General features: G+C 33.5%; 14 protein-coding genes, 1 non-coding gene and 1 pseudogene across 21 annotated transcripts in view; 13 read left to right on the top strand and 3 right to left on the bottom strand.

The window, feature by feature from the left end:
* LOC147395716 (small ribosomal subunit protein eS1z) overlaps positions 1 to 276 on the bottom strand; it is a 5,013-nt gene extending 4,737 nt beyond the window's left edge. Inside the window, exons 1-2 of the mRNA XM_086450328.1 lie at positions 149 to 276; positions 9 to 56 (exon numbers count right to left, since the gene is read on the bottom strand). Coding sequence (XP_086306454.1) covers positions 9 to 56; positions 149 to 159 — 59 coding nt within the window. The 5' untranslated portion in view covers positions 160 to 276. The remainder of the gene's footprint in view (positions 1 to 8; positions 57 to 148) is intronic.
* A 6,489-nt stretch (positions 277 to 6,765) lies between these two features.
* Positions 6,766 to 8,303, bottom strand: LOC147395715 (Leucine-rich repeat (LRR) family protein). Its single transcript, XM_086452974.1, has one exon. It carries the CDS (start codon positions 8,113 to 8,115, stop codon positions 6,889 to 6,891), a length of 1,227 nt encoding a protein of 408 aa, XP_086309100.1. The 5' UTR covers positions 8,116 to 8,303; the 3' UTR covers positions 6,766 to 6,888.
* Positions 8,304 to 25,692: 17,389 nt separating this feature from the next.
* LOC147395714 (trihelix transcription factor GTL2-like) lies at positions 25,693 to 28,135 on the top strand. The gene is made up of 2 exons (XM_086450660.1): positions 25,693 to 26,203; positions 26,656 to 28,135. The coding sequence occupies exons 1-2, from the start codon at positions 25,851 to 25,853 to the stop codon at positions 27,989 to 27,991; spliced, it is 1,689 nt and encodes a 562-aa protein (XP_086306786.1). The 5' UTR covers positions 25,693 to 25,850; the 3' UTR covers positions 27,992 to 28,135.
* A 9,494-nt stretch (positions 28,136 to 37,629) lies between these two features.
* Positions 37,630 to 41,085, top strand: LOC147395713 (putative E3 ubiquitin-protein ligase RHY1A). The gene is made up of 2 exons (XM_086451373.1): positions 37,630 to 38,030; positions 40,451 to 41,085. Exons 1-2 carry the CDS (start codon positions 37,840 to 37,842, stop codon positions 40,740 to 40,742), a joined length of 483 nt encoding a protein of 160 aa, XP_086307499.1. The 5' UTR covers positions 37,630 to 37,839; the 3' UTR covers positions 40,743 to 41,085.
* An 8,265-nt stretch (positions 41,086 to 49,350) lies between these two features.
* Positions 49,351 to 52,284, top strand: LOC147395712 (uncharacterized). Its single transcript, XM_086451205.1, has 6 exons — positions 49,351 to 49,494; positions 49,678 to 49,833; positions 51,413 to 51,496; positions 51,606 to 51,731; positions 51,823 to 51,918; positions 52,027 to 52,284. Exons 1-6 carry the CDS (start codon positions 49,407 to 49,409, stop codon positions 52,095 to 52,097), a joined length of 621 nt encoding a protein of 206 aa, XP_086307331.1. The 5' UTR covers positions 49,351 to 49,406; the 3' UTR covers positions 52,098 to 52,284.
* A 4,063-nt stretch (positions 52,285 to 56,347) lies between these two features.
* On the top strand, positions 56,348 to 61,732 carry LOC147395711 (VAN3-binding protein-like). The gene is made up of 7 exons (XM_086451500.1): positions 56,348 to 56,707; positions 57,768 to 57,893; positions 59,042 to 59,477; positions 59,566 to 59,781; positions 60,247 to 60,296; positions 60,799 to 60,856; positions 61,104 to 61,732. Exons 1-7 carry the CDS (start codon positions 56,402 to 56,404, stop codon positions 61,316 to 61,318), a joined length of 1,407 nt encoding a protein of 468 aa, XP_086307626.1. The 5' UTR covers positions 56,348 to 56,401; the 3' UTR covers positions 61,319 to 61,732.
* Positions 61,733 to 65,137: 3,405 nt separating this feature from the next.
* Positions 65,138 to 68,324, top strand: LOC147395710 (RNA polymerase II, Rpb4, core protein). 2 transcript variants are annotated; one of them, XM_086452681.1, is made up of 5 exons: positions 65,138 to 65,275; positions 65,989 to 66,093; positions 66,229 to 66,346; positions 66,448 to 66,600; positions 68,003 to 68,324. In XM_086452681.1, the coding sequence occupies exons 2-5, from the start codon at positions 66,086 to 66,088 to the stop codon at positions 68,159 to 68,161; spliced, it is 438 nt and encodes a 145-aa protein (XP_086308807.1). In that variant the 5' UTR covers positions 65,138 to 65,275; positions 65,989 to 66,085; the 3' UTR covers positions 68,162 to 68,324. The 2 variants fall into 2 exon arrangements, with proteins under 2 accessions (XP_086308807.1, XP_086308806.1); XM_086452680.1 differs by having other exon boundaries at positions 65,167 to 65,317.
* An 8,079-nt stretch (positions 68,325 to 76,403) lies between these two features.
* Positions 76,404 to 77,241, bottom strand: LOC147395709 (EPIDERMAL PATTERNING FACTOR-like protein 5). The gene is made up of 2 exons (XM_086451409.1): positions 77,034 to 77,241; positions 76,404 to 76,953 (listed from the first exon to the last, which is right to left on the bottom strand). Exons 1-2 carry the CDS (start codon positions 77,140 to 77,142, stop codon positions 76,691 to 76,693), a joined length of 372 nt encoding a protein of 123 aa, XP_086307535.1. The 5' UTR covers positions 77,143 to 77,241; the 3' UTR covers positions 76,404 to 76,690.
* A 4,081-nt stretch (positions 77,242 to 81,322) lies between these two features.
* ARD4 (RmlC-like cupins superfamily protein) lies at positions 81,323 to 83,088 on the top strand. Its single transcript, XM_086451983.1, has 5 exons — positions 81,323 to 81,477; positions 81,580 to 81,667; positions 82,284 to 82,378; positions 82,483 to 82,722; positions 82,830 to 83,088. The coding sequence occupies exons 1-5, from the start codon at positions 81,466 to 81,468 to the stop codon at positions 82,956 to 82,958; spliced, it is 564 nt and encodes a 187-aa protein (XP_086308109.1). The 5' UTR covers positions 81,323 to 81,465; the 3' UTR covers positions 82,959 to 83,088.
* Positions 83,089 to 94,199: 11,111 nt separating this feature from the next.
* LOC147395707 (protein indeterminate-domain 12-like) lies at positions 94,200 to 98,016 on the top strand. The gene is made up of 3 exons (XM_086451325.1): positions 94,200 to 95,102; positions 95,226 to 95,622; positions 97,082 to 98,016. Exons 1-3 carry the CDS (start codon positions 94,934 to 94,936, stop codon positions 97,878 to 97,880), a joined length of 1,365 nt encoding a protein of 454 aa, XP_086307451.1. The 5' UTR covers positions 94,200 to 94,933; the 3' UTR covers positions 97,881 to 98,016.
* Positions 98,017 to 102,734: 4,718 nt separating this feature from the next.
* On the top strand, positions 102,735 to 102,852 carry LOC147395706 (U5 spliceosomal RNA). The gene has a single exon (XR_015181235.1). It is a non-coding gene; the product is annotated as a U5 spliceosomal RNA (small nuclear RNA).
* A 4,196-nt stretch (positions 102,853 to 107,048) lies between these two features.
* LOC147395704 (putative aldo-keto reductase 1) lies at positions 107,049 to 116,654 on the top strand (annotated as a pseudogene). Its single transcript, XR_015180746.1, has 7 exons — positions 107,049 to 107,216; positions 107,566 to 107,704; positions 114,085 to 114,150; positions 114,250 to 114,422; positions 115,205 to 115,301; positions 115,439 to 115,592; positions 116,304 to 116,654. The product of XR_015180746.1 is annotated as a putative aldo-keto reductase 1 (transcript).
* Positions 109,227 to 113,879, top strand: LOC147395705 (glutamate receptor 3.1-like). 4 transcript variants are annotated; one of them, XM_086451208.1, is made up of 5 exons: positions 109,227 to 109,410; positions 110,665 to 110,759; positions 111,490 to 111,647; positions 113,108 to 113,182; positions 113,550 to 113,879. In XM_086451208.1, the coding sequence occupies exons 2-5, from the start codon at positions 110,686 to 110,688 to the stop codon at positions 113,567 to 113,569; spliced, it is 327 nt and encodes a 108-aa protein (XP_086307334.1). In that variant the 5' UTR covers positions 109,227 to 109,410; positions 110,665 to 110,685; the 3' UTR covers positions 113,570 to 113,879. The 4 variants fall into 4 exon arrangements, 2 of the variants coding, with proteins under 2 accessions (XP_086307334.1, XP_086307335.1); XM_086451209.1 differs by having other exon boundaries at positions 113,089 to 113,182; positions 113,550 to 113,877; XR_015180748.1 differs by having other exon boundaries at positions 109,231 to 109,410; positions 110,665 to 110,721; positions 111,490 to 113,182; positions 113,550 to 113,865.
* Positions 116,655 to 120,317: 3,663 nt separating the features above from the next.
* On the top strand, positions 120,318 to 124,555 carry LOC147395703 (perakine reductase-like). The gene is made up of 7 exons (XM_086451292.1): positions 120,318 to 120,474; positions 121,751 to 121,918; positions 122,262 to 122,465; positions 122,565 to 122,737; positions 123,145 to 123,241; positions 123,379 to 123,532; positions 124,233 to 124,555. Exons 1-7 carry the CDS (start codon positions 120,415 to 120,417, stop codon positions 124,409 to 124,411), a joined length of 1,035 nt encoding a protein of 344 aa, XP_086307418.1. The 5' UTR covers positions 120,318 to 120,414; the 3' UTR covers positions 124,412 to 124,555.
* Positions 124,556 to 125,365: 810 nt separating this feature from the next.
* On the top strand, positions 125,366 to 133,575 carry LOC147395702 (ADP,ATP carrier protein 2, chloroplastic-like). 2 transcript variants are annotated; one of them, XM_086449860.1, is made up of 5 exons: positions 125,366 to 125,458; positions 130,857 to 131,114; positions 131,222 to 131,365; positions 131,853 to 132,200; positions 132,718 to 133,575. In XM_086449860.1, exons 2-5 carry the CDS (start codon positions 131,013 to 131,015, stop codon positions 133,261 to 133,263), a joined length of 1,140 nt encoding a protein of 379 aa, XP_086305986.1. In that variant the 5' UTR covers positions 125,366 to 125,458; positions 130,857 to 131,012; the 3' UTR covers positions 133,264 to 133,575. The 2 variants fall into 2 exon arrangements, with proteins under 2 accessions (XP_086305986.1, XP_086305985.1); XM_086449859.1 differs by lacking the exon at positions 125,366 to 125,458 and adding an exon at positions 128,440 to 129,801.
* Positions 133,576 to 137,107: 3,532 nt separating this feature from the next.
* On the top strand, positions 137,108 to 140,476 carry OTP86 (Tetratricopeptide repeat (TPR)-like superfamily protein). The gene has a single exon (XM_086449829.1). The coding sequence runs from the start codon at positions 137,160 to 137,162 to the stop codon at positions 140,091 to 140,093; it is 2,934 nt and encodes a 977-aa protein (XP_086305955.1). The 5' UTR covers positions 137,108 to 137,159; the 3' UTR covers positions 140,094 to 140,476.
* Positions 140,477 to 143,441: the final 2,965 nt, after the last annotated feature.

Here is a 143,441-nt window from a genome sequence, read left to right as displayed (position 1 = left end):
CTACTCACGCCTTCTTCTTCCCTCCTTTCTTTCCCTTTGAGATTCTCTTGTTCTTTCTGTACAAATCGAAAGATTCAAACTAAGTAACAGTGAAAAGAGAGACAGATTTAGCCAGAATCCTATCATGGAGAGAGGGAGAGAGGATTACCCGACCGCCATTGTTGTCGAGGTTGCTAGGGCAGCTCACGATGCAGTGATGCTAATGACGACTATGAAAGCTCAAAACCCTAATCCTCAAACCCTATACTTTGCGAACTCTCTCTATATAGCTTGGTCCCTTTGGGGTAATTTAGCCCACTGATTTATTTGAAATAACGAAAATACCTGCACAAGTAAAATGACCATAATAGTCTTGATATAGGTACTCTAGGCTCTAAGCCGTGTTTAAAAACTCGACTAGACTCGCGAGTCGCTTCGGATGACTCAAAATAATGTTATGCAGGAAAAAAAAAAAAAAATAGCATTAGAAATATGTACATTACTTAGCCAAGTTTTTTTTTTTCCTGGTTCAACGATTTCCAAGTTGACTTGGTCAAGTTTTTGAGTTGACTGAATAGTTGATTCAAACTTGTTTTAGTGTTGATTAAACTCAAAAGTCAATTGAGTCAAGTTAATGAGTTTTGAAACATTGATTAAGAGTGTCCATGGATACCTAATTACCCGATGTACCAGAAACCAATTAGTCGATTTTGGATACACAATCATGGATCCGATAATTTTAGTGTTTGATCTTAGGGACCAAATAAGAATCCAACAGATACCCAATTAATTTATTTTATTTATAATAAAATTAACAATTCAAATAAATACTAATGAAGAGATATCTTGATATAAATGTTGTTCGACTAACATCAAAATGTAAAGAGAATTTGAAACCTTAAGTATTTTTATCTTCTCTCTCTATATTCTTATTTTATTTTGATAACAAATAAATGCTCAATAGAACAATATTTTAAGATTTTCTTCCCAAAAAGTTTTGCTTTGTTTGAAGAACTCATTCCATAAGGGAAAAAAAAAAAAAAAGAGTTGTTATTGCTACACCAACTTTTACTAAGAGCACCTCAAGATATATGCTAATTCTTTGGTGATTTCATATAAATTGAGTGTGCTTTTAGCAAAAGTTGGCATGGGAATAGAATCTCTCTTGAATGATTAAACATATATTGAGACTGATTTAGTACCCTATCTATCTTTCCAAATTCTAGAGGTCTCAATAGTTATCTAATTAACAAATACCCAACTTTTGTCGAAATTGATAATGATTGCATCAATATATATATATATATATATATATATATATATATTATTTTAATGACGGTATTTTCAGACCCGTAAGCTTGACCAGTAGGGATAAGGCAACTAGTCTTTTCAAGCACCATATCTCACTCAAATCCCTCGGATACATGCAATAACCCATAAATCACACATATCGTGTAAGGCGAGATAAATTCATGTGGATATATGGCCAACCAGGGGACTTGTACTCAAGACCTTTCCTTTTTTGGAGGGAAGCCTGGCCACTAAGCTCAACAATGATTAGTTTTAAGAAGTTAAATATTATTTTGCATATATTCGTCAATTAAAGCAGAATTTGTTTAGAACTTATGGGATCCCATTGGTTATGTGTTGATGAAAAGATTTTTAAAATACAAAGTCAATTGATTAGTGGAGAAGGATATGATCAAATTATTTGCGATATCAAGTTGATGATTCAGTCAACATCCCTTGACATCTCAACATGGTTTTATATCTCAATATTGTTCAGTAATGATACTGATATATATAGTGTAGACACCCAAATTTGATCAATCCCTTGAAGCAAAATGTCCCAAAAATCGTAAAAAATTGAAGTGGCTCCCAAGGCCTAAAACTTCAAAAATCCAATGTGTTTCATTATTCTCTTTTAATAAATGGCTCAAAGCTACTCACGTGGCCCATGAACTCAAACTCTTCACTACCCTTTGTAGACACCCTAATTTGAATGAGCCCACACTCAAAAAGGCCCAAAAATATTGATTTTTCAATAGGATTCGTCAATGGGCTTCAAAAGCCCAAAACACTAAAAAAGTGATGTTTTAATCAAACCGAGGCCCCTGAGACCTCTTAATAGTCTAAAGGACCCACAAAAGGGATTGGACCTACCCCACGCTATCCCAACTTTCACCACTCCGCGTTTGTATCCAAAAAATTGATAAATTCTCCAACGGGCCTAAAAAGCTCAATTTGCCAACACGTGGCATTTCTGATCAAATCAATGAGTTCAAAAATCACAAAAAAATCAATAAAATTAAAAAACGAGACTTGGGACACCTACCCTTCCTTTACTTCATCGCTCCATCTCCGAATCTGAAAAAACCTAAGCCCACCTATGGCCCATGAACCCTCAATTCTCCAAAAATCAATTTCTCATCTTAACCCTAACCTAAACCTAATCCCACACCACCTAAAAACCTAAAACCTACCCACCCTAAAAAATCCAACCCAAAATGATCCCAACCAATTCAAAAAACCCCTAACCTTTCTTAAAATCCAAGCCTAATACCCCTAAGCCCAAGTCCATATCCAATTCATATCTAACCCACAACCCTAACCCATAAACCACAACCCACATCAACCAATCACTCTTTTACCATCAAAAAGTGACACATGTCATCATCCCCTCTCACCTCCCTCATCAAATCAACCACCTATCACTTTTCTCTAAAACATTAACTACCCAAATCACATTTTCTCTAAAAAATCACATCAACTCACACCCTCCCCTAACCTACCCTCATTACTCCTTATAAACCTCCATTCTCTCAAATCAAACACCATCAACCCATCTCCCCTAACCTACTCCCATAACTCTCTAACCCTTATTCTCTTAAATCAAACACATCAACCCACACCTCCCCCTAATCTACCATCATCATTTCCTATAAATTCATCTCTACAACTTAAACCTACACCCATTCTCTCAAATCAAACACTCAACCTCTCCCATCAATTAAATCTAAACCCCTAACCTCCACACAATATGCCACATGTCACTATCTCCTTCAACCTTCCAACCACCCTCTTACACCTTCCATTCTCTTAAAATCAAACACCACTCAATCAACCAACCACCCTCTTAAACACCCATCATCTCATTTCACCAAACACTCCACCCAAATGGTTTGGGTAAGATCCAAACCATTTGGATTAAAACACAACCCATTTACCTTCATTACATAATTACCCCTCTCCCAACTCCTAATTTCATACCCCCCCACCTTTAAAACCTATGTCATTATCCATCATTTCAACCTCTCACCCCATTAAACCCCCAAATACTCTCCCAACATCTATAAATACCCCTCCACTCCTTCCAAAAATGGTTCCCAACTCTCACAAAAAATCTCTTAAAAAGTCTCACAAACTACTCTCAACTCTCTACTCATCTCTTCACTACTTTCTCATACTAATTCAAAATGAGTTACATTCTCATAACTCACTAAGGACCTTAGAAGACATTAAAGAAAAAGAAGACAAGAAAGAAAAGTAAGGTTGAAGCTTCAAGGTGTGTGCAACAAAACACCCCCCCTCTCTCTCTCTATCCTCTCCTCATCCCTCTTCTATTACCCCCTTCTCTTCATTTTATTTTAAATTTTGGGATGAATGGACCTCAAGGCAAATGATCCATTAGGATCATCTTTTTCAATGAGATGATCCTATGATCAAGTCGAAAGCAACCCCTATCTAGGGTACAAATGCACCCACGTGGCACTCTATTTTTATTTTTATTTTTAAAACAAAATGGTCGAGTTCTTTGAGGTTACCGCCACTTGACGGGAGAAAATGGTGCCTAACACCTTCCATTTGCTCAAACCAAGTCGCTTACCCGAATCTCAAGGTTTGATTACCCTTATCCATCGTGAGTCACTAAAAATGCCAAAAATATCATTTTTTGAAAAATGTACCTCGGGTGACCATTCACACCCACTTACAACATAAATGGTGACGACTCCAATATTTAGTAGTTGTGGTCGTCGTAATGACGAAAACCACGTATCTACACCCTTCTAAACTCCTAAACCCAATCCATCTCAACTAAGCCCATTCAACTCAATTTAAACCCATCTCTATTCAACCCATTATTTAAGCCTACTCAACTCAACCCAAATTCATTCCTCTCAATCTTTCACCATAACTATTCACCCTATCCATTATTACACCCAAGCCCAACAATATACCAACCCAATCTATTCCCAAGCCCAACTATCAATCCAACCCAACATTATAACCAATCAACATGATTATCAAGGTAAGACACATGTCACCACCTCAACTCACCTTCCTCATCATATTACCTACCCCCATCACCTTCTCTTTAAACATATCAACTTATCACTTTTTCTCTAAAAAATCCATCTACCCACACCTCCAACCCATACCTCTCCCTAACCTACCCTCATCATTCCCTACAAACCTCCATTTACAATTCAAACCCACACCCCTCCTCTCAAATCAAACACTCATCCACTCTCATTAACTCATCTAAACCTCTAATCTCCACACATCTTGACATATGTTATCATCTCCCTTACCTTCCCAAAACTTAATCAACCACTATTTTAAACCCTTCATTCTCTTAAATCAAACATCACTCCCTTTCACCTTACCAAACACTCAACCCATTAATCACCATCTTACATCCTCATTTCTTCAACCAAACACCACTCATTCCCTTTTACCCAACACTCAGCCCAAATGGATTGAAAAATTCAACCCATTTGGATTACAAATAACCCATTTAACCCCATTTTCCTAAATATCCTTCCATCTCTATCAATCTACACACACCCCTCTCTCAAATACCTAATCATTGTACCCTTTATCATCATTTAACCTTATCTTACCCTTAAAAATGCTCTCCAAATCCTATAAAACCTTTATTCTCAACTCACAACACTTAATGAAAATTTGAGGAAAATACCCTCTAAAAATTACAACTCTCTTTACTCTCAACTCACCTCACTACCTTCAACTCTCAACTCTCAACTCTCTCTCAAGCAAGTCAGTGAAAGTCAAAAAGGATTCATCAAGGAAAGTAAAAAAAGGTTAAAAAGAACAAGGTAGATTTTGGATAAAAAGAACACCTCCCCTTTTCTCCCCTTAAAATTTCCCTTTTCTCTACACCTATGCACACATCACAAATGGTATGAGTTATTGAAGGGTCTTTTTTTCAATAAAGATGCCCTCAATAGGTTGAACCAACATCAAAGTCCCTTATACTTGAGGGCACATATCAAATTTTTTTTTATTTTATTTTTTTATTCTAAAAAATAGACCAAATCTGAAGTTACCACCAATATTGGATGGAGTAGGGTGCCTACACCTTCCCTACTCTCTAATATGGACCCCCTTTACCTAAAATCAAAAGTTTAACCGATAGACCTTATCCGTACGAGAATCACTAAATGTCAAAATAAATAAATATATTTTTTAAAGTACATCACAGGTGACTATTCACATCATTTCCAATATGAATGGTGGTGACTCCAACCCCTCCCCCCCAAAGTGGTTGAGATATTCGAAAACCACAATTCTTGTGTCCACACATGGTGTCTCAACATTCACATCATCTCGCAAGATTAACGAGATGTCTTGGGCGATACTTTGAAAATCTTGGTCAAGTCAATAAAACTCAACCTAGGCAACCACGATTTTATAGATTTTCATTAAAATAATTACTTTTTCTTTTAGATTTTAATTTTTTATATATAAATAAAAATAATCACATGACTAAACATTTTTCAATCTATCTTATTTTATTAAAAAAATATAATAATTTTAATTTAAATATATGTAAATCAATCATTATAAATCGAGTTAAATAATTTGTCTAGTCCATGGACAAGACAAAAGGTCAAACCGAATTTTGAAACAATGCATCTCAAGAGCACATTGTGAACCCAAATTGATATGTAGTTATCATCCAAAAAATTTCAACACCTAAAACATTGAAAACTTGTATGCTTTAGCAAAAATGTTTCTTCAAATATTTTGGTAAATATATTAAAAGTTGTAGGCTTTTTTTATTTATTTATCATTAATCTAGTATCCCAAAAAAACCTCTAGAGGTATTTTAATCACTAACTACAATAGGCAAAGGTGATCTCATCTAACGAAAAAAAAAAAAAAAAAAAAATTCTTTAAGCAATTTTTGCTTCTGGCCCATTTTTTATTTATTTAACATTTTATGAGAAAAGGAAAGCTGAACCATTATATATCAAATCCAAATTTCAAACCTTAAAATGCTTTTGGGAATTAAAAGCACCTCAAGAAACTCCAAATTTACTATATGGTAGCTCCAGAAACTCCTTTGGTCTTTATTTTCATCATATTGCAGCTCATCGAACGTATTGTGGCCCCCAAAATGTCAAACCCAATAGCTGATATAAGGTCCAGATCACCAGATTTGAGTCGAGCCCAACCCCTAAACCAAGCCTGGCCCAAAAATGAAGCCCCATCCAGTTTAAAATGCCCATGTATTCAACTCAATTCCCTTCCCATAAGGCTACACACAGATGGTCCTTGGAGCTCTACATGCCCGGATACCCATATATCCCAAATACACTGAATAGTTTATTAATTAGAGAGTCAGAATCAACTGATATTTAATGTTTTAGGTGTGGCCCACCAAGGAGTTTGATCAAACGAATGGTCCAGATAGGTGAGCATATGCACCACAAATACAAATGTCAAACTAATGTAACTAGTACATAGCACAGTGGTTCATCAATCCATAAAACCATTGGGGAAAATTTTTCATTTATACATCCATAATCACTATAGGAATCAAAATTTCTAAAACAAATAATACCATAAATGGATCTTCCTTATACAATATGGTCATGGATGTTAGTAATGAACATGCGGTGGTGGTGGAGGTGGTGGTGATGGCGGTGGTGGAGGTGGTGGAGGTGGCGGTGGCGGTGGTGGTGGTGGCGGTGGTGGTGGTGAAGGAGGTGGTGGAGGTGGTGGAGGTGGAGGACTCCTTGGTGAACATCCAAATGCGTTGCAATTCACCGGGTGCAAAAGAAACGATGCACATTCCTCCTTGGATCGCTGCAACGGTCGATCAGGAATACAATTCTTCGTATCATCCTTATCTTGTAACTTGAGACATATTGGTGATTCGCCACAGAAATAATTATATGAGTACGTAAAATTCTCCAAGTTTGGCAACGAGCATATACTCTCAGGAATCACACCAGAAAATTGGTTGTGTGCTATATTCAACTGCTCCAAACTCTTCATATTTCCCATTGTTTCAGGTAACGGTCCCACCAACTTGTTGAAGCTAACGTCGAAAACCGTCAAGTTTTCTAACAACCCAATTTCGGGCGGCAAACATGCTGTAAGCCCATTGTTCATGAGAATAATCTCGTTTAATGTTCCTGCCATTTTTGCTAAATTTGAAGGTAAGCAACCGTTAAGATCATTATTCGCCAAGACAAGTACCGAAACAGGAGAATTGCCTAGGTTTTTTGGGAAGGTGAATCGGAATTTGTTGTCATTTAAGAAGATTGCATCAAGTTTCAAGTCGAATAGCTCAGAGGGTACGTTGCCTTCAAATTGGTTAAATCGAATATCAAGATATTTGAGTGAAGGTAAACATAGGACTACTGAGGGGAAGGTACCTGTAAATCGATTATTACTTACATCGAGCTCATAGAGACGATGAAGATTACCAAAACTTCCAGGAATGGTTCCACAAAAGCGGTTGGAATTGATATGGAAAAGGGCGAGGTCGATGAGGAGTCCAAGGTCTTCGGGCAAGGAACCAGCGATGTTGCCATGGTTGAGGTCGATTCCCGCAACAGTTGTTGTATGAGGATCATCAGGGGCCGGGGCACAGTAGACACCGTTGTAATTGCATACGTCGGGGCCATACCAATTGGAAGTGAAGTTGTTGGGGTCTGATACAATTACTTGTTTCCATGCTTGAAGAGCTATGTAGGCATTTTGGAGTCTTGGGTTTGGGTTTTGGTTTGGGAGAGATGGGGAGTCTTGGTGAGAGGGTTTGAAAAGGAAAAAAATACATAAGAGGCTACAAAGGCCTAGATTGAGATATGGGTTTCTCATTGTGGAGAAGAAGGGGAAGGAGACAAATATGCTCTTGGGATGTTTTGTTATATATATGTGTGGTTTTGATGATTGAGGGGAAGGATTGAGATTTATATATTAGAGTTTATAAGTTCTTGACTGTGTCTCATTTCTCTTTAAAATTGGGGAAAATTCTTAGAAATATTGTAGGAGAATGGTCTTGAGTTACCAAAATAATTAAACTTTATTCTGAATTTCATATGCTCATGAAGAATACAACACAATACTTGACCAAAGAAGGGTAATTTTGTCATACCCTTAGTTTTGGTGGATATTATTTAAGATACCCATGTTTTCAAACTTCTAATGCACACCCCTTGACCATGGTCTTCTGTGAGCAAGTAACAAAATAACCAAAATACCATCAAATCAACGAAAGAAAATATATAATTTTTTTATTTATTCTAAAGAACCTTAGCAAATAAATCAAGGGTTGAAGATGATGGAGTGTTTTTGGGACAAATCAAGTTTTTCTTTGAAGAAAATAATAAAGGCTTTTTGGAAAGAGGTTGAAGACGAGGATATCATGATCATTTCTTTTAATCTCTCATAGAAGACCTTGGTCAAGAAGCTATGTCATCAGTTTGAAAATCCATGGGGACAGAAAGAAGATTAAACACACTGTAAAGGGTGGTTTTTGTTTCATATTACATGAAACATTGACTAAGTTTGTGTTTTATTTTCTATGTGCAATGATGCATTTTAGGAATAATATGCTTAGATGCTTTTACATTATGTAACTTTTTTTGTTTTTTTTTGTCTATAATAGTAGGAAGGAAAATAACTTCTGATCTCACCAAAAACGCGGTGGTTGTTGCAATTAATATTTAAATTTTCAGAATTTGGGATTATTTAAACAAAACCCATTGGTTACTATTGTCACTCTCAATGAAAGTGACCCATCATTTACAAGACCAACAATTTTTATATTTGAGAAAACTTGGTGGTTGGGATTAGTAAGATTATACACAATATAGGCCCCATTTAGACCAAAATAGAATAATAAAATAAACTAATGCAAATAAAAAAAAATGGGTAAGATACCGATCGCCAAAAAAAAAAACAAAAAAGCTACATTGCAAATTTTTGCTGGTCGATTGACTTATAAGGAACAAAATGGGCTTTATTCGAAGGCGTGGATTCTAGATGTTTGGGGTCTGTATGATTGTCGGGAATTTGTTATTAAGGGGTATTAGAATTCCTTGGGAAAATGAATTCGACCATTTCATTGCGACTAGGAATTAAAATATCAAGAAGAGGTTGGTTTTGAGTATAATTTTAGAACTCATAAAGTCGACTTGATAGCATTTCGACGTGGCAATCCCAAAACTTGATGGAATAATGAACTTGCTAAGTCAACTCATCATCAACTTTGAAATACACAAAATATACAGCTATATACAATATTTTTGCGGAGAATGTACGTAAAATGTATATTTTATTTTTATTTTAAATATAGTAAACTATGTTTAAAATACTTATAAGTTCAATATATTTTATTTGCCACATTTGAGTTGTTGCTGTCTGACTAGACTAAAAAAAGTTTTAAAGACTGTTTTTAGTTTTGGGTGGGGATAAACCAAAGAGAATAACATTGGGAGGTGGGAAAATCATTTTCCTAAGCTGTTGATGGTAAAATGTTTTCCCTTATAAGGTGGAAAATTGAATTTAAAGAAAATACATAATCGTACACCAAAATTCACATTTTTCAAAGGAAATATTTTTCTCGCCCATTTTCCATGCGCGATCATACATACCTTCGAATGAATTTAGATCCAAAAAATGGGGAAAAATGGGGGTATGAGCGTGAATTCGATTCCATAGCAATTGTATGGGGTACTTTTCTTTTTGTTGCTTGGCGTTTAAGATTTGTTTTGTACATTTTTTTCTTCTTTTTTTATTAGAATCTTCCTATATCTATTAAAAAAGTTAAAAGATTAAAAACAAGGCTTTTAGATCCTACACTAGCATTGACAATGTAAAATGTGAGGCAAAGTCTTAAAGATTAAATCCATTCAGATTGAACTAACTTGGATTTGTTAGATAAATAAAGGATAGATTAAGCTTAAATTGGGCCTATATCTTTATTGTTAGGAAAATGGGGCCCAAGATCCTTCAGTAAAGTCATGCAGCCAATGAGGTGAGTTCATTAGCTGGCAAGACTTAGCCAAATTTCTTAGTCAATCTAAGCATTCTATTGTTGAGGTTCGTTCTTGTTCTCTTTTGGGTTTTATTTTTCTTGTAAGGTTAATATTTGCATAATTTAAGTCCACTTGCATGTGTATATTATTTTATTTTTATGTAATAAAGTCTTAAAAAATTAGGGAACAAAGTCAATTACAAACGAAGGTAGGTTAGAAGCCACTAGCTATAGAAGATTCTAATAGAAAAATGGAAAATCAAAACAAGAATAAAATGACTTAGAAAAAGAAGGCAAGATAAGATAAATGCAAACAAAAATTCTTCCAACATATTCATCATATATACATATAACCCCAAGGGGTTGGCCTAGTGGCAAGTCGAGCCTTGATAAACTCCTCAGGAAGAGTAGGTCAAGAGTTCAAAATCCCATGAAACAATGAATTCTTTAGGGCCACCCTCTAGGGTAAGGTTGACCCTTGACTTAATCAATTGCACGTAAGACTTTTCGAGGGGTTAGTGCAAAGACTAGTCTCATTCAATAGGGCTGGTCTAGTGGTAAGCCGAACCTTGATAAGCTCCTCAGGAAGAGTAGGTCAAGAGTTTGAAACCCCACGAAGCAATGAATTCCTTGGGACCACTCTCCAAGGTCAAGTTGTCCCTTGACTCAACTAATTGCACGTAGGACTTTTTGAGGGGGTGATGCGTGTGGCTGTGGGACTTGTCTCACCCGAAGGGTAGGGATACCCATGATAAGCAATATATACATATATACGTACAAACATACTAGTCAACTTTAATATAAGCCTGTTTTTCCGCTCAATTCTTACATTTGATGTTGGGTTGCATTAGAGATCATGTTGGAAAATTCAAACATAGACTAATTTTTCTAGTTGGTGCTTTGAAGAGAAGGTACATTAAATTTGAAAAATCTATATTAGCAGATAAAGTCATAACTTAAGATCAAATAGTTATCCTCTACCTTCTTAAAAAGCAAATAGGACGTTTTTATTTTTATTTTAATTCTTATAAAATTATTTTATTTTAATTTAATATATTTATTTCATTAATTATTGACGTGGCTTGTGTCTCCATTATTGAAAACTTAAAAGTTACCCACAACACACGTCTCCGTGCTGTGGTACTTTGAAAGAAGCTAGAGGTTTTTATTTTGGTTCGTTTTTTTTATTTTTATTCTTATAAAAAATAATTTATTTTAATTTAATATATTTATTTCATTAATTATTGACGTGTCTGCGTCTCTATTATTGAAAACTTAAGTTACCCCCAACAAACTTCTCTAATGGTACTTTGAAAGAGGCTAGCCTTACTATCTTAGTAAGATTTAAAATCTTACTAAGGGTCAGTGGACCAATATGGATGATCTCATTCGAAATCCAACACACACCCTTTTAGATTTTATGAAAAAATGCATATATATATATATATATATATATATCTTTTGAACTTGATCGAAAGTGTTTAAATTGGACGGTTACGGACCTCTAAATTTAAAATTAAATTTTCACATTGAAAATTAACTATTTTTTTTTATATAAAAAATATCCAAAATTCTTAGAAATTTGTCCTCTACAATCATGTAGCATCAGATCATGTTTTCAGATGATGCAAGATGTTACGGTAAGGAAACTTTCTTCATTGAAGTTAGTAAGGAAAGTGTTTTTCTAATTGTAAGAATAATTTCCCACAAAACACCTCTTTCTAATTAAAATTTTGGAATAGACTAGTCTTACGGGGTCATTGGGCGTTAAGACTACATAGCCTTTTAGATTTTATGAAAAAAATTCAAATTAAAAAAGAATATTAAGAAAAACCTCAAAATTAAATTTTAAATTTCTGGATTATAATGTGCATGTTAAAATAAAATAACTAATGAAGGTTCGGAGTTAGAAATATGAACGTTTACAATCAAAAGATTAATATTTTTTAATGATAGATTAACATCCTATATATAATTAAAAGAAAAAGATTCAAAATTAAAATTCTCTCCAAGTACTAGAAAACAAATAATTTTAAATAAGTAGAAAATAATTTATAGAAAGTTGATAAGGTCCCAATTATTCGATTTTAGGACCATAATTATACTAAAATTATCACCATATAAATGTTAGTTCCTTTAAATAATTGTAAAATTAAATTATTTATCCAAATTAATAAATCTAATGAGATATTATTGCTAACTGTAGATAAATAAAACACACGTGGAAGTTATTAAATCGCGAAACAAAGATGGTTACAATACGCGAGCAAAAATGAAGCATTCAACAAAATCTCGAGAAATTTGGTCGTCACGTCACCGCGTGACGGTTAGGCCTTGGTACTCCGCGGTGATTTAAAAGAATTTTCCTCGAGATTTGTACAAAATGTTCTAGACACTTCGGTGGTTGTAACAGAATGGTTCTTTCGAAACAAATCATCCGAAAAATCAACCCAATGACCCGATTACGAATACTATAAATTGGAGGGTTGATTTCAGAGAAAGAATCATTTTCTTCTTCTATAATTTTTCATTTTCTCTTTGTAATTTTTTATAATTTTCTCTGATTTCTTAGTTTTTGAGAGAGAACTCTTTATTGTAGTGAGAACATCAAGAGTTATCTAATCTGGAGTACTTGTTTGTAATTCTTTTGGGGGTTATTAAAGAAGGATTAAAGTGCAGCACCATCTTCTCTTCTCTTTTATTATTTTCTGCAATTATAATCCTTGCGATGAGTGGCTAAAATCTTCTTAGAGAGTTCAATAATGTCAGAGCAAGTCCATCCATTTAATGTAGTTTTAAATTCATTATTTTTGCTTATCTTGTTAAACATTCTGTAAATTCTCCTTTGATTAGATCCCTTAGCTTATATTTATGATTCAAGCTTTGATAGTCATTACTTATATAAGTTCAAGAATGGCTACGCTCTGTGAAGAATTGGAATATAGGTTAAGCAATCTTAATTAAATCAGTATTTTCATGAATAATATTTAGTTACTTTCAATGATTAAACGGCTCCACTTTCCGATCCATGAGCAATGACTTGCTACAAGAATTGAGTTAAATTTAGAATTAATTTGCATTATGGATGATTTGCAAAAGCTACATTAAACTCTCTAATCTCCCTTTCTTATATCTTCAATCTTTAGTTGTTGTTTTAATTTCAATTTTAAGTTGATTTTCATTTTAGTTTTTGTTATAACTCTGTTTTGTTTTTAAAACCAATCTGTTTTGTTTAACTTTGTTTTGATTTTTAATTCGAGTGAATATTTGAATTCCAACTGTCCCTGTGGAATAAATTTGACTTTCCCAAAGTCTATCTTTTAATTTCTGCAATTTACATCCAAGTTTTACAAACGATCAAAAGTTACCATTAGGTAATTTCAAAGGTTGGAATAAGTATAATAATTATTATTAAAATCATAATTAGAAAAATTAATATATATATATATATATATATTCATAATTATCTAATGAGTTGTGATAATCTGACAACCCGACATGACACACTCAATAGACACTCCTGACGTGACAAATTTGGGAGCTGCAGAGTTATACACCTTGGGATACATGGTTCCTTCAGGATACATTTTTTATTATGAGAAAGTGTGATTGTGCATCCCGAGGCATATAGATCTATGGCTCCAAACTTGTCATATTAGAAGAGTCAATTGAGTGTGCCACTTGGGGTAGTCAAATTATCATGATTCTTATTTAATAGTTCACATGCAATGCATGTGCATTTTGCTAGTATGATTAAATCCTAGTAGAATGAATTAATATTTGACAATAATGATAGATTAGGAAAGATCATTGATGGACCATTTGTCCATCATGATCGCCATGCGGCCCTTGCTTATAAGAGTGAAAAAGTTGGGGAAGGATAATTTATACATTGATTTCATACTCTTTACATGGATCCATAAAATTTAGTTGGAGATGGGTTGGAATTTTTTTTTTTCTTCTTTTTTCTAATCAATCAAATAATTAAATAAGAGAGTTGATATTGCCACACCAATTTTTTTACTAATGCCACACCAACTCGATTATTTATAAAGGAATTGGTGTGGCATTAGTAAAAGTTGGTGTGGCAATAGTAACTCTCTTGAATAAATATAGAAAAACATTAAAAGTTTACGGCCATAAGCCCTACAAGACAATTTTAGACTCTAAAAGCTCCAAAATATGATGTTAAACAACCTAGGTTGAAAGAAAAAATGAAGAAGAAGAATTGCTCAAAATACTACTAATATTTAAAATATAACTACAACCCATGAATCTAGATCAAAGCATTAGCGTGCGTGCTCTACGCATATACTTTATCAGCAAAACTCAAACAATGAATTACATATTTTTTTATAGATTGGTAGGCTTATTTTTAATGAATTTAGTAACTCTGTGTTGGCGGGAATTGAACCCAAGTCTATGATACCATTACCCATGGACTTTACCAACTAAACTAAGTTAGCACTTACTACAAACTTTGATCACGGAAAATCTAAGATTGAAAATGAAAGTCTTGGGTTATGTACATTTTCCCATGTTTTATATATATGCCTTTATTTATTGGAGACTTGAGTAGGGTTGAACATTCGGAGGATTAAGATAATTTATTTACATAGAAGACTTAATTATCATACATGGATAAGAACCAAATTGGTAGAGTCCCCCCATAGTCTTCTATTTACATAGAAGACTTAATTATCATACATAGATAAGAACCAAATTGGTAGAGTATCCTATAATTGTCTTTTGAATAGATCCATTGGCATTAACCCCCCTTCTTTTCCTTTTTTGTCTTTTATACGAGGTATATCCAAGCCTCTTAGAGCATCCGACTAATCCTTAAGGCATGTGCAGCCCTCCCTCCACCAACATGCACTAAGTAATTTCTAGGAAAAATCCTTAAGGCGGGGATTCGAACTCAAGATCTCCTTTCTTATACGTCCTAATTTCCCCCTCAAGAGCCACAACTAATCCCTGATAACCTAGAAACCATTACCCATTGATGCAAGGGAGTGGATCCTCTGCATTGTGTAATTCCCTGTGGTACTCTTTCCAAAGTGGAGAGACCATGTTGAAATAAAATAAAAATGACACATCAAGCATGTAATGTCTTAGATCAGATTTGAATTTTTCTTTATATATATAAAAAAAAAAAAACTTCTTTAAATCTAATCCAGGGCTTTGAAAATCAACGGTCTCACTACACTCTAAAGATCAATGGCTCTCTCAACCGTCTAATCACACCACATAAAACTATAGGAAAAAAGAACTGCAGAGCATATTCTCCTTTGATGCCATAGGTCCATAAGAATCATGGGTTCCACATACAATCTCTCTCTCTCTCTCTCTCTCTCTCTCTCTCTCTCCCCCTTATATTCCCCTTTGTGAATTCATATATTGTCGTTGCAAACATTGCAATCCATTTGATATTCCAAGCCTCATGAAAAAGTGATTTCAAATTGAACATTTTGGACTGATTATTTATCATAAGAATTTTAAGTAAACTTTTTATAATTAATTATGTTAGAATATAATGACTTTTGGCGATAATGATCTCATGACAAGTATTTAGTTTTGATTGGATCATCCACGATAAGTGCCAATGAGAAAAATATTCAAAATGTTAGAAGAATACACACATATTTAATTTTGTGGGTCATCAATACCATAAGGGCTTAGCCCTGTAATCTTTCAAAAAAAAAAAACATAATCTTCAACCCCCTTTTCAGAAAATCCTTGATTTTTCACTAAAATATTCTTGACTTTTATTTTCGAAAAACACTATTGTAGGGACATTTAAGTTTTGAAGGATTGAGTTAGAATCTTAAGGTTGAAAACTCCGATTGCCCTCTTGAAGTTGAAGATGATGAGTTCTGGGGGAGAAAAAATTGAGAGGGGCTTCGGCTAAAGATTAAGATAAGAAGCTTAAGCTCATCTTCTGTTAGTATTTGAAAACAAAGTTGGCCAATGTCGAGGGGATGGCCAATTGTTTGAAAACATAGAGATATTTCAACTATTTATCAAAACATAGAGATTTATGTCAAAATCAACCAAAACTAAATGCTGAATTAATGCCATTACCATTGTTTTAATTGTTCAGTGTCTTTCATTTTGATTTTGCTTTAATTTTAAGTTGAATGTTACGGATGTAACTCCTCTACCTACTTCCCATGCAAAACTCAAGCTAATTCCTAAGATGTTAGATCAAGTGAGCCTTACCTCATGCAAAGAATTTTTGCTCACATAAATCTAGGATCCACCATTCACATGAACCCACGTGTATTGAATGGAATCACTAATTTACAAAACTACCCTTGCATACTTGATGTGGCACGCACATGAGTCTGTGAGCAAAAAAAAACATTCTTACCTCATGTGTTATGGGGCATGGTTTTAAATCTCGCCCTAGTTGTCTTGGTATTATCTATTAACGAGACGTGTTGATAAGTCATCTCAAAGACATTGTTCATTCTAATTCTAAGGCATTTTTTAAAATCCCGTCTGAGACGATTCAAATACATCGAATATCTTGTTTGAGATTACTCGGTTTTGTTCATGGATGAATTCATACGTCAAATTGAATTTTAAAATCATGTGTGGGAGTCGCTCAAATTCACTTAAGGCATACACTCACGCCAAAGAATTCTTGCACACACATTTGTGTTGAACTTGGAAGCTTGAAGAGGAGTCCGACTTTGAAGCGAGTAGGCCGCTTCAAAACTTTGGTAGAACCCTCTTTGCAATGTGACACGTGAAGTTTTGTATTTATTTTACACCTTACCTTTTTTTTATTATTAATATTTGGGATACCTCTTTGGATATGCCACATGTAGTCTAAAGAAGAGGGTTCTACTTAAATTTTGAAGCAAGCTGACCGCTTCAAAAAAATTTCTTTGAAGAGTGAGTTGAACGCTTAGGCATTTGGTTTGGATTCTAAAATCTAATTCTGGCTTATAATCGGATTTTAGAATTCGATACATCGTTTGATTCGAATTATCAACTTGATTATTTAATAATCAGGAATTAAAATCATGGAGAATCAGAAATAATTCTCAGGTTGTTTCTTTCAATTCTCACAGACTATCCACTTGTGACGCTCTTGAAATACATCTTGCAACAACAATAATGATAAATGTTATCAAAATGATAATAATAATAAAATTATTATTATTATTATTGTTATTATTTTGACAATAATAATGTTAATAATATAATTAATAGTTTTTAAAATTACAAAATCATCTTAATTTTTTGGGTAATCATTATCTAAATGTGTTCCTTAATAGAAAATGACCTAAATGTCATATTTTTCAACTTTTTTTCAAAAATCTTTAATTTTTTCTCTAAAAAATTTATTATCTTTAATTCCTGTACATGTATTTTTTACTCACATTTTCAATCTCAAAAAATGTATCTAGTATTGTTTTTTTTCCAAGACCAGTTTTCAGAAACAGTATTAGTCAAACAATATTTTGGATTCTGAAATTAATTTCTATAATCTGATTTTGACAATCTATAATTAGAATCAACAATCAGGATTCGCTTATCTTTACACGCAGACCATCAAGAAAGATCCCTCAAACCCTACTCTCGTTTACAGGTTTCTTTACTTGGGAGATTCTTTGGTTGATCTTTATCTGGAAATGTGATTCCTTTTCTTCGTCAATGTGATTATGTGAACTAGTAGTGATTCTTACGTTGGAATGTAGAATATCAAAGTTGCTTTTGGATTGCTATGTTGCAGAAATCCCATCAAATTAGAAAAGGCTTGGAAAATCAGTGAGCAATGTTGATAGACCTTGGTTTTTAAACTCGGTATCGCGTCTCGTCTCGTCTAGGCCCAATACCAAGTCGTCTCGGATGAGTTTTCCGATGCATTTGAGACGTCTCATGAGACAAATAAAAAAACATGAACGTGAGTCCTAAATCTCAGTCAAAAAATGACTTTGTGAGTTGGTTTCGTTCAATTTTGATACTGAGTTTACTCAAGCTATACGTCTCGGCCTCACGAGTTTAAAAACCATGTGATAGACTGATGTTGAGACGTGAGATGGGAGGAACGACTAATAAAGATAAAATGAAAAATTAGGGAGCAACTATTTATTTTAATTCCAAAAAGTGTATATTACCATTTTCATAATTAAAGTTTTTTACTAAATAGGAAAACATGTTTAAATTACTAAAATACCCCTTAGTGTTTATTATTAAACATTATATTTTTAGAAGGGTATTTTTGTAATTCAACTTATAATTTTCCTGTTTGGTAAAAAGTTAATTTTGAAAATGGTAGTTTACAGTTTGGGAATTGAAACAAATAGTGTACTGAAATGGGAATTACACAATTTTCAGTGCATGATTTGGTAAAGGATTGCGATGAAAGATTTACTTTTGCTTGGAAACCATCAAGAAATCTCTTGCCAAATTTTTTTTTTTGTGGTGATTGGTTGATATTTGCAATAAAAAATTTCGTTGTGATTTCTTGTTAAAATGAAACATGAAAATAATTTTAACTTATTTCAACCTCATCAAAGAAATTACTCAAATTACAGATATACCATCTGTACTTTCTATATTAACACATATTGGAATTATAAAAATACCTTTCATACTTGTTAGTTGTTACAATAATATGCATAAATATACAAAAATACCTCCACGATGAGGGATATTTTGTAATAAAATTGATGAGGGGTATTTTTTGTAATTTTCATGTACAAGTAAATGTTATGATGGGATGTATTTTTGTGAAGTCATATACATTTATTGCAATAAGTAATGAGGTTTTTATTTTTTATTTTTTATTTTTTATAATTTAAAATTTTATTTGATGAGTGGTATTTTTGAAATTTCAATATGCAATTTAATGTATCTTTGAGGAGGGGTATTTTTGTAAATTTATGTGCATATTGTTGTACTTTACAATTTGAATAATTTTCTTGATAAGGGATATTTTAATAATTTTAATAGGCATAGGTCATAGTAATAATTTTGCAAATGATTTGCGCTACTTTTTGTGCTTCAAATCATTTGCTGAAATTTCTTAAGAATTTAGGTGATTCAATGCAAATCATTTGCATTATGTAACCAAGCACCAATAAAACTGATTCTAAATAATTATTTGCATTTGCAAATGATTTGAAGCATACCAAGCGGGGCATTAATGTCAAAACGTAAAAGAAAAGATAAATTATGATTTTACCTTTTTTAAATGTACTCTTAGCACCCACCATAACCTACTGAAGAAAACTGAACCCTTTGCGTATCTAAAACCTGTTTATTTAGGTAAAGGATGGTGCTGTTTGATAAATAAAATAGGCGGCCACGAATTGCAATAATAATACCCTGAAGTGGAGACAAACGCCCCTCAAAGATTCGCTCATTCTTCTCCCTCCAAATCCCCCAACGCACATCAAAGGGGACTCTTAGAATCAGAAAATGCCCCCAACATTATAAAATTTTCTTGTGCAATTTGTTGGGGTGGCACTAGGAAATGGATTGCCTAAAACTGTGATTGTTCACATGGGAAGAAGTTGATGAAGTCAAGTTACCTGGTTGGTTTTATTGCCAAAATAACGAGCTATCTAAAATTATGGGAAAAAAATTAAGTAAATCGGTCAAATTGTTGTTACGAGTTCTTTATTTGAACTTCGGAATGAATGTTGTTTCACAAATGTGTGGTATGGATTGAGATGAGCCATTGATGTTTTAATTTTTATATTTTTGTTGTTGTATAATGTAATGTATAGGTTTCCTTGATGATACTTGTTGTGATTTGTTTAATTACTTTTTAGTGGATGAACTTTGTATCACATTGCATGCTTTTCACTTATACTATTTTTTTCTTCTTAAAATCTCTTTTTTATTGAACCCTGTTATAATTTGACATCAACGTGCTGCTGCGTTCCTGCATCTTTTCAAGCTCCCCAAAGCACTTACTGATGCTGAGACAACAATAAACTTGAATCCATAATGGGAAAAGGTGTATCCTCATTTTCATCTTTCGTATTCTATTCATCCTGTTCTTTCCCTAAACAATGTGCTGTTTTGATACATCCGAAGGGCTATTTCCGGAAAGGAGGCATATTAGAGGTATTGGAACGATATGACGATGTACGTTCAAATTGTTATTTAATTTTGTATGATACTTCTCTAGGCATGTAATCATGGTTGTGCTCTTTGTTAATGCCATTGCTCACATGATTATAGGATAGGTTGTAGCCTCCTTTCAAATAACTTTGCAGCACAATCCACAGAGTACATAGTTGCCTAGAAAAATCAAGAGGCTTGCACAGTTAGCAAGAGATAAAAAGCAAGCTCAAGAAGTGGAGAACACTAGATCTAACATTTACATGGGCAAACACTTGGATCCATTGAAATCCTAATTGGTAAGTATAATTTTTCCCAAGGAAAATTTTCCATGTAGGAGAGCATGTTGGGCAGACCCTTTAGACAGTCCGACACTTTTTCCAACATATCTCAATTTTGGCTAAATGTTTTGCTCTTTGAAACTAATATTCATATACTTTGCTCTCAACTGTAATCTTTATATATAGTTCATTTGGTGTTCTCTGTCTACTTTTTTAGCTTTATTCTAGATTGGGTATCTCAAAGAAATTCCCCTCAGAAAAAAGAATCTTGTAGTCTTTAATCCCATTTACCGCGTGTTAGGGAATCTGGATGGAACGGAACAACATGCTATTTGAAGGGAAGGAGCAACCCTTTGCATGATGTTCTTTTTGTCCATTATGCGGTTTATGTTCTCTTGTAACCAGACTTTGAAGGAATTTAGAGTATTTTTTCAGGACTTTTCATTCAAGTGTGATCTTTTATATCACGCATAATGTGTTGTAATTTGTTTCTGTTGCATTTTCTTCTATTTTTTGTTGTGAGATCGCCTTGTCTGTCTTCCTTTTGATTTTTTATGAATAAAATTTTATATTTACGAGAACAAGGAATGTAGTGATGTGTCAACATATCAGATTTGTGGGATATACTTGACAACTTTCATGTCCTTATCCGCATTGCATAGCATGGAAGCCAATGTATTACCCATTCTGCTCTCTGCTGAATTTGGAGAGAAGAAAATTTGGGCACCTTTATGATTAGTATATTTACATATTTTGCAAGAACTGAGATCAAATTAATTTTTCTCTTTGCCGTCTGAAAAAATATTGAGATGAGGAATGTTGGAAAGATATCTTTTTCTTTTGTAGTTGATACCATGGACTCTTTTTTTTGAAATGTTAACAGGGTTAAACTGCACCCAGACCAGCTACAACAGAAGAACCGGGACACCACAGGCGTCCTGATAAATAACAGAGACCAGAGACAGGTCGCTAGAGAGCAATTCACAATCTAATTCAGTACAACTTAAGCTATTCTGATAGGAAGTAAGCATGTCGGCAGCCCTATTGGCCTTTCTAAAGACGTGGGTGAAGGACACTTTGCGGAATCTGTCAAGCAAGTTCCTTATAGCAAGGACCACGTGAAGGACACTCCATGGGGGGGCTCCACCTACCCTTCAAGACTTGCTTGGCCAATAGTTCAGAAGTACATCAGATGATTGCTTGGCACTTTATCTCTATGGTCGCAGGTTCAAGTCATGGTATATTTACTCTTCAGCAACTAAAACAAGCTTTTCTTGCCTGTTTTGTTTTAGTTGTTGAAGAATAAATAAACTAAATATAATTTAGATCTAAGGTCTAAGGTCTAAGGTTCAAGTCATACTTTAGCTATTCTTTGTGGGGTGGGTTATTGCCTATCCTCTAATTTCTATAAAGTTTTCATCTTTCCTCTGATAGAGGTGTTGGTGATCTTGCATTGTAATATGGTGAAATGGAGGCATGGACAGAGTGATGGTTTTTTTTTCCTTCAATTTGAGTTGCCTTTTTTGCAAACACTATGGTTTCATGCCTCATTCATGAAAGATGAGAGATCTACTAGAGTCTAATCATGTAGATGGCATAAGTTTGTAACTTTGTACATATAGACCATTCAACTGAGATGTAAGTAGCTCTAGATAGTCCAGATTTGAGACCAATAGATCTTATTGGTTACATGGTCTGAAATGGTAGCTCGTTGATAGTTGCTTCCTTTTAAGCCTACCTGAATATTCTAGATGTTTTTTTGTTGATCATTCTATTGTTGGCTGGTCCATGGCTTGAGTTAATTTTTTATTTGCTTCTTTAAATCAATATAGTTCTATTAAATGTCTCGGTTTTATATCTTTTCAGGGATCGAGAGGCTTTGGATGTGAACACCAGTAGACTCCTCTCTTGGTTTGAGTTCAGCATTGAAAATGTTCTTTGAAGAGGTCTTAATCTATGTTACTTGGTTTGTTGGTTCGCTCAGTTCAAATTCGGGTTCCTGGCGATCCACTCTTAAACGAACCGTGTTTGTCATGGTAGTTCATGACGTTTATTTAAGTCATTTATGCTAGTCTCATGGAAGAAGACTCAAATCAATGGCCGGGGGGGGGGGGGGGGGGGGGGGCATCTCTAGGGGGAGGGGGGGGGGGGTGCATCTCTAAATTTCACCAAAATAAGGGGATAGATAGGTTCGCTGTTTTTTTATGAACCGAACCTTGAACTGGTTCGGTTTGTAACAATTCACCATTCATTTGAATTTTATACTCCCTCTAATAGAATTTAAAGAATAAATAGAATATTATAATGAAGTGAAGTATAGGAACTTCGACCATCTCTTTCTGGACTCACCTACTCGCTTTGTATAATTGGGATGACAATGCAAATGATTGAAAATAATGTTCTTACTCTTGCCCTTGAGCCATGGCTTGGTAACTTCGGGAATGTAATGATTGTATGAGTCGTGGTAATCTGACACCCCCTCTGACATATGCCCCATCACAAAATTATAGATCATTTGCATTGGGATACACAAGAAAAAGATTTATGATTATGCATATCTCGAGGTAAATGATCTGTAGTTTTGTGAGGAGGGCCGGGAGAAGGGGGGGGGGGGGTGTTGTGAATGTTAGAGGGGGCCGTCAAAAAATCATTATTCTAATGTTATTCTCTAAGGACCACCTTCACCCAAAATTAAAACCCAAGTTTCTTTTTGAAATTTTCATAGGTGCAATCAAAGGACGAAATTCACTTTCCCATAAAGACCACTTGCCCGAGGAATTCTCATTCTCTTGAAAACGAATTCCCTTTGTGATTTCTTATTAAAAGCATTTAGGGATTGTCCGAAAGAAGAGAGTTCGGGTAAAAGCTGGCAACTCACAAAAGTCGTAATGTTGGTGCATGTTTGGAATGCCCCAACTTTAGAAAATCTAATTCTTCAACTCTTGGCAACTCTCATTCTTTATGAAGCTACAAATCTCTATTCATGAGGTGAAAGTTATGAATTTGTATTAAATGAGAATCGATAACTCACCCTAGAGCTCGATATAAGTAAATAAATGATAATGACAATCATACTCGTGGTCCATAGATATATCTGTAATAGAAATCTGAACTTGACCTCTGCCAAACATGTTTTATTCTTCGAATAATAAATATAAAAATCATACGAATGGCCCATAGATTTGCACCACTCGATCTTGGTGGAGCATCGAGCTTATCGAAAGATCTACACCATCAAATCCAAGTACACTTTAAATTGATAACGTAGTAGACTAACCTTAGGTCATTTTCCATAAATTGATAAAGTAGTAGCCTAACCTTTGTACATCTTTGCGAAACAAACAGACCCTTAGGTCACATCCCATATTACTTTATTAGAGAAGACGGGGCAAAGGATTAAGAATATATAATCAATTTGAAAAGTCAGGGAACAAAATCTGGAGGGGTATATCTTAAATCAAAATCACCCAAAATAAGATTCAAATTTTTATGACTAAAGAGATCACCAATCAATGTGTTTTTTCTAACAACCACAAACCTAGAAGTTAGGCCTACAGCAAAATTGATGTATAATTGTACATATTCGATTGTTCAAGATCTGACCCGACCCCATTTGATTAAAATGCATTTTTCGTAATAAAAAAGAGAAGAAAAAAAATGAACAAGAGATGAATATTTGAACCTCATGTGTCAATGTATGTTAATTAATTGTATTCTTACCTTGTTTTTTTGTTGGGAAAAGGGATTGTACATCAAACTACTATTTTTTGTAGGTTCAACTCCACCCTAAGTCAATTGGGGGTTGCAGGCTGTGGGCGGCGCACTCCCTTACTAACCAAACATGGGGGATTGTGGGGGTGGATAGATCATTGATTTGAATTGGGAAACCTATAATTTATAAGGAGTATAATCTTCTTAAACAAAATAAAACTTAAACAAAGTGAAACTTTCTTTAACTCTTATCTATGGACGAAAACATGGTAGAATCATGTAAATCTTGTGTATCTAATTGGTTTCTTGATTATTTTCTTATTTATTTTATGGCCTAGGTTTGATTTAAAATAAAATTTTAAATAATAATAATATTAATAATAATAATCTTTTTTGAGTTTGAGCTAGGGCTTTGAAAATGGATAATCATTGAACTCCCAAATTTAATATTCAAATCACAACTACAAAAAATTATTTGTTTTGATCAAATAATTTTCTTTTGAAGATCTTAAAATTTTGTGCTCTACATGCTCATGGCATCAGATCATGTTCTTGGATAACACATGGGCAGCAATCAAGAAATTTTCTTGACTAATGTAGTTATGAAATAGTATATCACCCCATGGTTAAGACCATATAAGCAAGAATCCTGATAATATGACTTGCCAAGTGGCATACTCAATCGACTCCCTGACATGGACAAGTTTGGGAACCATAGATTTGTACGCCTCGGGATACACTTTTTATGGGCAAGTGCAATTGTGTATTCCTAAAGTGTACAGATCTAAGATTCCCGAACTCGTCACTTCAGGAAGTCGATTGAATACTCCACCTAGCAAGAGTCATATTATCACGACTCTATAAACAAATTTATGAAAAAAATTTCAAACAAGGGACCCATAATTATGAATCCCAAACTCTTAGCACAGTGATGCATATGTCGGCTAGGGGACTCAAGTGGGCTCCATGAACAGAGCCATGGTTGGGTCAGATCCAACTGTTAGAGATCACCAATCAGACTGACTTTAAGGTGTAGCATCCAACACATGTGGGTCTCAACATCCATGGGGACAGTGGTCCTTGAAAGAGTTGGCCTCATTAAAACTTTTGATAAGATCCTGACCCATTCATGGGACAATCAACAAAAATCAATCATCTATCACATGGTCCACAGATGAGATGTAAATAATGATGATTTTGATCATTCAACAGCATTTATTGTCTGTGTGGGCCCCAACTAGTTGCATGTTTCCACGTGTCCTGATCTCCTTTACCTTATTACATCATCAACAGCATCACCCAGCACATAGGATTCTAATAGAATGAACAAACAAGTTATCATCTTCCAAGATACAAGACAAAGTCCTTGATGAGGAGAGAGAGTAAGAGAGAGAGAGAGAGCTTTGGTGTGTTCTTAGCCTAACCAACAGTTTAGATTTCACACTATTACAGAGAGAAGTAAAGAAGATCACTCACTCAAAAAAAAAAGAAATATGTTTAATGGAATTCCTGAGCAGTTTCACCAATTCATAGCTTCAAGAACAGCTCTACCTCTACCTCTCCCTCTCCATGTCTCTCCTCCAACTTTCTCCATCCATGACCTTCAACCTTCACAACAAATCTTTCAATCTCATCTTCATCATCAGTTGCACCACCGATCTTCGACGCACGAAGATGACGAAAAAGAAGAAGAGAGAGTAGTTAGTGGAAACTTAGAACTTGAAGGAATGAGATCTGTATCTGAAATGATGGATCCATGGCTTAAAGAAGAAGTACTTGCACTATTAACAGTCAGATCTAGCATGGGGAGTGGGTTCTCAGACTTCCTTTGGGGGCATGTTTCAAGGTAGATATATAATTCTTTATGTTTCTTAATTATTTGGTTGGTTTGAAGATTTGGTTTTTTTGGGATTTGTTCTAAATCGGTTATCTTCAAAAACCCAATATTTTGTTTCAAAATTTTATAACTAATCTCAAGAGAATCATGATCAACTAACTTATACAAGATCAGGAGTTTTTGTTAAGTTGGTGGATATATATCACGAGTTCAATCAGATTCTTATATTTTATAATTACAACTTATGTGTCGGTTGTTTCATGAACTTGTCAACCCTTTTTCGAGATTGTTTTTTTCTACTTTTTTTTTTCTTCCCTTTCTTATGTTGACAAAGTTTTAGAAGTGAAAATTAAAGCAAAAGCTACCTTGAGTTCTTCTTTGATATGGTAGAAGAATGAACAAAGGAACTAAGGTTCTTTTTTTTTTGGTGTACGTGTGTGTGTGTGTGCGTGTGAAATCAGGAAGCTTGAAGAGCTGGGATTCAAGAGGAGTGCTGAGAAATGCCAAGAGAAATTTGAAGAGGTGAGCAAGTACTGCAACAACACTAGTTATGGAGACAACTACAGATCATTTAGTGAGCTCGAAGCACTTTTTGAAGATCAAAACCATAAGTCAACATTGGAAGAAAAGAGGGTAAGAAACAATGATGATGAAGGAGAGAAGATGAGTTTAAATTTGGAAGAGAATTCAGGAAATGAGACCTTAGAAAACCCAATAATTGTTGAAAAAAATCAGTTTGTGGTGAAAAAAACAAAAAGAAAGAAGAGAAAAAGGCACCATAAACTTGAATTACTAAAGGGTTTTTCTGAAGTTGTGAACAAGATTATGGTCCAACAAGAGGAGATGCACATGAAGCTTCTAGAAGATATGGAGAGAAGAGAGGAAGAAAGTGTTGCAAGAGAAGAAGCTTGGAGGAAGAAAGAGATGGATAGGCTTAATAAAGAGATTGAAATTAGGGCACAAGAGCAAGCCATGGCATATACTCGAGAGAGTACAATCATTGAGTTCTTGAAGAAATTCACATCAAGTCCATCTGATGAAAACCAAGATCTTATAATGAAAAATGAAGATCTCAATTCATCAAAAGATTCAACTCCACCTATTTCACCTACCACAATTCTATCACAAAACCCTAATTCTCTCTCTAGGGTAACCACCCAAAGCAACACAAATCTACCCACTTCATCTACAATTGTCCTAGCATCCCCAAACCCTAATCCAAAGGTACCCAATTCATCTCCTCAAACCCTATCCTACCAAAACCCTAGTTCCCTTCCTCCCCAAAACAATTCAATTGTCACCACTTCATCTTCTCCACTTTTACTCCAACAAAACCCTAATTCTATATCCAATGATGGAGAAGATCATGGTAAGAGATGGCCAAAAGAAGAAGTGTACTCATTGATAAACCTTAGGTGCAATCTCTATAACAGTGGTGAAGATAAGGAGAACACAAAGGCTCCTCTATGGGAAAGAATCTCACAAGGGATGATGGAATTGGGCTATAAAAGGAGTGCAAAGAAGTGTAAAGAGAAATGGGAGAACATAAACAAGTACTTCAGGAAAACCAAAGATTCCAAAAAGAAGAGATCACTAGACTCCAAAACTTGTCCTTATTTTCATCAATTAAGCAGTTTGTATAATCAAGGCAGGCTCAGTTTACAGTCGGAAGGACCGGAAAACCACTCGGAATCCCCGGAAAACCATTTAGGTTCTTGTCAAGTTGGTTTTAGTGAAGCAATGGTGCATGTGGATGAAGGTGAGAGGAACATGGTCCAAGCTTCACCTTACCCTTAAGAGTAAGAATCTTAATTTGTTTTTTTTAGTCTTGTTTTGTTTCTTTTAGTTTAATTAATTAGAATATGATAAAAATTCTGTTTGGTGTCATTTTAATAATTATTTTATGAAAAATTATATGAGATTATCTTCCTCGGAAAACAACTCGGAATCACTGGAAAACCATTTAAGTTCTTGTCAAGTTGGTTTTGGTGAAGCAATCGTTCTGCATGTAGATGAATGTTAGAGGAGCAAGGTCCAAGCCTCCCCATACCCGTAAGAGTAATTTAGAATATTATTATTATTATTATTTTGTTTCTTGAAGTTTAATTTAAAAAATACGTATCATTTTATTTTATTTTTTGAAAAAAGAAAATATGATATTATCTTCCTTCGAGAAAACCACTCAGAATCACCGGAAAACCATTTATGCGATTTTGTAAAGATGTTTATTTAAATTTTTTTTAAGCCAGGGGGTATTTTAGTTTAATTTAAAATAAAATAAAAATCTTCTTTGTGTCATTTTAATTATTTTTTTCTGAAAAAATATAGGAGATAATCATATTTTTCCAAAAAACCACTCGGACTAACCGGAAAACCATTTAGGGGATCCTGTAAAGGTGGTTTTAAGTGATGCAATGGTGCATGTGGATGAAGGTGAGAGGAACATGGTCCAAGCTTCCCCCCTTACCCTTAAAAGAGTAAGAATATTACTATTTAATTTAATTTAAAATTAAAATAAGATAAAATTTCAGTTTGGTATCATTTTAAATAATTTTTTTAATAAAAAATAAATGAGATTAATGTGGCACCGACATTTTGAAAATTGAGAAAAATAACAGATATAATCAGATCAGCACATATATTGCGACAACACAATCTTTAAAAAAAAAAGTTGAAAAATGCTGGTTGGTGTGGGGCCTACCACATGACTACGTTTAAAGTGTGCAGAGATGCATGCAGTGAATGTTTCCAAAACTGGAAGGAGTAATTTATTGTCTTTACGTCCAGAAGCAGTGGATCATTGTACATTTTCCTGAAAACAAGTGTCCAACTTCAAAAATCAGCGCCACACTCACACGTGATGTGAGGTTCCACATGTTTTTGTGGGACCATCAAATTCAAATGATTCCCACCACACTACTTAATCAGGTGATCATGATCGTTTGATTTTATAGACTTTTCTCTCCAAATTTATCTTTTTTTTTTACGGCTGATTTGATCACAACATCTGGTTGATTTTGGATATATTTGAATTTGTGAGAAGAGTCCATGGATGGTTGTGGCCCACTTATGTATACATGTTGTTTGTCTTGAACCCTACTCATATTTCAAATTATAAGCATTTTTATAAAAAAAATAAGTAATTATTTTAGAGAGATTCTATTGCCACACCAACTTTTGTTAATGTCTGTCCAATTTATATGTAAATTAGGAAAGATTAACACACATCTTGAGGTGGCATTAGCAAAAATTGGTGTAACAATAACAAGTCCCGTCTCTTTATTAATTGATCCCAAATTATAATAATTATATAAGAATAATGATTTTCTGACACCGTCTCTGGTATACACTCCCATCACAGAATCGTAAATCATTTGCCTCGGGATACACAAAGTCATAACTATTTCTCTTGTGTATCTTGAGACAAATGATTTACGATTCTGTGATATGTAGGGGAACGTATGTCAAAGGGGGCGTCAAATTATATAATAAAACAAATGGTTGTTTTCCCTCAAAGTTTATGCTCCATAAAGAGTGGTTTAGATTCAATCTTACATATATTGAAAAATAATTCCAATTTTATTCTCTTTTCTCTCATATTATTTCAAGAATATCCCTTTAATTTTATTATCTTTTCTCTTTTACCTTAGAGAATATCCCTTTATTCCAGTAATATTCCTCTACTTTAACCTTAGAGAGAATGATCTTGTCGTAAGCACAAACAAACTCTAATCTATATAATAAAATACAATGGTGGACTCCTCTCTCTTTATATCTCACATGAAGAGGAGTTTGAATTTAATCTTATTAAAAATCTTGATAACTTTTAAATTAATTGTCTTTCATCTTCTCTTTCTTTTTCAAGAATATCCTTCCAAATTTATTTTCATTCATCTTCTACACACCTTTTAAGAATAGCTCCTTCACTTAGCTACCCAACGTTTATAATAGGCATGAAAAATGTTACACTTGCACCAGATATGGACTGAACTATCTTACAACATTTTGAACCTAGTGTCAAACCTTCCCGTCGAGATGGTAAGATTAGCCAATTAATCCATTTATTTCCAGACTAGTTTTCAGTTTGGATCTCTACCTAGTTCAATAAACTATCAAATTCATGAATTTGAGTCCACCATCTTGATTGGATTATCCAATCATAGTCACCCACACACGAGAACGTCATGTGGCATACCTCTACAATCTCAAACCAATTTGAAATAGATGATCAAAGTGCCTATCAAACAGTCATGAGTTCATTTCATAATTGGTATATGTGTGATATGCATGGCAAGAAAAATAGAAAAAAGTCACATGATTTTTAATTGGAAAAATTACTTAATGGTCCATGGCAGAAGGTTTTCTTTCTAATTATTCCCTAGGTTTTAAGGCTTCTCTTAATAGTCCATTTAAGGCTGCAACTTGGACAGGTTGGGGATCCCCACACCCGACCCAAACTTGACAAACACACACCCGCGTCCTTACCTGACCCGACCTCGAGCATGAAATACTCAATCCGAACCCTAGCCAAGTTGGGTTGGTCGGGTTAATGCATTTCTCTTTAATACTAGGTAATTTAGTATTGGTAAGGGTTTATATAAAGAGAAGTGGCATATAAAAGAACTAAAAATTTATAATTATTTTTTCTAAACATGCGTTTCAAAAGTTTATAGATATACAATTATAAGAAAATTTAAAGAGAGAAGAAAAATATTAAGATTAATTAAAATAATTATTATTTTTTTATTAATAATCACAATTTTCAAGAAAAGAAAAATATTTAAAATTTTAATAATCATTGTATGACTATATAAAATTACACTTAAACAAAAATGGAAATGATATACTTATCATTTTGAACTTTTAAATGTATTTATTTATTTATTTCGATGATTTAAAACAAACAATGGAGCTAGTATTTTTCTATTATTTTGCTTCATTTTTGAATGAAATTGATCAAGGATAGTTATTTTGGTTTGAATTAATCATCTATACAAGTTGTTATGTCAAGTTTTAAGTCGATCTTTCCATGTATTTTAGTTGAAAAAATTCAAAAAATAAAAACGGGTGGGTTTTACAGCATCGAATTCAACAAATTTTATTTTTGAATTCAATATTTTTTATTATCGAGTTCAACAATTTTTAAAAAATTATCGAGCTCACCAATTTTAATTATTGTTGAGCTCACCAAATTTTATTTATTGTCGAGCTCACCTATTTTTATTGTTGAGTTCAAAATTTTAAAGAATAATGTTGCACTTGACAATAAAAATATTGAACTGAAAAATAAAAATTGTTGAACCCAACACTGTAAAATCTACTCATTTTTATTTCCAACTAAAATACAAGAAAATGTTGACTTAAAACTTGACATAACGAGTTGTGTAGATGATTTCAAATCAAAAGAACAATCCTTGATTGATTTTCATAAAAAAATGAAGTAAAATAACTGAAAAATTCTGATTTTTTTACAAACATTTTCAAAATACTTGAAAATGACTTTTTCTTCCTTCTCAAATCCTTTTCATTGGAATGAAGTCTCCAAAACTTGATTACGATATCAAAAATCTAAATTTTTTTAATGAAAATAATGAATTTGAATGGTCAGACAATCGAGAGATCATGTCTAGAATGGAATTCAAGGAATTGACTATTTAACTAATTCCTAAAAGTCAAGGGCTAATTAGAAAGAAAACCTTCCACCAGGGACTATTAAGTATTTTTCCCTATTTAATTTTGACTGTGACACTGCTCGTTTCTCACGTGCGTGTTACCACTGTCGCATACCAAAGGGACCCACTTATTTATTTATATCCAGAGCCCCTCACATGCGTGGGACTTAATTTGGGCCCCTCTAGTACGTGTTCTCTGACAGTATGGGCCCCTACACTTAAATGTTGGACATTCGTATAACAATCAGACATGATTTTACCTACTCAAAGCCATTGGAAGTGCTTTTGTTGCAATAAGCTTTTGATCTTGCAAAGGTCATATAATAGGGAGATTCTTAATTATACATGAAGATGGTAGAGATTGAACATGATTTTACACATAAAAGTAAAAGATGAGTGATTAAAGTAAAGTTGTGCTTCTTGATTGTAATGTGACCAAAGAATACTAATCAAACTAAAACAAAAGTTTTATAAGAGGGGCGTGAGATGGGCTATGACGAGTGTAGCAAAGATGAGCACATTTGAGAAAATATAAGAATTATTCAAATAAACGATAAATTATACGAAAGTTGACTGAGATGATTTGAGCACGGTCAAAAATGCCAATTATAAATTCCGACCAGAAGAAATATTTAAATTGAAAATTTTAAAATCGTGAGAGTAAGACTCAGAAAAATATTGATTGTGATAGTGAAAACAAATATAAACACAATTTTAATCATACAAAATACGGTTTTGGACAAAATTAAACTGAGGAACATGATTTATTCAAGTGAACTACAATCCTTGAGATAAGATGTTGATGATGGTGATTTTCAAAATCATTTAATAACAAGAACATCTACAATATTGCATACAAAATCTCTTTCAACATTATATTATAGTCGAAATAGATCCTTAGCTATGAATAAATAAACTCCTTTGTGGTTAAATTATTCTGATCGGGGCATCCTAATTAAAAGCGAAGAAAGAAGAGTTATCGATGATGTAAATTAATTCATGCAACAATGAATAAATGGTTTTAAAAATTTAAAGAAATTCAAATTTTGAGTTAAGAGTGACTATTGGACACCATCATAATAAGCTTTTTCTATGTCTATTTTAACCATCAAATATTTGAAATAATTTTATACATAACAGAAAATAAGCTATTCGATCTTTGTGGAGTAATTCACAGTTTTAATCCTTTTACTCTTTGAGTTAAAACCATATCAAAGTTATTGATCTATCTCAACATTCTATCGGTCTCTCTCTCTCTCACACACACACACACACACTAAAGGGGAAAAACAAAAAAATTTGCGCCATTTTTCTGATGCCATTCCTCACAAAATCCTAAAACATTTGAAATGAAATACATGAGGGAGAATAAGGTTATGCAAAGTAGACAAGGCTTACCAGATATAAATAATTACTCAAAGTCTTTAATGAATCAATTAAAGCACTTTTATCTATCCAAGAGACATCTTAATACTCAACTTTGGAGAGGAGTTTGTAGGTTTGATATTCTCTAAAAACTTTTTAAGGCTTTTCTTCCCTCTAATCTTTGTATTTTATCGTTAAGAAGGAAACTTTACATCAAGAGGAGTCATAGTGCCTGATCTTCCATGGAAGTTTGCAAAAAATTTCTGCCTAACATTGTATTTGGATTGAGAGAAATGGAAAGAAGAGAAGAGAAAATAAATGAGTTTCTCCATTTCTCTTCTTTGGATTGTTAAGTGGGGAGAGAAGAGAAAAGAATTGGAGAGAAGAAGAGAGAAATGGAGAGAAATCCTTATAAAATATTTTATAATTTCAACTCTGACCATAAATCTCTTTTAAGATATTTTAAAATTTCAAAGTTATCCCAAGTTCTCTCCTATCAATCCAAACTTAGTTTGATGAACTTTAGTTTTAATAGTTTTAGGAATTTTTGATGGGCCTAGTACATCATCTTGGGTATGGGTCGATTACTTATTTTTTAATATATAGGTTCATTGGCCCATTGATGGGTCGATCGACGATGCATGACCTAAATCACTTGAATGTATACGGATCATGAGTTTTATTTATTAAAACTTAGATCGTGATAGATCCATTCCCAATCCTCGGGGTCAATTTGAATGTATGAGGCCTATTTATAACTTGAAAAGGTTTTCTTGTGATTTATGACAGATTATTGCTTCAAAAGGCTTTTCTTCTGATAAACAATTTGTCAAGTTGTTTTGAGACATCTTTATCGTTTCCATATTATTCCTAGATGGAAAATCAAATCCTCAAAGAAAATTATTTTTCTCTGACAGTTATTTGGCTACTCAAATAACTCAATTAAATTAAATATTGCTTTAAAAATTGGATTGGATTGATTTTAGACCCACGATTTAAAAGAAAGTGGTTCATTTCATTTATAATTGATAAAGAACCATAGTGCTTTTCTTATCCATATTCTTAAATTATTGAAGGCTATTTGTCTTATTTCCTAGTTCTACATATCCCTTTCTAAGAATCTTTTTTTATTTTTAATTGATTAATGCTTAAGTGACTTCAAGATTGTACCTCACATCACACGTCTTGATGTGAAAGTGTATAGGAACCATTGATCACAACATGAAAAAACCTATATTTGACAGTACAAAACCGTCGAATTTCATAAAATTCGACAAACCAAGGCGTCAAAATTTTCATTGTCAAAATTTTTTTTTTTGACCAACAAAAACTATCAAATTAATAAAGGATGAGAGAAATTTGATGGTTTTAAGCCGTCAAATTGAGGAACATAAAAAAATTTCAATAGCTGTGGACTGTCGAAATTCAATTTCTAAAATTTGTGGGCTTTGGCACATAAAATTTTCTATTTTCACATAATGAATGCTTTTTGACTCATAACTCGATAAAAAGCATCTATGGTTCCTACACACTTTCACATCTAAATGTGCGATATGAGGTACAATCTCAAGGTCACTCCAACACGACTCTTTTTAATGTTGTGTGTGTGTGTGTGTGTGTGTGTGTTGACATATAGATTAGATATTCAAATTCACAAATGTTGTCAATCCCTTTCCCTTTTTATTTTTGTAGGATATTTTATTTTAATCATATGATATTCATGCTGGCTGTAATTTTCAGATGTTGATTGCTCGACTTAGAATAAAATTGACAATTTCACTAAATTAATCACCCTGAATTTAGTTTTTCCTAATTTTGTTTGCCATGAATTAATTTACTATTCATATGAAAGTGACCTCATTTTCAAGTTTTGGAGGTTTTCTAGTTGGACATGTAAGGAAAATTGGACATCTCGTATCGTAGCGACAATGTTGAGGTTTGGAAATAATTCAAATGTTGAGGTCTCAACTACTATTTGCTTGTTGAGGAGCACCATACAATATAGATTCAAATGTTTTTAGCTTGTCATTTACTTAACAAAAGCTACAAGATATTTGTCTAATATTTTCTTTTCTTAGCTAGTTAACTAAAGTCAATTATCGAATCTTTCATTCCGATACTTCTATAGATATATATACACACACGCACACACACACGTGATCAGACTCCCGATCGTATGAGTCCTCTGTTTCCTCTCCTCTCTTTTGGAGTATGGGGAGGCGAGGCTTTATGATCGTGAGTTGACCTCTATCTAGAGAGTTACTTCAAACTTATAGTTGAGAAAGTATTATTCAACCACATTTTCATAAAAATATAATTGTATTTGATTATCGAAACATGAAATACATTTTAGGCTATGGAAATCCTATAAATCATTAAATAATTATATTTTTCAATTGTATTTGCATTTCTTTAAATTTTATGAATTATATAAGTTACCACTCTTGGATTAGGGTTTATCTATTGGGAGATGAGTGTGCTCATCAGAGGCTAATTATTATTATTATTATATTTTTCTTGCTTGCCATGAATGGAAATATACATATCTATTGGAAAGAAATTTATTTAAAGGCTATACACACAAAGAGAATATATATATATATTTTGTTTTAATTAGGTGTTCAAAAGTTGTTTAAAGTTGAGAGGAGAATCTATAAACAGTAAGACTTTTTGGAGCAAAGCAAAAGAAACTTTTGATTATTGGGTAGGATGAGGAAGCAAAATTAGGGTTGTCAATCGGACTCGTTGACCCGTCCACAAAAAATAAGGATTAGGACCTTGATATCGAGTTGGGTGAAAAAGTTTAGCCCATTAATTTGGGTTATTTTAGGACTTAAAGTTCACAATCACCCCCACCTTCCCTCCTCTACCCTTATATGTATATATAAGTATGTTGGGAAACGTTCGAAGACCCAAAATAGAGTAAAATATTTTTCAATATATGGATTATAATTTTTAGAATGAGTTGATTTTTTTTTTTTTTTTTTTTTTTTTTTGAGACAATGATCTCTATGGTGAGGAGATCATCCTTACAAAAAATCGATCCATTATGAAATTTCTAACCCCATTAAAAATAATTTACAAATAAATGACGATCCACAATTCTTCAACTTGTAAATTAGGGTTGGAAGATTCAACATAGGCTGATTTCTTGTAAGGTTGATATCCTCATCATAAAGACTATCCTCACAAAAAATCAATTCATTATGAAACTTTTAACCTTTATATTAAAAAATAATTGGCTCACTGCCCCAAAATACTTCCCAAGTACATTATATGGTAAATAATGTTTTATTTTAACTGTCAATTTTGACATTCATTTGGACTAAAATTGTAGGATAATCTAAGAAGAAAGTACATAAAAATCTATTCTTGTGGATAGTTTGTGAGGATGATTATTATTATTATTTTTTTTGACAAAAATATTTAATCAAATAAAGTTCAAAAATTGAAGTTATTGGATTTGTCTAAAATTTGTTTTCGAGCAACTTTCATATTATACATTTCAAGTTAAATTTATCTCCCGATAATGATATTAACTTCAAATTGAATAAAATCAAAGCTTCCACTATTAATTCATCAACAAATAATGAGCGTTGATTTTGATCAAGTGTAACTGTGTAAATTTAAATCGTAAAATCAGAAGAAATATCTACGAATCCCAAGAAAACCTCATTTTTTCATCCATCATAGTCGTACATTGGACGCTGTGCGTCAGACGTCCTTGTATAGTAGAAAAGTTCATGTAAATCGTAATCTTCTATTTCGCTTGACCTTATTGACTGGCACATTTGCTCGGAAGTTTCAAGTGTCGTGTTCAGGAATAACCACGTGGCAACAAAAGATTCCCAATGGTTGTTAGGGGAGTTTCCTCCCACGCACTATCAAACATAATTACCCCTAGGCCGTATAATAACCACGAAACTGCCACTGATTTTAAGGGAGTTTCCTCCCACCAACTATCAAACCTAATTACCCCTAAGCCGTCTCATAACCACGAAACTACCACTGATTTTAATTATATAGATGGGAATGTGACCTTTAGTTTAATTTAATTTTTAAAAAGGTGGGTATAAAGGTTTTTCAAAATAATTTAAAAAAAATTGTAGTTTAAAATTTATGATTTAAAATTTAATTAAAAACCCACTTAATGTTAAATTAACAATGTTTCTTTAATTTTAAACAGTTATTTTCAAAAAACATTAACACCATAAATTTCTATTATCTAATAGTTTAGGTAACAAAGCATTTTATATATAAAAAAAATATCTAGCTTTTAGTTTGGGCTTAAATAATGTTGTAATACTTTAAAACAAAATATAATAACATAATGGGCCAACTGTTTTGTCTTGGAGTCTAAGCCCAATTATAGTCCCTTGTTTATATTTGTTAATTTTTTATTCAAAAGGTACATATGAAGTTTTGTTGAAATCCAAGGGTAAATTGGAAACTGGAATATCAGACCAAAATCTTCACAAAGAAGATCTGTCCATAAAAGAAAGGAAACAAGAAAGAAAGAACACAGGAGTTACATTCGAGGTGCACTGTGCGCATGTTAGCGAGATCTTGAAGAAACTGAGAGCGCGCAGGATAGCAAGAGTTGGAGCCATGGCTGGGATGCTTCCAGGAGTAGAGCTGGCTCGAAGAAGAAGGACTCATCATCATCAGATCGATAGTAATTCTCGCGAGCCGTGTCTTCATCAGCGGCTCGAGCCATCGACTTCCATGGACGAGACTGCTCTCAAGGCACGAAGAAGACTTGAAGAGAAGCTCAGAGGATTCGGTGGTTCCAGTTCCAGGTTTGTCTCCCCATCTCTCTCTAATGGTTTTGCTAACATGCACGGTTCTCTGTCGGCCCATGTTAGTTCTCTCTGTAAGAGAATAGGACGTTAGAAATTCAGTGTGTGGACCCATCGTTCCTCGAAGTCTACGAAGCCCACTATAAGGACCCTGAATTTTGAAATGACATAAATAGCCCCGATGTTTCCTAGGTATTAGGTCTAATTTTTACCAGGACCTTGGGCTATTCTGTTCATGGGCCGGGCCGGGCCGGTCCGGTCCAACTAGTAGATTTGTAACATAGATTTTGTTGGTGATCTAATATTTGGTAGAATGAATTGTATTATATTGGTGCCTTTATTTCATCAATTTTTTCTTTTTATAATTTATTAAATATTGGTCTTGGTAATGTGTGCACTAAATACACTTTTGGAAATTGGATTTTGTACAAAAATGCCCTTAAACTTTTTTCTTTTTACCGAAATACCGTGACGGTGGATTTCCACGTTGTATTTATTGCACTATAACGTGAGCGAAGTACACACGTTAACAAAAATCCTTTAAATGTTTCTTATCTGACCTAAGCACGTGGCAATTCAATTGACTTACCTGGTGTGACAGGCTGGGAACGGTAGTAGATGTGCTCCGGGATACATAACCACAGTTCCCAAGAAAAAGATGCAGTTTTGTAGCGTGAGGAGAGCACATCTAGGGTCTAGGGTTTTTGAGCATGTCATGTCAGCTACGTTGATTGAGTATGCCACGTGACTAAGCCAGATCATCATGACTCTATATGAGTCAGTGATTTTTTGAGGTCCCACACACATTCCCTGACGTGGCATGGGTTAGCATCATGTCACGTCTAGAACCATAGATTTTTCCTCGGAATACACATCTGTATATCCCTATAAATATGCACAGTTGTGTGTCCTGAGGAAAAAAAAATTATGGTTCTAGCACATGCCAGGGGATGTATGTATGTGAGAGTATGTTTGAGGGAGGGGAAGGGAGGGAAGGGGGGGGTTTTGTCAGAAAAATCATTATTTATTCTAAATATATAAAAGAAAGAATGGGCAAATATATTATTAGAGAGTAAATATGGTGGAGAATGATAATGTGATCTTGGACATTAGCATTCCCCCACACATACATTAATAAATAATTGTAAATCAAGTTAAATAGATTATTTCATATGAGATGAGATGACAACTTGATATGTGACAAAACAACAAAGTTTTAAAACCATGTAGCCAACTTGATTTAAGATTTTTGTAACTTCGATATTCAAAGAAATAATGAATAGATTTCTTTATGAAAAAATCAAAGCAACAAAGAAAATTGAATCGCACACAAAACACAAGGATTTTCGTGATTCGACAATGTGCCTATGTCTACAAATTAGATTGAAATCTAATCACTATATTCTTTTAGAGTTTGTCCTAGAGATCTCTTGCAAAACAAGAACAAGAGAAAATGATTTTCCCTTTTATCAAAAAGAGTCGCGATATGCTGACTCGAAAATTTTCACTTGGTTTGTACTCTGTGGACATGGCAAGTGTATAGAACCATAGATCTTTTCTTCGGGATACACAAGGAAAAAGATCTAGGGTTCTGTGCACTTGCCACATTGACTGAGTGAATTTTCGAATCAAATTATCATTAGTCTATTAAAAAAAAAAAAATCTTAAATAACTTTTCCCAAAAGAATACATATGTACCCTAATAAAAATTCACCTCGAGAACTCTAGGCCTCACCCCCTTGGGCCGAGTCCACTCCACTTTGTAAAAGGCCCCTTTTGATTTTGCCTCTTGAAACCCAAGCCCAAACAAGAATGCAAGACATCTTACACGACACTCATCATCTCCCCCTAGCCGAACTATGGAAAATTTCTATTCTATTTTATGTGATTTGTGCTTTTTATTGTTATCAATATTTTCTTGTGGCCAATTTTTCTAAGCTTCTAATTGCGACTACATTCATCCTATTCTTCACAATTCACACAAGTAAATAATCTCAAGGACTTTTATTAGAATGCATACAAAAAATGTAAATTACTAGGTGGCATGTGCAAATGCACATGTATTGAAAGATTGATTAAAGGGTTTTTGAAGATTTCATAGTAAAGTGAGGACATTTTTAAAAATTTTAAATCTAAATAACGTGATTATAGGGTCATTGCCCATTGGGTTGTTATTTTCCTGGTTTTGACCAAAATGACCCTGATTATATTAAATTTAAATGTAAAGGTGGTGGCATTTGTGAGATATGAATTTTGGTGTCGAACCACTTTTACTCCTCTCATTATTATAGTAAGGATATGATTTTATTTTTTGTTACATGGATGCAATATTACCAATGTTAATCCTTACTCCAAAACAAGCCCAATATGTATGTGTGTGTTTCCTTAACTAACAAGTAATGTTGGTCTCAAAATGGCAGATCGAATAAACAGCATTCTAACAATGAAAGAAGAAGCTCAAAGCATGCAGTTGGAGCAAAAGAGACAACCCACATGGAAGTATCAAGATTGGGAAGGTGGTCACTCCAGCTAGACCAAAGGAGTAGTTCACAGAGAGAAGTTTGTGTTATTTGCTTGGATGATTTGCGGACACGACAACAAGAGGTTACAAACCTTCCCTGTTCTCACAAATATCACTCAAATTGTCTTCTTCCATGGCTCACTGCTCATTCACATTGTCCCTGCTGTAGAACTCATCTTCACTCCTTATAATTCTCTATTTTTAAAAAATGTACCAATCCCATCCACTTCCCTTTGTTATAAAATGGTGAAGTTTCTTGGTTTTATTTACTCGATCTTATTGGCCTCTTATATGTTAAATTAAAATGAGGTTCATTAATAGAAACATGTTATGTATTTCATCCAGGTTCTTTAAGCTGATCTATGTTGATGAATTGGGTAAAACCTTGTGTAAGGGGTGTGGTAAGGTCTTGAGCATGTAAGCATACATGTTGATCATATGCGATAGACATGAGTTGGATGTAAGTGTATATGTAACCGTGAACATACATATTGATTGAAAGATTGGGTGAGGTGACTCTGATTTTCTCCTTAATAGTCGATTTAACAATGGTTCGATCTTTGTTGCTTCAAATGAGGACCAAAAATAGTGAGACTTTGTCTTTAAAATTTTTTAGGTCAGAGACCCATTTATAGAAGTTTAGGTGAATGAATGAGGACAATGATCAACTTCTTTCCTGAAGGTGACTTGGCATATATACCATTGTCGATGGTGGGGATCACACAATATTGTTGTAGGGTGAGTTTGAAGGGAGCGCCGTTTCTCAATCCCTTTAAAACATGGAAAACTTCCTCAACTCCTAACCCATGGAAGTGTTCTAAGGAATTCAAGGTCACACCATATAATACGAAATGGCATGCCTAGGATCAGAGCCAAGACTGAGCTTGAAGTTGACTGGTTTTGAGGAGAAAATTACAAGGGTTTTTATTAGAGAATGAAGAAAAGGGTATTTAGGTCATTTCAGTTAATCTATTAGAGAAGGCCCAAGTCAAAAAGCAATAACATTTTCAAAAAACAGGGTGTGTGTGTGAAGAAATACAAGGAAAAAAGAAGGATAATGCTGAAGTACCATTAAAATGTATATCGTAGGGGACATTTTTGATGTGAATGTATGTCAAAACCATAGATGCTTTCATTGAGATCTCACTCATATCTCAATGAAAAACATTTATGGTTGTAACATACATCCACGTCAGTGAGATCTCAATGAAAACATCTATGATTTTGACATACATTCACGTCAGAAATATCCCCCACGACGCACATTTCAATGTTACTCCAGCACAACTCAACTTTTTTTTTTTGAGTGGGGGCATTGCCCCCGTACAAGACTTTGGATCCGTTATGACATCAATATATTTCTCTTTTGGCACAAAATTTACTATGGAGCCCACATTCCAATTGGTGGGTTTCCTTAGCTTGCATGTCCATAACATATTCTATAATGGTTCTACTATCATAAGACTCTTACTTTCTATCTTTATGTGGTGTTGTTTTTTCATTCACTCCCATCTGCACTCTCATCAATCAAAACTGAATCATTGAAATATAAATCAATGAGCATGCCTTAAATTTTATTAGTTTAGGCCAACCTTTAGTGCAAATCCACTGCTTTTAAAGCTCACTTGTGAAAGTTAGGACTGCCAATGGGCGTGTAGAGTGCTTTAAACCCTAACCCGTGAGGTGTTGGGTTGTACCTTAGATCAGTCCTATAACTTTATTGGGTTTTATCTATTTTTCAAAATCATTTGGAATTGTTTGATGTTGCTTTTCATCAAAACAAGGGTTCTAATTATTTAAAAAAAAAAAAAATGATTGAGATGACAGTAAGATTATGTTTGGTAACACTTCTCAAATCTGAAGTCTGGAAATTAGAAATTAGACTTTAGAAGTTTCATTCAGCATCCCCCATCGTAGTTTCAAAACTTCTGAATTTCAGTTCTAAAATCTGAAACGAAACAAGTGAAAATAAAGCTTTTGAAATCTAAAATTTTAAGGTAGACCATCTCTATTCAAACTTACAGAAGTGTTACCAAACTTATACACATAAAATATACTAATGGGTCTGGCCAAGAAATCCTAGGTACTACCCCAGCCTAGATTTAAGGGCTTGAAAATTTTGAATCCAACCCAACCTTTGCAGGCTAAAAAATCAAGGCCCTGCCCCTTGTATATTCGGTCAGGTTAGAAAGGCCCAATTGACACCCCTAGAAAAACTATCTATTCTTTCATACTAGTTACCACCCCAGCATCGATGTCAGTGATAATGTAAATACATTTGCTTGTGATTCTCTCATGATCGGCCAAGTTAAGTGTCTAAGGACTGTCATATAGTTTTCTAAGTAAGTAAATTCTATGTGAAGATTTTTCAAATTACCATTCATTCATTTAAAGAAAAAAAAACTTCGATTTACCATCTTTTTTTAATTTTTTAAATGATAGGGACATCTGGACTAGTAGGCCCGACTAGTGAGATAAGGTACTTGGCCTCTCGCCCAAATCCCCCGAGAACATACAATACCTCACAAACCACACATACCAAATAAGTCGGGATAAATCTCTCTGAATGATCAACGAGGGGACTTGCAATCAAAACCTCTCCCTTTTTTAAAGGAAACCCTGGCCTATGCCCAACCCTATCGTGGAAAGTAAAATGGACCTAGAGCCTTTCATACTCTCAACCTGGTAAAGGCTTCTTCACTTATCTTAATCCAGCTGTACAATCTTTTTTTCTCAATTTCTTTAGAAATTGATTTCTTCAAGAAACCATGTTTCATATAATCATAAACACTCTAAAAAATTCAAGTGGCCAAACAAATCTTTCTTTCTTTAACTAATATTTTACAAGTACTCAATAATCTAATGAAGTATCCCTTGACTTTTCCTCTTAGTCAAAACCTTCTTCTTCTTCTTCTTCCATTAGAATTTAATATTAAGAAAACTTTGACCAATTCGAAAGACCTCTTCCTCACAAGACCGACCCAAAATATTAGTATATATATACTTGTTAAATTTCTTTTAAGATTAAATATTGCAAGCTTGTTGAAATATTTGTACTTCTAGATTCTAGTTGGGAATGTCAATGGTTGGCTCCACATAGACCAGAATCAGAACCTAAATAAAATTTCGGTTCTAATTCTATCGATTTTGAATCCGAGCATGAAAACATTGGAACCAGAATAGACCCTACGAATACCCGATACCCATCAGGGACCCATTAAGATTGATAATTATTTTTTGAAGGAAAAAACCAGTAATTGCTAAAATAGAAAATCAATTATAAATGTAATAATTTAACTTGTAATTCCTCAATTGGAAATTAAAATCAACGATAAATTCTTTAAGCAGATCAAACTTTTGAAAATAAAATCATAGAAATTATGACAAGGACAATTTATTTATTGTTGAAATTATATAATACGTGAAAAATGAAGGGATGTTAAGGTAGAGAAAAGGTAAAAAATTAAACATTTCATATTTTTTATATTTAATTTGATTTCCAGTACATTTACTTCAGGATATTTTTTTATTAGTATTTTATTAAATTACTAATTTTTGATAAATAAATTAAATTTACTAGTTGGGTACCCAAAGGAGACCCGATTCATCCTCAAAATAGTTACCTAGAACCAGACCCAAAAACGATCGGGTCCATTATGATAGACCCAAAGCCGACTAATCGGTTTTGGGTGCATTGGGTAATTCAGTACCCATTGACACCCTCACTTCTAGTACAAGCATCACGTATAGGGGTGTCAATGGATAGTCGAAAATTCAAATCCGACTCGAATTCAAATTCGAAAAATCAAACATTATCTGAAAATTTCGAAGTCGAATTTGAATTCAGATTGTTTTATATATTTGAATCCTTATTGGATACGGATTCAGATATTAATATTTTGAATATGATAATATCCAATTCGAAAAAATATATAATATATATTATTTTATTTTATTAACTTTTTATATAAATAATATAATATATTATTTTATTTGATTTATTTATTATATAAATAGTATAATATATAATAAAATTTTCTTTTAATAATGAAAAATTATATTTATTTTTTTTATGTACAAATTATTTAAATTCTAATCGGCTATTATCCGATATTTGATAGGATAATCAGATTCGAATTCGGATAGAATTTTAAAAAATTCATTGAATTCGGATATCAAATAAAAAATTTGGATATTGCTCTATCCGAACCGATAAGCATTCGTTGACAGTCCTAATTAGGTAGATATGTGGATAATGTAATATTGTTGTCCCAATCTCATCAATTAATCTGGACCATTGGTGGGTCCTCCTCCAAAGTTTCTTATCATCCGATCAAAAATAGCATGTTCTTGGTTGATAATTAATGATTAAAAAGACATAAATTCTAGATACCATGTAGTTGAAAGAGTCTTCTCTTTGTCATGATTTAATTAATTTCTTCTTAAATTATTAATAATCCTCTAGAAGGAAAGAATTATAATGGAAAGAAATTTTGAGAATGACGTGTAGAAACTTCCTAGAAGAATTGTTCAAATGAAGGAGTTTCCACGGGGTGTTTGGCTGCAAATGTCTAATTGTGATGGGACCTTTATCTGGACTTACGTGCAACATTAAGAAGCCATCATCAATAAATATGTTGATATGGTAAGTGATCCATAACTGTGCCACATGGATTGGGCTCAGATCGGATTGATACTAAATTGGTACTAATTAGGGGTGTCCTGAATGGGTCGGCTCGGGTTTGATTCCTATAAGAGTCATAATTGTTAATTTTTCTCGATTTTAGCTCTTGTTGGTTTTGATTTCGATTCTCAAATCAATGAAAGTGGAACAAGATCCATACAAAAAAAATCTCTTTAAATGATTCCAATTCTTCAATTTTATCAATTATGATTTTCTATAGGTTTGGTTCTAAGAGACTAGACTCTAAACAGTTCTAATAAAATGATTCCTAGAACCGTTCAATTGATTTCAATTTATTTCCCATGGATCCCATTTCCGTCATACTGTGAGATAAGGACATGTGTCCTCCTAAGTCTAGACATCTCTCAATTCAAGAAACCACATAGTTAGCCAAAAAGTAAGATCATTCGAGTCAGAGCAATAAGATAAGCCTCGTCAAATGAGAAGGAAAATCCTAAGGCGAGGACCGGTTTAGCTTGAGTGAAGTAAAGAAAAAAATCTTATGCCAGTCAAAATCTAATTATACGCCAAATCCCTACATTTAATATGATATCCACGGGTAATTATCATAGCAACATTAATAGTAACCTTCTCTAACTTACCAATCCTTAATAGTAAAATTAAATTAACTCAGTAATTAATGCACTCAAACATTTTGAGTCAAACTTTGAGTGCTATTATTAAATGAGGTTTGGCTGCAAGATCCAAGGGCATAGCCAACTCATAGCCTATTAGGCAATACCTAGATGAATCATGTAGTGACACATGTCTTAGACCCAGAGCTATAAAACCCCACCTAAAAGTGGGAGAAGTTGTTCAGGAAAATTCTCTTCGACATATAAGAAATTTGAAATTCACTCTGTAACTCACCATTTATCATCTTCCTCGTCTTTACTCATACTAACTCTTGTTTCCTATCTCATTTCAATTTCTGACTTAATTTTGGAGAATCATTGATAGGTATCACATCGAGATCTCCATCTTTATTTCTTTAACCTTTCAAAGACATGGGGATCAATCAACTTAACAACAATTGAAAAAGAAGGTCAGAGGATTAAATGTCAAAGGAGCAAAGTCGGGAAGAATCATGATTCGACCAACTAGATCAAGAACTTTCAATCTCTCGAGGAGTGGGGTCCAAAAAACTCTCCACATTTCTAATTATATGTGTACCCATTGACATACCTACTAATAGAGAAGAAGATTATTAGGTCCAGACGCATTTTTAATTAACCCAAAAAAAAATAATGTTTTTGAATGGTTCCCAATCTAAGCCCATTCGGAAAGTACAACATGTGAACTTTAGATGTAATAAATAATATGATATAAATATGCATCATTAATATATTTTATAAACTATTCGATTTGATTGGATCAAGTTCTTATTGTAATCTAAATCCTTGACCTAGACTTTCTCTAGAAGAAAGAAATGGAAGAGGCAATTTCATCAAAGAAAAATCCAACGAAGTCTCAAACTATAAAGTATATTTTTAGACAATAGAAGTCTAAAGAGTTTTGATAAAATGACTCATCAGATGACATACTCAATCGACTCACTGATATGGACAAGCTTGAAAACCGTAGATCTTTCTGTCCCGAGAGACACTTTTTTACGAGAAATTGCAATAGTGTATACCGAGGCATACAGATCTACGGTTCCAAAGTTGTCATGTCAGTGAGTCGATTGAGTATGTCATCTGGCGAGTCATTTTATCACGACTCAAGTCTAATGTACTCTTTCCGTCCAACAAATGGCAAGTACATCGTCTATAAGAAAAAGTAGTTTAATGTCAATAGAAAATAGAAATGATATTATAATAATAATAATGATGATTTTCTAATACCCCACTCTAACATAACCCCACCCCCCCTCAACCCGATCATAGAATTATAGATCATGTGCCCCTGAATATGCAAAACCATAAATCCTTTTCTTGTGCATCTCAAGGCAAATGATCTTTGATTCTGTGATGGGGGCATAGTGGGGTATGTTGTGGGTAGATGTTGATCATACCAAATATTGCCATGTGGAAATTAATCATGCTAGACCAAATGCTTACACCGATGGACGAAGAATTCAATGACTAAAATGATAGCTATCCATCATAATCATGTATTGTAAGGTAGGATTGTCAACGGATGCTTATTGATTCGAATACAATAATATCCGAATCCAAATCCAAATCCAAAATTTTTATTTGATATTTGAATTCGAATTCGAATCCAATTATCTTATCGAATATCAGATAATATCCAATTAGAATTCAAATAATATATATATAATATATATATATAATTTCTCCTTATCCAAGTGATTTTTCATTATTAAAAAAAACTTATTATATATATACTATTTATATTATTTTATTTATATAATAAATAAATCAAATAAAATAATATATATTATATACTATTTCAAATCGAATATTATCAGATTTGAAATTTTAAAATCTAAATCCTCATCCAATAAGGATTCAAATATATAAAACTATCTGATATCCAAATTTTTTCAAATAATATCTGATTTTTTGAATTTGAATTCGAATCGGATTTGAATTTTGGACTATCCATTGACACCCCTATTGTAAGAGAAGGGTGTTAATGAGAGACGTATTATATATATATATATATATATGGGTCCCGTTCGGCACCCAACCGTTTACCCAACAATTTGCCCAACATGTTTTGTCCTACATAGGTTAGAAGTTTTGGAATAGGCTGATTTTTGGTGAGGATGATCTTTAGAGATCATCCTCACCAAAAATCAGCCTATTCCAAAACTTCTAACCCATGTAGGACAAAACATGTTGGACAAATTGTTGGGTAAGAGATCATCCTCACCAAAAATCAGTCTATTCCAAAACTTCTAACCCATGTAGGACAAAACATGTTGGGCAAATTGTTGGGTAAATGCTTGGGTGCTGAACATTTCCCCATATATATATATATGGATATCTGGCCCATTTAGGTATTTGTATATAAGACTTGAATTTTGAGTATATGTGAAACTGAATCAAAATCAACCCACCCAACACCCCTCTACAGATTTTTTTTGGTACAGGCAAGTCAATCCAAGATTTTACAGAATTTAAACCTAATCAATCATAAGATGTCATGTGCATTAAAGTTATCTCCAATTTACAAAGAGTAGGGATCTAGAATGGTGTCCGGTTCCTAACCAAGGTCAAGTTACACCTCATTTTATGACATGTGGCTTTTTTGGGACCGATTGACCGTATGGGTCTTGATATATATAGGGTACCAAAAATCATTGCCTTAGATAACTTGTATCCACTAGAACTAAGCTTTTGAAAAGGAGTTTAAATTCAAGTATTAGAAATCATTCTTCAGACAATGTTATAATCAATGGATGCACACTGTGGAGGGAAAATTTACCAATCACAGAGTAGGGACACATAGCAAAACGGTTGTTCGAGCCATTGATGAGAATATAGGAAAAGATGACGTAAGCCCTAAGATCGGAATAAGTGTCTAAATTTGAGATTTCTAAAAATATGTGATCTTATACTTAATCAATAAAGTCTATTCCAAATGAAGAACAATTAAGAGGAAATCAATGAAAGATAGGATTAGGAGATCAAAATAACAAGGAGTCTCCTGAAAATCTATAAATAAGGGCTCAACACCACAAAATAGATACGTAAGATTTTCACGTTAAAAAGAGGTCTTACAAGATAGGATATTTTCTAACTTAAACATTGGAGTCTCTATAATACAAGAGAAAGGGGAAAGACATCGAGGGCTCAAAGATCGAATGATCAAAAAGTGGAGATTCTCAAGGTATTCACTAAAAAGACCACTACACACCACCAATCAAACTAGTATTTTGTGCATAGTTTCACCAAGGAATGGACCACATATCCATATGACTCACCCACAAAACAAAAAAACAAAACAAAAAAACAAAAAAAAAAGCCACGTGTCATTAAATGGGGAGTCACCTGACCTTGGTTAGGAACGGGACACTGTCCTGGATCCTTTCTCAGTCAAACTTTGTTTAAGACTGAAATTTTCTCTTCAATAATAAATTAATAATAATAATAATAAACACAGTTTTCAAATTCTTCAAATCGTCAATAAATACAAGCCACCTCTCACCTTCTCTCCAATAGCATTCTCTCTCTCTCTCTCTCTCTCTACAAAATTAGATATGGCCTCCATTAATCTCATAGCTTTTATTGCAATCTTTCTTGTCTCCCAATCTCTCTCTTCTGCACAGAATTCTTCTCCTTGGTTGGGTATATACTCCAGCTTCTCTTCTGTTCTTCTATATTTATTCTTCAACTTTTTGTTTTTTTGTTTATGAATTTGAAGATTTTCTAATCTGGGTTTTATTTAGTTTATATATATTTCTTTAATGGGATTGTGAATTTGATGGTGATTCTATCCAATATGTGTGTTTTAATTTTGTGTTATGTTAGACGAGTTATGCAAAGAAGTTGAGTGTGGTAAGGGAACCTGCAAGGCTTCTACTGATTACAATTTGAATTTTATTTGTGAGTGTAATCCGGGTTGGATCCAAACCCGTTACAATACCACTGATGATCTCCGATTCCTCCCTTGCGTTATTCCCAACTGTAAGCTCTTCTTCTTCTTCTTTGTATTGTTTTATATTGTCCCACATAACGAGCCCAAGTCATCTCATCTCATGGTTTCAAAACTTGTCCGAGACCAAGACTAAGACATATTGCCCGAGTCGTCTCGATATCAGGCATGGACGAGATGAATGGACAAGTCAATTTTTTTGATGAGATTTAAAATCCCACTTAACATGGGTCACGGGCTTAAAACTATTTTTTATTAAATCGTATTTCAATAATAATTATTATCATTTTTTTTAATATACAGTGAATTAGTGTATGTTTGTGTTCAATTACAAAAGTAATATAAATTAATTACAAATATTTAAATTATTAAAAATTGATTATTTTATTTCACATCAATCTGAAATAAAATACCATTTCGATTTTGTCAAATTTGTTAAACTTGGACCAAAATATTAGATGAGTCATCTTGGATCAAATTATTCAATTTACCATATTCACATTGACTGCAATTGTCGACGTGTCATAAAACCATGGTTTGGGAAGAAATATTCCTTCAAGTGACTAAAATACCCTTGTATTAGATTTTGATTTACTCTACATGTCAAGGGCATTATATAATCATATAAATTATGGTTTTGTGGGGTTTTGATTTTGAGTTTACTTAAGAAAACAAACTCTGGGATATCTTCATGGAAACTGAGTGAGACCCCTTAGGAGGCCAAAAGTTCCTTCCTGACCAGAAAATGTCATAAACTTTATCAAACGAGGACATTAAGGTCATTTCAGGAGTAATTGTCTCTGTTTCGTCAAACTTACATGCTACAATTGCAATGGAAAAAACAAAAAGTCATTGAATGTTATTATATAAAAAGACAAAATGACCCTCCAAATTCCAAATGTTACAAACTTTCATTCTTCGATTTTGTTAGGGCACACTTTAAAGTGTAATAAACTCACTTTGGATATTGAATTTCTTAATAAAAACTCTCAAAAGATTTTGTTTTACCAAAAATACTCTCAAATGCTTATTTTCAAGGTGTATTAATGCAGTTTAGCGTGTGCCCTTAGGGCACATGTTAACAAAACCCATTTTTAATTAGATGACTAAAAGATAGACGAGAACTAATTAGTGCCTAAAAAAGTCAATCTGGAATGTCACGAAATCTTAATTGATCAATTATAGAATACCATGAGGCATTGAAGGCATCTCTAATTTACAAAATATCCACGTTAGGAAAAATCTCAATACATGCAACATCCTATGATCGGTTAACTTGAGATTCTGGAAAATTCCGAATTAACTTTTCTATACATAAAAAAAAATTGCAACAACGGATTTAAAAAGAACTAAATCAGACCCTTGTTGGGATCAGATCTCAATAGTAGGATCCAAATCCAATCCTATACAATTGGAATTTTTTTTTTTTTTTAAAACTTTTTTTAATGATTGAATCAGGATGGAACAAATCCTTTTGATATAAAAAAATCTACACAAACTTCGTAATATTAGAAGCAAATATGCATAATAATTTACATAATTTCTCACATTTTATTGATGTTTCCTCTTACTACATATATTTTAATATAATTCTGCTTGATTTGTTCATAGGTAGCTTGGACTACTCCTGCCCAGAAGCTCCACCCCCAGCACCAGAAGTCAAACAAGCTCCTACAAACATCTCTCTCTTTGATCGTAATCACCATTGACAACACCATCATTCTCTTAATCACGATTATAATCGATTTGATTTGATCTAATTATTTATAAATATGTTTTTTTTTTTTTTTTGAATTTTTTCTAGCATGCTATTGGGCCTACTGTGGACAAGGTTCCTGCACGCAATCTTTAAGATATGGGCACAAATGCGAATGCAAACAGGGTTACACTAATCTTCTTGACACCCCAGCCTTCCCTTGTTTCAGCCAATGTAAGAACACTAACCCATCTCAACATTAGAATTGAATGAAAGATCGAAAGGCGTCACAACTAATGTGGGATTTCTGTATTTGGGTTATAAGGTGTTCTTGGACAGGATTGTGCCAGCCTTGGGATCTCAGTGTCTAAAGATACGGGGACTCCAAATAATCCCAATTCAGCCCATTCAGCCAATAAAGGTATCTTTATTATAATTAGTACACAAATGCACAACTTGTAATTATAGAAAAGCGTTTGAATTTATGAGACTAATTCTCTATCTCTCTCTCTTTTCACACCCTTTCCAGCTATTCTATCCAGGAATTTCCTATGGTTGACAATCTTGATAATGTCCGTAGCGATGGTTTCATCGACTTGAGGTCTCCATCATCCGGGGCATAGTCTTTTAATTTATTGCATGAGATGTTATTAAAATATCAGTTTGTATAAATATTTATAAGAGTTAGGGCTTGTGAACTCATGACATGATCTTGAAAATTTATGAGGAAGACTGTTGTATAGAAGCATTTAATCACTGTGTGGAATAAATGTCATGAAATTGTTGTAGTAATATTATTATTATTATTATTATGTGAAATTTAGACTGTTTTGTTACTTGGTAGTAAGGGTATGAATTTAGCCCATTGGCCTGATCCATAAAAAGATGGGTTAGGGCCTTGATTTTGAACCTACAAAGGTTGGGTCGAGTTCAAAAAAATTTCAATCCGTTAAATCTGAACAAAGTAATGCCCGACTTTACCATACCCGACCCACTATTATATATTTTATGTATATATTAGGGTAAATTATCATTATTCTTACTCAAGTACACAATTCATTTTTATTCTCAAAACACTTTTTAGCAATATCGTCACTTTTAAAACAGATTGTATAACATAAACCAATGAAATTATTAGTTTTTCAAAAAAAAATATCAGTAATCTCACTATTTTTTATCAATGAGATCATTACTTAAAATTCCAACGATCTCGCCGTACATATTTTCAGAATTAAAATAAGTAGTGTGTATTGGAATGGGAATTTTAACAATAGTTATTCATGTTTTTGAAAATTTCACTATATATTATGTACGGAGAGAGGTATGATTTTTCTAATATAAGATAACTAAAACATAATATTATAAATAAAAAGTTTTTTTCTGTTTTATATGGCATAAAAGACTGTTTTATCTATAAGAGATAAAGAAGGTAGAGTAACATAGGAGGTTAATATGGTCATTTAAAAAGAAGAAATACATGGTTCTATAAACAAAAGAAAGAGAAGGGTTGGGTTTGAAGAGTGAGGAGAGAAGATGAGATCAAAAGAGGGAGATGAAGATGATGATCATGACATCTACATCACAGGCACGCCTCTAGGCTCTAGGCAGATTAAAAGTTTAGCTACAAAACATTAGTACTGGCAGATTGAAAAGCTTCCCTACCTACTTTGTCAGCACAGCACCTCTTTATTTGTCGGCCTCAGCGTTGCAAATACCTCGGTGACGTAGAAACATAATCACTGAGGTCACCAATACTGGACACCTTATCATCCTACGTGGTGTGCCTCGCTTGCAGAGATGGTCCATCCCCTTGAAATCTTAAATATGTATAATATTGCCACTTGGGCCTTGACTTTCATGGAGAGACTATATTAATTAAGAAATTGGCCTTATTGGGATTTGTTTTTCACTCTCATTTGCATTGCATGGATACCCTTATAATTAAGTTTTTCAAGAAAATTTCTATAGTATTGATCAGACTTTTTCTTATAACACACCAATGTTGGAGTCCTATTTTTCGGCATCTCATCCATGGCGAAGCCAAGATTTTTTGTTTAAGTGGGGGTAATTAATATCTATATAAATTTTAAATTTTTTTGTGAGGATAATAGTGATAAAAATAAATAAATAAATAATCATGGGTGTGTCTGATCCGATTCTCAAGAGTCAAAGGAGAAAACAGTATTTTAAAATCATTATACATAAATAAAAATTCCTTCCAAAAAATAACATATTATCTACGAAGTATCAATTTAATAATAATTTATCCCACTAAAAATATGATTAGTGACATTTTTTCAAAAATTAAAATTCATTTTTTTTACAAGTAATAAACATTAAGAAGAGATTACTATTTTGAGCTCCAATATTCAGTTTATTTGAAAAATTGAAGAACTTTATATAATATATGTTAATTTTAAAATATAGGGAAATCTAAAATCATGTATAATGTAAAAATAATTGATAAAATAAACCAGTTTCAAGTAGTTGTGGGTACTCATCAGATAGAACTTAATGATTTTGATTCCTATCAGTTCAATTTCATATTAGACCCTACTCTTATTGGTACCAATAACAAGGGAATCGGAATTGAGGTTTCGATTTTCGATTTTCGTTTGAGTATCCATTGACACCCCTAGTTTGGATAAGATTTTGATGAAAAAGAAAGAAAGAAAAAAAAAACTTTTATCATGCTCAAATCAAATGTATGAAAATGGATCGTCACTGAACTCTTAAATTTAAATGATGGAATGTAACTGTCTTGATGATGTAACACACCTATAACCGTTGATATCAACTACTGAGAACTACATAAAAAAGGTACTAAAAAGGATCTATTATGGAAAACTTTTAATGCATACCCCATGTCCAATTACTCATTAAACCCAATCCATTTCACCCATGGACTGTTAATTTTTTTGAGAACCAGGTTTTAGGGTTAGATCAAATCCATTGAGTTATGTTTGAACCAATCGATCTTATTTGATTGGAAGGAGCCAAAACCTTTCCAACCTTCTCAAGCATATTCAACTTTAATCAATAAACATTTATTTGCAAAAACAATATATATATTTTTATTTTTTATGTTATAAATGAGATTTATAGACACCAATCATAAAATTTATTAATTTTATATAAAGATAAATATTTAAATTATTTTAAAAAATATTTTAACATATTTTGAGACTAAATATTTATAAGAAGGCATGGCCAATGGTTATTCTCAATGACATTTTTATCAATGTTTTAAAAATCAACTTGATGGTCAAATCGAAGTTTTGCCAATATCGTTGGACCCAACTTCAATATTAATAAAAAATGATATTTAGTAACAATAACTTTTAAATTTTCAAGAACCAGTTCATGAAAATCGATGGTTCGTAAAAATTGATGATTCATTATAAAGTACTAGTTCAAAGTAAATTGGACTGATATTTTTTTAAAATTAGGTTGGACATACAATTCGATCCAATTTTTATAAATATTATAAAATCTGTTGAGCACATTGTTATATTTGTATCTTCTATTGTGTTGGTAGATGAAACCCAATGATTGGGTTTTGTGAGAGTTGATTTCAGATTTTAAAATCTATGATTTTAGAAGTAAAGAGTGTAATCATTCCCAAACAAATTGAAAATCCTCTTATCTCTTGACCATCCAAATACGCATGGTTGAATCATGTAAATCGTGTGTTTTTAATTAGAATCGTGATTTTTTGATCCCCCCCCCCCCCCTCCCCCTCCATTTGACATACACAACTGATATGGCATGTGCCAGAGTCATAGATTTTTCCTTGGGATACACAATTGCACACACCCCTTAAACATGTGTAGTCGAGTATCTTAAGGAAAAAAAAAAAAAAAAGGCCCATGGTTCTAACACATGCCACATCAGAGGAGTGTGTCAGAGGAGGTGCTTTTGACACACCCAACTTATTACTCTCCAATTTCTTAAATTATTTATGACACCGCAATTAAAAATTAAAACACACACCGTTAACATTTCAAAGATTTGGCTCAAGTTATAATCTCAACATTATGACACTCAATTAAATAATTTAGTTGTTTACAATTATGATTAAACTCATATAAAATACTAAACCTAAAATATAGAAATTCAAAAAACAGAAAAAAGAGTGCTTTTATTGGCACCCCAACTTTTACTTATCCTCAATCATTTACTTATTTTTCTTTATTTATTATTATTTAAAAAAAAAAAAACCTATTTTTAATGAACTCGATAACTTGGTGTTGGTGGGATTTGAACCCAAGTCTCTGGTATCACCCACCTAAAGACTTAATGAGCTAAGCTAGTTAACCCATGTAATTTTCTTTATTTTTAAATTGGGTGTAATAACTAAAAGTTGGGAGTGCCAATAACAACTCTCTTAATTCTTTTTTATTTTTATCTCCATTATTAGATCTAGCCACAGATCTTATTTTACACATATTATTCTTCATTTTTTGGAACAAATATGAAATACAGATTATTTAAAGGTTCATGGAAGTCTCACAAAAATGAAAGATTCCGATTCAAAATAGCAAACTCGTTCTCTTTCCTCCAATTCTGTTCTGACTCATCCACAGTGATTAAGATTCGGTCGAGTTCAACTATATGACTACTCGACGATACAAAGTCCAAGGGTGAATTGGTAAATTCAACTTGCATTTGAAACCTGGGGGGACAGACGTACAGAGAAAACTCAGGTCGCAGTACCAGTAAATATTTTTCCCAAGAAATTTGAATCTCTAAAAATCATCATAATCCCTAGAAAATAAAAACTCATCTCAGCCGTTTGTTTGGTAGACAAAAGTCCCAACTTTTTAACACAAATCATCTCTCTATAAAACGTCACCCCGCCAACTCCTTCCGAAGCCACTTACTTCTCTCACCGGCGTTTCCACATGGAAGATACCGTCAGCGATGTTTGGAGACAGGGATACGTTCCCATTGCCGGATTCCGTCCACCTGAAACCCCACAAGAACCCATGGAGTTTCTCTCACGTTCATGGAGTCCATCAGCTCTTGAAGTCTCGAAAGTTGTAGCTCCTCCTCCTTCATCGCTTTTGAAGACCAATGGAAGTGGTGTTCCGATTCTAGAAGAAATCTCTGGAGAATCAACAGAAGTCTCCATGGTTTCTGGGAATCCATTTTCTTTCGCTTCTTCTGCCACTTCTCAGCTCGTTATGGATCGAATATTGTCTCAGTCTGTAAGTCGGAAGAATGCGATATAATACTTGAAAGAATGATTTTTAATGGGTTTATTTAAAGTAGGTTTTTAATTTTCTTTGTTGTTTTTTCATTTGGTTTTGCTCTGATTGAAGCTCTGTTTCAGATTATTTTTTTTCGGATTTGGCTTATGGGGTTTTTCTCTTAAAGGTCTGTTTTTTTTAAATACTTTTTTTGGGTGAAAACAGGATTTTTAATGGGTCTATTCAAACTGGGATTTTAATTTCCATTGTTGTTCTTTTATTTGGTTTGTTGGGTTTTGCTCTGATTAAAGCTCTGTTTTAGATCTTTTTGGGATTTGGCTCATTGGGTTTTCTTCTGCTTGAAGCTCTGTTTTTTTATTTATTAAGGGGGATCTTTTCTTTTTATTTTCCAACATTTGTCGTGTTTTGGGAATTTGGGTTGGGGGGGGGGGGGTAATTTAACAGTTTTCTTTTTCAATCTTATTTACAAGAACAGAGTCTGGACTCTGGAATCCAGATTCCAGACCTGTTGTTGTTTTCTACAGTAGAATCTGTCAGTGTCACTCTCAAAAGTCACAAAACTAGAGAGGGTTCGTTTTAAAAAAATCTGGGTTTCTCATTCCATAAATTTGGATTTTATTTCTGCCAGTTCTTTTAGAGTTTAGATAAGTTCAAAAATCTGATAAAAAAATATTTATTATTAGAATTCTCTTTAGTATTTATTATTAAACATCACCTATTGAGAAGGGTATTTTTTTTGTAACTTTTCCTACTTGGTAAAAAATTTAATTCCAAAAAGGCTATGGAATGGGGATTTCATACTGATTATGTTTGTTTTTTTTTTTTTTTTCAAATGGGTGCAACATTTCTGGGTTTTATTTCCTAAAGTTTTGGGGAAAAAAAATCTGAAATTTGATCCGTAAAATCCTTATAAGTTATGGGTTTTTCTCAAATATGTATAACATTTCTGGGTTTTATCCGACAAGGTTTGTAAAAAAAATGAGGATAAAAAAACAGAATTTGATCCGAAAACTTCTTACAAATTATGTTTTTTTTTTTCTTTCTCAAATGTGTGCAGCAAGACGTATCGCCACGTACATCCGGAAGACTTTCACATAGTAGCGGCCCTTTGACCGGTGGTCAAAGCTGTGGGTCAACTACGGACAGTCCTCCAGTCTCTCCAAAGGAAATCGACGACGTTAAGGTGAGTTGTATTGTTGTTTCTTGACCGGATTTCAGACAATTCTATTGCCGGGATCTTACACACACTGTTTAAGTTGAATCGAAGAATATTTGATTTTGTTAGTATTCTGTTCGCTTTTACAGAAATAGAAAAGAGTCAGCAGGAAGGGACAAAGATATCAAATTTCTCAGCTTTTTCTACAACCGATCTTTCCCTCGTTTATGTACTTTTACAGTTTTACTTTTACTGCGAAATTGACGTCTTATGACCCAAATACCCTTCCCCTCCCCCCCCCCAAAAAAAAAAAAAGAAGATTTAAACACTGATTTCCTAAAGATTAATCCAAGTTTTCTAGGCATTAGTATATGGTTTCTTGGAAATTTCTATGACGAAATCGATCTAACCACACAGAGATTTACAAGATTCCATCAAAATTGATGTACATCTAGAGATTCACATCGATTCCAGTTACATATTACACCCTTCTACCGAGAGAAATATATACCACCAAGAAATGTAACTAAGGTATTACATATTATCACTGAAAGTATGAAAATAACTAAAAGCGCTCTTTTTGGTATTTTCTATTAATTTGTAGGTTTATCTCAATTTTTATACAATAATTAATATTTTGTACATTGTAGTGCTGATTATTTGTTTAATTGTGTAATTGCTCTCATTTGTTTAAGGGTATTTCCCAAATTTTATATAATAATTACTATTTTGTACATTTTAGTGCTAATTATTTGTTTAATCATGTAATTGTTCTCATTTGTTAAGGGTATTTCCATTCTCAAAATCAAGGTTTTTTGGATCATCTAAGTACTAGTGAATTACTAATTGTGATATATGAAATGATCATCTTCTCTTTATATCATGATAGAATATGATTTGATTAAATTTTATATAATTATTATAGTTTATTTTGAAGATGCTAGCTTGCTAAGTTGGCTAAAGTTTGTCAATATTGGTACCACCACCTGGATTCAAAACCCACCTTTGTCGTCTAATTAGTGACCACTAACCTTGTTTACTTAGAATATATATATACTATAGTTTGCTTATAAATTCTATTAGGGTTCATTGTAATTCAAATGAATCAATCAATCCAGTTTCTTTCTTGTTTTACTTGGCCTTAACCATTCGGATTCCCTTTTTGTATATTACAGTTTTGCCGTACAAACAAAGCCATGACAACCCAATACAAAGGTGGTGGTGGTGGTGGCGGCGGCGGCAATGGTGGTGCTAGTGGTGGTGGAACTAAGACCGTTGGGAGGTGGTTGAAGGATAGGAAGGAGAAGAAGAAAGAAGAAACCCGTGCTAACAATGCTCAACTTCATGCCACAGTCTCGGTTGCTGCAGTAGCTGCAGCCGTGGCTGCAATTGCCGCAGCCACAGCTACATCATCTGGCTCAGGAAAAGATGAGCAGATGAAAAAGACCGACATGGCGGTGGCATCAGCCGCCACATTAGTGGCAGCACAATGTGTGGAGGCAGCAGAGGCAATGGGGGTTGAACGTGAACACCTTGCATCCGTCGTTGGCTCTGCCGTTAACGTCCGTTCCCCTGGTGATATTATGACACTAACGGCTGCCGCTGCCACTGGTATGTACAAAATTTTCAAATTTTAGTGACTAAAATACCCTTTGGGTTTTGAATATTGTGTGATTGTTTCATGCTTTGTGGGTTGTAGCTCTACGTGGGGCGGCGACCTTGAAGACGAGGGCACTAAAGGAAGTGTGGAATGTAGCGGCTGTAACTCCAGTTGAGAGGGGTATGGGTGTGGGTAACGGTGGTTATAATAACGGTAGTTACAGTGGGGAAATTGCTCCAGAGGTGAATTTTTTTGGCATTTGCAGTCAAGAACTTCTAGCTAAGGGTTCTGAGCTCCTCAAACGCACCCGTAAAGGTATTTTTGTTGTTATTAACCATAGGGTGTTTTACCAAAATGATTGAATATATTGCAAAACTTACTGAATCGGTCATGTTTTTAATATTTATGAGAACATTCGTATACCCATTTTGTACCTTTTTTTTTTCATGCAAACCTACATTCAATTCAAGGGAATAAAAGATCATTTCATCTACTTGTCTATACATCATGTAACATATTTGTAAAGAATAAAACTAATTACGAAATCAGGTATCAGGGTATATGACTGTCTTTGTAAATGTCTAAAAAACATGGCTGGTTCAGGTATCTTTGCAAAATGCCTAACTGTTTTAGTAATTTCCCCTTACTTATATTGTAAAACTCCAATATTGTATGCTATGTTAACTGATGTTGCTAGGCTTGCATTTATATGGTTAGGAGCATTATATTCCTTTCTAATGTCTTTTTTTTTTATTTTTTTTTTATAATAATAATTTGCAGGTGATCTGCATTGGAAAATTGTCTCTGTTTATATCAATCGAATGGGTTATGTAAGTGCGGCTAATTGAACCCAATTTATTACTATTTTTACATCTTTTCTTTCTTAAAAGATTCACATTTTGTCATTTTTATGGTACATGGTGTGTATTTTACACCTCCCCTGTTGAATCTAACAGAATTATGTTTTTTTTTTTCTTTCCTTGTTGAGTGGTGAAAAATTAAACTGAGCTGTTCAATGTTTTTTCAACCAAATATTACAATTGAATCTTAGAATAAGTTGGACTTGTCACTAGCTTTAGTGATTTATTGTGCAATGAAGGTTGATTACAGTAAGACAGGATTAACAGAAGACATGGCTATAGAAATAATTAATTAATGATTAAACAAGATTAGTTCGATAAGACTTCTGATGATGATGAGTTTTATTGGGTTGTACTTTACAAGGATACCCTAAACTTTATATCCAAACAACTCCAATGTATCCATTAACAATATTGGGGCAACAATGTAATACTGCAACCATTACAACTTTTTCCCTCCTTTTGTTTGCAGGTGATGCTAAAGATGAAGAGCAGACATGTTGGGGGGACCTTCACTAAAAAGAAAAAGAGTAAGTCAATCATTATCTCTAATGTGAACAGAATTGGGAGGGAAGTCTTCCTAGGGATCAGAGAAAGGAGAAAGGCAGTAAAGCAAAAAAAAATACAAAAATACAAAAAGAAGAGAGAGAGCTTCTATTGCCACAATCAACTTTTATGAATAGGGGTGCTCTTAGAAAAGGTTGGTGTGGCAATAGAATCTCTATTTTAAAAAGGAAGAAAAGATGTTTATGATTTTTTATCTCATGAATTGTGCAGATGTGGTGTTGGAGGTGTGCAAGAACATGCCAGCATGGCCCGGTCGACACTTGCTCGAGGGCGGAGAGCATCGACGTTACTTTGGGCTGAAGACTGCAATGCGTGGTGTGGTCGAGTTTGAATGTAAAAACCAGAGAGAACACGACGTATGGACTCATGGTATATCTAGGCTACTCTCCATGGCAGAGGAGAGGAACAACAGACATCACACCTGAAACTATCCACCATGAGCCACACATGTCTCCATCACTTGGCCTATGAAGACTAACCAGATCTTTTGAACTTGGTGGGGGCCTAATGTTTGTCATCTAATGTAAAAAAAGAAGATAAATCATCTATAGAGTATCTTTAGTAGTGTGGGAATATTTTTTTGGGGGGTTTTGGTTTAAACTAGGAGAAAGTGGTACCCAATCATGCAAGAAGGCCATGTGATGTAACCATGCACTTTAACTTGCTTTGGAGAGAGAGAGAATCTGGGTCTATAGTGGTCAAAAAGAGAAGGAAAGGAACCAAATTTGGTTTAAAAACAAAGTCATGTACTGGTCCAAGTGAGGTGTAAATTCATGTATGGGTTCACTTTGTCTTGTTTTGAGAGCAAATATCTTGAAAATGATGATCTTGTTTGTTTATCTTTCCTTCCTTCTCTGTCTGATGTTATATTCATTTGGTTTCTTTTGAATTTTTATGAAGCTCTTTTGACTATCTGACCTATACTAGCTATGACTAATAGTATGGAATATGGTAGACCAACTATGGAAAATAATTCAAAGTGGTTCCACAACTAGGAACAACAACAGCACTTGTGGGGACTTCAATCTGAGACCCCCCACAAACTTGACCACTATTTCAAGTTGGCATGTGTAAGGGTAATTTGGGTATTATTTTGTTAGTACCAGTTGGAGGAATCTTTTGAACTATAATAATAAGAATAATGATTTTTCTTATGCCCCCGACATACACTCCCTGGTGTGACATTTGCTAGAATCGTAGATTTTTTTCCTTGAGATACACAACTGCACATATTTATTTTTGTTACTTTGAATTCTCATTCTCTTCATTTCAATTGTAAAATAGTTCAATTTCTAATTTTTTATGATGCTTTTTTACTTGCAACATAATTTAGTTTTTAATGAACACCGAAGCAAAGAGATCGAGGGAATATTTCAATTTCAATTGGATCAATCAAAGTATCGATTGATGTCGGGGGACTGCATATGCCTTGGAACCCACGAGACATCATCACACATAAACTGTTTTTGGGTCATTATGATCGTAAAAATATTCTCGAAAAAGATTCAAAGTGTGGAATCTCCAATTATCCAGGATAAGTTGATTTTTGATTAATTGAACATAAACAAGAAAGGGGAAGGACAAGAAGTTGTACTAGTGGCTAAATATCCTCCAACATTTGCAACTTTATACTGTGGAGTTCTAACTCTAGACTCGTTAACCCAACAATCCAACGAGACTAAAAGAAAAAAAAAAAAAAAGTTAGAAGTTAACTCAATGAGTTGGTTCCATCAAATTTTGGGATTGAGTTACCTCCAAATCCAATTGAATTGAGTTGATTAGACCTAGTTTAGAGCCAACTCAATGAGTTTTAAAAATTATTATGTGTCAATTGGGCATGTTGGCCCTCAAATTGGTTTTCACCTACTTGAAACAAAAGGGCAGGTCCTTGATCTTGAGTCCACATCGTAGGGTGGGCTCATACTTCTCAAATATTGAACAAATCAAGTACATGTGGGTAATTTTTTTTTACCCTATGTCTCGAACCTTAAGAGTAATTTATTTTGACCTTAAAATATGAAAAACAAGATAGAATTTTCGAAGTAGAAGATGGGATTTTTTGAATGAAAATTATAGGTTTCTATAGAGGGATTAACACAAGGTTGAAAGGATGAATTGAAGGAGAGGTTAAATAGATTAAAATCAATTTTTATTTTATTTTATAGAAGCTGAAAATTTTGTATATAAGTGATTTTATGACGAAAAATGAAGGGTTTACTGGTTGAAGATGAGGGTATTTAGGCTATCTTTTGTTAGTGTAGAAAAGAGGAATAAGAGAATGCTGACTTGTCATTAGTTTGAAAACATATGGGTATCTCTAATATTTACCAAAATGTGGAGGGATGCCCAAAAATAGCCAATATATGGGGGGCTTTCAAAGGCCATATACAAAACCAAACGTTGTGCCAAACATTTTTCGATGTATGGGTTAGAAGTTACGGAATGGGCTGATTTTTTATGTGAATGCCTCGCCAAAAATTAGCATATTTTGAAACTTTTAAACCGATATATTGAAAATGTTTAGCACAATGTTTGGTTCTCTTTAGAGATCAATTGAATCTCGAACTCGACACTTTTCAAACACAATATGTTATTTTTATGTATTTGATCGATAACATAAACACAATTTTCTTATGGAGAAAAATGTGTGGTTTTATCTACTAGTTTGATTTAAATCGTTTAACTGACAAATTATTTTTATTATTTTTTAACTAAGTGATTGATAAATTACAACTTCAATGTTATTCAAAATAATTAAACTTGAGAATTCTTAATTATTAACATATATTTTTATTTTAATAATTATCATTTTTTTATACAAGAAGGTAGATTAAAAGTTGCTCTGTTACAAGATCAATTTTTATTTAGATAATATAAATATTTAAATTGGGAAAAATTATTTTTTATTAAACAAATAAAAAATTTGTTAAAATTCAGTGATTTTTATTAGAGAGCATTTTGTTTGTTTTTTGTTTTCTAAATTTCTAATTTTTGGGTTTAGGATTTTATGAGCATATTTATGATTATAAACAAATAGTGAAATTGTATTGACCGAGTGTTATAATGTTTTGTAATGTTGAAATTATAATTTAAGCCAAGTCTCCGTAATGGTAAAAGGGGCAAGTCACTAGTTTGAAAACATAAAAACATTTCAAATATCCACTAAAAATTTAGGGGCACGTCATCTCTTTGAAAGCAAAGGACTATCTCAAATATTCACCTAAAAATTGAGAGGGGCGAACGAGGTCGCAATGGGCTTGTCATTGGTTTAAAGACACATTGTATCTTAAATATTTAGGAAATATTTAATGATTTTGTAACTCAACCTGACAGGATAATTGAAAAACTCAATTGACGTATACTTTGCAAGAGTCATAGATTTTTTTCCTCGCAATACATTGCTGCACATCCCAATAAAACATGTGCAGTTGTGTATCCCGAGGAAAGAATCTATGATTCTTAAACATGCCACATAAGTGAGTTTTTGAGTTATTCTGCTAGGTTGAGTTAGAAAATAAGCAATCTAAGAAAATAGAAGGCCCCAAAAATTTGAGAGGGGGCAATTGCACCCGCTCAATGTTTGATTATTTACATATAATAGTCGGGGGTCGGAATTGGTGATTCTTGTAAAGACGTTAAAATTCGGTGATTGAAACACCAAATCCAAGTATCGAGCTAAAACACACGTCAAAAAAACTTAAACAAATCATGATAGTTGGTCTCATCTTTTAATTGTGTGAGTTTTGAAAATCCTGAGAGGAATTTTTTTTTTCCACAGCTTTAATGTGATATTCATAGATGTCTTTCCCTAAGATACAAGTAAAAAGCATCTACAGTTATGTGAGCATCTCACATCAGAAATGTGAGAATTGCAGTAAATCCCAATGTCACCCCACCATTACTCATGAATTTTTTATGTTTTATCACGAATTAATGGGAACCCAACCCATAATTAATAAGTAAGGATCCAGAACAGTGTCTTGTACCTAACCAAGGTTTTGTCACAATGGCATTTTTTTTTTGGTTTTGTGACCCTTTTTTAATCCTATGGACCTAAGCTTTTGAAAAAGAGTTTAAATCCAACAATTAGAAATCATTCTTTTAAGACACTTATATTATCAAATTTGTATGTAGATTCATTAAGAGATGGACCATACAGGCATGAGTCCTTTAAAAAAATAAAAAATAAAAAATAAATAAATGCCACGTGGCATAAAATCGGGTGTCATCTGAACTTGATTAGGTACGGGTCACCGTTCTAAATTACGACTTCTAACCCAAAGACATATCACCACGTGTACAGGGATCAAGGAAAATCCAATACATGTCACCTGATGCTATTGGTACAAGCTTAGCAGATAATTATGATAACAGCCCTATTGGTACGCCAAGAACTCAACCCTCGTTCTTCATTCTACAAACAGGTCGTTTTTCTCAAATCTCTTAGTTTTTCAAAAAAAAAAAAAAAAAATTTTGTCGAATTTCTGTTATTTAAATTAAAACATTTCTTCTTCTTCTTTTTTATTTTTTGAAAAAAATTGTTTTTTTTTTTTTTTGCTAGGGTTTTGTTGATCTTCGTATTCTTGTTTCTTTCAATAGCCGAGACTGCGCGAATTTTGCAATGTGAATTGGAACCCCTTGAATCAGCCAAAAAATAAAAAATAAAAAATCGCAAAGTTTGAAAACTCGGCCAAGTCACCGTATTGGGTTGATTTTAATGTGTGTTTTTTTTTTTTTTTTCCACGTATATAAACCATCTTTCAAAACTTAAATTAAATGATTGTGATTGATGATAAATCAGATTTTGTTATTATATAATCTATTGATTTAGTTCATAAGGTTAGCATGCTAACTGTTTGATCAATTTCCTAAGAGATGTTTCAATAATAATTTGGACTGAATTCTTTACTACTTAGTAGAGAATGAGAAAGTCGATATGAAGCCTAATGTATTTGAAGATAATGGGTAATGATAGACAAATTATCCAACAGTGAAATACCCAACACTTACAACTTATACTATTTTAAATAAATAGAATTTCTACAAATTTGGTTAATCTTCTTAATTTTCTTAATCTCCATTGTTGACATTGCAGGTTGAACTAGATTACTGGTAATTTTCTACAATTGGGTTATTCGTGGAGTAAATATTCCACGTTGAAATAGTCGTCACAATCTCTCTCACTCCTATCGATGAAAATGTATGTTCTTCTTATCATTTTACCGTATGTTATTTTCTATTAATGGGTTCACTTCCTTTATTGTGAAAATTCATAGTTTTTTTTTTCTTTGATAATTACACTTACATAGATTAAATTGAACATGAACTTGTGTAGCAAACAAGCCAATGCTGGGGCCCTTACCAATTTTGAAATACTAGATTTTTTACGATGTAGAGGAGCCTCGACAGATCCTACACGGGTCATCGCCCAGGTTTCTCCGTCTGAGTTCCAGGTGGGACATATTTTTATGGGAGGTGGGCAATTTATGTTTTTGGTTGATGTAAGAATTAGTGTTTCTCATGAAATTAATCTTCACCTAATTGTGCATGTTAGGTTTATGATTATTTGGTCCAAAGTGCCGCTTGCAATCAAACGAGAGAAAGTATCAATGAGTTCTTGACTAGATGTGGAAAGTATAATCTTGCTAAGGCAGAGAAGCTGAATATCATTAATATTAGGCCGTCGTCTCTGGTTGAAATTGATCCGGTAACTTTTATTTGAGAATTCCTTTTTTAAGTGATCTGTTCTTGTTATAAGTTTTGTGAATATAAAATTGAATCTATCAAAGCATGCTTACTCTGGTTGATGAATACTTATTTAATGTTCTTTTTATATAGTTTTTAACTTTTTGTTTTTCAGTTCATATTGTCATCCTGTACATGTAATGGAACATGTGTATAGTAGTCGGAAGAACTTTATAAAACTAGAATGCAATCTAGAAAACATTATGGCAATGTCCACACACACATATGTTATGTGGGTAGAGTTGGTGAGACAAAAATTTGCAGGGCCACTGAAATGTTAGGCGTTTTGGTGGCTTATCACATAACTTTTTGGGTATGAACTATCAGGTAGTATGACCTGATTGCAAGTGGTAACACCTATCCAATGGGTTCAACTTCTTTCATACCGAAGAGTAGTTGTGTGGGTGTGTGCATGCGTGGGTGGGTGGGTTGAGAAACATTTGAATCATGGGTGTGTGCGTGTGTGTGCATTTGTGTGTGATCTTGAAGACATGGTTCTTGAAAGAAGTGAATGGAGGAACATGATTTGTTTTCTGCCAATTATACCTTTGATGATGATGATGGTGATTTGTGTAATCTTGGATATGAGGAATCTTAGTAAGTCTTGTTGCGAGGCAGTGTTATACACATGTGGAGTAACTATATGCATCTTAAAGCAACATTGAGGCACCACGGATTCAGTCTGAACTTGTACTTAAAAAAGAGAAGGTACATATGTAGCACCATGTCATCGATCCCTTCTAAGGATTGGTCTCTTATACCAAAACTTTGATTACCATGACTGTCTGGCCTTCTACATTCATTTGGATGATCAAGAAAAATAAGATCAAGGGTCCCAGAAATGGACTAGATAGATACTTAAAGATCAGCTGATTGCAACGACCTTCTAGCATAATCGATGGGGATATTAGAGATCATGGGCCTAACCTGTTTGGATCAGATTTTAGTTTTAAGATTTTGTTTTAGGTATTGAACTTTAGTTATGGGCCTATTTTTATTTTTTTTTAAAAGATCATTTTTTCAATATAAAAAAAATCCTTCCAATTTTTTTTTTTTTTTTTGACCTTCATCACCATCTAATTAGCCTTTCCACCACCCTTCCCAAAGTAGAACAACTATAGAATCAGACAAATCTAGGTTGTCCTACATCAATAAGAGATCCAGTTAGAGCCATTCCATGCCCCTGCATATGTGTGGTTTACCGTTTGGTTCACGTTACTTAGTGGCTACCCTAAAACTCCAAAGTACATAATTTGTTTTTTTTACTTCAATTGAATTGATACTTGAGTTTTTATAAATAGATCAATTGGTTTCAGTTTAGAAATCCTAATTTAATGTATGGTGGTGGTGTTCCATGTTGGCAGATTATAGAGGAATGTGATAAGCGTATGGGAAGTGAAGAAGTTGAAGAGTTGGTGGGTATGGTCGTTGAAGTGTTGCCACCGCTTCCAACAAAACCTGGAGAGACAGATGAGGAGGATAACGAAGAAGCTCCAGATCAGGAACCCATGGAAGCAAATTAAGGTCATCACTGTACGTCGTTTGCCATCTAGAAACCAATTCAAAACAATACTGATCATATAGTAAGCATATTATGTTCTTATAAATTATAACCGTGTTGAATTTATAATATGAATTACGGTTTTATTATTATTTTTAAATATATTATTTGCTTGTTTTCTCAAAGGGGTTATTATCACCGAGGTTATGAGATAGTTACTATCATTCAATTTACTAAAATTTTCAGCCAAGAAAATCCCATTGCCATCCATGGAATCTTGGTCATGACCCTCCTTCTCACACTTCAGTAGAGTGGAGATGAATATGTTTCTTTGTATGGTTTTCGCTTACTTGGAACGTCGTAATATACGACTTTTTTTCCAATCTTGGATACAATGTGACTGGTTTCATGTTTGAAATTCAAAAGTAAATAATTCTCATCCTGAAATCCACAATTGGTGATTCCTTGCCATTACATATGAACATAAAAATGGGCTTGTACATAAAGCTAAGCCCATTATCTAATATATTTCAAGTTTGTTTATCATTCAAGGGGCCCATGTTGGTAAAAGGGCTGCTGTATAGCAAAACTAAGGACGATGCTATCATGCTCCCAGGGTCATTGAAATTGAGTAGAAAACCAATGTGGAACATCCCAAAATTCCATGTGTCACAATGTTATTGGCCCACTGACCCGATGAGTTTTCAATCCATCTCTTGCAAGATTATGCTTAACTAATATCTACTTGATTCATGATTTTTAAGCATTGGATTTGAGCACTTAATTGTGGGTCAAGCCCAACCTAAGCTATGATGAAAAATGCTCAAATCGAATGGTTATAAATCATCAATCAGGTTGATTTATTGTATATAGGACCACCATAAGCCATGCCATTCATTTATGGGCAAGAGAGTCCCTTCCCCAGCCACACCCTCGAAAAAAAAAAGGCCTAACATTGGGGCCACCACTAGTACATCACAAGGACGGTCTAACAAAATAGTCTTACATGCAGAGTGGGTTATGGACCATTTGACATACCCAACCTAGGAGGCAACCTACCATGCTTCCCTACCACCCACAAAGCTGTAAGGACCTATGGTTCTTGCCTTCCAATCAAATTCAATGATGTCCCTATTTGGACCATTTGATTGGTGAGCCCCACTTATTTCATGTAATGTATCCATAATGGGATCAAATGATCTATATGGGCAAATTTAACCTAGTAGAGTAAATGAAAAGGAGTTACTACTGTCATACCAACTTTTACCAATTCTTAAATGATTTATGTAAGAATTGATGTGACATTTGTAAAAATTGGTGTGGTAATCACAACTATCATTAAAACTTCTCATTCGTCTTTCATACCTCTATATTTGTTGATTGCCCATTTATAGATATTTGCGTTCTTGGGTGTGTCTCATTGGGTGCCACAACATTGCAATTGCCTAACCTATTGTGACACATTCTTTAGTTGGTGTGTCCACTCAAGAACTTGAATCTACGTTATTGGCTCATTGTCGCTCTTAGTTGTTCCCTATGGATTGTGGGTCAGGAAATATTTGTGCTATAAGATGACTAGTAAAAGTGTCATATAAATCAAGAAATAAATATAATTATTTTTTTAATTATATATTTTTACTTGTACAACAGATGATTTTTCATCCAAACACATTATGAGTGATTGGGATACAATTAGATAAATTGATCTGATTTTGCTGTCTTGACCCATTAAAAGGTGAACCAACATTTTAATGCCAAGTGGGTCAGAGATGAAATGTGCTAATGATCATGCACAGTTTTGGGGTTGCGAAGGATTGATAGATAGATACAATGAATGTGAGGTATCATACCACCTAATTCTCAAGCAACACTAACAACACTGTCAACTCAAATCACTTCATATCAAACATCAAGGATTGATTATAGTAGAGAACCTCTCTCTCTCTCTCTCTCTCTCTCTCTCATATTGTGAAATTTGAAAGTTGATGGAAGACCCCACAAGTGGGGGGGATTCGAATATCTTTAACTGAGAATCCTACCATCTAATCTTTGAATGCCAGCTGCCTCACCTAATCCATAAAACAAAGAAAATAAAAACGTCAGTTCTCGTGAAGAGACAGTAAAAACAGAGAGAGCACATGTGGTGATGGAGAGAAATCCCATAAATCTTTCAATCTCTCTCTCTCTTCTTTTTCTTTTTGAAAAAAAACAAACTATAATCCGTAGGTTTTGCAAATAAATGGGTCCCACTCTACAATAAAAAAATTGCAGCTTTACCAAATCTTTCGGGCTCACTGATTCATTAACTTTAGGCCCATGTTGTTGTTTGTGGACTGTACAACAAATGTCAACTTGATTGATGATCCATATCGATTCAATCAGGCCCAAAAGGTTATACATTGGGTTTAACAATCAAAACCCACCATAAATTGTCGAACAATCTTATCTTGGTACAATTTGTGGACTCATGAAAATTGACTCATATAATAATGAGTCAAGTTGGAATGACTCAAGATTGTACCTCATATCACACATCCTGATGTGTGAAAGTGTGTCCTGTTGAAAAGCATCTATGATTCCTACGTACTTTCGATTTGAGGTACAATTTGAAGTCACTTCTGAATTATTCTATAATAATATATGCAATCCCATTGTTAAATTATGAAATCAAGAGATCAAGATAAAGCACTTATCCTGAGAAAATATTGCTTATCCTTAGGGTTAATCCTGGCCTTTGTATTTTGGATTTTCAATTTTAACAATTGGGATTGAATATTTAGTCCAGGGATACCAAACAATTTCTAATTGAATTTTAATGGCAGGGATTTGCTAGTTGAATAATTCAAATTAATATATTTGACAAAAACTTCAATTCTTAAATGACAAGAATCAAATAGATTTGCTTGTTTGTAAGAACACTTTAGGAATAACCATATGTGGAACAATATAATTTTGACATTAGGGTGTTAAGGGTGTCAGAACGGACGAAGATAAGAATAATTTGTCAATGAGAGATATTTCGATGAGAAAATCTTAATAAAGCTCTTAGACAATTGTTTTTATCATTTGAAGTAAAATGCGAATTAAATTAAATAACTAAGGTCATTTGTGTTGTGTAATGTCTTGTATTCTATTGCGCTACAAAGAGCTACAGGGGTGCAAGGGGCAATTTAACATATTTTGATAACTCTCGGTTATATAAATAGAGATTTTTATGGGTGTAAAACTAATGAGAAAATAATTACTGTTCTTGTTCTGTTCTGTGAATGTAGGCACACTATCGAACCACATAAATCCCTGTGTTTTGTGTGATTGTGTCATCTTTTCCTATTTCGTTCTTTCCCAATATGTGCAATTTTCAATGCAGATTTCTGCTTTGATTAATAGTTTTTGCCTCGTCCTCGTTTCGTCCCATAATTAAGCTATCAATAAAACAAACATAAAAAGGAGATTGTCACTTCCCGTGTAACTACTTATTAAAGCACATGTAAAACGCACGGTCAAAATCTTATTCTTGAGGCCTCAAAAAGGTTAGAAGCTAACAAACTTCTATTAATCAATTGACTAATGAGTCGTGCTGGGGTGACACAGTATTTATTGTGATTCTCACAATTCTGATGTGGACATGCATACATAACCGTAGATGATTTTTACTCGTATCGTGAGGAAACACATATATGGTTATATATACATCCCACGTCAAACTTGTGAGAATCACAGTAAATATTTTTTGTCATTTCAACATTTTCCTTGACTAATAGTTAATGAAAATCATGCTTAGAGCAAAAGGCAACCATGCAGTTCAATTTAAAAATGCGACATAAATTCTTGGACAAGGACAAACATCAAAATAGTGGGCTCTTTGGAAAGGGGTAAAAAAAAATGCCCTTAGAATGTTCAAATCTATTAATAATGGATTGAAATGTTATGAGACATCTCTGGTAGAATCCAATTAATGTGTGGCCCATTGACCTATACGTTTTAGGTTTTTAACTTACACAAGGATTCTATATTGTAGAGACTTCAATAATTAAGGATAAATCCCAATTATATTAGAACTACAAGTACTCTTTAAGTCTTAGAAGGAAACCATGATGAATATGAATCCTTCTTAAAGAGGCTCTCTAAGCCCTATATTCTCACCTATATTAGTGGATCGGCACCCCATAATAGGCAAGCACAAAACGTGTATAACAAAGAAGAGATTTAGAACTTTGAATCGTGGTAATCTCCATCAATCTCTTAGGCTGAACCAATATAGAAAGGGAAGAGAATGTGAGTTTGAAAATTAGAGAACAACGAGGATTTACACACATCAAATTGCAAGTACATGGATTGAGAAAGCCACACCTTTAGTATATTTATTTATTGATTTAACTTATGACACAAGGTAAATACCCTAATCTTTAATCTTTAAGAGCATGAATAGATTTCTTGAAATATATATATATATGGGAAATGTTCAGTAACAAACATTTTGACAAACATTTTGGCAAAACATTTTTCAAAATATGGGTTAGAGGTTTTGGATTTGGCTGATTTTTGATGAGGATGATCTCTATGGTGAGGAGATCATCATCACCAAAAATCAGCCCATTCTAAAACTTCTAACCCATCAAAAATGGTTTACAAAAAATGGACGGTCCACAATTTTTCAACTTGTAAACATGGGGCTAGAAGTTTTGGAATGGGCTGATTTTTGGTGAGGATGATCTCCTCACCGTAGAGATCATCCTCACCAAAAATCAGCCCATTCCAAAACCTGTAACCCATGTATTGAAAAATGTTTTGCCAAAATGTTTGTTGCTGAAAGGGACCCTATATATATATATGATTATTGATCTTGAAAAACTATAGACTAATAGTTATGTGGATAGAGCTTTATTATGGATTGAATCTCACAATCTCTAGTTTTAGAATGTATATAAAGATGCAAAGTGACATCAAATGATTGAAGTTGTAAATCTATTAGTGAAGTGTTATTTATTTTAAATAGAAGTGTTTTTTTTTTTCTTTGTCATCCAAGAAACAAACATGTATAATCCTACTCATTGATGGAGTCATAATTTTTCTTCATGGCTCTATAAAGAAAAAAAGAAACTTGGGTGAGAAGGAATTTAAATTTATGAAACTTCCACCTGTAAAGAAACAAATGCAACCTATCACAGCGCGCGCGCGCGCACACACACACACACACACACACACATATATACACATGTTGATGAAATTGTATAAGAAAAAAAAAGTACACATGTAAAGCACATGTCCACAACAACACAACAAAACCTTATCCCAAACATTTGAGGATGGCTAAATAAGTCGTGATCCTTTACTCAATTCTATTCAAAGTTAAGTCTTCTGTTGTTCAGAGTGAGCTTAATATCTACTTTCATTGGCTCAAGTTTTTTGGGTTTTCCTTATTATGAAAATCAACAAGAAATATCAAGCACACAATTCAAAATCAATAAGAAATGCAAATAAAGAGATTAGGAGATTCTCCCTATTTTGGGTTATGTCATTGGAGACGATTGATTTTCTTCACTGTAACGACAAAGGAATTCACCGTTCTCCATTATCCAGTTTCTTAAATTTGTTCTCACAATTAAAAATCCTAAGTTTAAGTTTTTTTTTTCATAGGTAAGCATGTTTTTATCGAGTTAAGTACTTCAATGCTGGTGGGATTTGAAATCAAGTCTTTGATATCGTTACCTAAAGACTTTACCAACTAAACTAGATGGTACCTGCAAAAAAAAAAAAAAAGGATGCAACACAAAGACTTCTCAGGAGGTAACCCATACTAGTACTACCTTCGCCCAAGCACACTTGATTAGGAAGTTCTAAGTTTAAGTTATACATGAATATTTCGATATGATTACATAATTACCCACCAATACAAGTAATTTCCATTGTGCCTCCATAAAATTTCAGCCAAGGACTTCCCCCACCCGTGATCAAAATTTTTTTTTTTCCAATGATAGGTGTATGGTACATTCCAACTAGGGTTATCAATATTTATTTTGACAATTTTATTTTTAAAATTTTGGATATGTGAAGGCTTCTCTCCCCTTCAAAGTTAGTAGATATTAAATAAAATTCTTCAAGCTTCCATGTAACCTTCGTATTCAAGCTTAAAGTGAAACACCTTTTCTTAAAGTTTATTACTTGTAACATTTAACATTAACTCATCTTTTTTATTTGAACAAACTATGATTATATATATATTATTAAAGCTTTTGTAGATAATGGGTTGTGTTTGGAAGGGAAAAAGCTTTACAATGATTCATAAAGGTTATTCATATTTTGTGATAAAAAAATATTTATATGTAATGATAGAATTCAACTATCACTCAAAGGTGTTTTTATTCTCATTCCAAGTCTTCATAATACATCCGTGTAGTATTAGTAGAAGTTGGTGTGGCAATGGTAACCCTCGTGTTTAATTCATTAAGAAATTAAGAAAATATGGTTGTAGTCTATTTAGGTGTTCATAAGAAATTTTTATCAATAATTCATCTCATTAATGTGGTAATAAACATGTTTTATATATTGAAAATAAATAAATAAATAAATATATATATATATTTAAAAAAAAATTATTGAATAGAGTAAACGATTGATGGATGGAATGTCCATTAATTAGGATTGTACACTTTGATAAGACTTAAAGTGGTACAATCCAACAAAATAATAAAACAAAAGAGACAAAGATGTGACTGTTTAATTGTGACTTAAGTAAGGCTGTTCCGAATTAGATATGAGCTCTTCGCACCATTAACTATTTGAAGCATTTAAAGACTGACACCCCTTAGAGAAAATTAATTTTAAATTTAATAAGATTGGGTTTGAAAATGTCGTTGGAACGTACTTTTACAAGTTTGATTTGAAAAAACATAAAGTAGATGTAATGCAAAAAGACATAGAAAATGTACTTTTATGACTTGATGAGTTTTTAATTGACACTAAAGTTGGCTCATTAATTTTTGGGGTTGAATCATCTTAAAATCAAATTAAATCAAGTTAATTCATTCAGTGTGAAGTTTAGTCAAGTTTTAAAATAGTTATAAACTATGCTAGAAACCAACCCATTTTTCAAAGTTTGCTTGGCACAATGACTCAGTAAAATTCATTTTCTCATGATCATATTTTTGAAAAGTTCACATTCCCTTAAAAATAAATTCTTTGTAATTGAACAAATCCATTATAGAGTGGTGCTAAACTCATTTATATAAAATTGTATAGGATCAATTGCATACATAATCTTAGCTCTACATGTATTAGGATGAGGTGAAGTTATGTTTCATTCAAACGTGGTACCTCTGATCGATAATCTTCATACTTAGATGATGAGAGTATAATCAGTGCTTAGAACCTTTGAACAATTCCAAATCGTTCAACTTAATCGCAAATCAAAGATACACGTTATTATAAAGAGGATTCACATTCTTTAACTGTTTGAGAAGATCATGAAATTGGATATCCTCATACTCTGTGATGGTAGAATAGAGATAATGTGAGAAGGGACAATTATTATGAGTGGATAGGGGATTTTTGAGTCTTCTTGAATATGAGAGTTATGGCTCTATTTATTCTACTAACTTAAGTATCGAAAAATCTTTGATAAATATCACATTAAAGTCTTAAATTATTAAAATAAAAAATTTAAGACAAAGATAATTAATCGAAAAAAGATCTTTTCAATAATTATACATATTACAAATATATACAATATAATAGCAGAATAAGTCAAATTGAATATTATTGGGCTTAACCCTACCTAAATTTAATGGATAGAAACAATTTAACCTCGACCCCACCAGTTCTGTGGCTCAAAGTCAAGTTCTCAGGGGCAGGGTGTGTAAGGTCAACGCGCGAGTGGACCAAATTGAAGACTCCATTGCCCTAGACAAGATGTGTGTTTTTGTGTGTGTGGTGTTTTACTATCAAAAAGAGAGAGAGAGAGAGACAGAGGTCCAAAGAACGCCATTTAAATATCCTAAATTAGCCACTAATTTAGAAACATGCAGTGGGTCTCTGGGTCCGCGCTAACACCAATAATCTGTAATTCCTGTCGCCATTTTCCAACTCAGGAGAGAGAAGAAGGTTTGCTAAACTTGTGGAGCTTAATTAGACCATTTAAAATAATAAAAAAAACACTAACCCTATTTATCTATACTGGAAATGTTTTTTACTGTCCAAATTAAAATAGGTAAAAAGTAAAAAAAAAAAAAAAAAATACAATCAGAAATAATCTCTCTTCTCCAAAATGCAGTCGTCTTAATTACAGTCTTCTATCCTCTCTCTTCATAATGACACAAAATACAGTAACCTCTTTACCGATCAGCTTGTAAACCCAACACAACCCCACACAATGAGAGAGAGAGAGAGAGAGAGAGAGATGCTTGTAATAAACTCAGTTAAAATTACATTTCCCATGTCTCCCGTCTCTTCCAAGCAAATCAATACATACATAGAAGAACACGTATAAAAAACCAGAAATCCAAAAAAAACAAATACAAAGAGAGAGAGATGGGTTTTACTTTGGTTTCTTGTTCTAAGGCATGAAAAGCTTATTCCCACATTTGCAACGCCAAGCTTCAGGATAGTATTCAAGAGGTATAGTTAAACCTGGTTGTATCGGCACGTGCACAGCCTTACACGGTGAACACCTCCCACATTTGGATCGGCATGTGGGTGGAGACGATCCTGGTCCACCCAGTCTTCTCCGAGTCAAAACTCCCTCCAAATCCAATGCCTCCGACCACCCACTACTACTTCTCGTCTCCTCCCTCACTCCAACCAATCCACTACCTACCACTAAAACAGACAAATAAGAACGAGTTAGACTCGGTGAGTTCGATTAACGAGTATTGGTTTTATTTATTTATTTTCCTTACCGAGTTTACGAGTTGTTGTAAAAATGTTGGCAGAAGCAGAAGCCAAGAAGAGAAGAACAAAGGCGGTAACAACAGTGATTCCGTGGTGGTGTTGGCGTAGGACGCCCATTATGCGCACGTTAGCAAGGACACAAGAGGTTAGAATTTAAAGCTCAAGAAAGACTCTTTGCTTGAGATCGAAGAAGCTTTGCTATTATTGCGATGGCGTGTGAGTCCAAGTCAAACAAACAGTAAAATACACCTTTCAACCGCTGATTATCATCGAGATTCGTACTCATTTTTTTCCCCCCTCTCCTTTTCGATTGAAGACAGCAAAAGCGGTGTTTTCGACGAGTAGGACCCGCCACACATGAGGGAAATTTATGAGTAATGAAAAGGTCCCTTGTTTTTGTGAATTATTACAAACTTTGCCATTACGTACTTTTTGCGAGAAATGGTGATACGAGAAATATAGACCTGAATGTAATATTTCTAAAACTGGAGGGTTTTTCTTCTGTTTATATTTTACACGTGTAAGTCTGTACGTGTGATATGGGATGGTCTTGTCTCGTACGGCACGAACATCTGAGTCAAGGAGAGGGGAGAGCGAGCCACCATTATTACTCTCTCTCTCTCTCTGAGTCTCAACGAATCCACAGGTCAGTACTATTTACATATTTAATAATTATTAATTTATCTAAGTGGGTCCCACATAGGGCACTAATTAGGGCGTATGGGTAGCTATTTGAGCGAAATCTTTCTCGTAAAAGAATTTTAAAAACCTGCGTTTTTCGCGATAAATTATGATATCTGGAGAACAGATTTTTTACTGTCAAACAGATTTTATGCTGTAATAAAGTTTCTGGATTGCTTTTTTCCAATTGTTTGGGTTGGTCTTGGGAATCTATCAATTGGGCTTGTAGCCCACATATCAAGCCCCGGTCCAATCAGAAAAATAATGGTTGGGTCTTGATTTTAGGCCTGTGAGATATGAAGAAGAATAGGGCTCAATATCATTTTCAAGGCCATTAAATCGTCTTATAATATATTATAATTTACAATTTACCTATACCAATGACACCCTCACCCTCACATACATGGTGCTTGTGATGTGTGGGCATTGCATGTGCCTCGGGACTAGTCCTTGGATAAGACCATGGTCCATGGACTAGGCAAAGCCCAGATATGGTCCCAATCCCCTGTTTACAGGGATACCAAGTTATTAAAAAAAAGAAAGACACTAACTTATAAGGTGTTTAGTGTAAAAGGGATAGAAGGGCAAATACAATAACATTGGAATTGAGATTTGTCGTTAACGAAACAATGTGTTAAGCTGCTAAACCAATGGCATGACACCACATGTATTGAACATCATCACTTGAATAGGTAGGTAGAGAGAATTGCGGAGAAGATAGTTAATTAGTTAAATTCTTATATTTTACCATTTTATTTGTACATTTGGCATCATGATATTGGTTTAACAGCTTAGCAAATTTGGACTCATAAAATTGAACTGATATTAGAGAAAAGAGAGAGGAGGGTATTATTGGTAATAAAGTAGAAGTGAAAAGGAAATACAGTTGTAAGAGTATTCTTAAAAAGAGAGAGAAAAAGGAATAAAATTGAAATTATTCCTCAAGACTTGTGGGAGATTAAATCCCAACTCCTAATCGTATGGAGGATAAATATTGGAAAGTGAACCGTTGTATTTTATTATATAGATTTTGTATAATATTTTATATATAATCCACACCTAACTAAAGTATAAGATAATAATAAAAATTATTTATATCTTATCCACTAACAAACAAGGTTAAGAACTATTGTTTGTAGATCTTTATGAAATATTTGTAAAAGAATAAGCAAAATCATACGGAATTACATTAACAATTTCACTCAATCTTGAGATCATCTAATCAATCATAAAAGAAAATTTTTTTAATATCAAAATTTAATCAATTTTCGATGCTGTGGACATTTTTCGTTTATAGAAAACTTCTATTGAACAATTTCGTTGAGGTTTGACGTTGCGTAAATTTTAAGAATAACCGTAAAAATTTCATGAAATTAATTTTTTTATTATCTATCATTTTCTATTTATATAATTTTGGACAGAAAATATATAAAGATGATAAGAATACATACAAACGATTTAAAAAAAAAAATAAAAAAATATAAGAGAGATTGATAATATTTAGTAGAAATCTTCAATAGATCATGGATTGAACAAGAGAGTACATAGATCTACAAGATACAGTGTTATTCCTCAAATCTAAAACCTCTTTGATGAATTCTGATGACTTTTTGGTAAAGAGAATAGATCTCACTCTATATTTCTATACTCGTGAATAGCACCAGATCATACTTTATTGCCAGCAGGAATTTGGACTGGCCAGACAATTTCTGCTTTGTTAGAGAGTCCTCTATCAAAGGTTTGATACGGACCAGTCTTATTCTTTCAGTTTCCATTAAGATCTGAAACAAGTACATCGCTCGGTCCGACCCGACTTTTTATGAACCACAATATTTTTGGCTCAATAATGGATTTGAAAGTTCAAAACATTTAATTATTTGATGGGACCAGATGTTTTGAAAACTGAACCGATGATTGGACAAATTTTTTTTTCTTTCTTTGGTTGGACCTGTTTATATTTATTAAAGATTGAAGAATAAATTTATATTTTTTCCTAAATTAGGTTCCTTTGTTTCCATAAGATAGGCATTCACATATATTATTGATGGTGCACAAGCCCATCCTGGCCCATTAGAATGTCTCAAAAATTAACATGGCCCAGTCCACTAGGCCAATCACCAATCAAGAATGAATCCGATTTGTGGGAGTAGTAGACACTAGACAGAGATAAGGGCATTTGAAGGTTGAAGTGAGGAATAGAGTAAAAAAAAAAAAAAACATGAAGATGAAATATATTTTGGAAATAAAAATTCAGTTTTTTCTTTTTATTTACAAATTGAAGATGAAAGTTTGTGTTCATTTCCTAGTAGTCTATAAATAAAGACAAACATGAAAGATGTATGCTATTAATTTGAAAAGTTAAGGGTTATCTTTAATATTATTAATATGTTAGAGGGGATATAAAAAAAATTTAACATGGAGTCAAAGAAAGATAATCAAATCCATTCAATTGACGTGTGTTGTGACACATCACTTGAGTACTTTATTTTTGTCATTTTAGTATGGCTCTAATGTTAAAACAACTTAAATAAGTAATTCGTTTGGTTCCTGTATATCATGAACAAAGAGCGAACTGTATCATGAACTACTTCGATGTTTGACACTTTTCTAGTGAATTAGGTAACCCTGGTCCAGACCGTACAAGCACAAAATATAAAGATTGAGATTTATTCTTGGGATAAGTTTTCCCAAGATGTGTGTCATTGGGATATGTATACATCTCAACCGAGGGATTTCTTATTTACACAATTGGGATCATGTGTTTTTTGATTAATCATCCTTCTTGTAATAAATATTTTACTATGTAGATAATTTCTTATCAAGAATAATATTTCACAATTTGATACGATAGCTCTCTAATCTATTTTCTGTCAAGATTAGAATTGCTTAGAAGTCATATTCCATCTATAATTCATCGATGGGAGTGATGGGTCCGTTTTTATTTATCTTTTTTTTTAATGATAAATGACTACTTAACCTAATGGTTAGAATATAACTTTCAAATCCAATAGTAGGTAGAATTCGTCATCATTTTTTTTTAATTTTTTTTGTATCTTGGATCTTTTCCATCCTCCCAATACTTGTATTCTATATTAATATTAATTTATAACAAAAATTAATTATAAAATTACGAAATCATACTTCTATAATTGTATTTTCAAGTAGGATACCTCCTGCTTTGATTAAAAAAAACAATATCAAACCACTCAAAATCATATAAAATTTGAGTTGGACTACAGCGACCTCAACGGGAGACATGTGGGGAACATGTTGACATGGTGGTAAGTGCATGCCCAGAGGTGCATTTTCTCCGAGATACAAGTAAAATGCATTTATGGACATGCACGCCATCACGTCAAGATTCATCCCTAACCCCCGGCGCGGGTTCATGTCCTCCAGTCAGGTCCCAACCTGCCTCTTTAAGATTAGATTATGGCTCAACCCAGACCGGCCCAAACCCATATCTGACTGATCCATTTGTGGACCTACAGATAGATCTAAACATTTTTCATGAGCCAGGAGATGTTTTTGTTAGGTCGTAGTCTCAGATAACGTCAAATATGATATTTGAGATCACTAAGTGCAAAACCCACCACATATCACTTAAGAAAATCAAACCGTCCACGTGTCATTAAAACAATAAGGTTATACGTTTTCAAAGAAACTTCTGGATTCACCACCACTCCTTTTTTAATTCTGGTGTCCAAACTCAAAAACCATAAGATCACTGAGAAGCTAAACGAGTTGAAGATTTGAGATATGGCGCTTGAGGTGATTTTGCTAACATGCTCCTATGGAATCTCTGCGTATTTTAGAATTATTTTACTTCTTTTCGTGTAATAAGGAAATAATTTATTAAATTTACCTTTTCAGGCATGGTACATGGACGAAAGCGAAGAAGATCAAAGACTTCCTCACCATCGTAACCCAAAAGAATTTGCTCCTTTGAGCAAGCTAGCCGGTAAGCCTGATCATAATTATTTATTTTATATATATATATATATATTTCTTTATTTCTTTATTTCTTGTATAATTTTAAGTTTATGTTTATTTTAATATGGTGTTTTACGAAAATAGCTATGAATTTGTAAAAAAATGTTGAATTGGGTATAAAAAATAATTATAAAAACGGGTATTTAACCGTTTCGGCAAATTTTTTTTTTATTAGAACGGGTAAAGTATTTCGTCGGCGAAACCACGAAATTGGAAACAGGCAGGAATTTGTAAAAATGGTAGAATTGGGTATAAAAAATAATTATTAAAAGGGTATGTATCCGTTTCGGTAAATATATTTATATAAAAACAGGTAAATTATTTCGTCGGCGAAATTGCTTTCTATTTTTGGGCTTAAAATTAAGTTGAAAATTTGCAAAATTGTGATAAAAGTTATTAAAGTAATTTTGACATGCAAAAAATTCTAATGATTGAGTCTACTTTTTATTCCTTCTGTTACTGAAAAATTATTAAACAATTTCTGTTATTATCAATTTAATAATTTTTTTTTTTACCAAAATGGGTATCTACCTGTTTTTGTAATTTTTTATTTAAATTTTGTTTTACTGAAATGGGTTTTGCAGATCTAGGGGTCTTATACTGGAATTTGGACCCAAAAGATTACGAGAACAACAAGGAGTTGCAGCATATCAGAGAGACCAGGGGATATAATTACATGGTTTAATTTATAAATTTATTTATTTTCTTTTATTTTAATAAAAATCTTATTATATTATTGTAATAAATTTATTTAATTTTACTAATAAGAAATTAGTATTGTAGGATTTATTGGATTTATGCCCAGAAAAAGTAGATAATTACGAGGAGAAGCTGAAGAACTTCTTCACAGAACACATACACGCAGACGAAGAAATTCGCTACTGTTTGGAGGGTAGTGGGTACTTTGATGTGAGAGACAAGGATGACCGTTGGATTCGCATCTGGATCAGAGAAGGTGATATGATCATTTTACCGGGCGGGATTTACCATCGATTCACTCTAGATATCGGTAACTACGTAAAGGTAAAAAAGTAAAATCGAGACACGAAGATCTATCCATCCATAATATAGTGCGATAACCGTCTGATTTGGTTTTGATTTTTTCTTTTTGTGGGCCTGATTGATTGCAGTTGATGCGGTTGTTCGTTGGAGAGCCAGTGTGGACTTCGTACAACCGTCCACAAGAAGATCATCCAGCGAGGCAGGAATACGTCAAGAGCGTGATGGAGAAAGTAGGAGTGGCGCTGCAAGCTCATTAAGTTACATCTGGTAGTACTATATCTATCTATGTCTTCAGCCTTGTGAGGCCTCCAAAATTAGTGAAAAATCTTCTGTACTTGAGAATTTGAAAATATCAATAATATTTATTTCCAAAAAAAGATTATCATATTTGACAATGTCCCAAGTTGATGATAATGGTTTTATTTAGATCTAAAGAAATCCAAAGCCATATACATTTAAATGTTTAGAAGCGTATTTTATTATAATTATTATTAGATTTTTGGGATTAAGGAACATCCGTCGTCTGAGGTTTTGGTGAATATTATTAGAGAAACCCATGTTTTTAAATTGGTGAAAAAAATTAAAATCCAATTTTGATTCATATTGATTTCGATTTATCCTTGGAATTAGAATCAATCCCACAAAACTTTAGGGTCTGTTTGTTAGAGTTTTTTCGACAGAATTTTGTGTTTTAAGTTGAAAAAGCCAGAAAAGCACAATTGTTGGTAACGGCTTTTGCTTTAATAGTTTTTTTTAGAAGTCTAAAATTATATTTTTGAGAAACTTTGTTGGGGCCGCTCTCGATCGAGAACCATTGATAGAAGTCAACACCGAAAAATGTATGGTAGTGAAATGATGATTTCATCCTTAGTTTTCTTAACTCATCAACTAAACAATATAATCAATTTGACCTCTGTCTATTATATATGTTTTTATCAGTTTTGCTAAGAAATAAGATTCTCCTGAAAGTAGTTTCACAGACTTCAAGCTTCTGCTTCTCTTAGACACAGAATCTTGAATTAGAAGTTGAAATATGTAACAAACAGACCCTTCGAAATTTTGAATAACACAAAATAGGAACAATTTTATAAAGATATAGGTAAGAAAAACAAAGATTCTAAATTCTCTTTGAATTTTAGTTTTAGCTAAAGTATATTTATAATTGATTAATAATTAATTAAATTACTTAGATGTTCTTATAAATAGTTTTGAAGTAAATCAAATCCTCTATTGAGTCCATAAGATAGTTAAAAATAATTTGGTCTACCATTACAGAACAGAAATTGACTAATCAGGTATCTGGACACCCCTAGACCCCCTTTGATGACATTACTACACCATAATTATACATCATTTTATAATTTTTAGGTTATCATCATAACCAAATAATTTATTTTAGATTGAATGATTTTGAGAAATACCTCTAGTTTTTGGCAAATGGGGGGTCCATTACATATCTTTTATATCTTTCTTTCAGCTTTATTCTCTTAAATGAGATAATAACATGTAAACCAAAGATGGGCTGGAAATGATTCTTTTTGTGAAGCCCAAGATGGATGACTGTGCCCAGAACCCACCTCTCTTATTAGTCGCCAATGGTCTAAATGGACTTTGGATTTGGTATAAATTGATTTGGGCTTGCCTCCTGAATAAAAACTAAAGTTTATGGAAATATTGAAGATGTCTTTGAAAACAAATAGTGGACTGTGACATAATAGAAAAAGTTTTTTTACTAACATTTCTCATTAGGTATTCTTATTGTTTAAAAGTACATGATCATTTGATGGCCACTAGAGGATGACAAAATCAAATAATTCTTCATCATGATGACTTATGATGGCACCTAATTGAATCTCACTCGCAAGCAAATACATTATAAGTTCATATTTTGATGCACATAAATGTTATATTGAGTTCACCAAACCCCTGAAAAAATCCGAAGAATCACAATTATATAGATTCCAAATGTCGGTCTACGTGAAATGTTATGCATTCCACAAACTTAGAGTCGCATCTAGTAACTTATATCTAAAGCATCATAATCATTTGGCCATTATTTTTATGAAGGCAACAGTGTCACGTGGACAAGTGGAATGCAGGCACGTTGTCCTTCGTTTGACAGTTTATTAATTGGCAATCGGGCACTTGGGCATTGAGAAAGATGTTAGAACTCTATAACATGTGGCCTATTGATCTCACGGTTTTTGGTTGTTTAATTGTACTAGAATTCTATACATAAAAGATATCGATATTTAAAGAATCCCAATATCGTTAAAATTATAGATATTCTTTAAGGTTAGTAAGAAATCTTGATGAATAGGAATCTTATTAAAAAAAAATAACTCTAGACCCTCAACCTTCATTTATAAAAGGAATCAACGACCCCATACTAGAATACACGAATAAGTATGGAAAATGCACAAAGTAGAAAGTTATAAAAGAGTGATATCCATCAATCACTAGAACTTCAGTTGACCTACATAGAGAGAAGGGAGAAGGTAAGTCTAGAAGAAATGACCAATTTAATTGGAATTTCAAAAGATTTAAGGAACATGTGGATTGCAAGAACATCTCCAACGATTTTGAATCAACAACTTTATGGAAGAAAGTAAGTGTCATCAACTTGTTTTAATAATTGAATAAATAGTATACTTGAGGTATGCAACAAATTAGATCCTATTGAGAAATCATAGTTTATTAAAGTTATGTTTCAGATTTTGAATGCGTAAAAATTTAACAAAAGACACCTTTCTTGACCTTATGTGGAGGTTGAGAGGGATTGTGGGAATCACTCTGGGTTGTCTAGGTCATTTAGTGTCCTCCAATTTGGTCACAAGGAGACCCCATAAAGGCATTGTCTCGACTGTGACACCAACCCATGTCTAAAGGTTATGTGCAAGAACCATATTAGGTGATGGGTACCTTTTAGTCTCCACAAATTCAAGTGTTGGATTAACACCTCTCAAGTATCAACCAACAAATTTCATGAATCTCTTAGGTATGCCTAAATAAAGATGAATGAATTTGTATTGATGATGATACAGATGTTTGTATTTAAATTTTGAGTCTAACATTTCTTTTCTAATAAAATTCAGTTGATTTGAGAATTTATGAGGTTTAACATGTCGATGTGGCTAGCTAAAAGGCTGGCCACAACTTACTTGATTCTTAACTTCTAACATGTTTAACACATACTCTAACCAGTCCATTAGAGCATTTATAGCAAGTAAAATTGATGGGTCTGACACAAACAGATTCAATAACACATCCATTGTAGATGCTCTAAGAATACAATGGTCCATTAGAATGTTGTCATATTTGGGAAGATGTTGAATGTCTTCTATTTTCTAGGTTTTGTGTTTAATGGACTGAGAATGATGGTTTAATATTATTTATTGTTTCTTGTGTTGTATGACTCTTATCTTTTGAACTCACGCTTAATCAATTAAAAAGGATTCGCTTGGCTCTACCAAATTCTCTCTCAGTAATCTTTTACACCATTATCATCTTGAGTCTGTGAAGACCGGGCTGGGTCCAGAGTTTTCTAGTCCTTAAATCAGGACTCTATGACTTACTAATGTCCAATAAGACATTTTTTGCAAAATCCAATTAGTTCATCCGAAACTTCTAACCCATGTAAGACAAAATGTTGGCCAAATAGAAGGTGTTTTTTTGCGCTCCACAAAAATAAGTAAAAATATTCATTTTTTGTGCTTCACAAAAATCTATATAATAAAACAGAAATGTTTTCTTCCTCTAATGTTTATCTCCCATGAAGAGTGGTTTAGGTTCAATCTTGCACGCATCTTGAAGAACAATTTTAACTTTATTCATTTTCTCTTCTCTCTTTCTAAGAATACTCTTTTCACTCTATTGCCTTTACCCTTCTACTTTTTTCTTAATAATACCCCTACAACTTTATTTTTTTTCTTTTGTTACCCCTTAATCTCAAAGAGGGATGATTGTGTGATAGGCATGGGCAAACTTAGTATTATATATGATAAAATAAGTGAAATTTCTAAGCTGACTTGATGCATTTTGCTAGTTGATTCAATTGAATTGACGAATTCACTTGATGACTTGGTGAATTGGTTCCATCAAGCTTGGGGCCACAATCATCTTGAAATACAATCAAGTGAAGTCAACGGAATTTCTTTCAATGTAACTTGACGAGTGTTAAAGCTATGGTCATGATTTTAAAACTTAATATTTCATCTCATCTCATCCCTCATCAATACTGGGATGACTCGTCTAAGTCATCTGATCTTGGAAACGATAACCCTTTAACTAAGTTTACAATTATTTATCAATATATATTTACATAAAAATAATGTAAATATTTTTATAAAATAAGGTGGATGAGAAGATAATTAGTTTCAAGATCATATTTTTATTTAGATATAATAAATATTTAAATTATGAAAAAATTCTTTTAGTCATGATATTTTCTTTTAAAAAAAAACCAGTTGACTTGCCTAAATTTTATTGACTCGGCTGAAATTTTAAAAATATCTCCCGAGACATCTTTATCAACAATGAGTAAGATATTCAATGCGAATAGTCTCACACAAACATCTTATTTGAAACACAATGGGTTTGGTCGTGATTTGAAACAATGATGAGACTAGACACAATAATAGATAAATAGATTGACAAATACATGCAAGCGAAGTAATTGTTGCCATCAAAACCAAATAAAAAAAGAATCAGGATCCAAAGTGGTATTCCGTTCCTATAGAATGGGAACGATGTCTACATGGCACATTTTAGTAAGAGTTTTAAACACAACGGATTTCTAATCAAGCCTTTTTTCTACATTGCATGCAGCCCGATGTGTTTAATCTCCAACCAAACTTGCTATGTAGACACCTTATGTTGTTATAGGAGCGGGACATTGCTCATGATCGCGACTCATAAAAAAATAATTATGAAAGGGTACTAATTGGTTCATTCACTTTGGTGAGGATTGCATCAATTAGTTGGTATAATAGTGATTACTGTGCCTCTTGACACATAAAGGAAGTTGGCACATGAAAGTGACGACTCTCTGCTTCTTGTCGGTGTGGTAATATATGTGTGTGAGTGTTCATCTAAGTATATTTATTATCTCTGATTTAGTTACTCATTATTAGTGGGTCTGTACTTCTCCAAACACAACATCCAAGTCCCTTAGAAAAATGAGAAAAATGAAGAGAATCTGATAATAGGACCCGTGAATAAGGTAGGGCCTGCATTGATTGGTTTTCACATTCTTTTTCTCAATCTCTCTTTCTTTCTCTCTCTCTCTCATTGTAAATATAAAAAAATTATTAAAAGAAAATGAGTGTAGGGGAGACTGCACAGATGCTATACCTATTATGAGAACATATATCTCTTTATAAAAGATATGATGGGCTGATGTAAAATGATTTCTCCATGCTCCCTCACTTGCCATACATAGGTATTTGCTCTCTCTTTCTCTGACTCTCTCATAGTAATGTCCAACAACTTTATGGATGGATGACACAGCGCCACGTTAGAAAAATAAACGCATCGTGCCTCTAAATCTAAATAATTAGATTTTGTTATTTTCTAGATATGATGCTCTCTCTGTTGTGTAAATTTCTTGGGCATCGCCCCCTTCTTTCGTAGGGTCTCGGGGTGAATCCCCAACCCAAAATTTTAAGGGTTAAAAAAAAAAGTGAAATATTTTTTAAAGGATTTTTTTTGGGTGGGGGGATTGGGAAGATAGGCACATTTTAGCAACTCCCAATTAGGATTATATAACTTGAAAGAAAATAATGATTGTTCTTGATCTAATTCGTAGACGTAGGTATACTGCTGAACCACATAAATCCTTATGTTTTATGCAATTTTTTTTTATCTTTTTCATTGTTTCATTTTTTTTTTTTTTTTCATACTTTCAATCGTTTAAAATGTATTATAAGGTACTAAGAAATAAGTATCATAAAGGATATGCTCTCATTTCTATAATGGGAGAAGATGTGAGAGATTGCACCGTTAAGGGTCATAGTGTTATTATTGTTTTGGGTGGGGGATTTGTCTTAATTCTTGATTGCATTTCAAAAAAGTTATGCTAATTAAGCTGATGAATCAATGGTACGATGTCATGTGTATTGAAAAATATGAGGAATTGTTAAGAGGAGAGAAAAATGTAGGAGAATATGGGTTAAGTACTAATTGTTAGATTTTACTCTTTTCTCCGAACACATGGTATCATGTTGTTGGTTCACCACTTTAAAACAAATTTTTTTTTTTTGCAGATAGTGAACCGACCTCCATGTTTGTAGAGTAAAGCTTAGCCTACATAGCTGATCAGACTAGAAAACCTTACCAAGGCTAGTAGTTGCACCATGTGTAGGGAAAATTGGCTATAGTTGATTATACTCCGTTTGATTATTAGTTCTAGTCGAATTTTGCAGGTCTCTTGTTATGTGTCACTTAGTCACATACTTCATCAACTCGGTAAGTCGGTATTTTTGATTCATTCGAAAAAGAAAAACACATATACTTTAACTTTAAATCATCATATTACAAATCTATTTCTTTCCTTCCTTTTTTTTTAATTGGTAAATCTGTTTTTAATGAGTTCAGTAACTTGGTGCTTGTGAGATTCAAACTCGAGTCTTTGGTATCATCACTCAAAACTTTATCAAGCAAACTAGTTGGCACCTAGAAAAAAAAGAGGGGTGCAACATGAGGATTTCTTAGGAGATTACCCATCTTGGTAGTACTCTTGCCCAAACACTCTTAATTATAGAGTTCTAATCAGATCCCTTGGTAAAATATTTATTAAAAAAATATAGATCGATTTCTAATTTTTAAAAGAAATATTTTTTGCATTCTTACTTAGATTATTGTCATTCACGATGAAACAAATAAGAAAGCAATCTAAGAAACATAATCTTTACATGATTTGACAAGATTGACTACAATATCCATCGGTGATGATGCGATCCCTTTACTATTTTCGTGAAAAGTACAGTTATAGTAAAATAGGGTTATAATCTCACTTCCTCATAGAAATCTTAAAACGAGCTTACAAGGAATCACTCATAATGTACAATCCATTTTACCACTATAATATCAACGCACAAACGTAATTAAAACACTAGCCTCAAACTTATTTTGAGACCCAATATTAAACAGAGTCATGATAATTTGACTTTTTTTTTTGTTTATACTCTCTTTGTACGCTCTCTTCATAGAATCGTACAAAACCATAAATATATATCTTTGAGTATCTCGAAGTAAAGGATCTATGGTTCCATGAAGGTAGCGTACAAAAAGGGAGTCAGATTATCACAACTCTATTAAATAAAAGGTTAGATGAGAGATTCCTCCTAAGGGTTCCTAGAAAAATGTTTCCTTGAAAAACTTATATTAATTCCTAGAAAACAACAACTAGTCCATAGGAAATTCCATATGCTTCTTTACTTTTACAAATATAATGCTAAGAGAGTCCTCATGAATGAGTTTAAACTAGAGATATTTATGAACATGTGATCAACTTTTGACGAATTTACAATTCTAGCTCACTGGTCATTTTAATTATCAAAACGTGTACGGTAACTAATTTGGAGGACAATTTTGCAGGTTTAAAGTGACTATCTCGCAGTTTTCGCTATTTTTAGTGAGATAGACACTTTATACTTGCGAAAAAATCACTTGAAATCCTTCACATTTTGGTAATTAAAATGAATGGTGAGCCGGAATCGTAAATTCGTCAAATTCAACTCATGAAATGGCAATTCACCCTTTAAACGAAGATTGTATCATGTTGCATGTGCAAAAATGCAGAAAACCCTGTCATGATTAAGAACAAGAATATGTTGAGCAAAATCAAAGGAAATTCAAGATTTATGTTGGTTATGCATATGTCCATAGGTGAATCAAATCTTCATTCACCATAAGATCAAAGAAGAATTCTACAGAAAAGAATCACTCGAGTTTAAATTAATCACAAACACAAACCCCAAAACCTTTATACACTCATCTCTTTAATCGTTTGTTTCAACCCCTGAAATAAATACCAAAACTATGTAAATTTGTTCTAAACGAATTGACTTAATAGACTAATAATATGACTTGAATGCCCTCATTTTCAATTTATAGTCTTTAAAACACCCCCCCCCCCTCCCCTTGTCCCGCTAAAATTGGGTCTGGTTAACATGTGCCCTAAGGACATACATTAAAGTGCAATAAATACACTTTGGAGATTGGAATCTGAGGGTATTTTTATAAATAAATAAATAAAAAGTAATTTTTTTAAGAGCATTTTTGGCAAAAATATATATATATATATATTTTCAAAGTGTATTTATTGTATCTTAATGTGTATCTTAGGGTACATGTTTAACAAAATCCCTTAAAAATAGTCATTTTGAAGTCTTAAATTTTAATCTTCAAAATTAATCATCTTCAAAACTCAAAGACTTGGGACTCGCACTCATAAACATAAATTAAGACCATCGAACGCTCTCTAGACCGTTGGATGGTACTATCACTATCAACCCACTTAGAATTCCAATTTCCAAGACTAGACGCAGCAAGAGAGTTGGGCCCTACACATGTGAGTCCTTCAGATTGAGGTAACCATGTCGCCTCGTCCCATGCTGACCGTTGGGACTAAAGGGCTGCCACGAGGAATCCTTTACGTTACAAAATAACATAAATTATGACAAATTTACCCTTCCAACTATGCCAATTTCAAGTTAATTTACTTTGGATTTCTAAAAGTATAGGGGTAAAGCAGTCCCTTTATATCTACTTATCTATCCATTGGCTTTGGGTTTGGGTTTGAGTTTGGAATTGGAATAAAAAAAAGTTGAAAGTAGAAAAAAAAGAGGAGATAGGATTTTAAAATTCTCATGGTGGTGTTTAAGATCAGCCACTTTTACTGTGCACTCTGTCGTATATGATAAATGAAAGAGTGAATGAGGAGAAAACTAATAAGTGAATGAAAAACTAAAATTTCTCTTAAATTCAAATACCAAATTTGTAGAAAATTAAGTAAAATCTCTTAAAAGAAAATATTTTTGGAGAGTTGGTAGTTTGGATAGAGTTATATGTATATTATGGTTGTCTGAAGGTATCATCTAGTCTGGACCATAATTTCAAAACTCTTGGAGTCGAATCAACTTGACTCAATTGGATTTAGAAGTGGCCTAAAAAAACTCTATGATAATTCATTTAGTCAACTTATCAATTCGATTGAGTCAACTCAAAATATCAAGTAAGTAAAAAAATTGGACAAGTTATGTTTCTATATATTTAATATTTTTTAAAGAATTTTATTTTAAAATAATAATAAAAATATTTATAAATTTAATGATTTGGTACGTTGTTGACTTGGCAAAGGCAAAGAATCATAGATCTGTTTCATCGGGATACACAAGAAAATATGTGCGGTTCTATGCCCTTGCCATGTCAGCTGCATATCAAACCATGTGCCTTCATCAATACTCAAATTTAATACACTTTTATTTGACTCGTTTAAGTTGACTTGCAAGTAATCAACATGATAGGCATCTAAGTCAAGGTTTCTAAGTTTAAAATTCTGGCTTGAGAATCTAGTTCTTATCAATTCAAATCATAGTCACCAAGTCAGGATACAAGTTTAAAGTGGGAAGAGAAAACTTTAGAAAAAATGGAGAAAACAAGAAAGAAACGAGAAAAAAGGGGAAAAATGATGAATACAAAATAATATATTATAAATTATAAATAAAAAAAATGTATTCATGATGTAATTATGATACATTTATTTTAAGTTTTCAATATATTTTTGAGAAAAAAATATTCATATGCATGATAACATGTTTTCACGCATAACTATACATTATATGATCCTAAAACAATATATCTATTGAGCAAAATAACACATTATTGAAAAAAATTAAAAAAAAATCATAACATCAAATCCTACATTAAACAATGTACAAAATAACAGAAAATCATAACGTCATAGACATTAATCATATATAGGTTTAAAAAAAATGATTTATTTTTATTAGAAAAAAGTGTATAAAACATTTTAAAAAAAATGCATTTAAAAAATAAAAATAGTGTTTATATATTTTATTTTGAAAAGGTAGATTTTTATTTATTGTTTTAATAGTTAGACATAGAAAATGCATTTTAAACAAGAATTATTCAAAAGAAATAGGATTTTTTGTGACTATGGTTCCAATAATAAAAAAATAAAGCTGGAATAAGGATAATGATTTGGATTCTACTTTAGTACACAATAGTTTGGGAGTCGAAAAAATTTGCACTGAATCCATGATATGTTTGATCTATTGATTCTTGTTCAAAGAAAAATGTTGATCTATCAGAAATTGAGTTCTGCGAGCACCAGTTCAAGACCACAAGTACATATAGAATTTTGACTGCAAATCGACGTCATGCACATCCTCCAAATGAACTTGCACAATGATTACAAGCACATTTCCCAAATGTGTACACAACTAAACTTGATTTATAAGTAGATACATAACCTCAATGTAAAATGGGTGACGCATAAAATTTGGAGCACAATACATGTTAGCATCTCTAAGAGTATTACTTTTATTAAACTGACTTGATTATCAAAATATATTCCTTGGCATGACCACATGATCAAGAGTTATAATTAACAATAGTTAAGAGAAAGATCAAGAATATGAATCAAACAAGATAAAAAGCCCATGGGGGGTTGATTAAAAAAACGAAGCCCACAGGTACTTTTGTAAATAACAAAAAAAGGATACAATTATTTAAAAAAATAGATAAAATTATTTTATATGAAAAGAAAAAAAAAAGGAGAGCTACTATGGGCACCCTAACTCTTGGTTATCACACCTAATTAAAAATAAAGAAAATAAGTGAATGATTGAGAACAGGTAAAAATTGGGGTGCCTATAGAAACTATCCTTTTTTTTTTTTTTTTTTGACAAATTTCTTTTTTTTGGATTTAAGATTTTATGAGTTTAGTCATAATTGTAAATAATTATTGAAATTGTTTGAACCAGTCTTATAATGTTTTGTAAAGTTGAGATTATAATTTGAGCCAAACCTTTCTTATGTTTTAATCTTTAATTAGGGTGTGATCAAGGATTAAGAAACAATGATTTGAAGCCTATATAAGAAGAAAGAAGAAAGAAGAAAGAAGAAGGGTGTATAAAGAAATGGGTTTTAGAGGGGGGGTTAAGATTGTTGAATAGACATTATTAAAATAGCTTTGTTAAGAGTCAATCAATGAACCAATCATGCTGGATGTGGGTCTTAGAAAGGTTGTGACCTCTCTCTCCTCTTAGCCTTTACCTTCCTAGCTTTTCAAGCTTTGCCCTAACCCTTGTTGTAATCAAGCTCTCCTTTTAATATCATTCCATTCAAATCAAAGTCCTTTTTAGGGTTTGGGTGTTTTATAACAGGACCAGAGTAAAAGACAGAAAGTGCTAACGTCACTCTTAGAGAGAGAGAGAAAGGAAAAAAAATACATAAAATTAGCTGAATCAACTGTGGGGTGGGCTGAGATTCTTGGTCTGTGCTTATGTCGGCCTCATCCACCTCTCTCTTTCTCTCCTTTGCTTTCCAGAATTCCTCACTTTTTTTGGGTCTTTTTTCTCATCTGGGTATCTTTATTTTTATTATCTTTATCTAATTTGCCAACCCTTCTTCATAGTCTGCCTCTGTAATTATCATTTCTCTGAAAAAAAACACTACAACTATACCCAATTACTGAAATTATCTTTGTTGTCTCTCTTTTTATTTTCTTTTAACATAAATAGAGAGAAGGGGATGATATTTTGGGAGGAAAGAAAATTAAAAAAACCAATATATTGTCTTGTTCTTTTCCATGCTTAATTGCATGGTTGGTTGGATGGGTTTGTAAGATAGTAAAAAAGAGGTTTCTTATTTATGCTGCAGAGTTGCTGATACAAGCAATCCAGTAGTAGATAGTGACTATGAGAAAACCACCCATCATCATCTCTTCACGAGATTTAATTTCTTTTGCAACCCATCATCAAATGATTCCTTTCTGAGACTAATTATCACTGCCACCTGTACCTCTGATCCAAATCTGAGATATTTCTATTTCTTGGTTGTTGTTCTTCTTGTTTCATCATGTACTACTAACTAAGTAAAGTGGGTTGTTGAAATAAGGGTGAGCTAGTATAAGAAATCAAAGAAACAAAGAGATCAGACAATTGGGTTTTGTTTGATTTCCTCTATCAAGTTTGTCTTCATAGGCATGTTTCCTGCAACCATGTCCAGTTCAACTTCTCTGTCTGAGGAAGCTATTAGTAACTCTTCTGTTACTAGAGTTCAGGATTTTAGTAGCTTAAATCCTATTTTCTCATCCATCTCTCCTCATCAGGAAAACAAGATAAAAAAGAAGAGAGGCCTTCCTGGAAACCCAGGTAAGATTCTTATTTCATCTCTTAAATTTTCTCTATTTTTTTTTCTAAATTGTTTTGTTTTTTATCTTTCTTTCTTTCTTTTTATTATTTATTATTTATTTTTTAAAATTTTGATGGTTTTAGATCCAGATGCTGAAGTGATTGCTTTAACACCAAAAGATCTATTGACCATAAATAGATTTGTATGTGAGATCTGCAACAAAGGTTTTCAAAGAGATCAGAATTTACAGCTTCACAGGAGAGGCCATAACCTTCCATGGAAGCTGAAGCAGAGAACAAGTACAGAGATAAGAAAGAGAGTCTACGTGTGCCCAGAACCCTCATGTGTTCATCATCACCCTTCAAGGGCTCTTGGTGATCTAACGGGAATCAAGAAACACTACTGTAGAAAACATGGAGAAAAGAAATGGAAGTGTGACAAGTGTTCAAAGAGATATGCAGTTCAATCAGATTGGAAAGCTCATTTGAAAACATGTGGAACAAGAGAGTATAGATGTGATTGTGGAACCCTTTTTTCAAGGTAATTTATTTTCTTTATTTTTTTTTAATTAACATGTTCTTTGAGGTCAGTATGTCTGCTTATTTCTCAAATTTTCATCATCTTTTTTATCACTTAGTCTTCACTTCTTTGACTACAATGGGCCTGAAATTTGGTCAAAGTGGGAAGTCAAATTAGCTTTGGGAGAGTCTTTGTTTTTTGTTTCAATGGGCTTTGTTTTGGATCTGTTCTTACATAAGAGTGGTAAGCTTAGTTGGAATATTTCTGAAACTTATTAAATGCATTGGCAGGTTGCATGAAAGTGGAAACCATTAAATACAAGTGTTTGTTACTACCGATATATTGGAGACAAACTGAAAGAAAGAAAATGTCTCTGAAACCTAGCATGCCTAAATATATGAAAGACAAAAGAAAAGAAACAAAAATCTATACAACTGGAGGTTTAATTGCTACACTGAGTCACTGACTGTGATTTACTGGCTAGTTTGAAACTTTCTTCTCTTAAATTTTTTTATTAGTGAGTGTGTTTATGAAGAAAAATTCCATTAATATCTGATGTCCATATCCATGACTTAAAAATCGATATTTAGAACCATTTTGGTTTTTATGTGAACTTAGAATTTATGGTTTTAGTTACATTGCCATTGTCATACAAGGTCTTGTTTTTCTTTTTGTTGTTCTTTTTGGGTACTTAGCTCTCAAGAAGTTATGATGAATATTTACACTTGTCTAAGAAAAAGTAGAGATTCTTAGTTTTATTTCTTTTGGGTCTTTCATGGATGATAAATATGAGATTAATTCTTACTACACAAACTACTATTTTTCTTGCAGAGTCCCTCAGAATCTGAAATAGATCTAATAATGAAAACTGATAAATCTGTCAAATATCTGAGATGAATATTTGTTTTTTATATTTCCTTCATCATTAGATGTGTGTGGGGTTTCAATTTTATACCCATTTTCATGCATGATTACTAAAGACCGTCTCTATTTAGTTACTGTTCAAAATTTCAAACCACGAAATCCATGTTTCCATAATTTTTGCATGCCTAACCTCACTCATTGGTCATGCTCTCTCTCTCTCTCTCTCTCTCTCTCTCTCTCTCTCTCTCTCTCTCACAGGATCATTTTACTTTGAAGTTTGAAGGCCCACTTTGCATTTTGCAAGCTTTATGACTTCTCAATGCCTACCTATTTCTCATGCATGAATTCTAAGCCTCTCCTTTTATTTCTTTTTGGATTCCCATTATCTAATTTTGTATTTTGAAGCTATCCCACCCTTCATTCTTGATTCTTTCTTATTTTATTCAAAAGAATTCTCTAAACATTTAACCCTCTAATTTCTTGATCTCCCTAGCTGTTTGGCTCATCTCTTTTTTCATGCAAGAGTAGTCCTCCTTAATCCTTAGTTCTTTATAAGTTTACCTTAATTTAGTCACTTAGTTAACTTAATTTGTCTCTAAATATGTCAAATTTGCAGGAAGGACAGCTTCATCACTCACAGAGCATTCTGTGATGCTTTAGCTGAAGAGAGTGCAAGACTCTCCTCCACAAACACATTTACAACAACAAACCAAACAGACCAACCTCTTCATCTTCACCCACAAAACCCACCTCCTCCCTTCCCCTTCTCAACTCAACAGCAACAACATATCCCAAACCCACCAACCCAAATCTCACTCACCTCATGGGATCCACCTCAAAACCCTAATTCTATATCAAACCCATATCAAATCAAACCTGAAACTCATCATCATCAAATCCCAAACATCTCTCCTTTCTTACAAGAACAACAACTCTACAAAGATATGACGACATCAGTACCCTTTCTTCAAAAACACCCAAATTTCATCTCCAACACTAACACCACCCCTCATATGTCAGCCACTGCACTCCTTCAAAAGGCAGCACATATAGGTGCAGCAGCCATCACTGGGCCCACACAAGCTCAGTCAGTCGGTCACATAGCATCTTCCTTGACTCGTTTAGAGATGGGTGAGTTTGGAACAATGAGTCACATGGGCAGTGGAATCTCTTCTGATTATCTTGAATTTCATTCAGGTAAGCTTGCCACGTGGCAGAAAAATGACCGTTTGACTAGAGACTTTCTGGGTCTGGCAGGAGAGTGTGCTAGTGGTGGTGGCAGCATTAACGATAGAGAGTTTTTATCTTTCACAGGAGCCGTTGATTTCCCAAGGTATGATCATGACCAGTCACTAATGAGACCATCAACCGGCTTTGGATACGCTGACCCAGCCTCAGATACGTGGGAAGATTGACAAAAAAACTTTGAGAGGAGGGCTAAAAGAGTAATTTCGAGATAAAATGACTTATATAGCCCTTCTGTTTGTATGGAATCACGAATGTGTCCTTGGATTAATTGAGGCAATGGCAACAAAGTTTTTCATTTAAGTATATATAATAGCATAATTATGATACATTTCCTTTGGAAACTTGTTCTTAAATCAACTTTGATTGCCATTAACTTTTGATCAGACCGCGGTTAGATCTTCGTAAAATTTGGTTGGACTGAAATTTTTTCTAGACAAGAAGGATTAACTTGCAATAAGCATGAAAGTAGGTTCAATGAGTTTTTTGTTCTTGAACCTAAGTCGTGGGATCAAAGCTCTTCACACACCTTTCTAGCTTAGCTAACTAAGTTGGCACCTTTAGTTGGATTGAATTATATATATTATGCAATTTTAAATTATATATACTTATGATACTCACGATCAATGGGGTGCTTTCGTTTCATATCGAATTATCTTAAAGGCCATTTTGTTAAATAATTATTGAAACACTAAAGATAGTAAAAATGAAGATAAAATAAAGGACTTTTTCTAGTCTCAAATTCCTCCCATCTCTGTTGTTTGTTTTTTTTTGATAAAGAGCCTCAAATGTTGTTAAAGACAATTAACTTTTTCTTTAAAAATTAATAAAAGATAAAGCATTGTAAACCATGGTTTTAGATCCTAAATTTGCATCTACGAAGAATGTTTTTGCGATCTATGAACCATGAAGAAGAAGAAGAAAGACCTCAATAGTGATGTCTTGACCAGTCCACAAATGAAATCGAGAAGACTCGTCTTAGAAGATTTTTGAAACATTGTTGGTGTAAACATTCCTTAATTAAGAAGGAAAGAGAGCCTTTGAAACTTGTTTTAAGTAAAAGGTGAGTAAGTCAATGGTGTGTGGTCCGGGACAAAATGATACTTCACAAAAATGAAAAAGAAGGAGAAAATGTCAACGAAATTCAAAAGCTGAGTAAGAAATAACTTTGAATACAAATGCTCAGTCATCTTTTTCGTGGTGGAGCTTTTTGAAATTCCGTGCAGCCCCATCACATTCCCTTTTCAAAATCATTTGAAAACCAATTACAAGATCCCAAATCCACCGAAAATTTGGATATAAAATAAATGCATTTGGTGCAATGTCCTTGGCAGTGATGGCACATTGGCCATTTCTTTACTTCATTGAGTAAATTAATTGGGGAACTAATTTTGATTTTGAATTTAAAAGGCCTTTCCTTATCGTCGGAATAAAGGAAGAATTGATTAAGAAAATCAACCAAAATAGTTCCCTCTTAATATATTTATAATGAATCAGAATAATAAAACAATTAAAAAATATTTTGTTGAAGAGTTGTGTTGGAGTGACCTCAAGATTGGATCTCATGTCGCACATCTTGATGTGAAATTAAATAGGAACCACATAAATTTTTACTCGTATCTCAAGAAAAGTATATATGGTTCTCCTATACTTTTACATCAGAGTGTGCGATGTCAGATCCAATATTGAGTTCACTTCAACATTATTCTTTGTTAAAATATAAAACTTTTGTTAGAGCAAACGTTAAAGTGCAATAAATACACTCTGAAAATTGAATTCTAAGGGTATTTTGATAAAAATAATTATTTAAGGTCATTTTCACTACAAATTCCAATCTTCAAAGTGTATTTGTTGCATTTTAACGTGTGCGCTTGCCCAAAGGCACGTTAACAAGACCCAAAAAGAATCCGAGGAAGAAGACACAAAAGAATCACCTAGTAGAGAGAGATTATAATAATTTTTAGTTCCACACCAATTAAATTACCACCCCATTAAAGTGTAAAGTATGTATCATCAACCCAAAACTTGGGAGAGAGATTTTTAAAGATTTGTCCTCGAAGCATTGTTGTTCTGGTTGTCGATGATGATGTTATTGTTATTAATATTATTACATTAATTAATCATTTGACCAAAGACATTTTGATTGGGGGAATGACATCAAATGAATCAGTGACTTTTATTGACTGAAATAGCCTGCAATATTCTTTCTGCATGTGGTCCCAAAATTATATTTCATAACTAAAAATCTTTTTTTTTTCTCTTTTGAATATTCAGTATTTAAAGGAATATTATTATATATAAATGAGAGAGAGAGAGAGAGAGAGAGAGAGGCCTAGGGATTGGGGAAAGATGGATTGAGGTATTAGTATTATGGGATATCCAAGCTTTTAGAAAGTAGAGAGTTTACAGTGTCAAGGTACAAATACATGCCATTTGCCTATTAAAAAAGATAGCCTCTTTTTATCATTCTCTTGCACAACCAGACAAAGTAAAAGCTTATCTCTCTTCTTCTTGTTGGGCTTCCAACTTCCAAAGTTAATTTCCCATATGACATTGTTCACCCCTTGAGGGAATCTTATCTCATCTATTAACCACCCTCTACTCCCTTTTTTTATTCACTTTTTCTTCTTTCTTCCAAAGTATCAAAATCAGATAATTATCAAACACCTTGCTTTTCTCATTCTCAATTTCTTCCCCATACTCACAAATTATATTTGGAAGATATGCAAATGGTCAAGATCCTATATTGAGTCACCAAAAAAATATATTATCCGAATGAATTTCGGCCACAAAAGGCATTTCGAACCCAATGATCATTTCGATGGATTTTTAATTTGAATAGCATTTCCAATTATTTGGTTCCCAAATCAAATTTCTAATGGATTATAATTCGAGACAATTCTTCAATAAATAAGAGACTAGTTTGACGAACGAACATATATTAGTAAACAGAACAATACTCTCTTCTTTTAATTTGATTCAAGTTGTATTGTGCATCAGAGGACTTGTTTTACAGGTTCTCTTTCAAGATAGTTCAAATTCAAGACAATGTATAATTTTATCAAAATTGGACTCTGTTGTATCTTGAAAATAAATTTGCTAGAACCCATATCACATTCTGAATTTCAAGTGGACTGGGAGCATTTGTTGTTTATATTAGACTAATTTTGAAATTCCCTTTTATTTATTTATTTATGAATTTCTCCTCTTCTTTATATACTTTTAAATTCAACACCTGCACATTAAACATCTCTCCCCCCCAGTCATTTTTTACCTATAATATTGATTTCACTTTGATGGACCTATGCACCAAACAATAGCCTAATTGGAAAATTTTAGGTGGATTCTTGTGTATATATTTTTCATCGTGATCTTAGAGCCAAGACCCATATCAAATGGTTAAAAAATAACTAACCAAGTTACATTTCGGTGTATGTAGATCACTTTCTCAAATATCAACTTCCCCATAATCTCTGCCCGGTATGGAGGCATATCATCAATCATCAAATTCTACACTACCAGAGTTGTTAGAGAAACTCCAATGCAAATAGGTATAATGGTTAGGTAGTTTATTACAGAGAACCATTTTTCCTATTCAAGGGATTTGCATTCTTAACTATATTAGCCAAAATGACTCTACAAACTTAAGTATAGTAAATGTTCTACAACTTCCATTGTCATATATATATATATATATATATATATATAGAGAGAGAGAGAGAGAGAGAGAGAGAGAGAGAGAGAGAGAGAAAATCTCACTCTCTTCTTTCACTAATCCCACTTTCTCTTTTTCCAAAATATTTCAAAGTAGAGAACTCCAACCCGAGTACGTTGAAGTGCTTTCAAAGGGTTATGTAAAATGGCAGTTAAGAGAGGACATAGAGTCCAATCCCAATTGCGTTGGAATTTCTCATAGGGAATCATAAAAATAATTTAGGGATACATACCAATGTACCCACATTTTCGATACACGTTCATAAGAGCAATTGAATCTTTCACAAAGTACCCAAACCCAACCAACCTTAATATTGTAATCTTTAAAAGAATTGCTAATTCTCAAACCAATACACCCAAAAAAGGGTAACTAGCTAGTAATGGTAATTGAATCAGGCCATTATCCTTCCTCTTGCAATTGTTAAACCAACTCTAACCTATGTTACTTGGTTCATGATTTCCCACTCTAGAATAAACTCATTTTGTAGGGATAGGTAGAGGTAATTTATCTTTTGTCGATTAAATCATAATTAATCATGATTTAATTGATAATTTTTTGAGTAAATAAAAAAAATTATTTTAAGTGTTATTTTGTCATTTAATATATGAAACACAAATTTTTTATACTTACAAAAATATTTTTATTTTTAAAATTTATTTGATGACTTTATCAGCAAAATCTCTTGTCCAATTATTCTTGAACCCTGACTTTGTCACTATGAACCCACTGACAAAAGTCAATGGACCAAAACGGTTAAACCCGAACCATGGTAAGTATGGGTTTGTTGCATTCCATCAACCCAGTACTAATCATATTGCGAACTGATTCGGTTTGTTCTGCTTCTTCAGTGTTAATAATAGCATTACCAAATTTTATTACCAAATTTTCCAACACTACAAAAACAATCATATTCTTGACCAAAATCTTCCCTGAGAGACCAAAAAAAAAATGACCAAAATACCTACATATTCAACCTTTGCTGAAAACCCTTTTACTTTTTTCTCCCCAAAAATTCATCTTCTCCATCCAGTGATTTACTTGTCCAAGTTCAAAAAAAAAAAAGAAAAAACTTGGTAATTAGATCTGATTTAGATGTACCCTCTATACAAATATTTGAGATACCTGTGTTTTCTGCCAATATTACCCCTTAACCTCTATCTTCTTGGAGTCTAATATCAAAGAAGGCAGGCGAGATGAGCCACTCACTCAAAATAAGGACTAACAGATAGTCCCACATCGAAAATGGATAAATTCTCCGTTCACTTACACTAGTATAAATAATTCTGCTTTGTGAGAGAACAAATCACGCAGCCGCGCGGTGAGCACAAAGCGAACTATTCTTTCGCCTTTTACTAAAGAATACCGTGTGCTCGTCGCACTCAGCGGCATACGCCTATTTTTGGAGGGTTTTCTCACCTGAGAAACCCTAACAAATCTAATTTAAATATTTCTTTTTACTGTTTTAGTCTTATTTTTAGATATGTTTTATAACGATTTGGTTACAAATTATTCCTTCATAGTAACCATATTTTATTGTTTTTCTTGAAATCAGAATAAAAAACATACATGTAAAATCTAATGATCAAAATAAAAGATACAACTCAAGATAATGTCAAAGATCTTTAAAATAAATCCTAACCGTTGGATTTTACCATTTCCTTGTCATATGAGCCAATTTTTATGAGTATACGGATCCCAACAAAAATATATGTATATATACTACTATATAGAAAAATGATGGGTCAAGATTGGGACTCATGGAAAAGGAAGTAGGGTTTTCTATCAAAATCCATCGTCTTCAACCTCTCTAAAAATTCTATCTTAATTATGCGATTTGAATGTTGAAGAAAATAAAATTTTAAGGATGAAAGGTAAAAATATTATTATATTCTACAATTAGCCAATAAATCACTGATTAGTGTCTATTATTTGATCTAATCTCAGATCACACACACTACCCCTTCGAAAAATCCTACGTGCAGTTGGTCAAGTCAAGGGTCAAATGGACCATGGAGGGTGACCCAAGGGATTCATTTCTTCGTGAGGTTTTGAACACTTACCTACACTTCCCAAAGAGCTTATCAAGGCTCGGCTTGCCAAATAGGTGTACCTCTTGATGTTAATTTATCAATTGAATCAATTAATCCTTTATTAAGAGAATTTTACAAATTTCAAAGAAATTGTGACTGATTGTAGAGCAAGTTAAGGTCAAGTCGATCACAACACCCTTAAAGAGAGAAAACTTGTCTCTCTTGCCTAGAATGGATAAAAGGAAATTTCTTGATCGCATCACATTGTGATATTCAAAAACATGTTCTAATGTCGCAAGGTTGTAGATGATGAAATTCTATGAATTTCATTAATTTTTTTTTTAATCTGAGTTTTTTTTTTTCATGAAATTTAGAAGGCTCTGTGCTAGATTGCCAATTTGGTAATTCATTTGGTCCAAACGACATTTTTTTTAATTAGAAATTTTAAAATTAATATTTCTTGGCAAAGGTATCGTGGGCAAGAGAGAGAAATTTCCTTTCAATTGATTTTCTCTTTTTGCGTGTCTAAGGGTTGTGGCATTGTGAGCAAATTTGTTCATAGCGAGCAAAAAAATCATCACTCTTTTTTGGGTTGGTGTCCTCTTAAATCATTGAAATAAAATGCATGTGGCACCACCATTTTTTCTCAATTATAATAATAGTATTTTCTTAGCTCGTCAAAGAAACATTAATGATTATCATGAGTTGAAATTTGAAACCTTCGTAGAAATTTTTTTAATTATTAAAAATTTTATTATTTTAATCAAAAGTTTTGCATTACAAATATCAACCAAACACAAAATGTGATTTCGCAAGAGATTTTCAATGGTTGTCAAGTAAAATTAAATTATTTATCACAAAACATTTACACTACAAATCAGTGGTAAATGCAAATGATTCATGGTTTTATCAAATAAGACCAAAACAAACAAACAAACAAACAACACTCACGTGGTATGATGGCAATCTCACCTTGAGACATCCCTAAGTTAGAGGTCCCACGTCCTTCTCACACCAACTTGCTCCATGCTCTTCCTCCCTAAATCGACTCATTCTCTTTCCTTCACTCCATATTGTAATGGTTTTTTTTACCAATCCTAGCATATCAGTTCTTCTATCTGTTTATCCGATTTGCCCAACGATTATTTTTCTTTTGTTCAAGTCTTATAATCCTACTTGAGTTTGCTTGTGTCATGGACATGGACATTATTCTCTTTAGGATTGAGGGGGTAAAAGTAGAAAAAAAATAAGTTAAGGGGTATTATTGCATTTTTTTAAAGATTAAGGGGTAAAAGATAAAAAATAATAAAATAAATTAAATGAGTAAAATAGTAAATATAATTAAAGTTTAAGGAGGTGGAGAGGAAAGATAATAAAATAGGCTCTACAAAAACTGTTGTTGATGGGAGAGTGGATCCCCTAGAGTATGTGTGTTCCCAGTGGTGACATTTAAGTAGTAGAAATTGACTTCTTGAAAACAAAATCTTTAATCTCTAACTTGTGTGGATCATTGTGGTGATTATATATATATATATATATATTTTTAAATTGTTACAAAAAAAAGAGAAAGTTTATAAAGTTTGATCAATGCTTTGAAAATGGACGGACCATGACATCCAATTTTTTAACGAAAGGGATATTGTGAATATGTGACGTGGCTCTCTCTCCATCGTCAAATTCCACTACAGGAACTGTGGGGAACACGTAATACATAGGATCCGCTCCTTGTTGATGGGATGTTTCTCTTAATTGGATGAAAGTTTGTCCCCCAGAGTTTTATTTTATTATAGGATAAATTGCACCTTGACCCATTGTGATTTGGTATAATTTTATGTTGGCCCCCTAACATTTTGACAATTGCACTTTTCCTCCCTTTTCATAGACTTAAAAAAAATCAATTTTTAACTATTTGGTCAACAACAACAGATAGGTTAGTGACCACTTAGATAACTACATTCAAGATAAGTACAATTGTCAAAATGTTAAGGGGTTGACATAGAATTATGCCAAATTATAGGTTTAAAAGTGTAATTCATCCTTTATTATATAGATTTCATATGCTATTTGCTTTCAAATCTAAAAAACATTATTTTTTTTTTTTTTAGAAGTAGAAGACGATCGAAGTTTGGGTCGAAAAATCAAGGATTTTTCGATAATATGGTTAAGGTGAGGTTGAAAATAATTAATGGTTGAATAAAAGATGATGGTTTTTTAGTGAGACGAAATCAAAATCCTTTCGGAGAGAGCTTAAAAGGAGGGGCAGTTCGGTTATTTTTTGTTAATAATGTAGAGTAGACTGAGGTCAAGATGATATCGTCGGTTGTCAAGTGTCTAGAGGTCACGTGCATGACACATGCTGAGTAGACTCAACACGTGAGCTGTGATCTCACTTTCTCCCATCACGTAAGTCATGAGCTCATAGAAAGTCTTCACTTGGTCAATACTCGGATGACGTGGCATAGATACGGAACGCAATACGTCAGCTGTGATCTCACTTTCTCCCTTCGCGTAAGTCATGAGCTCATTAGAAAGTCTTCACTTTGTCAATACTCGGATGACGTGACACGGATACAGAACACAATACGTCAACTGTGATCTCACTTTCTCCCTTCACGTAACGTGAGGTTGTAGAAAGTCTTTACTCGATGAATACTCGGCTGATCTGGCACGGATATGGAATCATAATCTTTTTTTTCTCGAAATACAAAATATTAATATATCTCGAGAAAAAAGATTTATGATTTCGTATCCGTATCGTCAATCGAGTATTTACCGAGTAAAGACTATGGTCTCATTAACTAGCCTATGTGCTAGGGGTTGTGAGGAAATACCTTTACTTTTTTTTGAAATTTTTATAGAAAAACTGACACGTTTTTGTTGATGAGAGTTAGTATGAGCAAGTATCAACATTGTGTTTCAATAGTAAGACTGATAAAAGGAATCTAGGAAATTGTTTAAGGGATAGATTTAGATTCATCTATTTGTTGCACTTTTATAGTGGGGTTTGATCAGGGTGAAATTCAGTTTTGCTTTATTTGAAGTAAATCTACTAGATTTATTTAGAATATGTTGTGGATGTTTGATGCAGATTAGTGGGTTATGGTAATAGTGTTTTTTTTAATTATTTTAAAGATGGTGTTCTTTCCTCTGCTTGTGTGGTTATGATGATATTTAATGTAGATTTTGATATACTACCTCTAATTAGTTCTTTACAAATATGTATTCTTTTTTACTTGCATTTAATTCTAAAATTATTTTTGGGTTTGGTACAAGGATTTTGCTAACTTCTCATGTGCAGCGCTCTTTTGCACTGCATTACCATAGTAGAAGGATTGTGTTAGATTGGCTTCAATTGTTAAAAAAAATTCCATCTCTTGACATGAATCCTAGTCTTATGTATCATTTAGACTTTAGATAAGGTTGAATGGACGAACAAAATTTGTTCGGCGGACCCCATATATTTGGCATAAGGCTTTGATGACAATGATGAAGATGTACGAAACAGTAGTTTTCTTAAGAAAGAAAAAAAAAATTCTTCAAAGGAATGATTATGTTTCTCATTCTGTAATTGGCAATTTTCTTTTGTTTTATAGGTCTCGAAATTAGGGTTTGGGTGTATGGGCTTGACTAGAATCTACAATGCTCCTGTCTCTGATGAGATTGGTATTTCAATACTTAAGTATGTTTTTAATAAAGGAATAACATTCTTTGATACATCAGACGTCTATGGAGCCAATGCTAATGAAATCTTTGTTGGAAAGGTACACATGTCTGCTTTTTAATCCGAGTAGATTATTTCTTTATATTGTTGAACTTGTTTAGAAAACTGGTTTATTTCATCCAATCATTCTATGATAAGAGCAAAACATGTACTACTTCTTGAAATTTTTCTATATATATATTTTTTTTGTTTTTGTTTTTAGTGAGTTAGACTCATTGGTGGTTGATATACAGTTGAAAATTGTACATATGTGAGAATCCATTCTAAAAACCATGATGAAGCTGTTTCTAATATTTGCTTTCAAACATTTAGGCTTCGATTGGGTACTTGGGCTTGGATCTTGATATGTTACTTGAGATTCTCTCTGAAAAAAATCTAAATCTTTGTAGGCATTAAAGCAGTTACCTCGAGAAAAATCCAGCTAGCTAAAAGTTTGGAATTGTCAGAACTGACATAAATGGGATTGTAGTTAAAGGTACCCTGGAATATGTGCGTTCTTGTTGTGAAACTAGCCTCAAACGTCTTGATGTCACTACAAGAAAAATGATCTATGGCAACGACTTGAAACGACGGTCAGCTAAAATCTGTCGCTGTTGACCCTCCTCACGGGTCTGCAAATATTTTTCTTCGATCTGCTCTCTCTCTCTCTCTCTCTTTCTCTTCAATTTGCTCTGATTCTCGGATTTCCTTGTATTTATCTTTCCTTAAATAATATTCGCTCTCTGTACTCAATCTCCTCGATCTGGTTCATCTTTTTCAAATGGATACATCAAGGTAACTCTCTCTCTCTCTCTCTCTCTCTCTCTGCGATTTTCTCTTCGAGCTGCTCTCTCTCTTTCTCTCTTCGATTTGGTCTGATTCTCGGATTCCCCTATATTCATCTCTCCTTAAACAATACCTCGCTCTCTCTACTCGATCTCTTTGATCTGGTTCATCTTCTCTGATCGATCCATCAAGGTAATTGTGTGTGTGTGTGTGGATCTAGGGTTTGTTGAAGACGAGAAAGTTTGATTTTATTTTTTCTACTGATTCAAGAGATCTAGGGAATTAATTTTTTAGGTAATTAGAGAACTCTGTAGAAATCACATTGAGATTGAAACTTCAAGAAATCCAATGATTTGATTAAAGTTGCTGTTAGTTTGCTTGGTTTGATAATAAAGTCAGCTCAAAGTGCATCATCTCCAATTCATTTTTGCAGGTAATTTCATTTTCCTAGCAATGTGTATAAATGAGATGTTTCGATTTGGAGAAAATTTTATTGCTGATTATATCTCAATTTCTATAATTTTAATTCAATGTTTGGACGGAATCAGATTCCAGGTGACCACCATTCCCCAATTCTGCTGATCAAATCTGAGAACTCGCTCAATTTTTATTTTATTTTTTTTAAAGCGTGTTTTTGCATAATATTTACCCACAGGAGCACTATTGTAATTTGGTTGTTTGATTTTATTTTTCTACTAACCTTGTTTGAATGATTAGTGAACAAATCTTTTATATTTGGATTCTTATATATTATAGTTGGTTGCTAATAAGCATGGATTCTAGTTTTCCTAATGGGACTCCAAGTAAACACCATAGTGTGCCAAATTTGTGTCTATTAGGAATAAAATTGTCCAATTTAGACTCTTAAATCATGTTTCTGACTTAAAAAAAAGTAGGTTATAAAGAGCAAGATCACTACAATAAATTATCAAAGTTTCACCACATAGCCACAATGATGGGTGGTTCTACCTCTAGAAATCCCAATTGTTTGGATTTAGGTTCTATTTTTACGATTTGTTGCATTGTGAGTTATTTCACCTATCACTGTCAAGAACCAAAAGTGATGTATGAGTGTGTGTGTGTGTGTGTGTGTGTGTGTGTGTGTGTGGGTGTGTGTGTGTGTTTATAGTTGAGCAATCAACAAATGATTTGTATCAATTTTTTGTGAATTTAGATAGTGGATTTTTTCTTTCTTTATACCATAATTGTAGCAATGAGTAGATTATTTTGAAGATAAAAGAGATGTATGATCTTCAATTTATAGTGGCATCCTCTTTATTTTCTCTTTTGGTTGCATTTTGTACTTTTTCGGGTGGTCACCTCGGTCCCCTTTTTCTTAGGTGTGCAACTTGGTTCTGTTTGGGGCCAAATTGAAATTGAACCAACATATATCTTTCTACTAAATAAGAACCGAGCCAAAGTACATTTCAACATTAAATATCATTCAAGGAGAAGTGGACCATACCCAGGTATTATTTTCTCTAGTACAATTTCTAGAAGTTTACATATTAGAATTCATCCCATTTTTTGTGCATGATAAGCATTCGGAACCTATTGCCTGAATGTTCTAATCAATATCATAATATGTTTTACTGCTTCCACTGAATGCATGTGACAAAATTGCTCTATTTTGTGAAAAGAGTGCAGTTGTAGAAGTTGTTTTCTACCAAATTTAGTCACATATTAATGGTTACACTGGTAAAAAACATTGTACTTTGGTTTTGGAAGTTAGTTTGACGAATGGTCTAAAAGAGGTTGTTATAATGTCTCAACGATAAGACTGTTACAGTTATTTTATTGGACACCGCAGCATTTTAATGTAAGAATGGTTAAGTGGAGGGAATTGTTGTCGTCTGGTTCAAATGATATAGAAATTGAAGTTTCAGATTGGTTTCAAACATTGACAGAGGAGATCATCACTTGAACAGCTTTTGACGAAAAATAATAAATAGAAGATAAAGATGTGTGCCGTTAATTGAGATTGAGAAAAAATTTCCTTACTAACTTAGTAATATTTTAAGTTTTATTAAGGGTCGTTTTGCTCAAATGGACTACCACGTTAACAATCCAAAGCCACAACCCTCTAAATTTCATCGAAAAACTCAGATCCAAGAGAAAATTTTCAAAATATGATTTCTTTTGGGCTTGATCCAAAGTTTTGAAAATGGACGGCTATTAAACTTCCACTTTACTCAAAAAATTTAAAATTCAAATTCAAATAATGAAAAATAAATTTTTTTGAATTTGTTTTTTCAAAGCTCATAAATTTTTATGACTTTCTGATAATACGTTGTTCGTGTCTCCTATGTAAAAAAGGATTCTGTTCATATATTTCAAATTATAGGTCAATATAATGAAAGGAAAAGACTTAAGAGAGAACAAAGTCTATGCATTTGTGTCCTTTAGAACAAAAAAATTGGCTACTAAGGTTATTCAACTTCCCAATAATATTGAATTCAAGGTAAATGCACCTTATCAAGGGCGGAGCCAGGATTTTGCTCATGTGCGACCAACCAAGGGTAAAAATTTTTTATGGGGGACAACTAAGAGTGAAAATTATTGTGGGGGGCAAGTGCCCCCACTATGCTTTTCTATTTTTTTCATTGGAATATTTTTCTTACTGAGGCAGCTGTAAGTCCCTTTAATGCTTTGCTATGTGCAAGTTTGCAATTTGCTTAATCTCATAATGGATTGGGTTACCAAACTTACTGTGGGTTATGCAGGGCTATTCTGAAATAAAGAGTATGCCGCTTCTCACTTCTATGGAGAATTGTGTTATAGTACGTCTTGAGGCTGGAAAACCCATGTATACGCCATCGTGAGTATTGGAAATTATTATAATGTTATTTTTTCACAAACTATAAGACATAAGCATATGTACTTGACAACAAGTTTTCTGTTTCTCCACCGCTATAGAAATGTAGTCACTTGAGAACACATCTAGCCTCACATGCTTTGGACCCTAGCTCATATATTGTGTCAACAAGCCACAGATGATCTGCATTCAGTTCTTTAAATGAGATGGATTCATAGAATCTGGCTTTCCTCACCTTTCTAGGAATTGTCCCCATTGCATATGTACTTGACAACAAGTTTTTCAGCTTCTTTTGCTCAAGTATCCCTATTCTTAATGTGATTTGTCTAATATTTGAAAATATGAATCTATTTAACATTTGAAAATTCAAAATGTATACTCTATCTTATAAAAAATTGTTATAATATGTCTGATTCTCTCTCTCTCTCTCTCTCTCTCTCTCTCTCTCTCTCTCTCTCTCTCTCTCTCTTTATTATGTAAATTGAAGTTTAAACTGGTGAAATAAATAAAACCCATTGAAGACGAAGTGCGAAATCAAACTCTCTTTCTCCAATCCAATAGCTTGCACACTAGAATTTTTTCATTCTCTAATCCAATGATGAGGTGTACACACAAGTGACACTCTGCCCTCAATATGATTTTGCTTCTTTTTTGCTAGTTTTCTATTTTGGGACATTCTCAAATGAGGTTAGTAGAAATGTCTCATCAAAACCTGCTATTGTGATCATTGCAGCTATTTTGCGGTTGATTCTACTATTGGGAATGTTGCAGTGGTTGCAATGGAGGTAACATTTGAAGATGTTAATTTCAATTCTAATGTTCTTGGTGGAACCAAACCGATCCTTACACTGCAGGATTTCATTTATAGTAGATTTCGTGACATTGTAGAAGGTAATTCGTTTCTAACATCTCTTATTCAATATTGCTCTATTTCCTACTTTTATGTGTACTTCCTTACTAGAGTTTCTGACATCTGCTGGCCTTTTTGTTATTATCTTCGTCAAGTTGTATGACATCTGCTAGACTTTTGTTATTGTCTTTTAGATGGAAGGTAGCTGTGATAATGAGACCAGCAACTACTAATAATTCCTCCCGATGTTCACTTCGAATATTTCTAATCGGAACAAAATTTGATAAGAATTTCATAAACATGAATGGATATGTGAACACATAAAGATAGTCATGTTCTTCCCCCCTCTTAACTCCACCATGGCGAAGTATGCCCTCAATCTTCTTGAATTCAGTGATTGGTGTAATTTTATTCTCATCATATAAGATATCTAGTGCTGTCCGATTACTGGTATCTCTGCCATTAGGTGCCCCCACCCACCCAAAATGTTTGTATCCATTGAGCACCACCTTTATGTTCTGTAGTCAGCACAAAACAAGATGCATAATTAAAATTAATATTTGATCTGGTTTGGGTCTTGCCTTGACCCTTCTAATCATTCAAAAATATATAAATAAAATAGAAGAAATGATGATCAGTAATGATAATTAAAGATAGGCCTTGCCTGGTACTCTTTTGAAAGGGTTGCACGGTGCAAGATATTGTAGCCTTCGTCGTCTTTCAAGGTTAAGAAATGCCACCCCATGTCCAATGAAGGAGTCCATCTCATCAACACTTTGAAAGCAAACAAACTATTGCATTTCACGGCAAGATGAAATGCTGTTTCACCGTGAGCTGTCAAGTCTTCAATACAATTGGGGCAACATTGGAGCATTTTATCCAAAACAGTATACATATTTCTCTCGACCGCAATGTGTAGAGGAGTTTTCCTCTCCCTTCCCTTCACACGTGCGAGTTCTTTATCCATCACTAAGAGCTCTGTTGCTACCTTATCATGTCCTTCCATCAAAGCCAGGTGCATTGGACTATAACCATTTTTGTTTAATTTTCTACCCCATGAAGGCTTCAAGACCATAATCTTGATTGCAAAATGCATTTGTCCAACTCTCACGGCAGTATGTAAAGGAGTCTCCATAAATGGATCTTAGAAGTTGTGAACTGAGAACAAACCGAATCTTTGCATTTTATGGATCAAGATGTGTGGGAAACGTGTCAATTTTAAATGTGATGTTGGTTCAACCGCTGTCGTCCTTGCTTTTGCCACCCTTGCCAATAGAGGATGAAAGGTAACTGTAGTCTGATATTCGAATTAAGTATGGAAACATGGGTATAGTAGTTTAATTGCCCTTGTGGAAACATGGGTTTCAATAAGCATCTACGTGTTTATCCATCTATCAAGTGAAGAAACAACTTTGCAGAAAATTAACATGAAATGTCATATATTATCTCCTAGTTTGGTTGTTGAACAATTTATATGTTTAGGTTTCCTTGGTTGCTTCAGATCTGGCAGCGATCGAAACCACTTGGCGGCATGGCTGCTGCAAATGCTCCAATCACCATGAAGGAGGCCTTGAAGGTGAGTTCTGTTTAATCTGTTCTTTCTAAATGTTATGGATTTCACGTTTGTTCTTTATATTTAGCTGAATTAGTGCTAAAAATCGTGTCTTTGGATTGGTTTTTATAGTTCAATTTCATCTTCATTTGTATGATTCTAGACTGCAATTTGTTTCTAAACTAGTCCTAGATTATCATTTTTCATCTATAAGATATTTGCAACAATTTTGTTGCAATAAAGCTAACATAGAAATTGGATCTGTTCAGATCTGTAGGATAATTCTTGATCTGATTCCACAATAGATTCATCTTCAATTGTGCTTTTAAAGTTTTGATTTTTTAAAATTCTACTTATGATCTTCTATTTTTTTGATTTTTCGTGGTTGCAGTTACTGAGTGTTGGAATTAATCCACAATGGAATCAGACAAATATATATGTATTTGGAAAGCATCGCCACAAAATAGTAAGGCAAAGTATTGTAGATTTGAGGGAGGCACCCTACCGATAGTTTCTTATTTATATTTTACAAAACAAAATAGATGAACTTGCAATTTGATAATGAAAAATGGAGGTTGTCTTATATGCAAGTGGTGTCATAATATACTGGCAAACCAATCTTGGCCCAACTATTGTTGTGTCAATTATATTTTCTTATAGTGTGACATCTGGAATGTTTATTGCAGGAGTTTCAAATTGTAGATTAGAATTTGGATTGGCAAATAGATTTTTGAAAGTTGAAGATTTTTTAAAATAATACTTTATAGTGACGGTCAGAAGCGGCTGTCGCTATAACTCATCTATCTACCGGGCTATTTAGCGACGACTACCGACGGCCTCCCTGGCTGTCGTTAGATGTTTTAGCGACGGTATTTTGTACCTATAGAGACGGTCTCAACCGTCGCTATAGACCTATTTTACTGTAGTGTGTGGAATACATTGATCTCTTTTTTCAGCATAGAGTGGACACATCAATACCAATAGAAGAAACCGTAAGTGCTTCTGTTTTTATGGTTGTAAATTATTACTTGAAAGTTAATTTTTGAATCTTTCTTTCTGATTGGAATCAACTATTTTCTTGGGGAATGTAGATGGGGGAACTTAAGAAGTTGGTGGAAGAAGGAAAGATAAAGTACATTGGGTTATCTGAAGCCAGCCCGAACACAATAAGGAGGGCACATGCAATTCACCCTATTAGTGCTTTACAAATGGAGTGGTCACTATAGACTGGGGACATAGAGGAAGAGATACTCCCACTTTGCAGGTTTGTTCAAAATCCAATCCAAGCTTTGTTGGTTGCACTTACATTGCATAAATATAAGCCTCTTGTTTCAATTGTAAGGATTAAGGAGTTTTTAGTTTTATCCCACGCTTGTAACACTAATTATGTTTATAGGTAAATTTATTTGGAGTGATAGTTTTAATGTTTAAAATATTCCGGTGATAAACGTTGTGTAGTCAAGCATTGTCTCTTTTATTGTTAAACGTTAATACAAATTTTTTTTATATGTTGGAAAATTTATTTGAAGTTCACTTTAGACTTGAACCATTGTGGCATGTTGAATCTTTTCTCCAACATCTTTTATGTGTGTGTGTGTGTATATATATATATGGGGGACGGTTCAGCAGCCCTAAAGTTTGCCAAGTTTGGTGCCAAACATTTTTCAAAATATGGGTTAAAAGCTTTGGAGTGAGCTGATTTTTTGAGAAGATCATCCTCACCAAAAATCAGCCTATTCCAAAACTTCTAACCCCATCAAAAGTGATTTACAAAAATTGGATGGTTCACGATTCTTCAACTTGTAAACTAGGGTTAGAAGTTTCAAAATGAGTTGAGTTTTTGTGAGGATGATCTCTTCACCGTAGAGATCATCTTCACAAAAAATCAGCCTATTCCAAAACTTCTAAATCCATCAAAAGTGATTTACAAAAAATATTTGGCAACAAACTTGGCAAACTTTAGGGCTGCCGAACCGCTCCCTATATATATATATATATATATTTTATTAAGAAAGAATTGCCCTTTGGATTTGTCATAATTTCCAGGGAACTTGGTATCGGGATAGTACCGTATAGTCCTCTTGGTCGTGGGTTTTTTGCTGGAAAGGCAGTTGTGGAAAGTTTATCTGCTACTAGTTTATTGGTATGTAGTTAAATTATTCTCAGGCCTTGCTTTTTCATCTTATTACTCTTATGTGGAAGCACGAGTATTTCATTATTTTGCCCTTTATGTCGAGTTTAATTTATTTGGTGGACTGATTGCTAAAATTTCTTTTTCAGGCCACACATCCTAGGTTTGTCGGAGAGAACTTTGACAGAAACAAGATTCTGTTTACTCGGATTGCAAACTTAGCTTCAAAGTATGGATGCAGTCCTGCACAACTAGCTCTGTCATGGGTTCTCCATCAAGGAGATGATGTAGTCCCTATACCTGGTAAGTGACTGTTTCAATTATTTAACGTCTGTTATCAATCTTAGACTTGTCAAAATGTATTGTTTTATGTCATTATTAGAACCCCTTCAAAAAAATTCTTGAAATGAGAAATTAACTAAAGAAAAACCAGTAAAATTCCCTTTATTCACCCATATTCATGGGCATGCTATATCTAATGAAATTGTAAAAACAAATGTGATGGTTTAGGTATCTACATCTTATGAAAGAGCTATACATGTATTTGTTACACTTGAAGTGAAATTTGATTTTTTTTTTTTTTTAATTTCCCTAGAGAAAACATGCTGTAGTCCTTAGTTTCTGCAATAACATTTTTTGATTGCTTGGAACATAAGTGATCACATTCTATCAACAATCCTGCTAGTTTAGCTACCCCATTTACTTCATTCATCTTCATCCTACTAAAGTATCTTCACTATAGCTTTCGTCGTTCTAGTTTTATTAGTGAAAATCAGCTTTTTATTATAGATGGAAAAACAATCAGAGGTGTATACTACACGCTATTTCTCAGACAACTAAGGTCGATTTGTATTGCACAAGTAGTAGTAGATTGCCACGCTAATTTTTAGTTTTTTCACTTATGGTGATGCATGCTTTTGGCTGTACTCAATGTCACATTGTGATTAATGTAAATTGGAGTCTTAAATATGTGTATCTTTACTTCTTTTTTTTCCTCCCCTCAAATTTCTACAGATACAACCAAGGTTAAAAACCTGGATGACAATATTGGTTCCATGAAGGTGAAGCTAACCGAAGAAGACTTGAAGGAAATTTCTGAAGCGGTGCCTATTGATGAGGTGGCAGGCAATAGACAGTATGATCTCTTTTACAGTTGCACATGGAAGTTTGCAAATACACCTGCAAAAGTTTGAAAGATATCAAACATATATATATATATATATATATATATATATATATATATATTGGTGCAGTTTGTGGTTTTTTTGTTATGTGGTTGGGGTTGAAACGTGTATCTTGATGAGCTCTTAAATCAGTTTGTATCGTTTCTTTCTGAAGAAAAGTTATGAAATTTATGATTGAAAACATGTTGAATCTCAACATTTCTCAGTTATTCTCAATTATTGTAGTTTAAGCTTGTGAGCATTTTGTATATTGTTAGGACTTTTTCTTATAAAATAAAATTAAATTGGTCTTGCTATCACTACATGATCCATTAGTGCCATTTCCTTAATACTTCAAAGGAAGTAATTGTGTATCTTACTTGTGTCCGAGTCTACATGAAATCATATTAGGACCTTGTTATGGGTGGATTTGTTGGAGTAGGTCATAAAGCTAGTTCAGTTAGAATTCCTTTTTGACTCTATGTCACTATACCATTATTAATGATTAATTTCAAGCAATAATAAAGCTTCGTAGAGTCTTTTTGTGCAAGTGCGTGCGGGTTGTCCGTATCTTCACAAACATGTTTATTTTATCGAGGTTCTCTCCAAGACAATGCCCAAATCGTTACACCTTTCGTTTGGGTCAAAACTTAAATTAGAAGGAATTTCTCTATAGGACCATTATAGTTACTGTCACCATTTATCGTCTCTCTCTCTTTTTCCTTCTCCTTTTTCTAATTTTTTTTTAGTTTGCTTAATTGCCAATTCTCTTATTTCTTTTTGTTGTTCTTTTTCTTATGTTCCTATTTTTATTTATTTTTTCTCCTTCTACCCCTCTCTCTCTCTCTCTCTCTCTCTCTCTCTCTCACTCACACACACACACACTGGGTGTAGTGATGAAAAAAGAAAAAAGAAGAAAGGGTTGTCCCCCACCTTGACACCAAATTCAATCTTTTGTGTTGGGAGCAAGAGTGAAAAAACATTCTGAGGTGGGAAAATCATTTTCTTTCGTACTAAAGCGAGAATTATTTTTTTCACCTAGAATAGAAAATCACTTTGGAGGAAAAACGATTTTGAAGGAAAATACACAATCATACACCTAAAAATCATATTTGATGACGTGATATGAAGAATATTTGGAAGACAATCAAAGGTTTAAAAACCTAGAAGTTGAAGATGAAGTTTTTAGGTTAATTTATTTTTGGTCTTTGCTAAACCAAGGTCTTGGGTATCTCATCACTTTTAAAACTAAGGGTTGCTCAAGTATTCACCAAAACATGGAGGGGCATATCTAATACAATTCATTTAGTGACTTTGAATATAGTAAAATCAACCTATCGATTTAGGTAAAAAGCTTAACTGAGCTATTTGATTATATATATATTTTATGGAAAATAAAAAAAATTAATATTTGTAAAAAATTCATAAATTAATATAATTTTATTTGATTCAATTGAGTTGACACATGTTTTTTAGTTGATATGATGGACATTCAAGTCAAGTTTTAAAATTATTTTTAAATATTTAAACATATCAACTCGAAGGGTTCTAAGATTTTTAGACCTTACATTATCTATCTACATATCTACATGTCAAAAATCAGTTTTGGGAAGAAATTTTTTTTAATTATTTTTCATTAATCTATAAAAGATGACCAAGGTCAACGGTCATGTCATCTATTTCTAAACATAGGGGTATCTCAAATAATCACCAAAACGTGGAGAGGCACCACCTCTCTAACAAACCATCGTTCCTTGAAATTTTGAAATTATTAAGATTAAGGGTAATTTAGGTATTCTTTTAAAAAACATTCTTCAAGAGGTCCTTCCCAGAGTAATATTTATAAAATCTGGGCCTTAATGGACCGTATTGTTTAGAAGTAGACTTGTTAGAACATACTCTGACTAAAAAGGCCTTTGACGCCATTTTCCCTCTAATTTAAGCCAAACCATTGCAATGTTTGAAGAGTATGTTTTAATATTTAATTGGGGTGTAATAAGTAAAAGTTGGGGTGTTTATAGAATCTCTTAAAATTTACTTTTTTCTCCTTCTTCTAAATAAGTATTAAATATTTGTAGATTGCTCCTTACCCCCCGACATTAATATTATATTTATTTCTTATTTAGTTTTAAAGACATGAATTCAATGGTCATATGTCATTTGTGGATCCATGATTGTCTTTTTCGAGATACATTGTATTTAGATAAAATAAGTTTGCTTTCTTATAAATTTTTAGTTTTTATATAGTTGTAAAAGAGAATAAGATATAATGAGTTGGAAGGGAGTACGTGAAATATAAGTAAACAAACAATTCACACATGTTATAATGGGGCTCTCACCTTGAGAAAATTTGAACTTAGAGCTCCGATGTCCCCGAATCCACTATTTTTTTTTTTTTGTGCTAATCAAGTGTTCGGGTCAGTTTGTGCGTACCACGACTAATCTTGATGAGGACTACCACAACAACCCATCGCCATGGTTCTCCAGTTAAATCATGAGAAAAATCCAAGAGGGAAAACGAACCCATGATGTGTACCTAACCCACACTTCATGTGCTCACCCTTAATCCCGAACCCACTCTTGTTCTACACTTCTTTCATTCTAAATCTTGTCATTCTCTTTCTTTCGCTCCCTATTCTAATATTTTTTACCCATGATTTGCACAAGATTTCTTTTTTTCATTTATCCAAGATATCCCAACCACCCATCTTTATTTTTTTAAATAATGTTTAATCCATATAATCCTATATTGTATCTTATCTACTTTAATCTTCAAATCATAGGAATAAGATTTGATTTTTGAAGAAGTGATGTAAGGTAGAACAAACAAGCCAGATTCTAAGGTGAAATCTCAAGAATTAGGAGTAATGAAGAATTTTTATGTTAAGCAAAATAGACTAGAAACTTCAATATAAGTTTGAGAGATTAATGGAAATCAATCACACTAAAATTATGAAGTAATATCGTTCTTATGCTAAAAAAAATAAAGAAAAGAAAGAAAAAAGCCTTTCCTTTTTCTTTTATTAATCAATCGTTAAAAAAAAAAACTATTGAATTTATTTATTAGAATTCGTTATATAGATAATATCCTCATAACAATTTTAAAATCTTTTGAAATACTAAAAAATAACTTTCTAATCTATATATAACATATTACTAATCTTTTAATTCTATTAAAATTCAAATTGGACACATAAAAACACTTCTAATTGCAACGGATAAAAATGAATTTAGAAAAATAATAAAAACATAAAATAAATTAGAAATAAAATAGAAACTTCTTAAAGTTGAAATAGAAACTAACTGAAACTACTTTAGCAACTTAAAAAATAGAAACTCAACAGAAGAAAGAGTCTTAAAAAAAGTTGGACCAATTCTCGTGGACCAGTCAAAGATTAGTTAGATTTGACTCAATCAATATTATTAATTTCTTTGATGTATCTTAATTCTATTATAGGCATTGAGATAAGTGTCGTCAAACCTATTTATGAAAAAAAAGTAGAAGACAATGGAAAATTAAAGATAATAGATTTTTGCCTAGAGGTTGAAAAGAAGGGTATTTCTGTTATCTTCCGTTAGTATGCTAGAGTAGACTGAGGTCAAGGGGATATCATCAGTTGTTAAGTGTCTAGAGGTCACGTGCATGACACATGCTGTAGTAGACGTAACACGTAAGCCGTGATCTCACGTTCTCATATGAAGGTTCGCAGTTGGATTTTTAATCAAAGGGACCTGCGCAACGATCAGCCACACAATTGGAAGTCAACTAACAGGTGGCTCAGATCAATCTTTCTATTGTAAACTCGTACACGTGTCAATAACAGATTGCATATTATGTTCCGAGCATAAGTTCTTTAAGTAAGTGGTGATGGTCCGTGGTCCACCTACCCTTCAACTTTGGCTATAAAAGACCTTCTTCACCTTCTCTTGAGTCTGCCCACTCAAATCTTGACAAGGAAAAAATGGCGGAAGAGCAGAAGATCCAAATTCCAAGAGTGAAATTGGGAAATCAAGGCTTAGAGGTAAAACCCATTTCGATTCCCTCAATATTCATCTCTCCATATGTTGTTGTTGTTGTTATGTGTGTGTGTGTGTGCGTGCGTTTATTTCTCTCAATGAACTTTACAGAAACTTAATGAGTATGTGAACTCATCTAACTACCACCAGCCCTTTATTTAGAAGAACAAAATGCCCACAAAAACTTGTAGTATAAAGGGTCGTTAATCCCAAACCATATTAAATGAATGACTCTAATTTCAATAAGTAGAAGTGGTCTCATTAATTAGCCTCTATTTGTCTGGGGTTGTAAGCAATTGCCAATATTTTTTTTAATTTAAAATTCGTATTGAAAAACTGGAACTTGGGTTTTGTTGATGAGTTAGTATTTGCAAGTATCAACAGTGTGTTTCAATAATAAGTTAGTATTTGTTGCACTTTTACATTGGGGTTTGATCAGGGTGAAATTCTGGTCTTCTTCCAATCTTCATATTCGCTCTCATTACTTCAATCTATTTTATTTTTGGTCTTCCTTTTGCTCTTTTAGAATCTTCAATATTTGTATGATTCCTTATGAGTGGGGCTGCGATTGAATAATTAGGTAACACAAATTACAATGACTTGGCCTAGTTTTGTATCCACTGAAAATAAAGTTGATGGATGTGTAACCATAATGATCTAGATCTGCTTTATTTGCAGTAAATCTACTAGATTTATTTAGAATATGTTGTCGATGTTTGATGCAGATAATAGTGTGTTTTTTTAAAAGTTCTTTCCTCTCCTTGTGTGGTTATGATGATATTTAATGTCGATTTTGATATATTACCTCTAATTAGTTCTTTATAAATAAGTCTTTTTTCTCCCTTTTTTTGACTTGCATTTAATGCTTAATTTCTTCTTGGGTGTCGTACAAGGATTTTAATAACTTCTCATGTGTAACGCTCTTTTGCACTGCATTACCAAAGTAAAAGGATTTTAATAACTTCTCATGTGTAACGCTCTTTTGCACTGCATTACCAAAGTAAAAGGCTTGTGTTAGATTGGCTTCAATTGTTAAAAGAATTTCCATCTCTTGACATGAATCCTAGTCCTATGTATCATTTAGACTTTAGATAAGGTTGAATGGAGGAAAAAAATTTGTTCAGCGGACCCCATATATTTGGCATAAGGCTTTGATGACAATGATGAAGTTGTATGATGATGTACGATGCAGTAGTTTTCTTAAGAGAGAAAAAAAAAAATTCTTCAAAGGAATGATTTTGTTTTTCATTTTGTAATCGGTAATTTTATTTTGTTTTATAGGTCTCAAAGTTGGGGTTTGGGTGTATGGGCTTGACTGGAATCTACAATGCTCCTGTCTCTGATGAGATTGGTATTTCAATACTTAAGTATGCTTTCAATAAAGGAATAACATTCTTTGATACATCGGACGTCTATGGAGCCAATGCTAATGAAATCTTGGTTGGAAAGGTACACATGTCTGCTTTTTAATCCGAGCAGATTTGGTTCTTTATATTGTTGAACTTGTTTAGAAAACTGTTTTATTTCATCCAATCGTTCTATGATAAGAGCAAAACATGTACTACTTCTTGAAATTTTTCTATATGTTTTTTTTTTTTTTTTTGGTGAGTTAGACTCATTGGTGGTTAATATACAGTTGAAAATTGTACATATGTGAGAACCCATTCTAAAAACCATGATGAAGCTGTTTCTAATATTTGCTTTCAAACATTTAGGCTTCGGTTGGGTACTTGGGCTTGGATCTTGATATGTTACTTGAGATTCTCTCTGAAAAAAATCTAAATCTTTGCAGGCATTGAAGCAGTTACCTCGAGAAAAAATCCAGTTAGCTACAAAGTTTGGAATTGTCAGAACTGACAGAAATGGGATTGTAGTTAAAGGTACCCCGGAATATGTGCGTTCTTGTTGTGAAGCTAGCCTCAAACGTCTTGATGTGGAATACATTGATCTCTTTTATCAGCATAGAGTGGACACATCAATACCAATAGAAGAAACCGTAAGTGCTTCTGTTTTTATGGTTGTAAATTATTACTTGAAAGTTAATTTTTGAATCTTTCTTTCTGATTGGAATCAACTATTTTCTTGGGGAATGTAGATGGGGGAACTTAAGAAGTTGGTGGAAGAAGGAAAGATAAAGTACATTGGGTTATCTGAAGCCAGCCCGGACACAATAAGGAGGGCACATGCAGTACACCCTATTAGTGCTTTACAAATGGAGTGGTCACTATGGACTCGGGACATAGAGGAAGAGATAGTCCCACTTTGCAGGTCTGTTCAAAATCCAATCCAAGCTTTGTTGGTTGCACTTACATTGCATAAATATAAGCCTCTTGTTTCAATTGTAAGGATTAAGGAGTTTTTAGTTTTATCCCACGCTTGTAACACTAATTATGTTTATAGGTAAATTTATTTGGAGTGATAGTTTTAATGTTTAAAATATTCCGGTGATAAACGTTGTGTAGTCAAGCATTGTTTCTTTTATTGTTGAACGTCAATACAAATTTTTTTTTAATGAAGGAAAATTTATTTGGAGTTCAATTTAGACTTGAACTATTGTGGCATGTTGAATCTTTTCTTCAACATCTTTCCTATGTATATATATATATATATATTTTAATATTATTTCTTTTCTAAGATAAGAAAGAATTGCCCTTTGGATGTGACATCATTTCCAGGGAACTTGGTATCGGGATAGTACCGTATAGCCCTCTGGGTCATGGGTTTTTTGCTGGAAAGGCAGTTGTGGAAAGTTTATCTGCAACTAGTTTATTGGTATGTAGTTAAATTATTCTCAGGCCTTGCTTTTTCATCTTATTACTCTTATGTGGAAGCACGAGTATTTCATTATTTTTCCCTTTATGTCGAGTTTAATTTATTTGGTGAACTGATTGCTAAAATTTCTTTTTCAGGCCACGCATCCTAGGTTTGTCGGAGAGAACTTTGACAGAAACAAGATTCTGTTTACTCGGATTGCAAACTTAGCTTCAAAGTATGGATGCTCTCCTGCACAACTAGCTCTGTCATGGGTTCTCCATCAAGGAGATGATGTAGTCCCTATACCTGGTAAGTGACTGTTTCAATTATTTAACTTCTATTATCAATCGTAGACTTGTCAAAATGTATTGTTTTATGTCATTATTAGAACCCCTTCAAAAAAATTCTTGAAATGAGAAATTTACTAAAGAAAAACTAGTAAAATTCCCTTTATTCACCCATATTCTTGTGCGTGCTATATTTAATGAAATTGTTAAAACAAATGTGATGGTTTAGGTATCTACATCTTATGAAAGAGCTATACAGGTATTTGTTACACTTGAAGTGAAATTTGATTTTTTTTTTTTTTAATTTCCCTAGAGAAAACATGCTGTAGTCCTTAGTTTCTGCAATAACATTTTTTGATTGCTTGGAACATAAGTGATCACATTCTATCAACATTCCTGCTAGTTTAGCTACCCCATTTACTTCATTCATCTTCATCCTACTAAAGTATCTTCACTATAGCTTTCGTCGTTCTAGTTTTATTAGTGAAAATCAGCTTTATTATAGATGGAAAAACAATCAGAGGTGTATACTACATGCAATTTCTCAGACAACTAAGGTCAATTCCTATAGTAGTAGATTGCCACGACGACTTTTAGGTTTTTTTCTTATGGTGATGCATGCTTTTGGCAGTACTCAATGTCACATTGTGATTAATGTAAATTGGAGTCTGAAATATGTGTATCTTAACTTCTTTTTTTTTCCTCCCCTCAAATTTCTACAGGTACAACCAAGATTAAGAACCTGGATGATAATATTGGTTCCGTGAAGGTGAAGCTAACCGGAGAAGACTTGAAGGAAATTTCTGAAGCGGTGCCTACTGATGAGGTGGCGGGCAATAGACAGTACGATCTCTTTTACAGTTGCTCATGGAAGTTTGCAAATACACCTGCAAAAGTTTGAAAAGATATCAGTTTCTGCTGCTGCTTTTTTTGTTATGTGTTGGGGGGTGAAACTTGTATCTTGATCAGCTCTTAAATCAGCTTGTATTGTTTCTTTCTGAATAAAATTTGTGAGGTTTATGATCTAAAACTTTTTTGAATCTCAGCATTTCTCAGTTTTTTACAATAATTTTAGTTTAAGCTTGTGAGCATCAAATCAGTGATTCAAATTTCTTCTATTAAGGGATGCTTCTGCAGGGAATTTTGAAAGAACAGAACATTCATGAAACTTTCAATATATCGAGATCAATGTTTCATTCTGGTCTTGATTAAAATTAGAATGTTTGGCCCAAACCTTCTCAAATGGAATGAAACTCTGAACCATGGTCTTGACTGTAGGTACGAGGTGGTTGGTTCAAATCCAACTTACATACACAGAGAAGTTGCATCTATAACACAGAGGCATCAGGCAATTTTTTCTGGTCCTCAAAATATCAGGCTTGGAGCATTGGCCAATTTTCCCTATTCTTTTAGTTCTTCCTTATCCTCTCTTGTTTCTCATTTTTTTACTTCGAAACTACCACACTCCCCTTCTTGATCCTTTTTTTTTCCCCCCTCCATGGACTTTCTCTGTGATTGTTTCTTCTTTTCTTTCACCCCCCCCCCCCCCCCCTCCCTTTTTTTTTTTTGTTGGGGGTGAGGAGGGTGTCAATGGATAGTCGAAATTCGAATTCAATTTTGAATTCGAAAAATTGGATATTATCCGAAATTTTCGGATATCGGATTCGTATTCATATGCTATTTTAACATTTGAATGAATTTCGGATACGAATTCGGATATTACTAAATCCGATTCGATAATATCCATCCGATTATAAATACATGTGTTACGTATTCATGTAACACAGCAAAACTTATATATATATATATATATTCTCTCTTGTATTCAAGTTTTACAACGAAATATCACTTGAAATCTTTATCTTCTCAACCAAAGACGCAGAATCAATGGGTTTCGACTGTGCAAATTCCCCATAGCCACCCTCTTCTTCGGCCGGCGAACACCAAAGTAGGTATTTCCTCTCTCTCTCTCTCTCAGTAAAACCTTATATTTTATTCGAATTTTTCATTTATTTTTTCAAAAATCAAAATTTATTTGATTTTAAAATCATTTTTTTTTTCAAAAATGAAAGCTTATTTGATTTTGAAACTGAAATACGTTGAAGATTGTAATTTCTGAAGTTGAAAAAATTAGGAAAATCGATTTGATTTTTGCCAATTGAGGTTTGTATACATCGAATCTAAGTTTGTTAGGATTTTTATCGAATCGAATATTATCGGATATCCGATATATTTTTCGAATACAAATTTGAATGTTAGTTAACAATATCTGATCGGATTCGAATTCGGATATCAATATATTTTTTTTAATTCAAATTCGGATATAGCATTATCCAATCGGATAGCTATCCGTTGACAGCCCTAGGGGGGGGATACATGGGCATTCTTTTTGCGGTTAAAGGGTAAAAGTGAAAAAAAAGAAGATGATGGATGCTTTTAAAAAATTGAGGTTACGAGGATAAGAAAAAATAATAATAAAGTGAGTTAAAAAAAAATATAATAAAATTAGAAGGGGAGAAGAGAAAAAAATAATAAAGTGGTCTTACAAGAATTATAACTATATGAGATGTTTGTCCCCGGTAAAATTGCAGCGAATGAGACTTTTATCCCAGGCTAAAACTTTGACAAGTGGGCCCTACAATTTGTGTTTTATTATATAAGATTATTATAGCTTTTACTTATGCAAGGCAACATAAAAAATAATTGGTCCTACTATCCCTATATGTTCCATTAATGATATTCCCTTGATACCCCAAAGTAAGTAATTGCGTATCGTGCTTGTCATTGATTTTGTCTGATTCTGCTGGAAATCAATTCCTTTTTGACTCTACGTTATTAATTCTACTAATCCCCCAAGAAATGATAAAGCTTTCATAGGATCTCTACAGGTGCTGGTGGTCTACATCTACATAGACGTGTTTGTTTTGTTTCGTTGAGCTCTCTCCAAGATAACGCACAAATTGTTAACTCCTTTCGTGGGGTCAGAAATTACGTGACAAAGAATTCTGCTAACTTAGAACTCTTATAACCACATCCATCATTTCTTCAGTTCTCTTTTTCTTCTTCCCCTCCTTTCTTTCTTTCTTTCTCTCTCTCTCTATATATATATATATATATAAAATGTTCAGCAACAAACATTTTTCAAAACATGAGTAAGAAGTTTTTGAATGGATTGATTTTTTGTGAGGATAATCATTACGGTGAGAAGATCATCATCACCAAAAATCAGCCCATTCCAAAACTTCTAATCCCATAAAAAATGATTTACAAAATATGGACAGCCCACAATTTTTCAACTTGTAAACATGGGATTAGAAGTTTTGGAATAGACTGATTTTTGGTGAGGATGATCTCCTCATCATAGAGATCATCCTCACCAAAAATCAGCCCATTCCAAAATCTGTAACTCATGTAAGACAAAAATGATGGCCAAAATGTTTGGTGCTGAACAAGACCCTATATATATATAGGGTAGCGTTCAATGGCCAACATTTTGGCAAACACATTTTTCAAAACATGGGTTAGAGGTCTTGGAATGGGCTGATTTTTGGTGAGGATGATCTCTACGGTGAGGAGATCATCATCACCAAAAATCAGCCCATTCCAAAACTTCTAACCCCATCAAAAATGATTTACAAAAAATGGACGGTTCACGATTTTTCAACTTGTAAACTGGGGCTAGAAGTTTTGAAATGAGCTGATTTTTTGTGAGGATGATCTCCTCACCGTAAAGATCATCCTTACCAAAAATCAGCCCATTCCAAGACCTCTAACCCATGTTTTGAAAAAGTGTTTGCCAAACTGTTGGCCATTGAACGGGACCCATATATATATAGGGTCAGATTATTACGACCCCCATTACGACCCCCTTTGCGACACACCTTTTTGTCTTATATGGGCAAAAATGTTTGGAATGGGCTGATTTTTTGTGAGGATGATCTCTATGGTGAGGAGATCATCCTTGCCAAAAATCAGCTCATTATGAAATTTCTAGCCCCATGTTTTCAAGTTGAAAATTTTTAGACCGTCCAATTTTTGTAAATAAATTTTGATGGGGTTAGAAGTTTTGGAATGTGATGATTTTTTGCCAGGATGATCCCCTCATCACAAAGATCATCCTCACAAAAAATCAGCCCATTCCAAATATTTTTGCCCATATAAGACAAAATGGTGTGTCGCAAAAGGGATCGTAATAACACCATCCATATATATATATATATATATGGGTCACGTTATTACGACCCCCTTTTGGACCCCCTTTGCGACACACCTTTTTGTCTTATATGGGCAAAAATATTTGGAATGGGCTGATTTTTTGTGAGGATGATCTCTATGGTGAGGGGATCATCCTGGCAAAAAATCATCCCATTCCAAAACTTCTAATCCCATCAAAATTGATTTACAAAAATTGGACGATCTATAATTTTTCAACAAAAATCGGACGGTCTAGAAGTTTTGGAATGGGATGATTTTTTGCCAGGATGATCCCCTCACCATAGAGATCATCTTCACAAAAAATCAGCCCATTCCAAACATTTTTGCCCATATAAGACAAAAAGATGTGTCGCAAAGGGGGTCCGAAAGGGGGTTGTAATAACGTGACCCTATATATATATATATATATGTTTTTTTTTTTTTTTTAAAAAAAATTTTCAATTTGCAAAATTGCCCTTCTCTCTCACTCTCTTTTTAACCTTTTATTGCAAGCAAGGGATGTAGAGATTAAAAAAAATAAAGTTGTCCCCCAACCTTAGCGCCAATTGCTGTCTTAGTGCTGCGAACTAGAGTGAAAAACTGAGGTGGGAAAATCATTTTCTTTCGTAGAAAACACTTTCTCACCCAAAAAAGAAAATTACTTTGCACCATAAATGAATTTAAGGAAAATACACTATTGTACAACTAAAACTCGTATTTGATGACCTGATATGAAAATATTTTGAAGAAAATAAATGTTTAAAAATTTTGAAGTTGAAGATGAGGGTATTTAGATCAATTTTTCGTTGGTCTTTGTCAGACTAAGGTCATGGGTATCTCATCACTTTTAAAAATCAATGGTTGTGCAAGCATTCACCAAAGCATGGAGGGGCATGTTTAAGTCACCCTATAATTTCATCAAAATGGAATCTCTAAAATTCGATTGGGATATTCAAAATCCAAATTTTTTAGATGAAAATGATGAATTTAATGATTGGGACAATTCGTGAGAAATGACCAAAGTGGGGTTCAGTGACTGATTAAAAAAGAGGGATTTACTAAATAGACTATTTATCGAGGACTGATTAGAAAGAATCTTAAGTAATTTTTCCCATAATCAACCTGTCGATATCAATTCTTACAAATAATCTAGGAACAGATTTTCCAATAAAAATAGTTTTTCTCGAGATGATATTTTTTAAGAAAATGAAGTGATGACACTGATGAGAGAGTTGCACACTTCAGTTACAATCTTGGAGATGACCTTCTAATTTTGTTTCCTTTTAACATCTTCTCAGATTTTTAGGGTTTCAGATACATAAAGCGAGAGCCATGGAGATTCTTCTTAGAACCTCTCCATGTCTCCCTTATCTTCCCAATCTCAACTTCAATCATTCCAGAAAACAAACTCTAAGACTCAAAACCAGCAATCGCAGCGAAATTAGGGTTTCCTCTACTCGTCTCAACTCATTCTCAACTTCACCACTCTTTAAAAAATTCCACAATTCCAATCCAATTTCATCAAACCATGAACCTTTGGGGATTCGATGTTCGGCTGCTACAGCCGATTCTTCAGCTTTTGCTTCAGAATCAAATCCATCTAATCTTCCCGCCAAGAAGTTCTTAGGTGTAGAAATCGAAACTTTGAAAAAGGTGGCACCTTTAGGGCTTATGTTCTTCTGTATTCTCTTCAATTACACAATTCTTCGTGACACGAAGGATGTTCTTGTTGTTACGGCCCAAGGAAGCAGTGCTGAGATTATTCCCTTTTTGAAAACATGGGTCAATTTGCCTACAGCGATTGGGTTTATGATTTTGTACAATAAGCTTTCGAATGTTTTGTCGAAAGAGGCGCTTTTTTACACTTGTATGCTGCCCTTTATTGCATTCTTTGGGGCATTTGCATTTCTTCTGTATCCAAATGTTAATGTGATTCATCCAATTGGATTGGCTGATCGGCTTTTGGAAATTCTCGGTCCAAGTTTCCTTGGCCCCATTGCGATTTTTCGGATATGGAGTTTCTGTATTTTTTATGTTATGGCTGAGCTTTGGGGCAGTGTGGTGGTTTCATTGCTATTCTGGGGTTATGCTAATCAGGTGAGAAATTTGAAAATTTTAATGGGTTTATGTGGTTTTGGGGAAGTTTCTTTCATTTTATTTTATTACTAAATTGTGTCTGCATAGATGGGGGAATATATGCATTATTAGATTTATTGTTTCTTTTTCTAAGTGGATTTTTTTATGTAATTTGGTGGGTATTGTGATGATCACGTGTTTGTTACTGGTTCGGTTATGATTTTGGGCTAATTTAATTTTACTTCTTTGACGTATCAGACCACTTATTGGGTGTTGTTAACATGATCTGGGGGTATTGAGAAGATTACATGTTTGTTACTGGTTTGGTTGTTTAAATATGATTTTGGGCTAATTTAATTTTACTTCTTTGACGTATCAGACCACTTCTTGGGTGTTGTTAACATGATCTGGGGGGTATTGAGAAGATTACATGTTTGTTAGTGGTTTGGTTGTTTAAATATGATTTTGAACTAATTGAATTTTACAACTTTGATGGATCAGACCACTTATTGGGTGTTGTTTATATAATTGGGTGGGTATGAAGATTACATGTTTGTTACTGGTTTGGCTGTTTAAATATGATTTTGGACTAATTGAATTTTACAACTTTGATGTATCAGACCACTTATTGGGTGTTATTTATGTAATTTGGTGGGTATTGAGACGATTATGTTTTTGTTACTGGTTTGGTTGTTTAAATATGATTTTGGGCTAATTGAATATTACTACTTTGATGGATCAGACCGCTTATTGGGTGTTGTTTATATAATTTGGTGGGTATTGAGGCGATTACATGTTTGTTACCAGTTTGGTTGTTTAAATATGATTTTGGGCTAATTGAATTTTACAACTTTAATGTATCAGACCACTTATTTGGTATTGTTAACTTGCACTAATACTTAGCTAGAATATATTATACTGAGTTGATTCTTAATCTGTTTCTTCTTCTTATTGCATGGTTTTAGACCCGCAATTTACTAATCCTTATATGGTTATTTAATTCTATTCTGTTTCTTGAATTTGTTATTTATTAAAGTAATTAGTATTTAAAATGTTTTTTGGTGTATGGGATTTAGATCACCACAGTGGATGAAGCGTCTCAATTCTATCCGCTATTCGGGCTGGGAGCAAATATTGCTCTTGTATTTTCAGGTCGAACTGTGAAATATTTCTCCAACTTACGAAAGAATTTAGGACCTGGGGTTGATGGATGGGCTGTATCCCTCAAAGGAATGATGAGCATTGTAGTGGCCTTAGGGCTAGTTATATGTGGAATCTATTGGGGAATGAACAGGGTTATTAAGACAGAAACTGGGCGGGTGAAGAAGAAGAAGGTTAGTTAATGGTAGTTCTTTGAATTTTTTTTAAAACTATTCTTCCAATCTTAAACTCAATATCTTCTATTTGTACACTATTGGAAACTTCATGCTATGTCTTACAGGACAAGCCGAAGATGGGAACGATGGAAAGTCTTAAGTTTCTGTTGTCTTCAAGGTACGTGAGGGATCTTGCAACTTTGGTTGTTGCCTACGGGATCAGTATCAACCTTGTTGAAGTTACATGGAAATCCAAGCTCAAGGCTCAGGTAAATCAAATCTTTGTTCCCTTATTCTTTCCTATGATTTTTTTGGTGCCCCAGTGATAATTGTAGTAGTAGAAGTTATTTTCTTAAGAGTGCAATTAGCCTTACTAACTTAGTAAGATTTCAACTCTTAGTAAGGGTCATTGACCTCACCTTGTGGCATCCAAAAACATGATAATATCCCACAGGGTAGTAGAATTTGTTTTTTACCCTTGAAATTTAATTTTAAATTTGTGGGTTCTGTGGAAGTTTATTAGCCACCCATTTTCAAAACCTTGGATCAAGCCCGAAAATAAAATAAAAATATGAACGTTTTTTTGGATCTGAGTTTTTCCATGAGATCTAGAGGGCTGTGGTGTTGGGTTGCCAATGTGGTAATAATCCATTAGAGCAAAACAACCCTTAGTAAGACTTAAAATCTTACTAAATTAGTGAGGAAATGTTTCTCTTTTCTTCATGGTATCATATTAAAATAAATTGTGATTGGTAGTTTCCCAGTCCCAATGAGTACTCTGCCTTCATGGGTGATTTTTCAACATGCACCGGAATCGCTACATTCACAATGATGCTACTCAGTCGAGTGATCTTTCGGAAATTTGGATGGGGTGTAGCAGCTGCAATCACACCCACTGTTCTACTTGTTACGGGAGTTGCTTTTTTCTCATTAGTTTTATTCAGTGATCCATTGGCTCCATTGTTTGGGAGTCTCGGTGTGACCCCACTTCTAGCGGCAGTTTATGTTGGAGCTCTACAGAACATCTTTAGCAAGAGTGCAAAATACAGCTTGTTTGATCCCTGCAAAGAGATGGCTTACATTCCATTGGATGAAGAAACGAAGGTGCAATGATCTTTCTTACTCTTGTCTATAACATTCATGATTCATGTACATAAAAGTCGGTAAAAAAAATGTTATTGAAAGGAACTGTCCAACTGAACCCAAAAGCATTGCAAATGAGCATTGGCGCCATAAAAATACAATTTCAGTTTGATGGACGGTTCTATAGCTGAATTTGACTCCGTTCTTAGCATCTGAAGTTCAGAGCGACCTATAATTGACTCTGAAGCTCTCGCTAATAATTCATCATGACCCCTCTTAGAGAACTATCTTTTGCAAAGAGAATCTCTTCTAAAAGTAGCTAATATTCTGAATGTTCCCTCCCCCAAGGGGGCTAGGGGGGTAACAGTCCATACGAGCTATTGAGAAGAAAGAGACAAGTTTGGGGTATGCTCTTTGGAGACTTCAAAGTCCCCCCGAGGTCCATACGAGCTGTCCATTCTAAATAGACATTATTTTTTATAATTGAAATTGGCTTTGGTAGTATACCATCCTAATTAAATGGTTACTTGCATGCCAGGTGAAAGGAAAAGCAGCAATTGATGTGGTCTGCAATCCTTTAGGGAAATCGGGAGGTGCTTTGATTCAACAATTCCTCATTTTAACTTTCGGTTCCCTCTCAAATTCGACGCCTTATCTCGGAGGGATATTGCTTATTATTGTTCTGGCCTGGTTGGCTGCTGCAAGATCGTTGGACCGTCAGTTCACCCCAATGGCAAAGAAGGACCTTAAAGACAAGCTCATCGAGGGTAAGATTTCTGCCGTAAACTCGAGGCTTAGTCTAAATCTCCAACCAAAGCAGGGTGTCACTTACCGCTTTGTTAGTACCTTGAATTCAATGGGATTCATTGAGGGAAAGTATGTCCCGGTTGTTGAGGACACGTCCTCTACTGGAGGGCTTCAGCATCTCACCGTAAGGAAGCTTGACGCAAAAGATGAAGGTGAAGAAGATCTAGTAGGTGCTGTTGTAAAGCAAGCACCTGTTCAAGGAGTGGAAGGTGGTGACCATGAAGGAAATGGCCATCTATCGGCCAAGGAGAAAGAGGTGCCCGATAAATCTCTTTGAGCTGCAAATGTGTCAATCACAAGTTTCATCGGACAAGTGACCTTAAATCCCATTGATCATGGATTGATGGTGATCTTGATAATGATGGTGTCAACGAATAATGGTCATTTAATGTTGAAGCCGACAACTAGGATGAGAAGGAGAGAGAGAGGCACCTGTAACTGGAAATCGTTGGTACTTGTATTTGCTAAGTTGAGGTATTTATAATGCACGTTTTGGTATTTTATAAGTTAATGTGCCAAAGTAGAGGAATAACTAGTTGTATTTAAGATTTTGAGTTATTTTAAGAGTTTTTTGTTCTAAAATCATGAATTCTGTGTGTCAACTTCTTGGTATTTTGTTGAGACTGAATTATTTATTCTCACCCTTTGATTGAGCAAACTATGTTACTTTTGAATTTTAAGCTCTTAAAGTCTATGATTTTGGTTTCAAACCATAAATTGAAACTTTTAGGAGGGCTCCTACTTTCCTGTTTGGTGAATTAAAACTCTCATAAGATTTAATTAACTCAAGTCTTGCTTCTGAACTGTTTGCCTAATCTGTCATGTTCGTCGAAAAGAATATCATGTATTAGATGAATTTTTTTGCTAAGCAGAACTGACGATTAGGATTATGCAATCTGTTCGATTCCACACCGATGAGACTTCTATGGTGGGACCCATTGATGGTGAGTCCTAACCTCACTAGAATTTTATAACTTGTCACCGTGGCTATCATTGGTCATGGTTGTCTACATCTAAATCATTCAATAATAGTTCTTCAGTTTGTTGTCTATCTCGACCATTGTTACAAATATATATTCTATCTATCTATATAAATAAATAGATAATGATTGAAGTTTCAGATTTTTTCTAACTACAATGAACCTCATTTTCAGAATTTTATAACTTGTCATTGGGGCTATCATTGGTTATAGTTGTCGACATCTAAATCATTCAATAATAGTCCTCTAATTTGTTGTCTATCAGGACCATTGTTACAAATATATATTCTATATTACTTTCTGATATTGTCTTGTCTTGTTATTTTTTCAGCACATATTGATTACATTACACTTCAGTTCTGGCATCAATTATTTTGTTCTCATCATTACTGATTTAATTTAGTTTTTTTTTTTTCCGAATAATTCAACCTAAATAATGACCCTTGGGAGAAGAGGGGGTTGGTTCAACGGTAAAACTAGTGATAGGGGTTTTTTCCTTCTGGTCGTCTGTTCAAAATTGAGTGATCTTTTGACTTATCTTGTTGAGCATTGCAAAACTTCCTTAGAGTTGGGGTATTTCTTATCCATCAATCTTAAACAATGGAAGTTTTAGTTTTCTAAAGTGTAGCTAATTTCAAACTTTTATTCTAACAATGCTTCAACCATTAATAAATAAATTTTCAGCCAAGACCAAGATGGTTTTTAGATGATAAGTTATAATTAAACAATGAGGCCAAATGTTTATGAATTATTATTAGTGGGTTTTGTGTGTGTGTGTGTGTGTGTGAGGGGGAGGGGGGGGGGGGGGGGGGGGGGGGGAGCAATTAATGCAAAGACCTATGTTTTGAAAATATGTATAAAAAAGTTCTTTCTAAAAAAAAATATGGACTCTTTAATACTTAATTTATCAAATATTAGCTTAAAAATAAATTTTTGAAGTGAAAATATCATAATAACCCTTTTAATTAATGCAAAAAACCTATGTTTTGAAAATATGTATAAAAAAGTTCTTTCTAAAAAAAATATGGACTCTTTAATACTTAATTTATAAAATATTAGTTTAAAAATGAATTTTTGAAGTGAAAATATCATAATAACCCTTTTAATGATTTTTTAAGTTTAAATAACTATGTTTATTTGAGAATATTTGAATTACTCTTATGTTTTATAATTAATGGCATGCCCCTTTAATTAATGCAAAGACCTATGTTTTGAAAATATGTATAAAAAAGTTCTTTCTAAAAAAAATATGGACTCTTTAATACTTAATTTATCAAATATTAGCTTAAAAATGAATTTTTGAAGTGAAAATATCATAATAACCCTTTTAATGATTTTTTAAGTTTAAAGAACTATGTTTATTTGAGAATATTTGAATTACTCTTATGTTTTATAATTAATAGCATGCCCCTTTAATTATGGTCATTTCTTGTAGATAATTTTTTTTTTTTTAAATCTTGTTTCTCTGATCAAAACTAATAATCTTTAAAACACATAGATGTTGATGACTACACCAATGATGATGATGGAGATGAGGATGATCATCATCAAATTGATTTAGTCTATGAATATTAGATTTATTAAAATATAATTTTAAAATTCGACTTAAATGCCCATTTAATTGATTCAACTCAAAAATTAGCAAAGTCGACAAAAATGTGTCAAATAAAAATTATATTGAATTTTTTTAAGAAATAAAATTTTTATTTTTTATTTTTCACTAAAATATTAATAACTAAATAAATTAGTTGAGTTTTTTTAATTGACCCCCTATATTTTTAGATCAAACATTTTGTAAAATTGTTAAAAGTGTATTTTAAGTATTTTTTTTTTAAATCTTTAAAAGATTTTTAATAGATTAATATTTTATTATGTGGGACTTCAATGGACTGTATTCTTTATTAGCGAACTATTCGATACATATTTTCAATAAAGAGTCTTTCAAAGTCATTCTCCTTTTTTTTTTACTTTTAAGGATAATCTTAATAATTTTGTAAATGAGTATGGACTATGTTTGTCAATGTATGGAATGCCCTAATTGGAGTTGGTTCCTCCATTCCACTTTGTTCAGAGCTAGATCATCTAATCCTCCACCGGGGGCCTACATTTGACGAGTACAAAAAGAATGAGCACTTATACAAGTAGTAATGGTTTTAAATGTTGTCCAAGAAAGAGATGACTCACCCGGTCTTGTTTAGCAACGATACAGATGTACACGGTGTTTCACGTCTCAACATTCACATCATCTCACAAGGCGTCTCAGACGATATTTTGAAAATCTTGTCCAACTCAGTAAAACTTAGCTGAGTCAACCGGTATTTTATAGATTTTAATTAAAATAATTAATTTTTTTAGATTTTAAATAATTATTATATAAATAAAAATATTATTTTATGATTAAATATTTCTTAATCTATCTTATTTTATTATAAAATTATAATTATTTCAATTTAAATATATGAAAATCAATCAATATAAATTGAGTTTAAGACCATGTATGTAGTGATTAACTATTAAAAGTTGAACTCCTTCATTGTTAACAATATATCCTATAAGAGTAATGATGAATGCACGCGGTTTTAGTACGTCAACTGATATGACAAGGGCACATAATCGCATATCTTTTTCTTGTGTATCCCGATGAAAAAGATCTATGATTTTGTGGCTTTGCAACGTTAGCTGCGTACCCAATTGTGTACCAAAACCGTGTGCATTCATCACGACTCATCTTATAAAATTGTGCTTATGGATAGATCATAATCGTCTATCATAGCTTTGAAACTCGTTCGTTTGATTGAGACTCTAATGATTTGAAAGCCACCAGGCAAGATAATCAATGTGAATCATCCATTACAATGACTCGACCAATTTAAAAATATTGATCTAGTCAAAGAAATTTAATCGAATCAATTGGGTTTTGAGTTATTGATGTAACTTCGTGAGGAGCATCTACTAATCTACCATATAATAATGAAAAATAGTAATTATTCAAACACAAATGGTAAACAAATAAATAATTTAAAAAAAAATTTAAACAGTTTAACCCGTCCAAAAAGAACTCGGACGTGTCAACTCGGTAGCGGCATACCGGGTTTTAAAACTCAACCGTTAGTCCGTTACTACTGACTAGTGTATCATCCAGTTACATAAGAACAGGCGCATAATATCAAAAGCAGGACGGTTTACTCTGCTTATGCGCCTACGCTCTTATCATGCGCACTCACTTCAGCTTCCCTGCAACACCAAGTCTTTGATGGCCATGGCACTGCAACAGTGTTATTGCCACACCTCATCAACTCTAACCTACACCCAACCTACCTTTTTCAAAACCCATAAAAATCCATCTCTCCAAATCTCCAAAACCTCTCAAAAACCCATTGAATCATCCCCATATCTCAAAGAGATATGCAAGCAAGGAAACCTCAAAGAAGCTTTTCTTTCACTCAACAACTTCTTCAACCAAAACCCTCATCAATTTCCTCCAGATGAAGCTTATTCATCCATTCTAGAACTTTGTTCTAGTAAAAAAGCATTTGCACAAGGCCAGCAAATCCATGCACATATCCTCACATCAAATTTGAGTTCTGATTCTGTGTTTTTGAACACCAAAATAGTGTTCATGTATGGGAAATGTGGGTCTCTTTTAGATGCTCAGAAACTGTTTGATGAAATGCCTAATAGAACCATTTTCACTTGGAATGCAATGATGGGTGCATATGTTTCAAATGGGGAATTTTTAGGAGCGCTTGAATTGTATCGGGAAATGCGGGTATTGGATATACCTGTTGATGCTTGCACTTTTCCTTCTGTTTTGAAAGCTTGTGGTGGGATGAAAGATCTTAATTATGGGACTGAGATTCATGGTCTAGCAATCAAATGTGGGTTTGTTGAAATTGTGTTTGTTGTTAATTCACTTGTGACTATGTATGCGAAATGCGATGATTTCAATGGAGCGACACTATTGTTTGACAGAATGGATGATAAGGGTGATGTTGTGTCATGGAACTCTATCATTTCGGCCTGTTCGGCCAATGGGCAATCTGTTCAGGCCTTGAGGCTTTTCCGAGAAATGCAAAGTGTGGGCGTACCCATGAATTCATATACTGTTGTAGGCGCTCTTCAAGCTTGTGAGGAATCATCTTTCTCAAAATTAGGTATGGAGATCCATGCATCTCTTTTGAAATCTGGTCGGGAACTCAGTGTTTATGAAGCCAATGCGTTGGTAGTTATGTATTCGAGATGTGGTAGAATGGGTGAAGCCATACGAGTGTTTCGCAAGATGGATGAGAAGGATAATGTATCGTGGAATTCGATGCTTTCGGGTTTTGTACAGAATGGTCTTTATGAAGAATCTGTTGTTTTTTTCCATGAAATGCTGGAAGCAGGTCATGAAACTGACCAGGTCTCGGTTTTAAGTATGGCTTCTACGTCCGGTCGGTTGGGAAATCTATCGAATGGGATGGAAGTTCATGCCTATGCAATAAAACATGGATTAGATTCTGATTTACAGGTTGGAAACACACTCCTAGATATGTATGCAAAATGCTCGAATGCAAATTATATGGACCGGGTTTTCGATAAGATGCCCAATAAAGACTTCATATCTTGGACGACAATCATTGCTGGCAGTGCTCAGAATGGTTGTTATTTGGAATCCGTGGAATTGTTTCGGGAAGTACAGATGGAAGGAATAAAGGTGGATGCGATGATGATCGGGAGTATTCTACTTGCTTGTAGTGGCTTGAGGTGTACTTCATATGTAAAGCAAATTCATAATTATATTATGAGACACGGGTTGTTTGATCTTGTGTTAGAGAACACAATTGTGGACGTGTACGGAGAATGTGGACAGATAGAGTATGCATCTCGAATGTTTGAAAGGGTACAGAGTAAAGATGTTGTGTCTTGGACAAGCATGATATCTTGTTACACCAATAATGGGTTTGCGAGCGAGGCCCTTGAACATTTCTATGAAATGGGAGAGACTGGTATTGAGCCTGACTTGGTAGCACTAGTGAGCTTGCTGTCAGCTTCGGCAAGTTTATCCGCCTTGAAGAAAGGAAAAGAAATTCATGGGTTCCTCATAAGGAAGGGATTCACCTTAGAAGGATCTATTGGAAGTTCTCTTGTGGATATGTACGCACGTTGTGGGATGATAGATAACTCATACAAAGTTTTCAATCAAGTTGGAGTTAAGGACTTGGTTTTGTGGACTAGTATGATTAATGCGAGTGGGATGCATGGTCGGGGCGAGGAAGCCATTGATATGTTTAAAAGGATGATGAACGAGGGTATGGTCCCCGATCACGTAGCCTTCTTGGCGCTTCTCTATGCATGTAGTCATTCGGGATTGATCGAGGATGGGAGAAGATTTCTCTCAATTATGAAAAATGAGTATCAATTGGAGCCATGGCCGGAACACTATGCATGTGTGGTTGATCTTCTCGGTCGTGCCAATCACTTAGATGACGCATACAACTTCATAAAGAGCATGCCAATCGAGCCAACGACTGCAGTATGGTGTGCTCTCCTTGGGGCTTGTCGAGTTCACTCCAGTAATGAATTAGGAGAAATTGCGGCAAGGAAACTTCTTAAGCTCGATCCCCAAAATCCCGGAAATTATGTGCTCGTCTCAAATATGTTTGCTTCTGAAGGAAGATGGAACGATGTTGATGAAGTGAGAATGAGAATGAAGGTGAGGGGATTGAGGAAGAATCCTTCATGTAGTTGGATTGAAATTGGTAATAAGGTGCATACTTTCATGGTAAGGGACAGGTCTCATCCACAATCAGAAGAGATTTACTCAAAATTGAACCAAATTACGGAGAGATTGGAAAGGGAGGGAGGTTATGTACCTGAGACGAAGTTCGTTTTGCATAATATTCATGAAGAAGAAAAAATAAGGATGCTTCATGGGCATAGTGAGAGGCTTGCCATTGCTTTTGGTCTGATTGGGACACCTGTGGGTACACCCATTCGAATAACGAAGAATCTTCGGGTGTGTGGTGATTGCCATGTCTACACCAAACTAGTCTCGAAATTCTTTGATCGAGAAATTGTTGTGAGGGATGCAAACAGGTTCCACCATTTCAAGGGTGGGGTTTGTTCATGTGGAGATTTCTGGTGAATAATGATAAAACATCAAATATGCAAAATGGGTGTTGGAGCTCGAAATGGGGATATGGGTAAAGCTTGGGTGATGACGCAAGTTGAAGCCTAGTTCTTGGTTGTTTGAACCAAATAGACATCCGATCCACTTGACAGATCTCTGAAAATGTTTTGTGGGGCTTTGAGTTGTTCAGTGTATTGAGATGCATCAAATCATGTTAAATAGGATTAGATCGGGTAATTTTGTTGCATTGTACTAGAGTGTATCTAGATGCACGTAAACATGCAGATGTTATAATTTAGGATTTTAAGTAGTTATGTAACTAGATGTACCCATTCTTTATTTAAGAAGAATCTCACTGAATATTAAAGAATCGGAATGCATATAACTTATATCTTGAGAAGAAGTATCTATGGTTTTTTTTTATTTTTTATTGCACTCTGTGTCGTAAGGATGTACAAAATACCTAATACCCGAAACCCGGACCAAAAACCAAATCCGAAACCAACTAAAAAAACTGAACCTTAAAAAAAAAAAAATTTTAAATGAAATATTCCCCCACCCCACATTTTTTTTTTTTTTTTTGTGTGCTGAGAATTTATTTATCCAACTTATAATCAGAAAAATTATAAGCATTTTTAAATACAAATATATTTTAATTAGTAAATTGATTTAAATAATTTGATTCGTTTAAAAACAAGATGAGTGGAATGAGTCAGTTGGCACAAAGAATGAAGCACGTGGTGTTTTTTTTCCAAAGAGAGTAGCGTCGAACCCAATGTCCTACATTGCACTGTACTGACATGGCAGTGCATAGAGAATTGCGTTGATTTTTTAACTGGTATCTCCTAATATTTAGGAGAAAATAACTGAATATTTACAACAGATTCTGATTTGAAATTAGAATATAAGGATTTTGCAATCTCATCATAATTGAACTGTTGTGATTTGGCGTCTAAATCATAACAGAGTGGCAGTGTTGATCCGCAATACTCCCCCTTAAGTTGGAGCATGAAGATTGATAATGCCCAACTTGGATACCAATATTTTGAATTGATCATGATTAAGAGCCTTGGTGAAAACATAAGCAATTTGGCAAGATGTGTGGATTTTCGCGGGTTGAAGGAATTTGACTTGAATCTTCTCATGAATGATGTGACAATCAATTTCGATGTTTTTTTGTAGGCTCATGGTAAACGGGGTTGGCAACAATGTGTAAGTTTGTCTGATTGTAACAAAAGAGTGTAGTAGCTTGAGTAAGAGGAACACCAAGGTCATGAAGAAGGTAGCGAAGCCAAGTGACAAGTAAGTCACCATCTATTGCGTTAAGCTTTAAATTTTGCTCCATAGGGGAAGTAGCTATTTTGGCATCGAGATAACTAGCATCATTCAAAATCTCCAAAGTATATTTGCATTAAGATAAGAAGGGACCTGAAGAAGCACGAATAACCTCAATTTTAAGAAAATATTTTAAAATACACAAGTCCATGGTGTTAAACTTGTCATGTTCAAGTGAGAAATAATGGTAGGATTATCAACGATGATAATGATATCGTCAACCAAAACACAAGTGGAGCTAGACTTGGTATGATGATAGAAAAGAGAATAATCGGCCTTAGATTGATTGAAACTAGCATCGCATAAGGCAGTAGAAAGTTTAGCAAACCAATTCCTTGAAGTCTATTTGAGGCCATACAAAGACTTATTGAGTTTACACACATGAAACTCTCCCTGTTTGGAAAATCTCGATGGTAACTTCATGAATACTTCTTCATCAAAGTCACCATGAAGGAATGCATTATTGACGTCCATTTGATATAATTGCCATTTTCGAGAACTAGCAACTGCAAGTAAGCATCGAATGGTGATAAGTTTGGCGACATGGGCAAATGTGTGATGATAATCCAACCCCTCGCGTTGAGTATAACTTTAGCAACTAAGCGTGCTTTATACCGCTCAATGGAAACATCTGGACGATATTAATTTCACTTTGAAAACTCATTTGCAACTGATGGGTTCTTTACTAGGAGGTAGTCGTGTGAGAGTCCATGTTTTATTTGCTTTCAAAACTTGAATTTCTGTGGCCATAACATCTCTCCAATGACTATCTTTGACATCTTGAGTGGATGAAGTTGGTTCCGAAATAAAGGTAATAAAAACTAAAAAGAACAGTGAGACGAAGAAAATTCGTTATAAGCTAAGAAATGCGAGAGTGGGTGAGAAGTACCTGTAGGTTTGACCTATAAAAAAGTCGTTGGAGAAGAGGTAGTGACAAAAGTGGAACACTCAAATTTTGCAAGGTGATGTAGTGGAACTCGAGGTCAAGTGGAACAATGAACATAGGATGCAGTGGCCACGACTGGAGAAGATGAGACTGGTGGTTCCATAGAATCATTAAGGTCAAGTGAAGCAGGAGAAGGTACCGATGAACTAGTGGGAACGATGGATGTTGAAATTAAATCAAGAGGGGATAACTCGCGAATGGGCTTAGAGATAACTGAAGATGGACTAACAAAAGGTGTATTGTGAAAAGGAAATATGGATACATGGAAAACAATATCCCTACTAATGAAAATTTATTTAGTATCAAGATCATATACCTTATACCCATGTTGCCCATGTCAATAATCAAGAAAAACACAACGACGAGCCCAAGCATAAAATTTATGCTTATAATGGATGTTATGAGCATACCAAAGACACCCAAATACACGAAGGTATTTGTTGTCGCTGGAAAAAGACTTCATAAGTACTTTTGTTATGAAGTAAATGAGTGGGTGGTAGGATAATAAGATGAGCAATGACAAGGACACATTCGCCTAAAAAAATTATGGGCAAATTGACTTGAAAACACAAGGCTCTCACAGTCTCAAGTAAATGATGGTGTTTACGTTCTACAACTCCATTTTGTTGAGGTGTGGAAACACAACTTGGTGCAAAATACCATCTTGGTATAAGTGATTGATGTCATGGCCAGTAAACTCCATCCCATTATTAGAGCTAATAATCTTAACAATTGAGTTAAATTGAATTTTAACCATATTTATAAATGATTTAAAAAAATATGGTGTTTCAGATTTATAACACATCAAATAAACCCACGTAGATCGACTAAAATCATTAACAATGGTAAGGAGATAATGAGCGCCATTCAAAGAAGTAGTAGAATAAGGTCCTCAAATATCGCAATGTAATAATTCAAAAATAGCTTTCGCAGATATAGAACTACAAGGAAAAGGTAATCTAGATTATTTTGCCAATGGGCATACATCACAGTGACAAGAAGAAAAAGAGATATTCTTATTAGAATTCATAATATTATGAAGATGAGATATGGATGAATGTCCCAATCGTAAATGCCAGAGA

This window comes from Akebia trifoliata, chromosome 8 (genome assembly GCF_017979445.1).
Source record: "Akebia trifoliata isolate Shusen 1 chromosome 8, ASM1797944v1, whole genome shotgun sequence".
Classification (NCBI taxonomy): domain Eukaryota; kingdom Viridiplantae; phylum Streptophyta; class Magnoliopsida; order Ranunculales; family Lardizabalaceae; genus Akebia; species Akebia trifoliata.
This window is presented reverse-complemented; position numbering and strand designations above follow the sequence as displayed.

Bases quoted from the DNA above. Each gene is read 5' to 3' on its own strand.
- LOC147395713 (XM_086451373.1), top strand. From the start codon at position 37,840: ATGGCTGGGATGCTTCCAGGAGTAGAGCTGGCTCGAAGAAGAAGGACT. The intron at 38,031-40,450 runs GTTTGTCTCCCC...TCAAAATGGCAG, and splicing joins TTCGGTGGTTCCAGTTCCAG to ATCGAATAAACAGCATTCTA.
- ARD4 (XM_086451983.1), top strand. The intron at 81,668-82,283 runs GTAAGCCTGATC...TGGGTTTTGCAG, and splicing joins TCCTTTGAGCAAGCTAGCCG to ATCTAGGGGTCTTATACTGG. The intron at 82,379-82,482 runs GTTTAATTTATA...TTAGTATTGTAG, and splicing joins CCAGGGGATATAATTACATG to GATTTATTGGATTTATGCCC.
- LOC147395715 (XM_086452974.1), bottom strand. From the start codon at position 8,115: ATGAGAAACCCATATCTCAATCTAGGCCTTTGTAGCCTCTTATGTATT.
- LOC147395711 (XM_086451500.1), top strand. From the start codon at position 56,402: ATGGAAGATACCGTCAGCGATGTTTGGAGACAGGGATACGTTCCCATT. The intron at 59,782-60,246 runs GTATTTTTGTTG...AATAATTTGCAG, and splicing joins CCTCAAACGCACCCGTAAAG to GTGATCTGCATTGGAAAATT. The intron at 60,857-61,103 runs GTAAGTCAATCA...TGAATTGTGCAG, and splicing joins CTTCACTAAAAAGAAAAAGA to ATGTGGTGTTGGAGGTGTGC.
- LOC147395709 (XM_086451409.1), bottom strand. From the start codon at position 77,142: ATGGGCGTCCTACGCCAACACCACCACGGAATCACTGTTGTTACCGCC. The intron at 76,954-77,033 runs GTAAGGAAAATA...TGTCTGTTTTAG, and splicing joins TACAACAACTCGTAAACTCG to TGGTAGGTAGTGGATTGGTT.
- LOC147395705 (XM_086451208.1), top strand. From the start codon at position 110,686: ATGCCGCTTCTCACTTCTATGGAGAATTGTGTTATAGTACGTCTTGAG. The intron at 110,760-111,489 runs GTGAGTATTGGA...TGATCATTGCAG, and splicing joins AAACCCATGTATACGCCATC to CTATTTTGCGGTTGATTCTA. The intron at 111,648-113,107 runs GTAATTCGTTTC...TGGTTGCTTCAG, and splicing joins ATTTCGTGACATTGTAGAAG to ATCTGGCAGCGATCGAAACC.
- LOC147395703 (XM_086451292.1), top strand. From the start codon at position 120,415: ATGGCGGAAGAGCAGAAGATCCAAATTCCAAGAGTGAAATTGGGAAAT. The intron at 120,475-121,750 runs GTAAAACCCATT...TTTGTTTTATAG, and splicing joins TGGGAAATCAAGGCTTAGAG to GTCTCAAAGTTGGGGTTTGG. The intron at 121,919-122,261 runs GTACACATGTCT...AAATCTTTGCAG, and splicing joins ATGAAATCTTGGTTGGAAAG to GCATTGAAGCAGTTACCTCG.
- LOC147395702 (XM_086449859.1), top strand. From the start codon at position 129,037: ATGGAGATTCTTCTTAGAACCTCTCCATGTCTCCCTTATCTTCCCAAT. The intron at 129,802-130,856 runs GTGAGAAATTTG...TATGGGATTTAG, and splicing joins TCTGGGGTTATGCTAATCAG to ATCACCACAGTGGATGAAGC. The intron at 131,366-131,852 runs GTAAATCAAATC...TGTGATTGGTAG, and splicing joins AATCCAAGCTCAAGGCTCAG to TTTCCCAGTCCCAATGAGTA.
- LOC147395710 (XM_086452681.1), top strand. The intron at 66,347-66,447 runs GTGGGACATATT...TGTGCATGTTAG, and splicing joins TTTCTCCGTCTGAGTTCCAG to GTTTATGATTATTTGGTCCA. The intron at 66,601-68,002 runs GTAACTTTTATT...CCATGTTGGCAG, and splicing joins CTCTGGTTGAAATTGATCCG to ATTATAGAGGAATGTGATAA.
- LOC147395707 (XM_086451325.1), top strand. From the start codon at position 94,934: ATGTTTCCTGCAACCATGTCCAGTTCAACTTCTCTGTCTGAGGAAGCT. The intron at 95,103-95,225 runs GTAAGATTCTTA...TGATGGTTTTAG, and splicing joins AGGCCTTCCTGGAAACCCAG to ATCCAGATGCTGAAGTGATT. The intron at 95,623-97,081 runs GTAATTTATTTT...TCAAATTTGCAG, and splicing joins TGTGGAACCCTTTTTTCAAG to GAAGGACAGCTTCATCACTC.
- LOC147395714 (XM_086450660.1), top strand. From the start codon at position 25,851: ATGTTTAATGGAATTCCTGAGCAGTTTCACCAATTCATAGCTTCAAGA. The intron at 26,204-26,655 runs GTAGATATATAA...GTGTGAAATCAG, and splicing joins CTTTGGGGGCATGTTTCAAG to GAAGCTTGAAGAGCTGGGAT.
- OTP86 (XM_086449829.1), top strand. From the start codon at position 137,160: ATGCGCCTACGCTCTTATCATGCGCACTCACTTCAGCTTCCCTGCAAC.
- LOC147395712 (XM_086451205.1), top strand. From the start codon at position 49,407: ATGGCCTCCATTAATCTCATAGCTTTTATTGCAATCTTTCTTGTCTCC. The intron at 49,495-49,677 runs GTATATACTCCA...GTGTTATGTTAG, and splicing joins GAATTCTTCTCCTTGGTTGG to ACGAGTTATGCAAAGAAGTT. The intron at 51,919-52,026 runs GTATCTTTATTA...CACCCTTTCCAG, and splicing joins AGCCCATTCAGCCAATAAAG to CTATTCTATCCAGGAATTTC.